Source organism: Sciurus carolinensis, chromosome 4 (assembly GCF_902686445.1).
Source record: "Sciurus carolinensis chromosome 4, mSciCar1.2, whole genome shotgun sequence".
In the NCBI taxonomy this organism is placed as follows: Eukaryota; Metazoa; Chordata; class Mammalia; order Rodentia; family Sciuridae; genus Sciurus; species Sciurus carolinensis.
The window spans coordinates 128,846,268-128,990,446 of NC_062216.1; the positions used below are offsets into that span (position 1 = coordinate 128,846,268).

The 144,179-nt window shown below is 40.6% G+C and overlaps 1 protein-coding gene across 1 annotated transcript; it reads left to right on the forward strand.

Moving 5' to 3' along the window:
* Positions 1-8,756: 8,756 nt before the first annotated feature.
* On the forward strand, positions 8,757-86,550 carry Myrfl (myelin regulatory factor like). Its single transcript, XM_047549796.1, has 23 exons — positions 8,757-8,826; positions 9,049-9,343; positions 10,066-10,157; positions 15,704-15,854; positions 19,433-19,628; positions 22,457-22,533; positions 23,654-23,764; positions 25,368-25,458; positions 31,893-32,093; positions 38,876-38,984; positions 39,756-39,865; positions 64,100-64,263; positions 65,000-65,063; positions 69,370-69,455; positions 72,043-72,117; positions 72,197-72,249; positions 72,368-72,553; positions 79,602-79,664; positions 80,365-80,452; positions 82,716-82,790; positions 85,677-85,797; positions 86,087-86,161; positions 86,276-86,550. The coding sequence occupies exons 1-23, from the start codon at positions 8,757-8,759 to the stop codon at positions 86,360-86,362; spliced, it is 2,640 nt and encodes an 879-aa protein (XP_047405752.1). The 3' UTR covers positions 86,363-86,550.
* The last annotated feature ends 57,629 nt before the right edge of the window (positions 86,551-144,179 follow it).

Sequence of the window (144,179 nt, forward strand, 5' to 3'; positions counted from 1 at the left end):
TTGTGGAACTTTCATATTGTTTTCCATAATGGATGTAATAACTTTGGACCCATAGTGTTTGAATTCCTCTTTCTCTACCTACTTGCTACCATTCATTATTATTATTATTATTTTTTGATAATAGCTATTCTAACTAGGATGAGATAGTGTATCGTTGTGGTTTCATTTGTATTTCTTTGAAGATTAGTAATGTTGAGCATTTTTTTTGTATACTTGGCTATTCATTTATCAATTTTATTGCTCTTTTCAAATAATCAGCTTTTAGATTCATTGATTTTGTCTACTGTGTTTGCTTTCAGTTTCACTAACTTCCATTCTTATATTCATTATTATCTTCCTTCTGCTTGCTTTGAGTTTAGTTTGCTTTTCTTTTTTCAGTTTCTTGAGGTGGAGACTTGGTTCTTAATAGGAGACTGTTCTTTGCTAATTTAAACACTTGACACTGCATTTTTCTTTCTGTTTGACTTAAGCTGCACATCTGAGTTTTGATACAAGTGTACTGCAGCTACATAGATTTAAAAATTTTAGACAATGTTATAATTTTTGCTTTCTACACTCATACATACATTAAAAAATTTCAGAAGAAAAGTAATTTATTATAGTGACCTGAGCATTTATCATTTTTGTTGTTCCTCTTTATTTGGGAAGCTCTATTATCATTTCTGGTGTTGTCTGCTTTCCACTCTAAGAGCCCCTTTAGCTTTTCATTTATGTTGGATCTGTTGGCAATGGGTTCTTTTAGTTTTCCTCCACTGAAAATGTATTTATTTTACTCTCATTCTTAAAGAATATTCTTTCCAGGTATAGAAATCTTGATCAGTAACTTTTTCTTTTGAGCACGTCTAAAAGATTGACCCACTATTTCCAGGCCTCTATGATTTCAGATGAGAAATAGGCAATTATTTGAATCATTGTTCCCTTGTACATAACATGTCATTTTTTCTAGCTGCTAGATATTTTCTTTTTCTTTGATTTTCAGCAGTATGATTGTGATGTGTCTGAGTATAAGCATGGTTTTCTTTGAAAGTGTACTGTTTGAGATTTTGAAACTATAAACTCGTACTTTTCATTACATCTGGAAAGTTTTCAACTATTATTTCCTCATATCTATTTTTCTGTACCAATGCCTTTCTTTTCTCCTTCTAGGACTCCAACAATCCAAATGTCAGATCTTTTGATATTGTACACAGTTTTCTGAGGTTCACTTCATATTTTCAATTTTTCCTTTCTTTTGTTCATATTGGATAATTTCAATTGAGCTGTCTTAGAGTTCACTGGCCCTCCTCTGCCATTGTCGTCTCTGTTCTGTCACTGAGCCCACTTTGGCGTGACTACACATGTCCCTGCCCTGCCAAGACAGAGAATGAAATCAGGCCAGAATCTCAATAGTCATGGGAAACCTATTTGTGGATATTTCTAGTACCTGCTCTTACTACTCTTTGCCAATGGAAACATCCTTGCCAACAGACTCTGGGAGGAAGAGAGCCTCAACATTTTGTAAGCAGGTAAGTTACACACACGCCCTTCATAGCTAGTGTGTTGCCAAGCTCTGAGCCCATACTCTGAGCCAGCTCTTTGGTTCCAGAACTCCATGGGCTGAATTCAGACACCGAATGTCCCTGCACTTACCCTCATATTGTTCGCTCTGTCCAAGCAGCTGGTATGAATTCAGGTGGGCAACGGTGATGGTGATAACAGTCCCTGGTGATAATAGTCCTTCCTGCAGGACCGGAGATACCTATTCACAGGCTTCCCTGTTGCTACTGAGTTCCAGATTTAGTTTGCCCCAGAGGATTTCCTCCTTATCTTTGGAGGTGGTTTGAGGGGGCACAATGGAGGTGATGTAGAGAAGAAAGTTAATATTGTTGAGCATTTACTAAGTGAGGGACATTGTTCTTTGTACTTTATATATTCTTTTATTTAACCACATATTTGATGTTACATATTTTCTTCTCTTAACAAAGCAGCCAAATAGATATTGTGTTTATAATATTAAATTTATTATGTATATTTTACAGAGGAGGAGTCTGAGAGGTTAAGTGAGATTCCATAGGTTAATAACTAGGAAAACTGGGATAAAAAAATCTTCCTGGCTCTGGAACGCATGCCCCCTCTCCTACATATAGTTTGTAGATTAATTGATATTTTAGGGAATGTTTTGAAGAAATGTGAACCTCAGGGAAATATATTTTGTTATACCTTTTCCATATTTTTATTAGTGCATTTTAGTGATACATACCAGGATTTGTTGTTACATATTCATTCATGTACATGGTATAACAATATAATTCGATCAATATCATTCCCAGGGAAATATTTTAATAGTGTCTAAAATGATCTTTCAAAAGTTGTGATTCAGAATAGATCTGAGCCTCAGTTTTATAAAGATTGTCAGAGTTCACGGTTGTTAAAGTCTTCCGATCAGATAACCTGTCACTACTTGGTAAGTGCTCAGGTGCAGGCAGGGAGGTGGGGCTGGCTGCGGTACATCTCTGTGGGAACAAGCAGAAACAGGTCTAGTCCCTGCCACAGGGACGCTGGCTGGTTCAGTGAGCATCACAACCTGCACAAACACTGTGCATTCTGAGTATTTCTTTTCTTTTTTTTTTTTTTTTTTTTCCCATACCAGGCTCTTTAGGCAGGTGGGTGGGATTTCTCTCAGTTGATCCAATGACCAGGTTTTTCTTGTTCTTTGCCTGGGGTAGCCAAGCTGATTCCAACCTGGGTTTACTAAATCCTCAGCTATTTACCTTGTACTAAATTGCCTGTTTTGTGCTTTTAAACAATGTCAGTGACAACTCCTTATCTAAATGATCTAAGAGACCACTAGGCTATAAAATTACCAAGAGCTGGTTTGAATGTCACAGGCAGATTTTTCAGATCTTAAATATATTAAAAAGGAGAATTATTGGTTCTGTAAAGCAAATTTTCCTCTAAATGCTCTATAAGAAACTTGTTCCAGGAGGAGTTGAGGGGAAAGAAAGTACATTGCCATGATCAATAAATAAACTTGTGACTCACTGACTTAAACCGAGTTAAAAGAGCATCTTTTTGTTTTTTCAGAAGCACTTCTCAGAGCTTTTGATGTGCTAATGAGAACCTGGAGAAGGGAAATGGTATTCATCATTCCTCAAATTTATTTAGCCACAGACCCCTTTTGGTAGGCAAGTATCCACATATGAGGTTGAGATATGCTGCTTAGGACTTTCTCATTCTTCTGTGAAAATCAAATTGGCATGCAGAGTTGGGGCCAGTCCTATCAGCATGTGAAGGTTTCTGCAAATTGCCCTAACCCTTTAGCTCCTCAATTGCCTAGAGGAGCAGGCTGAGGCCCTCTCTGATTTTCTAGGTTAGCCTACTAGGTATACAGGTGAGCTGTGCTCAAGGGATATCCTGGGACATGTCCAGGTGTGGAGGGAGCAAGAAATGTAAGCGCAGCATGAAACTCCAGAGGTTGCCATGAAAATCCACGAGACTGTGTGTGTGTGTGTGTGTGTGTGTGTAGAGGAAGGAAGATTCTGGGAAAAAAGGCTAGCAAATATCCTAGACAGGTTTCATTTCCTTGTAAAAAGAAATGTCCAGAGTTCACCTTCCTGTACTCAACGTGGGAGCCAGAGAGCAGTGGACGGGCACTACTTGGGAGCTGAAATTGTGGTATCTCAGGCCCCACACAGAAACGTTGAATCAGAATCAACATTTTTGACAGAATTCCTGTGGGTTCCATATCCACATTAGGATCTGAGAAGCTCTGCATTAGGTCACATAAACACGCCTCCCTCCCCACCACCTCTCAAGTTCCACAAGTCGATACAGTCATGCATCATTCAACCATGGGGATGCCTTCCAAGAAGTGCATTGTTAGGAGATGTCTTCATTGTGGGAATATCATGGGGCGTACTTACACAAACCACGCACAGAAAAATTTGAGCATCGTAGGTGGCTCTGATGTCACAAGGGGGGTATAATCTTATGGGACCACCGTCAATGACAGACAGAAACCATGTGTGGCAGAGGTGTAATTAGAAGTTTGGTTTGTGTAAGTGTGCTGGATGGGGGTTGATATCCTAATGAGCTTTAGGTTGGCCGAGGCCCTACTTACAGAGTAAGAGGGAGCAGCCGAGGGCACTGAGTTCCCTGTGGGGAGGAGGTTTAATAGGCGACTTCATAAGAAGGGGGTACTTAGACACACAGGAGGTCATGAAGGAATCTACTCTGGTTTCATTTTATTTCATTCTAATGAATGAGTGGAAGCATCTAATATTAGGGTTTTACTTAGAACTTGACTTATTGGGGTTGGATGGCAAAAAAAGAATTAGGAGCTGGTTACCAGCTGCACATCTCAACTCTGCGGCCTCTGGAGCAGGGCTGAGAAGCTCCTCAGCGGGATGTTGCAAGAAGACGTGAGGTACCTGCTGTTCTGTGAGAAGACCTTGTTAACGGCTGAGTTCTTTGACTGGCTCGACGCCTGGGTTCGAACTGATGTAGCAGGTGGAAGACTGTGCCAACACATGACCCTGTACACCTCCATTCTAAGAATATTTGTGCAAAGCAAAATAACCTGAAATAATTAATTGAATTAGGATCGTCTGCATTTAAAACATCCCGATATTTAGGAGGTAAAGGCTGGTGGTGGACCCCCTGAATCCAGTGTGACTGCTTACCAGATGGATAATCTTGAGTAAATTATTGAACCTCTCTTAGCCTGGGTCTCAGTCCCTGTGGAGTAGGGACAATAACACTACCTTTTCACATGGGGGTTGAAGAGAGGAGATAAGATCACACGTGCAAGAGTTAGTAGGGTGCCTGGTCCAGAGTAGCTTCTCCAGAAAGTTTCTTGGTGTCTAAAGACAGCAGAGAAGGGGTGGTAAGAGAGCCAGGGGTTCTATAGTTTGCCAACACAAGGTTGGAGGGCGGTGTGAGATCTTTCCTGTCTTGTTTCCTGATGCCCTATCTTAAATGGTTTTCTTGGGTTACCTTATCCACTGACATTCCTGCCCAAACCCTTTCCCAATCCAACTTAAGGGTGGTGGGTGCCAACTGTACCCAAGCTTGATCAAGTGTTGAGTACCTGCCATACACCTCTGGGTACTGTGGAGTGCGCACGCACACACACACACATACAAACACACTAAGATGTGTTCTTAATGTGAAAATCTGTGTCAGGGTAAATCCTGCTTATGAAAAATTAGAAGGAACATCTTCAATAACAACTGTTTTTAGTGTTGAGGGATAAGGTGCAAAAGTGAGTAAAACAGATGGATTCCTTGTCAATAGCATCCCACGGGCAGTGTGTTGGGGTCCATGTGCCCTGGCAGGGCATCCAGATGGATGCATAGTGATAGGCTGACTCTTCATAGGCTTATGTCTGGCTTTAAAATTCTCCACAGACAATGTATTTCCTTATGGCCTGCTCCTGGGTGGGCCATTTCCTTCCCCTCACCCTGGATACTCCACTGCTGTCATGCCACTCCAGTGAGAACAGGAAGATGGTGGCAGAGGATTTAACATTACTCAGCAAGAAAAAGACACATCAGAGTAAGGTAGCATATGTGTTGCCATATACATTTTAGAGCTCCAGCTCTGTGTGGACCCTGTGCTGAGCTGAGTTCACTGGGAGGTGCAGAGGAGCCGTAGAGAAGTTGGTGTTGTACGAAGGCACCAGGGAATCACTGGAGGAAATTGGAATTGCACTGTTAAATTGCGAGCAGTCACACTGGAGAGTCACATGAGGACCATGCTGTCATACCGTGTGGGGTCCTGCACAGTAGAGTCATGAGCATTCTAAGCCCTTCGTCAATACAGTACTTGGTTAAGGTTTTGAGCCAAAGAAATTGTGGCTGCTTTGGGGGCAGCACATGAATGTCATGGGTGTACATATAAACTCAACCAGCTGGAGGGTAAAGACTTTTTTGGACCCTTCTCTTATGGTTTGTGTAGTATTCAACCCCAGGAGACTGTATTTCTCCATACATCCCCCAGAAGACAAAAAACCAAGTTGTACATCCAAGAGGAAGTAGTATAGAAGGAGAATTATTGTACTTTGTGTCAGCTGCTAAGAATCTCTTGATTTTGACAATTATTTCTTGCAGAAGCTAGAGAGGGTATTGGCCACTCAAGGAGTGACCCACGGTGCCTGTCACTCTCTGGTGTTTGTCTATTTCATGGAAATACCTTTGGCCTAGGAGACAAATTCAGAGCACAAAGGCCAAAACAGCCTGACGTGCTTTGCCGACCCAGTGGTTGGAAGCCGGGAGGTCTCAGCAGAGCAGAAACAACCTTCAGCAACAGCATTCTTCTTGAGCTTCATCATCACCCTTGTTTTTAACAGTGTGCTTAGTTTTGAAGGAAGCTATCATTAATTCTTCCTTCAAATTCTCTGAAAAGAACTGCAAAATTTCTCTAAATATATTAAAATGCATTGAGCATGCAAAAGACTAAATTATAATGAAATAAAAAAGCAGCTGTGGTGCAGTTTGGAAAGGAGCGTCAACTCTAAGGAAAAGATGTAAAATCTTAACATCTCCATTTTAAAACCGTCAATATCGATTGCTGTCACGGAACACAGGATTCTTTCATATTTCTCTGATGAGTGGATTTCTTGTTTTGAGTAGACCACTGCTTTGCTTAGACTCAAACTGTAAGCTGTCTCTTGGGAAGTAGCCCACATTTCAGTTCCCACATACCCATGGCTCAGGGGTCTGCAAGAGACTTGGGCACTTATACACAGGATCTGGGTTCCCTTTCTCTGAACCTCTCTTTTCTAAGGTTTCCCTTTCACTTTTCAGCAGCCTAGTCTGTCCCAAACTTTGTCTTCTGATTCTTCAGGCCAGAACAATTGTGGGTTTTTAACTGATGTTTTATCTGCTCTGTGTTCTAAGGTTGATTAACCTTCAGGTGAAAAGCTGTAAACAGGTAACTCACTGTTGGCCATGGCCTTCCTCTAAGTTTCAGTGCTCCTCCAGAATCGTAAGGCTTTTGTTCGCTTTCCATTGTCTTTGTTTTGCTCCCCCACTGCCCCAAAGGTCAGGTCTGGTAAGAGCTTACCAGTCATATCGGAGCAGTTGGTGATTCTTTTGCATTCCTTCTTTATCTAGTTGTTGATTCTCTGTCTTTTATTGTTTGCTCCTGTTTAAGAAATTCTGTATGCTCACCATTATTCTCAAAGAATGGATTTCATTCAGATAAGGGCTAGCTATTTCCTTGGTAAATTCAAATATTTCCTCCCTCCCTGAATAAATTTTCTTGGGAATGGTATTCCAATTTCTTTCTTGGGAAATCTGCTTGGATGCATTCAAAGCAGAATTGAGGAAGGGTCTCACAGTTCTACATTTAGATCTTTTTCTATTTCTTTTGTTTTTGGTGGCATCAGGGATTGAACCCAGGGCTACTTAACCACTGAACCACACCCGAGACGACAGGGTCTTGCTAAGTTGCTTAGGGCCTCGCTAAGTTGCTGAGAGTGGCTTTGAACTTGTGATCCTCCTGCCTCAGCCTCCCGAGCCCCTGGGATTATAAGCGTGCGTCACTGTGCTTGACTGCATTTAGATTTTTTAATGCATCCTTTTGTATTCAGCTGTGCCTGGACACCTTGTACTACAGTGTCCCTGGTTCCATTTCTCCAGAGAATAAACCTTTCCAACTTATGTTGGGGTGATGGGGTGATGGGTGGGGAAGCAGATCTAAAGGCCCAATTGTTTCTTAATTAAAACTTCAACCAAGTTTTCTGATTTCAGTCTCACTTTTACCCCTTAATTAAGAGGCTCCAGGTAGCTCTAGGGTCCGGGCTTTTGGGAGTCCTGTTTGGGTTACTTACGGTTGACTCCCTATGTCCTTCCTCATCTCCAGGTATTCTTGTTTTTTGGGTTTTCCATTCTGCTAATTCATTTCCCATCCATCCTATCTATCTACCATCATGTTATTGAAATATGGTCTGCTGTGGTCTCTACTCAAGTTCTCTAGATCCTTTTGTGTTTATGCTTCTGTATTACTTTGCATTTATTTGGATGCCGTTTTTAGAGGAAAGTAAATGTCTATTTTTTTCATCCCTTATTAGTAGGAAGTAAATAAATCATAAGGAACCAATTTGAGGAGTCAACGTAACTTTTCTAGTAAATGGTAAAAACAAATTCTCTGTATTTTACTGGAAACTTAATCCACTGAGAAAATCAATATAGCTAACTCTTCAAGCAAGAGAATCAAGTAGAGGTGGTGATGTTTGTGTGTGAGGTAGACTCAGTTTCTGACTGTAAGGAACTTGTAGTTCTTTTGGATTGGAGGTTTTCACACCTTTTTAGTGGTAGTACTCAATTCTTAAAATGAAATTGTACTTGCACCTTTATACATAAAACAGAAAAAAGTAATTATTTTCCCACCAGGCATTTAAAAAATATTCTTTTGTAAAACCTCTGAGCTCCTTCCAAAAACTTTGAGATCCCTCAGGGCACACATAGATGGAAAAACCGCTACAAAAAATGGCCTTAGCCTAAACGGTGTGCTCAGCCCTCTTTATGGTGTAAGCATGTTCAGAACAACAACGATGCTAATTAAATTTTCTTGAGCTCTCGCTGTGTTCCCGGCATTGTGTCATGGGCTTTAGGACATTATTTCAATTCTCACAACCACACTGTGAAGCAGGTGTGATAATCCTTGCCGTCTTGTAGGTGGGGATGTGGGGCCCTGAAGAACCTAAGTACTTGTTCACGGCTACACAGCTAGGGAGGACAAAAGTTGGCACTCAAAACCCAGGTCGCATAGCCATGACACAGGGTCCCGGGCCTGTTCGGATGGGCTTTGCTCCTCACCCCCGGATTCATCTGGAAGCATCACGTGGGTGCTGTACACTAAGGGCTGCCTCCTGTTAGTGACAAAAGTATAATGTAATAGCATAAAACAAAACAAAAAAAGCAATCCGTGTCTCTAATCCTCAGGCAACGGCAGCTCCCAGATACCCCACCCTATTCTACATCAGACCCATGCTCTCCTCCGCAGGTCAAAGGTGAGTGCGATCCACCTCCACCTCTTGCGCTGTCCTATTCTTGGACTGAGTAGATAGAAAACCAGGCCCTCGCTTGTGTCGTCCCCCAGAAACGTGCTCCTGGACCCTGAGGCCCGCGGCTGCGCGGAATCGGGCTGCTCCCCTCCTCTCGGCAGCTGCCCCTGGGGCGCTGCCCGCGCACCCGCCGCTGAGCACCTCTGCAGGGAGCGACTCCGGCCGAACCCAGGGCAGCTTCCACAACCGCTACCCAAATGCCGGTCATCCCGCCACCGTCCTGGACCAATCCGGGTCTTCCCATCTGGGGACAAGTTGTTCTCACCATCAACAGCTTTTGTGCCACGTCTCTGGGTAAATCTCAAGATATTTAGTTAGAAGAGACCTGGGCAGGAAGCCTCAGAGCAGCCCGCAGCCCCAGCGGTGACGTGGAGAACGGCAAGCCGCAGCCTTTCCAGCAGATGGCAGTGTTGAGACGCAGATAGGCCACGGCGAGGCCCGTGTTCTGGGCTTAGACCATCTTTTAATTAAAAACCCACTAAACCCAAGGTCCTCATTCAACAAAAAGCTGAAATGTCAGAAATCTATAGGGAGATTCCAGGTGACCGAGGGAGCAGTGTGTGCTTACGCAGGCTCAACCAGATGACTCAAGGGGATTTGTAAATGAGCTCTCAGAAAACTCTCAATCAAGCATTAAGGAATGTTCTTTTCTTCTGCCTTTTTCCTTTTTTACCCCTTCTTCTGGGTCTAGAAAATGGCAAAGAGAGGATGACTTGTAAAAAACTGTGATAAAACTCCACGTTGAAAACATTCTCAGATGTAAAACCTCTACCTGTAGTTTAAGTCTCTCTCTCAATGAGTCCTCTGGCTTTGAAAGTTGTCAGGTTATTTTTCAGGTAGGTGAATATCAGATTCATTGGTTAAAGCAGAACTAAGTTTCAGACTAATAGGGCTCAAGGAATCTTAAGGGATTAGGCTTAGGAAGACTGAGAGCAGAGACCTGGGAAATTAAATTTGATTTACTGTAACATGGAGGGCAAAGAAGCCTAACCTCCCTTTTGGTTCCTTGATTTTAGAACCTCGTTGCCTCCAGCCAAGAAGAGAAAGTACACACAGATACTGGATGACTCCGAGAACTGCAGAGTGTGGGCCCACCACTCCAGACCAAGTGAGCAAACCTGGCTATGACAAAGTCAAAGCCATCAGTGTCTTGGCCATTGAACTGAAGCTTTTTACAGACCTTTGAACAAAATTATGTTCTTTCTCATGGAGGGCAATGATAGGCTCTGGGAGTTAATTTCTTCCCTCTCTATGTCCTTCATGCAGGTGGGGTCACACAGGTGCTCCCAGGAAAGTCGCCCTTCTGTCCCTCTGGTGCAAGTGAAATGTCAGTCTTTCAGTTTCAGGAGCAATGTTTCTAAGAAGATGCAAGCTGCAGGCCTGCTGGTGTGCTCATTGCTTTCTTGAGTGCAGTTCCCCTCAAGATTAATGTGCATAGATTAACCCAGGGATCTCGGTAAAATACAGATTCTGACTCAATCAATTTGAGCTGGGGTCTGAGACCTGAGTGTGCAGGTGAGGCTGCTACTACAGGTTCATAGAAGACCCTCCGAGAAGCAAGACTTTAGAGTATTTCTCCAGTGGAAGGAAGGCAGAGAGTTGAACTTTCTTTGCACTCAATTCACGTTGCAGGATTCTGGTTGATCTTTGAAGTTGTGTAAAATCATTTTAGATGTCTTCCATCTGATGCCCAAGTAGTCAGCCTTTCTAGTTTTTTGTTTTATCTAACATGTGATACATCATGTTTTGAGCTTAGAGACCTGATCAAGTTGGGAACAAATTGGTTTTCAGGAATCTGAAGACTTGAACTTTTAGAATTTTCCTTAGCATTTGTCATAGATTTCCTAGGGAAAAGGATAATACTCCAGGCCAAATCTGTTAGCCACTGTAAATACGCAAATGCAGGCAGTGTGAACAGTGCCCCAAATTCAGGGATTGGGAGTCTCTTCTTTCCCCATGAATCGTCTTGACCAGAACACCAAGTTTTCCTTTTGGGGCTCCCACTCCTACTTCTGTCCCCAAACTCCAGAGGTTTACACCACCCTAAAAGGAGATGCATGGATTTGCTTCCTTTGTCTTTAGCCACCCCTGGTTGGATCTGGTCCTTTCAGGGATGTCTGGCTTCAGCCACAGCGTGGGCTGTTGGGGTCCTTCAGTGGACAATGATATCATCCTCTCAGGTCTGTCAGGACTGCACTGGGTATCCAGTCTTGTAAAAGGTGAACCTCTTACTACCACCTTTCCTTTTACATGGATCCACCATAACCAGCATTTGACTCTCCCACCCCACCAATCCTAGAAACACAAAATGCTAAATAAAGCCCCACATTTTGATGACATAGAGCTCTTTGTCCACCTTCCTGAGCAAGGTTACCCTAGTTTTTTCGAGGATCCCTGCATCTAGTCTGCAGCTTCTTTATGATTCTCAAACATAAAGGCTGAACAAATTCCTAGCCAGACGAGGGAACCATCTGTTCACTTTCCTACAGATGCACCAGCTCACTGGGGGATCCAGGGCAAGTCACTCAAACCTTCCAAGAGTTTCCTCAACAGACTGGATTGTCGCTCTGGCTAGTCCCAGTGTTAAGCTTCATCCTCTAATGTTTTTTCTGCTGCTTGTCCCAGACAGGGCATTGATTTTTTTTATTTTTTTTATTTTTTTTTTATTATCTTCAAGTCCTGGGAGAGTAACTGAAATGTCTCAACACATAGGAAACCCTGAATCCCTTGTTTAAGTCCTATTTAAAGGTCACTAAAAAGATGACTAAAGATAATTGGTTCCAGACAACTGTTCAAGAATGAAAATGAGCAGGTTCCCAGGGCCAGAGGGGGCGGGAAGACAAAGGCAAAGACTTAGTTAATCCAAATGCCATGTTTTCATTACACTGTATGTTTTTAGCACAGGTTTTCTAATGGAGATCTCCCACTGATGTTGCAGAGGATAGGAGTCTTTACAAGGTCCTGGGGAAAGGAAACATTGAGAGAGGAAGGGGGAACTTGTGCCAGTCTGACAGGCAGAAGTAGGTTTGCCAGTTTTTTAATGGGAGATTTCTAAATCAGTCATGAAGGCTTTTCTGGACCTTCTCCTAAAAAGTACATGGCGGCCAAGGGTTCCAAGATCCCACTTATTAAGGTCTGATGTAGGATTCCTAGGTTGGTATGAGCAAATGTAAAATCTTGCTTTGAGAGAAAATCACTGATAGGCAGGCTGCTGTTAGCTGGTGCTTGGCCTGACTCAACCAAATAAAAGAGGCTCATGACCTTCCTGGGAGGCTTCAGCCTTCTTATATTTTGAGCCTCACATGTGAAAGGGGTTTCCAGCCCCAGAGACACAACCCGTGGCCCATGGTGAAGGGTACATTGGCTGCGCTCATCCTGTAAAATCAGGAAAATGCCCTTCTCATCTCTCTGGCATCTGGGGACTCTGAGAAGATGATTTTTATTGATTGTCAAATGAGAATCATAATTTCCACTTTATTTATCTCTGAGAGTTGTTTAGAGCAAAGTACAGACAATATTTTGAAAGGTGTCACATGCAAGCACTCTGTTTCCTCCACAGGTTGGGACTCAGGCATTTGCTACCCTCACACTTTGGTCTCTGTGTGTGTTCGATTTTCTTAAGGGATCCTCAGACTTGCATGAAGGAAAGAGGAGTGTCTGAATCCCAGCTCTTCCACTTAGTAGCTGTGACACTGGGCAAATGCTGCCAGGACTTTGAATCTCAGCTTCTACGATGGTTAATGAAATTAAGAATCCTTGCTTCATAACCACTCTAGAAATGTTTGGTGACCTCTCTTCAAACATATCTGCCAACCCAGGAATAGACCAGAAATAGAACATATCATATTGTATTATTTCATTTCTGTAAACTCCTCTGTTTGTTAGATTGTTAAACTGACAATGGTCAGTTTTTGACAGGAGAAATTAATGATTGAAAGAAGGCCTGTGAGGATCTGCTAGAGGTTGAGAAGTGACCTGTTGCTTGGTTTAAAGGTAGTTACACAGAATGGTAGTTACTCTTATAAGACAGAAAAAGCCATTAGGTATAAAGATTACTTTAATAAGAATTGTGTACTCATGATCTGTGTACTTTTCTTTATATATAAAATACTTAAAGAAAGTTTATTGAAAAAAAAAAAAAGGATCCTTGCCTTGGAGATGACTTGAGGAGCTGGTGAAATACTAGGCGAAGTGTCTGGACAGTGCCCAGGTAGAGAAATCACCCAGAGTAGCAGCTATTATTGTTAGTAGTAAGTCCCAGCATTGGGCTCAGCTTCCATCTGGAATTTCAGTGTGGGCCTGTGGTCCTGGGGCCTTACCAGCTGATAAATAGCTCACAGGGAAGCCATGATTGGGTCACTCCTACTGTTCTGAATCCTTTCCTGTTGTGATGGGAAGGGCAGGAGATGTCATGATCTCTGAGGATATACCAATGGCCCCAGCCCCCTGACCACCCTCCCTATCATTGTCTGGGGGTGTGGAGCTGGCCTTCGGTCATGTACCTGGGCACATTGACTTTGCTGCCAGGCTTGAGTCGGAAGAGTACTGTGTTAGCTGGTTTGCAGCCAGGTACCACTAATGGTTACACAGAGTTATGTGGAGGCCAAGAAGCATTTCCCAAGGTTCCTTAGGGATATCTGAGTCTCCTAGCTGCAACAAGTATTGGTGATAATGACAGTGTCACTCATAATATCCAAAGGCAGTGTTGTTTAAATGCCTACTGGTGGCAGTCATTGGACTAAGTACTTCACAGATATTAATTGCTCCCGAGATCCCTGCACCACCCCTGGGAGGTATATATGGCTACTCCCACTTTGCAGATGAGGACATGGAAACTCAAAGAGCTTAAATCATTTTCTTAGGAATGTTTCGCAGTTAGGTATAACGTTGTGATTCAAACCCTTCGACTCTTCCTCGACTTTCTCTCCATTGTAGGAGAAACGAAAGAAAAAGGAAGCACTAGTTTTCCCTTTCTCTGAATTTGGTGGAAGCAGAAACATGGAAGGATTTTATTTATTTATTTACTTTTTCAATAAGATTTTAGGCCAGGTAGCTTTTGGAGGAGTGAGGGTCTGAGAAAGTTCCAGCTTTGCCCACCTCCAGTGTCCTTAGATGGGAAGAAATTTTTCAGGATTTTGGAGAACTCTATCCAACATGGGAGATTTGGTCTTATAAAAACAACAACAACAACAACAACAACAAAAAACATGTTTTACTTAGGTGACATTTGATGACTATACTCCAAGAAAATTGCATTTTCTGTGACATTTGAGATCAAAAGCAACTGGCAATAGCTCTGTTTATTTACTTATTTCAAGAAGTCCTCAATGGAAGCCTGGAGAAAGGAAAAGTTAGATGAGTAAAAGCAAACCCAGCCCTTTGCTCCTGCATTTCCCAAGCTCTGGGCTAAGTGGCACATTCAGTAGAAATTCATGTCCTATTTCTGGGTTATTGCTGACGGCCTGCACCTGGTCTTGCCAACGCCCACTGTTTCCCTTTCACTCCTGACGTCAGGCATGAGTGATGGGAGGGGTGTTAGAAGAAAAAGGAAACAGCCGATGTACCAATAGCATTTAACATAAACACTGTCTGAGGGTGAATTGCACACTTTGGGAGACATATTCAAATTAAGACAGATGGCTTGCAAGGATTATGCAAAAATAGTGGCCATCCATGTGAAATTGCTGTTATTTGACCATTTTTGATGAGCAAAAGTGGCAATTTCATAGAGTTGATATTGCCTGCTGACAAGAACTCTTGTTACTTTATCTTGTTTTGAACTTCTCAAGGTGTTTTCACTTCTATTACCTTATTCTCTATGCTTGGAAGATGGGCAGCACACATTTTTAATTTTTATTTTGCAACAGAGGGAAGTAAGATTGTAAGTGAATAAATAGCTCATCTAAATTCAAAAAGGTAGTTGGAGTCACAGAATCTTGGTGCCACAAAGACCTGGAACAAATTAAGATATATTGGTTGCAGTTGACAAAAACAAAAATATCCAACTGCCTCATGCAACAAAGCAAAAGAAAGAGCAATAAAACAAAACAAACCGTTCAAAACCAAGGGCTCTATTGGCTCCTGTAACTCAAGAGGGTACGCTGGGATCTCAGAGCTCAAATCGTCATCAGACCAGGTGCCCCTCTTTGTTAACTGTCTTCCGCTGGTATGGCTTCATTCCCAGATGGGCTTTTCCCTCAGGTCCCCAAATGGTGCCAGCAGCTCTTGGGCATGTTATCTCATGGGTTCAAACCTCATGGAAGAGAGTGAGCATCTTTGAACGCACATTCCCTGAAGTGCTGAGATCCACTCTGCTTGGGTTGGATTAGGCCACATGGCCTCCTCTGATGCAGGTACAGAATACTCTATTTTGATCCATTAAGACCCTTCTGGGGCTGAGGTAGACTTCTCTGAACCACATGTGGAAGCAGTAGATGGATATGAAGGATGAAGTTTCCTACAAGTGTCTACCACCTCCCAAGTTGCTTATCTTACGGCTGAGGACACAGGCAGCAACATGCCTTCTGCCTCCCAGCGTTTGGCACCTGTCCCAAGGTCACTTTGCCTCCTACGTGGCCCACTCGCTAGTACCATTCTGTGAATCTAGGAAGAACAGTCTAGTAGGAAGAATCTAACCCACCTGTTTCTTTGCAGTGACAGGTAGGAGTCACAACAGTGAAGTACAGGACCTTGACAGCGAGGGACAGAACGGGATGCCTGTAGACCAGTGCTCTCCTTCCCTGAAGTGGCAGCCATACCAAAGTGTTCCTTGGCATAGTTTATTAAACAGTCATTACGAAAAACTGTAAGTGGCCTCCCCAGTGGAGGAGGGGTGGGCTGGAGACGGAGGGGGAAGGGCAGTGCTGAATCTCGGGACTGAACCCAAGTACTTGGGCTCGGGTGCCACCCCGGTCATATGGGATGGGTCAGTGAGAAAGTGTCTGTCATACACCTGTTTTGTGTCCTAACTGAAGGATAGCTGGAACATGGGCTTCTGTCCTTCAGCATCCAGACTTGTAACTCTAACTCATTATAATTTACCCACTAAATGCTAGAGGGAGAGGGAATCTTTCTGGGATCCCATGCTCAGTTTAAACTAAAAACTGGAAAATTGATCTCATAGAGTGCCTGCCTCTCATGCCGAGGCCCGGCTTCGAGTCCCCAGCACTCTGAGATTGTGGAAATGACAAACAAACTGGTAAATTGAGTGTTCCACAATCACTGACATTTAGTCCTGCAGTTAATTTATAATAGCATAGAAGACATTTTGGGGGTCACGTTAAGTTGTTAGCCAGTGACCAGCCCTAAAATCTGTGCTGCATATCAGTATTGTCAACATACTGCATATTTTGAATGTTTAGCCTACAACCATAGTTGGTGGTAGATTTCTATTAAGAGACTGAAATCAAATCATACAAATTATCCTAATATTAGAAAAGTTTCACCTTATTTTATAACACCACAATTTAAAAAAATAAATGTGCGCTCATGCATTATTGCTCTTGAACATGCTTCTCTTTATTCCTTAGGGTATAATTTATCTACCTAAAGCTTCTATTATTTTCCTTGGTTATAAATGCCTTCTTGAAACACTAAAAAATGTCAATGGTTAAAAAATAGGATTTTCAAGTGATAAATATAATATGAAATGAGACACAATGAGCAATAAACTTGAGGGCCTCCTTGGTATTTTCCAAATTCAAATATAGAAAAGTTTATCATTAGGATGTTTATGTTGGACTAGAAGGAAGAGCTGTTTCCCTTAAAACAAAGACTAAGCCAGATGTGGTGGCACACACGCCTGTAATCCCAGCAACTAGGGAGACTGAGGCAGGAGGCCTGCATGTTTGAGGCCAGCCTCAACAACTTAACAAGGTCTTCAGCAACTTAGTGAGACCATCTCAAACAAACAAAAAAAAAAAAAAAAAAAAAAAAAAAAATAGGATGTAGGTCAGTGGTTAAGTGCCCTGGGAGTTGGTGTGTTTAATAGGACACAAAGGAAACTAACTGTTAATCGTGTAATTGAAATGTCTTTCAATGACTTTATGTCTTTGCTACTGTGTGAAATCAGAAAATGAAAGCAAGATCCATAGTTTTTGTTTGAGTCTCAGTCTTCATTTGATTTTCTTGGGGAGCAGTCCACATTCTCTCTGAAGTATGAGTACCAAGTATGGCATTGTCACACTCGGGCACATGATTTTTAAAACCCTTAATGGTTTTCCATCTCTACGCATCTGAGTTAATCAATTTTTGAGGTATTATTTATCTCTCTTTTTCCTTTAAGAGATTAAAAAAAAATATTTGAACAGCCTATCTCTGCTCCACTGAACTGGAAAAAAGGGAGAACACAGGTGATATCAACTCAGTGGTAGAGAGGCAGATCTACTTTGAATACGTAGCCATAAATCACTTTTCCTAAGCAAAACAGGAAGGCAGATTCATCCAGATTATAATTCAGGCTCTTGTGATGTCACTTGTCATGCCATGAAGAGAGAAAATCACTTGCTTTTTCTTTGATAGTTATGTATACTATATTACAAAATATTTCCCTAAATCATGTAAAAGCAGTGAAATTAGGGATTAAAGTTTATTTGACTTTTACTCTGAAAGAAGTTTCAAACTTGTGTTACAAAACAACTTTTTAGAAGTCAGTTTAGTTGACTTGATGTTTAACTTTTGATGTCAAAAACCAGAATTGCCATTCTTAGGTAGATTTCTATAATAAGAGAATGGCCTTTGAGGCTCAGAATCATCTTCAGTATAATTCTTGTTGGTTGATTGAGGCTTTCTTAAATTATAGGCTTATGTTCATGTCTGGGCCATAAACTTACCTTTGTTGAGAATTTTTGTGAAGCATGGAACATCACAAAAAAAATTGCCTTTTTTCCTCAACAAAGACAGTTTTTATTATCCTTTGTAGTGAGTTTATACAATTCTATCCATCTAGGCTTTAGGGAGCAAATTAGCAGATTAGTTCTAGAAACCTGGTTCAGTACAAATTTCCCAGATGGCCTAAGACATGTAGTTTTGTCAAATTCTTCACTCAATGAATTTACCTTCTGCTGTTGGTGGGCACCATGATTGTGAAGCCTTTAACTGATCAACTACTGAATGTAATCAATGACCTAGTGACTTGATCCATTACAAAGAACATGAACACTCTTTTCCTGAGAAACCATTAACGTTTTCTGTTTCTGGAATTAGAGCAAAATTTAGAAACTCTATGTTGTTTCTTATAATGGCAGTCACCCAAATTGAGATCCCAGGAGGCAGAGATCCACATAATAGTCTGTCTAGTACTCGTAGTTCTGAGAAGGAGCTTCTTTCTTGAGAAAAGAAATCCATATTTAGGAACCCTGACGAATTAAAAATCATGTTCCATATCTACAACCTGCATGGGAAAAAACTCACCGACTTTTATATTCTCTGCTTGATAATGAATGCACTTAATTTGTTTTCTTTTAATTAGCATTTTTAGAGTATTTCATTAAACATCTTACATACAAAGCATTGTTATCGAAAAATAGCAGTGAGGAGCTGCGCTTGTAGCTCAGTGGTAGAGCGGTTGCTTAGCACGGGTGAGGCACTGGGTTTGATCCTCAGCACCACATAAAAATAAATAAATAAAGGTATCGTGTCCATCTACAACTAAAAACTTAAAAAAATTAAAAGAGAAAAGAAAAATAGCCATGATAAAACAAATAAGCATAAGTCTGATTAGCTCTCTGGCCATCATCCAATTCCTTCCTAAACAAGGAAATCACTATGGTAAGTTTCCAGAGGTATTACCAGATTGGAGGATACAAAGGAAATGACCATACTCTAATAAAAACAGGTTTCCAGCTAGTAGAGTGACTGCATCTGGTTAATTTGGTTTAAAATTATTCCTGGTAATTTTGACCAGTTCTCTTTTTCATACGTGTACCCATGGACTTAATATTCACTCATGTGAGTAACTATGGCAGAGAGGAAAATACTTTTTTTTTTTTTAAAGGAGGAAAGAGATTAATTCTATCCCAAATATTCCTAGTAATACGGTGCTTTCTCAACTTCTAACCTACATCTTTCCATTGTGCTGTGGAGTCAAATTAAGGGTTTAGAAAGCACAAAGGGGCCAGGCAGTCTAAGGAAACAGTGCTTCCATTTGGCAAAAATTGAACCGCTTCCCTGGGAGAAGATAAAAAGCTGGGAGAGAGCCAGCTGTGTTTTGAAAGATTATTTTCATCTCCTCAGTAAAAATTCAAGAAATATATTGATTAAATACAGCCAAAGGCACTTCCGACAATATATTTTCTTGAAGTGTTTTTGCAGTTGATATCATCAATGAAAGAAAATGTGTAGAAAATATTTGTAAAATTGGTTTTTTGATTCCTCTTTGCATAGACCTGATGTGGGCTTTCAAGTTGTCACAGACAAAGGATTTAATTTCTCACCAGCAGATGAAGCTTTTGTTTGCCAAAAGAAGAACCATTTTCAGATAACCATTCACGTCCAAGTTTGGGGAAGTCCAAAATTTGTTAAAACCCAAATGGGCCTGAAGCCAATAGAAATGTTTTATTTGAAAGCATTTGGAATTAAGGTAAATTTTTAATTTAGTTTAATATATAATTCAGTCAACATTTATTAAGTGTTCCTATTTATCTATTGCTGTATAAACAACCATCTCAAAAATGACTTAAAATAATAATTATTTATTTGGGCTACAAATATGCAACTGAGTCCAGGCTGGGCTATGACGACTCGTCCCTGTTCAGGAGCCGTTCCCTGGGCAGCTCAGCTGGGCCATTTCCAAGATGGCTCACTCACACGCCTGTCACATTTGGGCTGGCCACAGGCTGGAGCTTAAATGGGATTGTGGCTGGGAGGTCTTAGCTTTTCTCCATCTTGCTAAAGAATAGTCTGCACTCCCTCACTGCATGGGGAATGGGTTTAAAGAAAGTGTTCCCAGACACAGGAAGTGGACACTGCCAATTTCTGAAACCTGAGCTCAGAAACTGGCACAGTACCACTTCAGACTATAGTTTTTGTAGTTTTTAGTGTATAAATCTTGTACTGCTTTTACTAAATTTATTCCTAATTATTTTATTCTTATTGATGCTGGTGCATTTTTCATAGGGAGTAGGTTCATAGTTTTTACCAGATCCTCTGGGAAATGTCTGACTTTAAAAAGTCAAAGGACCATTAATTTAGTCAGCATCCCTTTTCTATTAGGTTAACAGAGGGGAAACTGAGGCCCAGTGATGTTATATAATCCATCCAGGTTAGTAAGTGATAGAGCTGGCTTTAGAACTCAGGTAGTGTGGCTTCTGAGTAGTCAGAAGGTATTTATTAAGCCTTCACTTCATAGCCAGCTCCTTAGCAGGGATGAGAATTCATTATCTACATATTTCATTCTGATGGTCCACCTGGGCTTGGGTATGTCATATCCTAAAATAGGGCTTGGTTGCTGAGTATAATGTTATGATTTGGATCTGGAATGTCTGCCAAAAGCACATGTGTTGAATGTTTGGTCCCTAGTGCTGCAATGTCTGTAGGTGGGGTGTAACCTATGAAAGTTCTAACCTCATCAATGAGATAATTGATTACATGGATTAGTAATTGAATGGACTACTGGGAGGTGCTAGAAACTGAAGGCAGGTGGGGCATGGTGAGAGGAAGTAGGTCACTGTGACCATTAGGGACTTTACCTTGTCCCTGGTCCTTTCTCCCACCTTCCCTCCCCTTCCTCTTCCTCTGCTTCCTGCCTGCCATGATGTTTCTGCCTTGGAGTCAACTGACCTGGATTGAAACCTCTGAAACTGTGAGCCAAAATAAATCTTTCTTCCTTGAAGTTATTTTCCTCAGGTATTTGTCACAGTGACAAAAAGCTGATTAACACACATATCATCTATTGTGCTCTCAACTGAGCTCTTAACAAAACAAGTACAGTATAAATAAATACAAACAACAAATAAATAAGCAAATTTTTCATTGTAAAACTTTTGAAACATAATATAAATATATGAAGAAGAAATAAAATCCACTCATACTCAGGATGCATCATTTGGTAGCCTAATTTTTCTTGTTATTAAAATTAATTTCAGCTGGGGTTTTGGCTCAGTGGTAGAGCACTTGCCTGGCATGTGTGAGGCACTGGATTTGATCCTTAGCACCACATATAAATAAATAATAAAGGTCCATCGAAAACTAAAAAAAAAAAAGTAACACATAATCTGTAAAAATAAAATAAAATAAAATTAATTTCCTATTGCTAATATTATATTGTGGAAGTACATGATATTATTAAGAACCCCTGTGTTAGGGTTAGAGTTAGGGTTAGGGAGGGGGGTAAGAATGGAGGAAGGAAGGACTATATAGAGGGAAAAGAGGGGTGGGAGGGGTGGGGGGAAGGGAAAAAATAACAGAATGAATCAAACAGCATTACCCTATGTAAATTTATGATTACACAAATGGTATGCCTTTACGCCATGTACAAACAGAGAAATAACATGTATCCCATTTGTTTACAATAAAATAAAAAAAAAAGAGGCAAAAAAAAAAAGAACCCCATAAAATATTGTTTGCAAAGATGATACAGTTTTCCATCATATAGATGCATGTTGGGAGAAATCCTAGTTCTTGGCTGTGACCAGTGAACATCTCAAGTGTGTAAACTTGCAGGGAGGAGCATTCCTCTTCTCCTACCTAGGAAAGTAAACAACTGCCCCAAGTTGACTCAGTGTTACCAAGGGAGCCTGTATAGGAGCCTGGTGGTCTGATCCCCTGTGGTACATTGTGATTGGGCAAGAAACCTATAAAATGTATGCCCGTTCCCGCAATAAACCACTATTCATGGAGTAACAAAAAAAGTATATAGTAGGTGCTGAATAAATGTCACTTCCTATACTCCAGTTAGTTATAGTTCATATCATTTCTTCATATTAGGATATAAGCTTCCACAAGAGTAGGAATTTTTGTTAGTTTTGTTCACTTCTTATCTCTAATGTTTAGAGCAGTCCCTGGAACATAGTAGGTGCTCAATAAGTATTTGTAGAATGAATGAGTAAATGAAGGAATGAATGCATGTAGCCTTTGAGCTGTCTTGTTCCTGCGTTTGCCTCCTGATGTTTCAACCATCTGTAGCCCACCCTGTGTTCTCTGCTTACCTGAAATCCTCTGTTGTTTTGTGTCTTCATTGTTTGGTCTTGTAGGTCTTTATTTGTTTTATCATCAGTGGTGCACTGCTTTAAGGCAGGAACCATGGTTTATATGTTTGTTCTTTGATTTACAATTCCTGCCCAAAGTTCAGCAGGGTGTCTTGGAGAACTTTTTAAGTACTGGAATATTCTCTACTAATCAACATTTTTATTAGTAAATAAATATATTTGTTAATTCATTAAATAATTTACTTTTTTTTGTTCCATACAGGTTGAAGCCACCAATCAAATAATTGCTATTGAACAATCCCAAGCAGATAGGAGCAAAAAGGTTTTCAATCCTGTTAAGTAAGAATTTCTTCTCTGAATTCCTTGGTGAATGTTTTGGGAAGATCTATCATCTAATTTACTTTGCTTATTTAAGATGAAATTCACTGTTAGAATCTAAATTAGTAATAGTATGTTAATATTATGAATGCATGTTTATCAACAAAAATAAGGTTGGTAAAATACATTGAAATCATTGCAAAAATTCTTAATTAAAAGATCCATTTAAAAAATAATTCTTTATTACTAATGACCTTACTAATAACTTTGGTTTCTTAAAGTAGATTATAGCCATGTCTTCCTTTCAATTTTCCATTTAAATTAGCATGGTGCCGACTGAACTAATTTCAAGGTTCCAGATTGTGTACACAATCCACTTTTCTTATTTTTTAAAGATACATTGAGAGATGGTTGAATGGGTTCCAAGATAGAAAGCGTGCACCCTGGGTAGTATCCATAGCATTAGGGCAGTCCAAAGTTAGGGTTCAGTCTCTAGAATTACTTGGAGTGGGATTTGCTCTTTGGCTCATTTGGCTGGGTACGCAGTCAGGACAACTCAGGGCTTCCACCCTCAGTCAATCCCATTTGGACTGGGAAGAAGATGGTCCTATACCTGACAGGCCAACCACTTGAACAAACAGCCTCAGCTTGCTGGTACATCTGGTTCTCCCTTGCCTGAGCAGGCTGGGCACGACCTTCCTTTGGAGGAGGCTACCTCTTGTTACAAGGCTAGGGGAGGACAAGTCCCTTAAGGGGAAACCACGGCCTTCCCAAAGAGCCTAGAAAAGTTGCTTGTCAGAAGGTGAGTGCTATAGCAACAGCACAAATGAAAGACATCTTTCCTCCCTGCTGTGAAAACAACAGTGTATGAAGAGCACAGCTCTCGTGCATCACAAACTCTGGGCGGAGCTTCTGCCGAGCAAGCATTTCCTGGTGCTGGAAAGTCATTCGATGGCCTTCCCTGGCAGCCACTCCTGACCCTGCTGTGGAGTATTGGTTGGAATAAACTGTCCTCCACAGTGTGATGAGCACTGGGCTGTAAGCACACGAGACACGCTTGAGGGTCTCAGGAATGGATTGGATGTGATCAAGAACTCTGTGTTCTCTTATGATCACTTGGCATTTCTGCTGTTCATTTTAGAATCGACCTACTGGCTGACCAGGTCACCAAAGTAACGCTGGGACGATTACACTTCAGTGAAACCACTGCAAACAACATGAGAAAGAAGGGGAAACCAAATCCTGACCAGAGGTACCGGTGCCGCTGCACACATCACGAGGCCAGTTCACTGTCTGACCAGGAAGTGGCCTGGGGGCTCTGATCCTCCTGGCTCTGTCAGCTGGCAAACGGGCCTCCTTAAACTGCTTTCCTCCCTTCTCTGACTCTTTCAGTTTACCAGCATATCCCATTTACCATAGATGCCTTTCTCCTTCCACTCTCACTCCTCACCCTGCCGGTCCTGCCCAGCCTTGATCCTGCTGAGTCTCTAGAGCAACCATCTGTTCATGTCTCATTGCCATCTTGGGTGGAGGACTGACTGCGTTTCTCCAACATGTGGGCTGATCCTGAAGCACCATGTAACTCTTTTGATTAAAAAAGAAAATAAATTTACCTTCATGATTTAGACTTGGGGTTCTCCAAGTGTGGTCCCAAGACTAGCAGAGAGAGCAAGACCTGTATGTTTGTTCAGAATTGAGAAATTCAAGTTCTCAGGCCTCACCAAAAACCTACTAAATTCAAAACTCAGGAAGTGGGCTTAACAAATTGTTTTGTAACAAATGCTCCAGGTGACTCTGTTGCAATGCTTAAGTTTTGAGAACCACTGGTTTAGAACCTAGGTTTTGGTGTTGGGCAGAGTTGAGTTTGAACATTTGATACTGCCATTTGCTAGCTGGGTGACCTTGGGCATGTAACTTAGACTCTCTGAAACACATTTTCCTGTACTGTAAAATCATGGCACTAACAATTCCTACTCTGATAAGGTTGTTTTAGGGACTTAAGTGAAATAACATAGTTAAACATAGCCCAACACATGAAATATTTTGAGTTCGCCATAGAGGTTAATAACAATAGTGGTGATCTTTATTATTCTTACTGATTTATTTTAGATGCATGAAAAAAATCTTGTTTTCTAGGAATCAAAGAACCTATGTAGTGTTATGAAGGAATTTGGTAGTTTTTTCCCCCCATGCAGTTTGTAAAGTTAAAGCTTTTCTAATAGGGATAGTTTTTATTTTGATTTTCAAGGAATAACCTAATCTTAAAATTATCTCTTTGATGGTACATTTGAAGAAGCAATTGAAATACAGAGATGAAATTGCCTTGAGCACAAATGGAAGGAAGGTTCAGGTCTTTGACTAAATTTAAGACCTGAATAGGTACAAGAGACACAGCCCAGAGTCAGGGTGGGAATGATCCAGTATGGTGGGCTAGCCCTGCTGAGGCCAGGCCCAGGGCAGGTGACTTGTGTGTCTCTGGACACAGGGACCTCTGGTGGCTTCCTGTTGAGTTTGTGAGTGGTACTGTGCTGAAGGCCCAGGAGTGCACGGGTGAGGGAGGCCGAGTCAGCACAGGTGGGCTGGGCTCATGCTCCCTCCAGTATCTCTGCCCATGGAGGGCCTGCACAACAGCTCACAGCTGGACATAGGGCAAGTGGGGGGCAGTAGCAAGTGAATCAATTGCTCTCTCATTTCCCTGGGGGTGCAGTTTAGAGCAGAAGAGAAAAGACAGTCTCTAAATAAGTAAACTCATCTAGGTAAGTTCACTGTGGATTAACTATTGGGTGGTATTTGATTGCACAAGTTGTGTATTTGTTCCCTGATGTGTTGGTGTTTGTCTGCTGTTTCTGAAATAGATACTTCATGTTGGTGGTTGGGCTGTATGCTGCTAACCAAGATCAGTTCTATCTGTTGTCTGCCCACATTTCTGAAAGGATCATTGTAAGGGTAAGCTCAATTCTCTGATTTTTCTGGATCCCATATTCTTTCTTCTTTGTAGAAAGAATTTGCAGTCTCAATGACATACTTGAAGTGTTTTAATGGATGATAATGATGATGATAATGGTAATATTAGAAACTATTACTTTTATTTTTACACACTGGTTCTCAACCAAGGCAAATTTTGGCCCTTGAGGATCATTTGGCAATGTTTGGAAACATCTTTAGTTGTCACAATGGGCATCTAATGGGTAAAGACTAGGGATGCTGCTCAATACCTTACAATGTACCGGCCAACCCCAAGCAAAGAATCATTCTTTCCAAATTGCAGATGGTCCTGAGACTGAGAAATGCCGATTTTTGCTCTGTGTTTTAGGCACTGAACTATACAATCTATACACGACATCATTAGATATTGCTAGACAATTTACATTATATTCTTGACACCAGAGAAATCGAGGCTGTAGAGGGCAAGTAATGGGGGCTGGGTTTGTGGCTCAGTGGTACAGACTTGTCTAGCCTGTGTGAGGCACTGGGTTTGATTCTCAGCACCACGTATAAATAAATGAATAAAATGAAGGTCTAGCAACATCTAAAAAAATTTTTTTTAAATGTTAAGTAACGTGCCCGTGATGGCACAGCCTGTAATGATGGAGCCTGGATTATAACCCAGCTTTTTCTGACTCCAAAGCCCACAGGGTAAGGAACGTGCCAGGGAGGTTTGCGGTGCCCCAAAGTAACTGGTGACCCCAGGGAGTCTGGGCCACTGTCTAGCTTATAGCAATGGCTCAATGCATTTTGCAGAGGGTCACAGCTGTGAATGAGAGTCTTGGCAGCCAAGCAAAAATATAAAGCTGTTGGCAGCTGCAGCAGCAGCTGTGTGAGGTAAGGCTGGCCACCACCAAGAAGGCCAGGGCACAAGGTAACAGGTAACCACAGGTCCGGCAGCCCTGGGAGGGGCTGTGTTGTCATTGCTCTTTAAGTGATACAGGGAGGATGTGCACACTCCAGCAGGGAAAGTCATTGGCTGCTGGCACACCCAGGCTCTGGGGGAGAGATCTGCCACTTGGGGAGTGGTATCTCTCCTTGCCTGCTCTTCTGAAACAAAGGGCCCTCTGTAATTCTTTCAGTCAATTAAAAATAATAAGCCACCTACTAGTGGAAATCCTTCAATGACCTCTCAGAGTTTCACTGGAGGTGAAGTAATGATAGAAATGGGGTAAACTCCTCATGTGTTCAGATGTCCCTGTGAAGGCCACTGTACATGCCCCAGGCTGTTTTTTGGGAGAGATTTGACATCACCTGAAGCAAGTGAGGTGCCTCTGAGCAAAGACAGAGACCTCTCCTGCCACAAGCCCAGCACAGAGGTGCCTGCCCACCCCTCACAGAGATCAGGTGCTCTTGGGCACCTCACCTGATGTAATCTGGGATTGCCTGGCTGTTGTAGCAAATCTGATTTAAAGTCTGGAGATTGGGATTACTTATTGCTTCTGATTTTGCTGTGGAAGGAATAAAGACAGTGTCATTATTTTCTTTTTCCTGTTTTTTCTTTTTGGTACTAGGGATAGTATCCAGGGGCACTTTACCCTGAGCTACATCCTCAGCTTTTTATAATTATTATTATCATATATTTTGTGATAGGGCTTTAGGGTTTTGCTAAGTTGCTGAGGCTGGTCTGAACTTGTAATTTTCCTGCTTCAGCTTCCTAAGTCACGAGATCACAGGCGTGTGCCAACACGCCCTGCAGTGTGTCACTGTTTTCCAAATTGGCATAGACCAGGTATTGTGACAGTGCTGTTCTGAGTGGTGTGACTTGTGCTTGAGTCAGACAGTCCGCTAGTTACCTTCATATTTTGAATAATTTATCTGGCAACCAGGTCCCTCTGTTCACTGCTGGCAGCTCCTGCAGAACCCAACTGCGGCTGCCCAAGTCCTCAAGGCACAAGAGCCAGGAGAGCAACAGGGAAGGAGCTCTGCTTCCTGGCCTTTGGTATTCAGCACCTCTTGGCTCATTGATACCTCCTCATACCAAAGCACAATGACAATTAGCGCATGTGAGGATGTTGAGAAGTTGAAAGTTTCTGTAATTCACCTTCAGTATGAATGTGAAAATCACTAAATTGCACTCAGCATGGATTGGGTGTCATGTTATTTTCTAAAGTTTTATTTTAAAAAGTTGATTGCATGGTGTTCTTCTAGCTATCATTTTTGGTTAAAGAGAATATTCTGAATGTGTGCTGGGCAACACAAGATGACCCTAATATTGATACTCACAGAAACCCTCATATACCCAAATGAAAATATCTCATTGATGTTGTTTCATTCTAACTCCAAATCACACAAGTGAAAATGAATATAGAATTTTCATTCTACTTAATTGATATTTAAACCAACCAAGAGAAAATTTGAATTTAAGGAATGGCAATACTGTTTGATTCGGTGAGTTTTACAAGTGTCCACAGAAAACGTTTCCCTATAAATATGGGTTGGGCAGATGGCAGAATCAGTCTATATTCTATACAAGAGCCAAATGTGGCCTTAAGTACCATGGTTCCGTTCTGTTAGTTTGACCTTCAGAATAAAGAACAGGAAGACAAATTCAATAATTAAAGACCTTACAAGACCTGGCTACATTAAATGAATCTCAACTGCATCTAGCAAACTAGAATTCATTTTGTGGACTGAAAACCACTTCTCCAAACGGTAGAGATAAATGTTTCACCCTTTAGTAAGGGCGCTAGCAAGAGGGCTGCATCTTGATGAGATTTAGGCTCTGGGAGGTGTTCAGGAGACATCATGTCTGTCAGAGTCCTCCTTGGAGAGAGAATGGTGGGCAGCACCCAGTAATTGTTCATCTGGGTTGTCAATCAAAACAGCTTTACAAATATATTATGTTCCTGTGGTGTAAATCGACCAATTTAATGGAAATTAAGGTTTATTTCAGAGAACAGATTTATTTCCCAGATCTTTGTTTTTGGGACCTTTCCCCATTGGAGTTCCTTTAGATTCCCTTTGTTAATGGCTAGGCTTTACTTCAGCTCCACTTTCTTTCTGAAACACTTAATTACACCTGGTTTGGAGTGCTGTGTTGCAGCAGGAGGGAGGATTATGTTTGTCTGCCTTTCAAAGACATTCTAGGATTTCCTCATTTTGACAACTAACAGATTATTCCAGTTCCTTTCCCAGAATAATAGAAATGGCCATATTCCCAAGCACGCCTCCTTTATTTCTCTGCAGGCCAAACCAAGGTGAGAAATCAAGGCCCAGGGTTAGGGAGGTGAGAAATCAAGACCCAGGGTTAGGGAAGAAAAGAGGCCTGATGTGGTTGCAAGGATGGGGAGAGTGCAGAGCCATGTGGGTCTCCCAGCTCATTTTCTCTGGCTCCTAACTTTTTCTGACCATAAACCTGCCTTCCCTCACCCAGCACATGCACACACACACACCCCTCTTCTAGAGATCAGACGGATTTTTATTTATCCAAAGGCATCAGTTTGTGGAGTAATGTCTGTTTCTCTCTGTGGTTGGACATCCACAGAGCTTTATGTCAACTGCGGAAGGGATAAAGCAGGACATGGTACTGAGAAGTGGTTCTCAAACCACACCAGAGTAAGCATCCTCTGGAGGGCCCGTGCAAACACTGCCCCCTGGATTCACTCCCAGGTTTTTAGTTTAATAGATTAAGGATGCCTGAGAATATGCATTTCCCACAAGCTCCGGGGACATGCTGATATGCTGACCTGTGGCCCACACTTTGAATAGTGCTGGTGAAGAACATTTCTACACCCATTTTCTGGAACCCTTTTAAAAGGTGCCAAAACCAGTTTCCTAAGAGCTGCCTTCTTAGGCCAAGTCCTCCTGTCCACTCCTTGGCTACTGCTTTAGAATCCCAAGAAATGGTTAAGCAAAGAGGTTCCAGCCCTTTTTTTCCAGACTTTGGGGACTCAAAATGACTGCGCTGCTGTCTCCTATTCCAGGTGCCTGCAGGGGGCGCTCTTTACATTGCCTACTTCGTGGATACAGGTCCGGGGAACAGGGCAGCTCTGTAGGTTTGTTGCTGACAAGAGCAGATTATGTGATTGCAGGTTAAACGGAGATTCCTATGCCTACTGGAGCATGATGAGGATGAATTTGTGACGATTTGTCCTCATTTTTGCCAACTATTCATGCACACATGATTTCAATCAATCCCACTACCACCCTCGAGATGGGTATACGATTATCTTTATTTTTCTGTACGCTGGTTATAGAAAGATTAATGGCTGCCCCAAGGTCACACAACCAGTTGATGTGATAACATAGACAAGAATGTTCAGGTCTTCCCAAAATATATGAGGCTGTGAGACAAATAACAAAAATATTTTAGAAACATTCATGAATTCATTTTGGTGTTTGGTATTCATTAACCACTGTTGGGCCACATGTGAATACAAATTCATAATTCTGGAAAGAGATAGTACATTACAGTTTGCATTGACACTTGAAGATTTTGGATTCCAGAGAAGGGAAATAATTTCCCTTATATTTTTCCCTCCCCAGATGAGGACCCCCCTACCTAGGGCTATATCTTTAGAACATTGTAAATCTGTGTCCCATTTTTAAAAGTGATTTTAACATATTTTAGGGATTTGAGTTTTCATGTGATGAAAGTCAAATGAGAATGTTGGAATTGTTTCAAAAAATTAAATCTTCTTATATCTGCTGTTCCAGTATCAAGTTACCGACATGACAATAATTATGCTAAAGCTCATTAACAACAACAAAAAGATCCATTGCTGTCCTACTTTGTTTCCTTGAATTGGCTCATTATATTCAGCACAGAGCAAAATACATCAGCATTTTATGTGGCATACCTTTGGATTTAGTTGACTGCCCACTATAAAAGGATTTGAGTCCAAGCCAATTGCCATTCATATCCAAGGGGGCTCCAGGGACTTTGCAGAAAAGCTCTTTGTTCAAGTGAATTTACACGAAATAATGTTCATAGTTGTTACTTTATATTCTTTCACCGCTCCTGTCTATCAAATGTCAGTAGCTCAGTCTTCTAAGTGGCTCAGGGTTTGGATAGGTATGAATGAAATAAGAAGTTGAAGACACCTGAAAAGTTCTTCCACTGAAACTAAACTAAGAACTAAACTTCATAACTTCTTTTATTTATTTGAATGAGTAACACGTGGATATGGTAAAACAGTCAATACCAAGAGAGTATGAAGTGAACAGTGACTTTCCCTCCCACCCTGGTTTCTAGGTCTCCATTGTTATTGGCTTCAGAGACCACCTGCGCATGCTCAGATGCCCAGCTTGCAGGGGCTCATGACCACCAGAAAGGCAAAGAGTCAAGTCGCTGTATTACTGCTGACTTTTTAAATGCTCAGGATCCCAAATTTTGGATATGTGATAACCTGCTGCAAACACTCAACAAACACAGAAGATATCATTATTTTAAAAGTAAATTAATTTTGTCGTGAGAAGTTTTAGGGATTTAGAGACCCTTACATAAAGCTATTCGAAAATAAACTCAGCAGCTACAGGAAACAGGAAAGAAGGAAAATGGTGCAATGGGAAATTCTTTGGCAAAGAATTTTATTTAATAATAAAGCCTCTAGAACTTTGACTACCATAATTATTTCACTTGGTTGTCTAGAAGACTGCCTGGGCTACTTCTCGGCAACGCCATAAAATAGACAAAGTTAGAACCGTTATTTAATCATCAGAGGATGTATACCTCCAGGACTTGTTAGCTCTTTGTTCTTGGGCAATTTATCTTTTCAGAATGTCAGCATCCATAAAATGAGGATAATACTACCTATATCACAGAACTGCAGTGTAGATTAGCACACAAAAATGTAGCTGTTATTATTCTTTTTTTTTGTTATTTTGTTGTTGTTATTAGTCTTCATTGCCCTCTGTATTTAGGGAATAATTGAGGGAATAATTTATATAATTAAATATATTTGTATTATCTTTTGCTTGTTGCTTACCTATGAACATATCAGTGCTTTGAAACTGTAAAGGGCTGGCTAAATGCAAGATATTTTTGCTTCTGTGGAACCTGCATAAGCTTGTAAAGCATTGATTTAGGGTTCTGATTTTGCATTATTATTGTTATTATTATTTCTGGAAAGAGAGTTCTTTTTAGTTGTCTTCTACTTCTTTACCAACCACCTGGTATAATATTCTCAATTGCAGAGAAATTCAGTAGAGATTGAATGTTCCAAGCCATAGCATGTAGAGCCCCTGCTATTGGAGGTCAGAGTGACTAGAGATGCCTCCCTGACTCTCCTGGGGCCCCAGAGTTATTCAGATATGTCAGAATGTTCTACCGAATATACAAATCTCATGTGAAAGCCTAAGATAGCATTCTGTTTTTCTTTGCTCTGAAGACTAACCATCATGTATTCTTGATACTATAACTTTGGTTGTACCATGTTTTTATATTTTTCCAGGCCTCTAACCCTGGGCAGTTTGAAAATGACAGTGATGCGTTATGGCAGCGAGGACAAGTTCCAGAATCTGTTGTCTGTCATGGTCGAGTAGGAATAAACACAGATGCACCGGACGAAGCCCTGGTTGTCTGTGGCAACATGAAAGTGATGGGGACAATCATGCATCCCTCTGACAGCCGGGTGAAGCAGAATATCCAGGAGGTGAGCTCTGGGTGACCCGCAGGCTCCTCCTCTGATACCCAGTCAGGTGTGCTCCGTGCTCCTGGCCTCCGACCTGCCTTGCTTGGGGCATCTTTACGTGTTGCCTGTGAGACTAGCACACTGCTTAAAGTCAATGGCTGTTGGAGCTGTTGGGTGTCTCTGCTGAAACTGTGAAGCAATTCCTACCCAAGAGACTGGATTTACCTGACAGGAGCATTGGGCAGTGACAGCATGTCACTGGCTTCACACATGGCAAGGCTCAGAGATGTTTGCTACAGGCCGTTGCCCTTGCTTCCTTGCTTGTCAACTGCCTGAGCTTGCTTTTTCCTTCCCACCTCCCTGCCTGAGTACTGCTTCAGTCCACTTCCTGATCACGATTCTCCTGGACCTCTCTAGCCTGCTCCTTCCAGGGTCCAGGCACTGGCCCTGCTGGCCATTATCTTCCCGCTGCATCATCTTTGAAGAGCAGTTGAGAAGCTACTGGATGAATCCCATGGACCACAGGGTCCAGGTGAGAACCCCTGGGCCATGGAATTGATCCAGTACCTTTTCCCTCTGTGGAGAGGCAGTGGCCAGCAGAAGTCAGAATCAGACCTATACATCAGGAGGCCACAGCGCCACTTGAGGCTTTCCCCAGCTGTGTGACCCTGGATAAAACACTTAACTGCACTAAACTCAGTCTTCTGTAAGATGAAAATGTACCTGCCTGCCTGACGCTTCTGAGCCTTTTTAAAAATTTTTAACCAGTTTAGATAATAAGCACCTATTTGTCTTGGAAATTTACAACTGCTGTGTGAACCAAATGGATTAGGATGAGGATTCTAATCCCTTGGCCAGGCCTCTCCTGGTTCCAGTTCTTTCACCAGTTTCCACTCACTGCTTTTACCCCTGCCCTGCCTTCCTATTTTACTACTTCTCCCAGAAGTATTTTTGAGGCTATGGCAAAACTGTGTCTTTAAAACTCCTTTCCTTATTCTTTTTTTAGCTAATAGGAGAACTAATCTGTAAATCATTGGCTCTTCTTCCAGACAGCATTCCTTTCCCAGTGCAAATCTGCACTGGTTTTTCTAAACCAGCCAAGGAATGTCCTTCTTTGCTGAGAGGATTCCAAAGAATGGTTGTAATTGTAGACTGTTACACTGCTTGCGAAGCTGCAGATCATGTTAGAAGAACTGTGACCTACTAGCCGTTTGGGAACTCGGGACTAGAAAGTTCTCACATGTTTCCAGGTATCAGTTCTAGAAATTGAGCCTTTGAATTTTAGAAAGACGTAAATTGCATTTTAGATCATAGCAACCCAAACATACTCTTGCAACTGAGTGTACAATTCCCTTTGGAGTTTCATTGAAATTTAAGTGGAATATAATAAACAGGGACTTTCCTCTAGGCTTATAGAATCCTTTACCAAAGTCTTCATGTTTTGCTTCTTGATTTGAAGGAAAAAAACAATCAACAATAAAACAAGCTTCTGTGGAACTTCTTAAATCTCTTTGAAGAAGCCTTCATAAAAAATGAAATGTCACCCCAGTTCAGATTTTAAATGTGAATTTCCTTTACCCACTTCCTGCTCACAGTAATCTGATGGAATAAAGAGCTTTCTGGTCTGGAGACTTATCCTGAAGTCTTATCCTGAAGTCTTATCCTTTAGCCCAGAATGTTCTATGCCTATGTTATCTGTGAAGAGGGAATGCTCATATTCATTTTACCCATGTTAAGGGTTTTTCCAAGATCATACATGCAAAACATTTTTTTAGTTGTACAATGCTAAGCAAATAGGTATTATTAATTTTACTTATATAAAATGCAAATGATATGTAATTCATCTATTAAATTATTTCATATTAATATTAGTTCTATCCACATTTATGAAATATATATTACCAGAAATCTTGACTGTCCCACCTGCCATGTTTTACAGAGATGAGAGAGATGACAGTAATGCTGATGATGGTGCTCATGGCGGTATGAACTTCACCTTCACCTCTCTCTGACTCAATTTTTCCAACTTAAAAAAATTTTTTTTAATTTGTTCTATTTAGTTATATTTAAATTTTTTAAATTTGTTCTATATTTTCCAACTTTTAAAAAGGACTGTTCTTCCAAATTTTGAGAGATTTGTCTTAGACCGTTTGTATTGCTATAGCAAAATACCATAGGTTGTTAGAACAGAAATTTGTCACAATTCTAGGGTCTGGGATCCAAGTGTTGGCAGTATTGGTGTCTGGTGAAGGTCTGATTCCGCTGCCAGGGAGGTACCTTGAATGGTGTGTGCTCACGTGGTAGAATGGATGAAAGAGCAAAACAGGCCTGAGCTAGTTCCCATCGGCTTGATTAAAAGTTACTGATCCATTCACAAAGCCAGGGACCTCATGACCTAATCACATCCCCCAAATGCCTCTCTTCTTAATTCAACCACAATGGGAATTCAATTTCCACAAGAATTTTGGAGGGGAAGAATCAAATTATCATTCATTGGTTGATGCGATCATGTGCATGAGACTGAAGGCATTTTCTCTTCTGTAAGGCCCACCAGAGCTGGCCAGTGGTGGCCGAGCGTGTTGATCAATACTGTAATTGGGGAAAACGAATCGAGGTTGCTGCCTTGCCCTGACTATGTGCTCACTCAAGACAACGAAAATTGCTTTGTGGACAATGAGCATGTAGGTGTCTGTGTTCAGAAGGAGAGATGTCTGGTGTTTACCCAGACACACATCCAAGATGCAGAAGAGGACACAGATGTGACCAAGACCTGTGTGTCTGAAGCACTGGAAAGACGAGGGTGTGCTGGGTGTGGAGCAGCAGCTTCACTTGCTCAGACAGTACCATTGTGTCTGCTGATGTGCCTGCAGACCAGAGAAGGAAATGCAACTCTGCAGCGGAAACTGAGCTGGCTAGGAGGAAAAGCCATGCCTGAAATCAAAGGGATGGGAGGAATATTCATGTCAATGCAAAACAAAAGTAAACAAAAACCACAAGGAAGTTCAGAGCTGAACTGCATCAGTCAAATTCTGTGGTGAAAGAAATTCGGCCTGATATTTAAAAATAAAATCTAAAAAAAGAAATCAGTTAAGATGAAAGACCCAGAGATTGTTTTGTTTTTCTCCCAACCCTACTAGTCAGTGTACTAGTTGAAGACAAAATTGGACGTGTGAAAAGCTTAAGAGTCAAGCATGCAGTCCCCCTCAGGGCCACCAGTCAAGTGCAGAAACTCCTCAGCTCAGTGAGAGGGTATCTCCCAGGCTGTTCCTGCTACAGGTTGGGCTGGGCTGAGGCCATGACCAACTCACAGAACCTGAGTTCACTTTTCCTGAACACACAGGTCTGGAAGTTCTCTGTGGTTCAGTTCTTGAGTTAATGACATAGAGACCTTGCTTGTACACAGCCAGATGATGGCGGCCAATGCATTTGTCGTCAAAACTTCCAAAAGCTGCTGTGGGCAAGATCCCATCAGATACCTGAATTCATTTCCTAGCTCCTTGCTCAACACACACTGGTGCCTTATGTGCTAACCTGTGTAGGTTCCTGGGGAGGATTCAAAGAAGGCACAGTTCTTGCTTCCAGGGGTTTTCCTAGGCCAACTTGACCCACTGGGAACAGGCAGTCCGGGCTGTCAATATTTGGCTTTGAAAAGTTTATAAACCAGCATTGGCAATCCGACGAGATTTTCTTTGAAGAACAGTGTTAAAGGTGTTCAGGTGTCCCAGTTAACCCTCAACATTTTCTTTGGCCAAAAATCCATCTAAGGTACCATGGTGAAGTACTAGAGAATCCAATTGCCATGACTATGATTCCTAGCAATGTCTCTGGGGAAAATATGATCAAGGATCCAAGATAAAAATTAAGGGCCATTTTCCCTCTAGATAAAATACACCCTTACAGAAGGAGAAAATGGCTTCAGTCTTATGCGCATGATCACATCAACCAATGAATGATAATTTGATTCTTCCCCTCCAAAATTCTTGTGGAAATTGAATTCCCATTGTGGTTGAATTAAGAAGTGAGTCATTTGGGGGATGTGTGGACAGGCAGAGGGAAGGCACAGCCTCCTCTGCTTTCCATCTGCAGGAAAGGAACCCACCCTGCCTCTATGTTGTCCTCTGGGGGATTCACGCAGGCACTGCAGGATTGAGGAGCTTATCAGAAGAGAGCACAGGGGGTGTGCACTTGGGTAGGTGGTGCCAGGCCAGTCCTGGCTGGTTCCTGGCTGGTTCTTCAATTCTGTCAGTAAGTTTCCTTCCATGTCACTATGGTCCTTCTTTTTATTCATTTTTTTCTCTATTGAAGATTTTTCCAGACTCCTTGTTAGGCACTGCACAGGCCCTGAAATGAGTAAGACACAGACCTGACCCTGAGAAAGAAAACTTTTGTTAAAATATAAGAAATACTCATTGAGGATCTGAAGTTCAAAACTAACCTCAGCAATGGCGAGGCACTAAGCAACTCAGTGATACCCTGTCTCTAAATAAAATACAAAATAAGGCTGGGGGTGTGGCTCAGTGGTTAAGTGACCCTGAGATCAATCCTCAGTACCAAAAAAAAAAAAAAAAAAAGAAGAAGAAGAAGAAGAAAAAAGAAAAGATGAATACTCACTGAATCTCCTGTACTGAGGATAGTATCAGCACATAGAAGCTACTCAATAAATATTTGATTAATAAGTAAAGGAGTTCGCAGGGACAGAGGTGTGCTGTGGGTAATGTGAAATTGTGACTACCGTTTTTTAGCCTGACCTGGAAGGCCCTCCCTGTTCTGGCCTCCACTTTATGGTCTCATTCTTAATGCCACACTCTGCCTTCAGCAGACATCTTTCAGGCGATTTGCTGCTTTGGGCCTTGGTTGCTGCTGTTCTCTCTGCCTAGCATCCTCATCTTAGGTTCATTCTTTCCACCCCACCCCTTCCCACATCTTTTCCTGACTCTTACAATTATTAAGGTATGTAACAACTATTAGTTGAGCACCCACAACATGCAAGGAGTCGTACTAGAAATTGGTCATATAGTGATGAACAGAAAATCATGGCGTTAAATATGCCTTCTTCTCATGGGGTGTGTATCCTACAGGGAAACAGGACAAAGTTGACATAACTAGATGTCTGGTGATAATAGTGGTTGGTGCCATGAAGGAGTGCAGGGCAATGAACTCATCACAGCATAGGGACCCTTCCTAGTCTCAAAGGTCAAGAAGTCCTCTGAGGAAGGGACATGGGGAGAATATTGGGGGAGGAAAATGTTGAGCTCTTAAGGCAGGGACGATGGCACCAATAAAGGTCCTGAAGGGAAAGGAGCAGAACATATTTGAGGATCCAAAATAAGTCAAGGTCTTGTTTGGACTTGACCATCTCTCAGAAGTCTCCTGTTTTGATCCCCTAAAAATATTTTGAGTACCTCCTTGGATTTTCTGTGATTTACTCATCGTAATTCCATCATTACCTGCGTTTCTTTCATTGTAATAGAATCATGTGATATGCTTATCTTCCTGTCAAAGCCACAGACTTCTAAAAGACAATCATTTTTTAAGGTATAATATGTCGAAGGTAACTGGCAAATGTGAGTTGAATAAAACAAATAAAAAATGAATCAAACTTAGCTCTTGATAATGGTCATTATATAAACAGTGGTAAGCTCAAAATTATACTCCTGGATAAGTATCTGAGGTAAAACTAGTCCATTTAGCCAGTTAGTTTCTAGCCACCGTCTTCACAACCAGCCAAAGTTGTGAAGGTCTAGGAACCCTAACTGATGGCAGGGGAGCTGTCCTGCCACCTCGTGCAGTGGTCAGGGGAGGAGCTGACAGTCATGGTAGGGTTTCTTAAAACAACAACTACAAAAAACATTTTTGGTCCTTCTGTCATGTGGATGGATGCCACAGGCAGTATATTTTAATTGCCAGAACATCACTGGTTTCATAAGGAAATTTGGGGAACTAAGTGTTGCCAATTTTTCATTTGCCAAATAAATTCATTAAAAAATGATCCTGCTATTTTCATCCATTCATAAAAAAATTAAAAGAAAACTCATAGGGGAATCCTTTTATTCAAACACAATTAACTTTAGGGAAAGTTCACTCTATTTTCTTGATTGATATCATTTTTCTGGGATCCAGGGAAATTTTTTTGATGACTTCACTCTGACAGTTGAGAATACCTTTAGACACAAGAACAAGTGTCCCAGAGGACAATGCTGTTGTTGACCAGAGTGATCTGGGGAGGAGTTTCCGAATGAATGGGAAAGTCTGGGTCCAGAAGGACCAGTGGTTACTTGAACCAGGTTTGCAAACCACTCAGAGAAATTTTCTCCAGCAAAATGTTCTAAAAGCAATTCAATGATATAGGATCTATCTATACCTACAGGTTGGTACTTGAACTAAGCATTGCATTTTCAATTTGTAAACACAGGTTTTCCTATGAACCTGTGCACTCATTTGAAAGTGATTCCCTGTGGTCGTGAATAGCCATTGTTTTTCTCCAAGTGAGGAAGCTTTTCTCAGGAAGAGGATTCCCTACTCAGAGGAGAAAGTAAGGCAAGAGCAGTGAATGGTAGAGCATTTGCCCTGTAATTTAGACTCAAAAACACTGGATGAATTTATTAGTCCTTAGATACAAGTCACTGATATGAACCTTAAAAATTTGGCTTCTCTGAGAAATCCAGAAATTTCTCTTAAACTCATTTGGAAGAGAAGAACAGTGCCATTGTCAATATTGCATAATTTCTCTGGGCCACTCTGAGCATTGATTTGAATACCAAATATCTAAAAGGGTGAAATCTGCTCTTCTTTAATTAAATTAGGTTGACACAAATGAACAGCTGAGAAGAATAGCCCAAATGAGGATTGTTGAATACGATTACAAACCTGAATTTGCATCTGCGATGGGAATAAACAGTGCCCATGAAACAGGTACACACGCAAAGTCCCATTTTAATTTTGTATTGTCAACTATTAAACTTTTAATTCCCTCTTTATTTTGAGGTTGTGTGCTATTGCATTGGACAACACCCTGATGAGCTAACTCACCTTCGGTGAAACCCAGTCACTAGCACAGGAAAGGTTAAAGGATTTCGGTGTCATCTTTACTAAACACCCTCACTTTTTCTTCCCAAGGTCCTGGTGGAGTGTTTTAAATATATTATTTCTTTTCTCTGGAGTCCTCTTGCTCATGAGATGAGGGTTCAGGGGCTGAGAGTCCCTCAACCTGTGGGAGGTGCAGCATCAGGCAGTCATGGGATGGAGAGAAGAGGTGGAGTGGGTATAGGTAAGAGAAAGGGCAAGAAGTGATGTCCGTTCTCCACCTGGGAATCTTAAAGAGGAAAAAGAATATTTAGAGGCAAAGACCTCCTAAAAGAAAAATGAAATCAAGCCAATGCCCCACCCCACCTTGTATGTAAGGGATTTTAAGGTGTTTAGTCAACCTTTCCGATATTTGGCAGAGTCTCAAAAAAAAAAAAAAAAAGCAGAGAAAATGATATTCCTACTTTTAATAGGTGGTTCTTGGCTCAGAGCATCTTTGCCTCAAATGTACTGTAGATCAAAGTGAAAGTTGAGAAGGGATAAGAGTCTATTTCCAAAGATGCCCCACAGCCATTATTATCCTCTTCTGATGCAGGCCTGGAACGTTTTCTCCTGGAAGGTCTGTTGTGGATTAAAACTGTTGGCGTGTTTTGTACACAGGAATGATTGCCCAGGAGGTGAAAGAGATCCTGCCCAGAGCCGTAAGAGAGGTTGGTGATGTCACCTGTGAAAACGGAGAGAAACTGGAGAACTTCCTCATGGTTGATAAGGTAATCAGCACTGAGTCGACATCTGTGCTCTGGCTGTCTGAACCCCTTCTGTGGCAGCACAGGAGCTGAAACATCTAACCAGGAAACAGGACACTGAAAAGAGTTCTTCACTGAGCTGTGGAGTGAGTGGGTATCAGTGAACCTGCACTGACCATAGGTATCAAAAAGAAGGGACATGAGGAGGTTTCCATCATGGGAGATGTCAAATGTCTGAGGCTGGGGTTGTCCTAGTTGGTGATCTTGAATTGGTTTTTCCACATTGTCCTAAAAATTCATAACATCATTTTGTACTTCATACATATGGACAGCTATACTTTGTCAACATGTAATAATAAAAAGTAGAAGTCCCATAAAGGAAAAGAAAAATGAATATGCAGCAGTAAGAATTCCACTTTAGCAAGGGTTGTTGAGGGGAAACCAGCATTGGAAAGTCCACTCTGCATAAATCCTCTTAAAACAAGGACCAGACATCAAGATAAACACCAACACAAAGGTTTTGACTAGACTTCATTCTGAAAACAGGACTAGCCAGCCATGACGGCTCCCGCCTGTAGTTCCAGCTACTCAGGAGGTTGAGACAGCAGGGTTGCTTGAGCCCAGGAGTTCAAGGCCTGCCTGGGTAACATAGCAAGACCCTGTCTCAAAGAAACAAAACAGAACTAAAACTTACAAAAATATGTCTTCTGTAATACGACTTAAACTATAAGTACACCATGTGCTGCTTCCCAGAATGATGAAAGATCAAATGGAGTGCTGAATTATTTTTGAGTAGTTTTTTGATGAAATTATGTTGGACTTTCAGACAGTCATAAAGTAGGTCATTTTTACAAAGATATTCATGGGACTTATTTCTTTTCCCTCAAGGGTCTGTCTTAATTCCTTGATATTCAAATCTTTCTCTTTTGAAGGAATGTCATCATGCCTCTGGCTTAGCTTCCCTTTGCAGGGTGACAGGTCTCAGTCTGCCAGTCCCTCGCTTGTGGCCACAGTGTGCGTGATTTGAGTAGTTCCCTGATACCATGTTGTCAATTCTGTGAAATCCTGCATCTTTTGCAAGGTTGGCAAATTCACTCTGCCTGTGACTTGCTTTACATTGCATTACTGTACTTGCTGCCCGGAGGAAAGACTGATTGTCATAGGGATTTTGTAGTAGTGAGGAGAGATGTTTGAGTGGAGATGAATTTATAATTTCACAGGAGCATTGCTTTCTGAACTTCAAAGTCACACACATCACTGGGATCTTAATAAAATGCAGATTTTTATTCGGGGAGATCCTGCAGGTCTCCCTAGCCTCCAGAAGATGCCAGTCCTGCTAACCCTGCTGGTCAAAAGGCACACTTAGAGTGGCAAAGTCAACTGTGCCTATTCATGTTAGGCCCCTCCATCATCTTCTACCTACAAGACGTGTACAGCACTTAGGTAACAGCATCTCAGAGTCCTGCTCAGCTCTACTTAGCCCTGGGCTGTAAGAGCTGAGTGGCAGAAGATCACTTATTGCCTTCTGCTTCCTGGGAACATGTTTTGGGTAGAAGAAATTCTCCAGTTGCTCTCTCCTAGACCTAGGTTCTTACTTCATTTGAAAGGTATATCATGAGATATTTACTTATTTTCCAAAATTTTTTTTTTTTTTTTTTTTTTTTTTGCTATCAGAGTTTGAACCCAGGGATACTCAACCACTGAGCTACATCCCCGGCCCCCTTTATTTTCTATTTTGAGACAGGATCTTCCTAAATTGCTTAGGGCCTCACTATGTTGCTGAGGCTGGCTTTGAACTTGTGATCCTTGTACCTCAGTTTCCCAACTCTCTGGGTTTACAGGCACACGCCACCATCCGATTTTTTTATTAAAGTAAAATACATGCAACATAAAATCTATCATCCTAACCATTTTTAAGTATACAGTTCAGTGGTATTAAATACATTCATAAGGTTGGATGACCATCACCACCATCCATCTTCAGAACTTGTCTCATTTTGTAAAACGAAGCTCAGGACCCATTAAACAGTAACTCCCCATTCCTTCTTTCTACTCTCTACCACCTTTCTACCTTCTGTCTCTATGATTTTGACTAAATCTAAATACCTCATGTAAATGGAATTGTGGAGTATTTGTCTTCCTGTGATTGGCTTATTTCACTTAACATTGTGCCCACCAGGTTCATCCCTGTTGTAGTATGCAGATTTCCCTTGTTTCCAGGCTGTATGTATAAGCCAGCCATTGTGCATAGACCACATTTGGCTTATCCATTCATCTGTTGGTGGACAGTGGGTTGCTTTCACATTTTAGCTATTGCAAATGATACTACCATGAACATGGGTGCAGTATCTTTTTGAATCCCTGTTTTCAACTTTTGTGGCTCTATACTCAGAAGGAGAATTGCTGAATTGTGTGGTAATTTTATTTTTAATTTTTTGAGGAACTGCTATACAATTTCTGGTGAGTGTATCATTTATCCTACTTACAGTGTCCAGGTATTCCAGTTTTTCCACATCCTTATCAGTACTTATAAATTTTTTTAATAGTAGCTATCCTAGTGAATGTGAGGTGGTATCTCATTATGGTTTTGATTTGCATTTCCCTAATGATTAGTGACACTGAGAATCTCTTAATGTGACTTTTTAAAAAAATATTTTTGTTTTAGTTGTAGGTGGACATAATACCTTTATTTTATTTCTATGTGGCACTGAGGATCAAACACAGGGTCTCATGCACACTAGACAAGCACTCTACCACTGAGTCACAACCCCAAACCTCTTAATGTGATTTTTGACCATTTGTGTATCTTCTTTGGAGAAATATCTTTTAAATTCGTTGCCCATGTTTGGACTGTTTAGTTTTTTTGTTGTGGTTAAGTTTTAGAAGTTTTCCATTTATTTTGGACATTTGTCCCTTAATGTAACTTGCAAATACTCTCTCACATCCTATTGGTTATTTTTTCATTTACTTGATTGTGTACTTTTTTTTAAAATTATTATTGTATACAAATGGGATTCATGTTGTTTCTCTATTTGTACATGGAGTCAAGGCATACCATTTGTGTAATCATACGTTTACATAGGGCAATGATGTTTGATTCATTATTATTTTTCCCTTCCCCCCCACCCCTCCCACCCCTCTTTTCCCTCTATACAGTCCTTCTTTCCTTCATTCTTACCACACTCCTTATCCCTAACCCTAAACCTAACCCTAAACCTAATGCTAACCCTTCCCACCCCCCCAATATATGTCCTCATCCGCTTATCAGCGAGATAATTCGTCCTTCAGTTTTTTGAGATTGGCTTATCTCACTTAGCATGATATTCTCCAATTTCATCCATTTGCCTACAAATGCCATAATTTTATCATTCTTCATTGCGGAGTAATGTTCCATTGTATATATATGCCACAGTTTCTTTATCCATTCATCAACTGATGGGCATCTAGGTTGGTTCCACAATCTGGCTATGGTGAATTGAGCAGCAATGAACATTGATGTGGCTGTATCTCTGTAGTATGCTGATTTTAAGTCCTTCGGGTATAGGCCAAGGAGTGGGATAGCTGGGTCAAATGGCGTTTCCATTCCAAGCTTTCTGAGGAATCTCCATACTGCTTTCCAGAGTGGCTGCACTAATTTGCAACCCCACCAGCAATGTATGAGTGTTCCTTTTTCACCACATCCTCGCCAACACCTATTGTTGCTTGTGTTCTTGATAATTGCCATTCTAATTGGGGTGAGATGAAATCTTAGGGTAGTTTTGATTTGCATTTCCCTTATTACTAGGGATGTTGGACATTTTTTCATATATCTGTTGATTGCTTGTACATCTTCTGTGAAGTGTCTGTTCATTTCCTTAGCCCATTTGTTGATTGGATTATTTGTATTCTTGGTGTAGAGTTTTTTGAGTTCTTTATAGATTCTGGAAATTAGCGCTCTATCTGAAGTATGAGTGGCAAAGATATTCTCCCACTCTGTAGGCTCTCTCTTCACATTGCTGATAGTTTCCTTTGCTGAGAGAAAGCTTTTTAGTTTGAATCTATCCCAGTTGTTGATTCTTGCTTTTATTTCTTGTGCTATGGGAGTCTTGTTAAGGAAGTCTGATCCTAAGCCAACAAGTTGAAGATTTGGACCTACTTTTTCTTCTATAAGATGCAGGGTCTCTGGTCTGATTCCAAGGTCCTTGATCCATTTTGAGTTGAGTTTTGTGTAGGGTGAGAGATAGGGGTTTAATTTCATTCTGTTGCATATGGTTTTCCAGTTTTCCCAGCACCATTTGTTGAAGAGGCTATCTTTTCTCCATTGCATATTTTTGGAACCTTTGTCTAGTATGAGAAAATTGTATTTATTTGGGTTTGTGTCCATGTCCTCTATTCTGTACCATTGATCCACCTGTCTATTTTGGTACCAATACCATGCCGTTTTTGTTACTATTGCTTTGTAGTAGAGTTGAAGATCTGGTATTGCAATACCCCCTGCTTCGTTCTTGCTACTTAGGATTGCTTTAGCTATTCTAGGTTTTTATTCTTCCAGATGAATTTCATAATTGCTTGCTCTATTTCTGCAAGGTACATCATTGGGATTTTAATTGGAATTGCATTGAATCTGTATAGCACTTTAGGTAGTATAGCCATTTTGACAATATTAATTCTGCCTATCCAGGAACATGGGAGATCTTTCCATCTTCTAAGGTTTTCTTGAATTTCTTTCTTTAGTGTTCTGTAGTTCTCATTGTAGAGGTCTTTCACCTCTTTTGTGAGATTGATTCCCAAGTATTTTATTTTTTTTGATGCTATTGTGAATGGGGTAGTTTTCCTAATTTCTCTTTCTGAGGATTCATCACTTAAGTACAAAAATGCATTGGATTTATGAGCATTGATCTTGTAACCTGCTACTTTACTGAATTCACTTATGAGTTCTAAAAGTTTTCTGGTGGAATTTCCAGGTTCCTCTAAATATATAATCATGTCGTCAGCAAACAGGGATAGTTTGAGTTCTTCTTTTCCAATTCGTATCCCTTTAATTTCTTTGGTTTGTCTGATTGCTCTGGCTAGAGTCTCAAGGACGATGTTGAATAGAAGTGGCGAAAGAGGGGATCCCTGCCTTGTTCCAGTTTTTAGGGGGAACACTTTCAGTTTTTCACCATTTAGAATGATATTGGCCATGGGCTTAGCGTAGATTGCCTTTATAATGTTAAGGAATGTTCCCACTACCCCAATTTTTTCTAGTGTTTTGAGCATGAAGGGGTGCTGTATTTTATCGAATGCTTTTTCTGCATCTATTGATATAATCATGTGATTCTTAACTTTAAGTCTGTTGATATGGTGAATGACATTTATTGATTTCCGAATGTTGAACCAACCTTGCATCCCTGGGATAAAACCCACTTGATCGTGGTGCACTATCTTTTTAATATATATTTGTATGCGATTTGCTAAAATTTTGTTGAGAATTTTTGCGTCGATGTTCATTAGGGATATTGGTCTGAAATTTTCTTTCCTCCATGTGTCTCTGTCTGGTTTAGGTATCAGGGTGATATTGGCTTCATAGAACGAGTTTGGGAGGGTTCCCTCCTCTTCTATTTCATGAAATACATTGAGGAGTATTGGAATGAGCTCTTCTTTAAAGGTTTTGTAGAACTCGGCTGAGAACCTATCTGGTCCTGGACTTTTCTTTGTTGGTAGGCTTTTGATGACCTCTTCTATTTCATCGCTTGAAATTGGTTTATTTAAGTTGTATATGTCCTCCTTGTTCAGTTTAGGTAATTCATATGTCTCTAGAAATTTGTTGATGTCTTCAAGGTTTTCTGTTTTGTTGGAGTATAGATTTTCAAAATAGCTTCTAATTATGTTTTGTATTTCACTCATGTCTGTTGTGATGTTTCCTTGTTCATTCCGAATTTTAGTAATTTGAGTTTTCTCCCTCTTTCTCTTTGTTAGTGTGGCTAAGGGTTTATCAATTTTGTTTATTTTTTCAAAGAACCAACTGTTTATTTTGTTAATTTTTCCAGTTGTTTCTTTTGTTTCAATTTCGTTGATTTCAGCTCTTATTTTAACTATTTCCTGTCTTCTACTACTTTTGGTATTGGTCTGCTCTTCTTTTTCTAGGGCTTTGAGCTGTAGTGTTAAGATGTTTATTTGTTGATTTCTACTTCCTTTTTTGAATGCGCCCCATGAAATAAATCTTCCTCTAAGTACTGCTTTCATAGCGTTCCAGAGATTTTGATATGATGTGTCTTTGTTCTCGTTTACTTCTAAGAATTTTTTTATTTCCCTCCTGATCATCCTTCCCTCCATTCATCATATAATAGTGTATTATTTAATCTCCAGGTATTAGAGAAGTTTCTGTTTTTTATTCTGTCATTTATTTCTAATTTCAATCCATTATGATATGATAGAGTACAAGGTAGTATCTCTATCTTCTTGTATTTGCTAACAGTAGCTTTGTGGCATAAAATATGGTCTATTTTAGAGAAGGATCCATGTGCTGCTGAGAAGACAGTGTATTCATTCTTTGTTGGATGGTATATTCTATATATGTCTGTTAAGTCTAAATTGTTGATTGTGTTATTGAGATCTATGTTTCTTTATTCAATTTTTGTTTGGACGATCTATCCAGTGGTGAGAGAGGTGTGTTAAAATCGCCTAGTATTATTGTGTTGTGGTCTATTTGATTTCTGGAATTGAGAAGGATTTGTTTGACGTACGTGGATGAGCCAATGTTCGGGGCATAGATATTTATGATTGTTATGTCTTGCTGATTTATGCTTAATTTAAGCAGCATGTAATGTCCTTCTTTATCCCTTCTGACTAGTTTTGGCTTGAAGTCCACATTATCTGAAATGAGGATGGATACTCCAGCTTTTTTGCTGTGTCCGTGTGCATGGTATGTTTTTCCCCATCCTTTCACCTTTAGTCTATGGGTATCTCTTTCTATAAGATGAGTCTCTTGCAGGCAGCATATTGTTGGATTTTTCTTTTTAATCCAATCTGCCAGTCTATGTCTTTTGATTGATGAGTTCAGGCCTTTAACATTCAGGGTTATTATTGTGATATGATTTGTGTTCCCAGTCATTTGACTCATATTTGTTTTTTGACATGATTTGGTTTCTCCTTTATTTGGCTATTCCTTTAGGCTAGCGCCTCCTGTTGCTGATTTGCATCGTTGTTTTTCATCTCTTCCTCATGAAATATTTTCTGAGAATGTTCTGTAATGCTGGTTTTCTTTTTGTAAATTCCTTTAGCTTTTGTTTGTCATGGAAGGATCTTATTTCATCATCAAATTTGAAGGTAAGTTTTGCTGGGTATAAGATTCTTGGTTGGCATCCATTTTCTTTCAGGGCTTGGTAAATGTTGTTCCAGGCCCTTCTAGCTTTTAGGGTCTGGACTCAAAAATCTGCTGATATTCTTATTGATTTCCCTCTGAATGTAATTTGATTCTTTTCTCTTGCGGCCTTTAAAATTCTGTCTTTATTTTGTATGTTAGGTATCTTCATAATAATGTGCCTTGTTGTGGGTCTGTTGTAGTTTTGTATATTTGGAGTTCTATAAGCCTCTTGTACTTGGTTTTCCATTTCATTCTTCAGATTTGGGAAATTTTCTGATATTATTTCATTGAATAGATTGTTCATTCCTTTGGTTTGTTTCTCTAAGCCTTCCTCAATCCCAATAATTCTTAAATTTGGCCTTTTCATGATATCCCATAATTCTTGTAGATTCTGTTCATGATTTCTTACTATCTTCTCTGTTTGGCCAACTTTGTTTTCAAGATTAAATAATTTGTCTTCAATGTCTGAGGTTCTGTCTTCCAGGTGTTCTACCCTATTGGTTATGCTTTCTTTGGAGTTTTTAACTTGGTTTATTGTTTCCTTCATTTCAAGTATTTCAGTTTGTTTTTTTTCCAGTATCTCTAACTCTTTATTGAAATGATCTTTTGCTTCCCGTATTTGGTCTTTTAACTGTTGATTGGTGCGATCATTTAATGCCTGCATTTGCTCTTTCATCTCCTCCTTCAATGCCTGCATTTGCTCTTTCATCTCCTCATTTGCTTCTCTGATTGTTTTAATTATGTACATTCTGAACTCCCTTTCTGACATTTCTTCTGCTGTGCTGTCATTGGGTTTTATTGATGTAGTATCTAGGTTTGTTTGGGACATTTTCTTCCCTTGTTTTCTCATATTGGTCAGATGTCAGTGGGAATCTGAGATATTGCAGATTTCCTCTATTGGCTTATAGTGTCCCGGTAGATTTCCAGTGTATCACCTCCCAGCCTTCAGTAGCCTGATGTCTTGGAGGAATTTGATAATGCAGTGCATCCAAAGAAAGCTGCCCCTAGCCCCTACTGGTTCCAGGGCTTGGAGCTGGCTCTGTGCGGAAAGGCTCTCACTGGGGGCCTGCACCGTGCAGCTGGCTGTGTTGGGGGAGCCCACCGCTGGAGTGTGGAAGGCTACTTTGGGAAGACTCTAGCTGCCCTACCCTGCTATGATAAGCCACCCCTATCTGTGCCTGGCGCCCAGGCCAAGTTTCGCCCAGTGGGGGAGACTCACCCCATAACTCTATTTTTGTCCAAGTCTCTCAATGCCTCCCCTTCTTGAGTCCTGGGTTCTGGAGCGACTGGGGATGCAGTCACCCTCTAGGTCGCCATCTTGGATCGCCCCGTGGAAAGAGCCTGCGGCCGGAGTGGGCAGAGCCGCCTGAAGAAGTCTCTGGCTGCCCTGCCCTGATCCCAGAGTCTGCTTGCGGATGGAAGCTCTCTGTTGGCTCGGGGACTTGTGGCTGTCTCTATGTAGAAAGGCTCTCACTGGGCGGTCTGTTCCAAGAAGCTAGCCTTGAAAGGCACCTCCCACCGCAGGGGTCCAGGCTGCTTGGGGAGGTCGCTGGCTGCCCTGTCCTGGTCCCTGAAGCCGCTTGCGGGCCAGAGTATGCTGCGCTGGCTCCGGGACTTGGAGCTTGTTCTGATCAGAAAGGCTCTCAGTAGGGGGCCTGCTCCGAGAACCTGGAGAAGCTGGCTGTGTGGGAGGGGCCCAGCACTGGAGTGCGCAGGGCTGCCTGTGGAAGACTCTAGCTGCCCTGCCCTGCTCCGATAAGCCACCTCTATCTGGGCCTGCCACCCGGGCCGAACTTTACCCAGTGAGCAGACTCACCTGTGGCTCTATTTTGGTTCGAGTCTCTGAATGCCTCCCCTTCTTAACTCCTGGGTTCTGGAGCGACTGGGGATGCAGTCCCCCTCTAGTCTGCCATCTTGGATTGCCCTGTGGAAAGAGCCTCGATTGTGTACTTTTATATACAAAAGTTTTAAATTTTGGTGACATCCAATTTGTTTTCTCTTTTATTAGTTGAGTCATTGATATCATATCCAAAATTGCCAAATACAATTTTATGAAGATTTTGCCCTATATTTTCTTCTAAGAATTTTACATTTTACTTTTAGGTCTTTGCTCCTTTTTAAGTTAATTTTTGTACATGGCATTAAATGAGAGTTCACCTTTGTCCTTTTACATATAGGTATTCAATTTTTCTGGTATTTTTTGTTGAAAAGACTAGTCTTTCCTTCAGTAAATTATGTTGGCACCCTTTTCAAAATTATTTGACCATATGTTTGTTTATTTCTGGCCTATTGTATTTCATGGTTCGGTATGTCAATCTTTCTGCCAGTATCACACTGTTTTGATTAGTGTTCCTTTGTAGTAAGTTTTGAAATTGAGGAGTGTGAATCCTGCAGCTTGGTTCTTCTTTTTCAAGATTTCTTCAGTTTTCAGGATGTCTTGAGATTCCTTTTGAATTTTAGAATGAATTTTTCTCTTTCTGCAAAGAGTATCATTGGGATTTTGATAGGGATTGCATTAATCTGCAGATCCCTTTGGGTATTGTTGATAATATTAAGACTTTCAATCCATAACCATGGTGTGTATTTCCATTTATGTCTTTACTAATTTCTTTCAGCAATGTTTTGCTGTTTTCATTGTATAAATCTTTCCCCACTTGGTTAATTGATATTTTTTTTTCCTTTTAGATGCTATTATAGATGGAATTGTTTTTATAATTTCCTTTTCACATTGTTCATTGTTAATTCGTAGAAGAGAAATTAATTTTTATATGTTGGCTTTGTATTGCCATATGGCTAAGAAACTTGTTTTTAAACAATAAAACACAGAAGTTTTCCAATAATTTAGTTAAAAAACAAAATCATACTTAGAAGGTCATACTTAGAAGTATTTGTATAATAAGGTCACCTTTACTGTCTTGCATATTCATGCACTCTCTGGGGCAAGTGCACAGGTGACAGTCACAGGTGAAGTCTTGTGGTGTTACCTATCATATAGCAGCTATGCTTCTTCTGAATGTGGTCCTTCTCTAGAATGCTCGGGGAAGAAGTGTTCCTGAGCAGGAAGGTATAGCAGTATCATCTTCCCAGGGCCTTTTGACTGTCATTGTTCAGCAAAATAATTAGTTCTCCTCTTTATCCACCATAATCTTCCCATTTCTCCAGTGAAGTTGAATGGAAACATTTGAACACTATTAGCAACACAAGTTCCCAGGGTCCTCTACTTCTCCCAGCAGAGGTTACAACCCAAGCTCATTCCTAGGAAGGGAAACCCAGAGCTCTGGGAAAGCAAGTGGTAGCATTTCCTGTTCCAGACAGCCAGGTTCTTGTGTCACCTGAGGAGAAAACCATGCCAAGGCAGAATTTAGTGCATAAATATGACTTTTCCAGTTAAAAAATTTGCAATTCTGTCCATAGCAGGCCTTTGTAGTGATATAATTTGTGGGGATGTCATTAAGGCCACCTTCTTTGACAGAATCTGCAATACCAAAAGCAGGTGCACATTTCCCCACCCTGATGAGGCAGGAGAAGCCCAGCATTGCTCTTGGACTCTCTTCTGAGGATAGACTTCATTTGTTAGTTGATCTTCAACACTGGAATATTCCTCCACAACATTGTAAGTGCTTCATAGAGCATCTCCTTTATTCTTTCTCATTAGGAATGCAGGAAATGTGGCTCCTCTTGTCCCATGCTCTTTGTTGATTGTGAAATGAGCAAGATGCATGGAGAGCCTCTTGCTTTCCTGGCCTCCTACCTATTCATGTGGGCAATGTGGTGACTTTGATTGACTCCTCCAAGGCTGCTTGTTTTAAGGAACTTTGCTAGGACTTTCTGGGCTTCATATGATGAGTAACTGGCAGAGTTCAGATTAGGGTATCTCTCCTTTCTTCTCTCCACTTCTCTTTCACCACCTGATACTTTTTTATAAAGAAATTTTCATTGGAGCTAAAATGCAAGCCAGAAATGTTTATGAAAATGTTGAAATGTTGTTCTTCATGTTTGCTATATCATTTTCATGAGTACTTTGCAACTTCATGCCAAAATAGAAAAAAAGAATAGCTGGATCTTTATAGACCATCCAGGTAACTAACCAAAGTTGAAAAGTAGTGATGTTTGTCAAAGTTGGTATGAGCAGCTTTGTTTTTCCACTTCACAGGAGACATGACCTTGAAAGATAAACTTTTCTTATCTAAATTTCACTTGGTTCCCATGTGCCCCAATGATGGCTCAGTGATGGCAGGTAGAGTGAGAGAACTCAGGTGTTGATCCTGAGAGCAAGGGGGCCCAGGAGATTAGCAGTGGGGAATTTTCCTGTTTTCTTGTTCATTTATCTTTTTACTCGGCAACTCTATTTGTTTCTGTGTTTTTGGGGGAGCAAGTGGTTATATTTCTTGAACATTATTATCAGGTGTGATCAGTATAAGAGCAATGTACCCCACATAGGTAGGAATTTCCTTAAAGTAATTCACTACTAAGCCTATAGAAAGATGAGGGGTGTCTTGAACAATTAGTCCTTGAATGATTCATGTGTCTTTTTCATATTGCATGCTACAAGCCATCCTACCATGACTTAGTATGTGGCTACTTTTTACTCATTGGTTCTATCTTTCCTTCAATCATAATCTGCCAGGAAATTTTCTATTTGAATCATGAGATGATTAAGTAACAATTGGTTCCTGTCTTCACATAGCTTATAATTAAAGAAAGAAAGGTACACAAGTAATAAAGCTCTAAGTGACAATGTGAATCTTGTGAGGTGCATAAAGCACTCCATCAGTACAGAGGAAAGCAGGTAACATCTGGACATAGGGGCTTATGGAGGGAAAAGAATGGGAAGAGCTTAGACAAGCAGGAAGACATGGGTGGACCTGGAGGACTGAATGTGTGAGCAATGGAGAACAGGCTACCTCTTGAGCTTCCTGTTTTCTCATCTGCATGTCCAAATAGACACCAAGTCATAATTGTCTTTTTTTGGTAATATCTCTTGTATCTCAGCTCCCTTCTTCATTCTCTTTATTCTATCCATTTTTCTCCCAAACTATCTGTTTTAGTCAGCTTTTTCACTGCTGTGACTAAAAGGACTCAATCAGCACAATCATAGAGAAGAAAAGGTTTATTTAGGGGCTCACAGTTTCAGAGGTCTTAGTCCATAGAAGACAGGCTCCATTCCTCAGGGTTGGAGGTGAGGCAGACCATCATGGCAGAAGAGTGTGACAGACAGAAACAGCTCACATCATGGTAATTAGGAAGCAGAGAGAGAGTCTCCACTCTCCAGATACAAAATATTTACCCCATAGCTCCATTCCCAATTCCCTTCTCTAGCCACACACTACCACTTTGGTTACCACTCACTTAATCCCTATTAGGGGATTAATTCACTGGTTGGGTTAAGACTCTCACAACCCAATCATTTATCCTCTGAATGGTCTTTCATTGTCTTACATGTGAGCTTTTGGGGAACACCTCACATTCAAACCATAACACTATTGTAATGACCTCCTAATTGACTTGGCAGTCTCCAGTAGATTTATCTTCCTTAAAAACCAAATCAATCAGGTTGGGGATGTAGCTCAGTGGTAGACACTTGCCTAGCATGCATAAGACTCTGGATTCAATCCCTGTACTACAAAATCAAAACAAAACAAAACATCAGACCAACCAATACAAAACAAATGTCTGAGCATATTATCTTCCTTTCCCATTTTTGGCTCTTCATTGGCTACCGACCATTATAACCCTCTACAATCCGATTTGAGTCTTTTCTTTCTGACTCAGTTCCTAACAATTTCACCAAACTCTTTACCCCGCACACCTTCATGTGAAGCCACATTGAGCAACAGGCTTCTCACCTTTTCTCAAGTAGGAAGGACACTTTCAGAATAAGTTTGTGTGCACATGCTGTGTCCTTAACTTGAAAGCTTGGAACTTAACTTGGAACCTCTCACCAAACATCCATCCATATCCTTTCCAAAGTCTAGTGTTTCCATCTCCCTGTAGGGCTTACCTTCCCTCCCTCTCAGGGGCTTCCGTTGTTCCCCTTACCTGGATGCACAGGCATGTGTTATTTGTGACATATTTCCACACCAGCCTTTTTCTCTGTCCCTCAGATCTGCTCCAAAGCTGTGCCACTGAGTGTTTTCTGTTCTAATAACTCTTCTTTTGGACAAGCTCATCATTTGAATCTCCATGTACAGGCCTTCTCTGCCCACCCATCTGAAATTGTCTCTGCATCTCTCAGGTTAATTTTCTTTATAAGGTATAGGGTGCACTAATTAGAAAAAGGTGCACCTCTGGTTGCAGACCCCATCTACCCTCTGGGCTAGGTCTCAGTGCTGTGAACAAGCTGCAAAGCTGTTCATAGATGCTTGGAGAGTGTTTGTTCCATGCTGAAATTGTCTGTTTATTTGCCTACTTGTTCTTTGCCAATCTCTCCAAATAGCTGTGTGAGAACAGAAATCTTGTATATTTTTCAGAATTATTTCTTCAGTACTTTATTGTGGTTTTTACCCCAGAGTTTCAAGGCTATGGGAATTCAACAAATATTGGTAGAATGAACTAATGAGTTATGTAACATCTTGGTCAATCCTGTCTCTATGCGGCCTTAGGCCTCTGAGGATGCATCTTCTAGAGTATTTATCACATTGTGTTGTCATTCTCTTGCCATTATCTATCTCCTTCACTAGAATGTGAGATTCCATGGTTAGAGAATATGTTTCCTAAATCCAGTGCTGCTTAGTACAGAATCCGATTTGTTGTAGATACCCCTTATTATAGTTTGGATCTGGAATATCCTCCAAAGGCTCTTGGGCTGAAGGCTTGGTCCCCAAGGCAGCAGTATTCAGAGGTGGAGCCCTTTGGGAAGTGATTGAATCATGAGGACACCAACCTCATCAGTGGATTCATTGATGGGTTCATAATTGAATGGGCTACTGGGGTGGATGGAAACTGTAGGCGGTGGGGCCTCTCACTGAGGGCCTTCCCTGGAAGGATATATTTTGTCCTTGGCTCCTTACTCTCTCTCTCTGCTTCCTGGCCATCACGAGGTGAGCATCTTTCCTTCACCATGCACTTCTGCCATGATGTTTTTGCCTTGCCTCAGGCCCAAAGTGTCGGAGCCAGTTGACCATGGACTGAAACCTCTGAAATAATGAACCAAAATAAGTATATACTCTTTTGTTTTTCTTTTTTCTTTCATTTTTTGGGGGAGGGGGATACCAGGGATTGAACCCAGTGGCATTTAACCATTGAACCACATCCCCAGCCCTTTTTAATATTTTATTTGGAGATAGGGTCTCGCTGAGTTGCTTAGGACTTCACTAAGTTGCTGAGGTTGACTTTGAACTTGCGACCCTGCCTCAGCCTCCTGAGCCGCTGGGATTATAGGCATGCACTACCATGCCCAGATAAGTAGCTTGTCTAAGGTATTTTGTCACAGCATTCAAAATCTGTTTAACACTCTTGACAAGAATTTGTTCACATGAATACCTGAAGTTTCAAATCTCAATGAAAGGAAGAGAAGCAATTCTATTAACATAAGGAAGTCTGAAGGAAAAGTGGTTTTCTGGGGGGGAAAAGATGAGTTGGATTTTGACTTTCAGATGTCAACTGAACACTCAGATGAAAATGTCCAGAAGGTGACTAAGAGTGTGGAACTTGAGAGCAGTTGGGGTTGAAAGGAGGCTGTAGCCACAGATGAAAATATTCAGAAGGGGAAGATGAGGGATGGAGGTCACAGATGGAAAAACCTGTGGCCACGTCTGGCTTACAGGTAGTTTTTTCCCTCATGCCGTTTAAAAACTTTCAAATTTGTTGCCTCATCCTGAAAAAGACAAATCAATGGAACACTGGACCAAATAATTCACAGAAGAAGGAACCTAAGTAAGTAACACAAGAAAGAGATGCACAACTGTATTAGTAATCAGGAAGAGGCAGACATTTTAAAAGGAGGAGATCTTCACACAAATTTCAGATTTTTGGCTGCCTCGAAATATCAGAAATTCTGGGGACATGGTGTTGGGGTGAGACTCTACCAGTAGGAGCTTCATGCACCCTCTTGTTGCTGTTCCCTGTCACCTGAGCAGCAGGCCCTTCAGGCTTTCAAGATCATGTAGAAGGAGAAGAGAAGGGACCCAAGAAAATACCTTGAGAACACATTTGGAGAGGGCCAGCAGAGGAGGAAGAAGGCTTGTGAAGGTTGGGAGGGTTGGGCAGAAGAGGAGGAGGACCCGGGACAAGCACAGTGCTGAAAAGCCAAGTGAGCAGAGAGAGGATCTAGAGGAAATGGGGAGGAAGTGGATGAGACTAGAGGCTCTCTCTGGGACCTGTACCAGAAGTGGGTATAGAATACTCGCAGCCTTAACTCTGTGAATTACTGCCAGCTTGTTAGTCAGTCCTAGTTCATAATGGCAACACCATTTTCCAGATCTCAACAATATCCAGCATGATCTGACTTTCTGTTTTGCAATTCTGTTGGAGTTAAAGTAGTATCAGATTGTTTTACGTTTGCCTCTTCCTGATGACTTTTTTTTTTTTCTTTTTTTTGGGTGCTGGGGATCGAACCCAGGGCCTTGTGCTTATAAGGCAAGCACTCTACCGACTGAGCTATCTCCCCAGCCCCATTCCTGATTACTAATACAGTTGTGCATCTCTTTCTTGTGTTACTTACTTAGGTTCCTTCTTCTGTGAATTATTTGGTCCAGTGTTACATTGATTTGTCTTTTTCAGGATGAGAATAAAACTTTTCACTTGGCTCTATTATTTTATTCTTTCCCTGGTGCTTTTGAAAATAAAACAAATATACTAAATCTACAGCAATAGCTTGAGATAATAATTATTTTCTATTTCAAGGCCTTGGCTTTCTTCCTAGCCCTAATTACAACTTAAAGCTATATTATTTACTTGTTGTTTATGCTTATTATTAGTCAGTCTTCTCCATTAGAAAATATGCTCTATGATGCAGAGATGGTATCTACTTCTTCTGTTTTGCCTACTATTATTGTTTAGGAGAATGCTTATGTGTTTGATAGGTGCATCATAGGTGCTTCATAAAGAAATATTAGTTCTATTCATTAATTGACTATTGAACTACATGTGTCAGGTTACTGAGTTGGTCCTGAGGAATCACAAGACACCACACTACCCTCCAAAAGAGCTCATTGGTCACCCTGGGAAGTCAAGAAATCAAAGAATTACAACAAACTGAATGTGTGCTAGTTCAGCTGGAAATTTGTTTCAAAGGATTCAATTGCATTTAAACAGAAGTAAAAAATATTAAGCAAGAATTCTAAAGTGAAGAAGGGCAGTAAGAATACATATAATTTTGAATAATTTTGTGAAGCTCATGCTCTTTCCATGTGAGGCAGAGGTCAATATATGACCTCCCAAGAAATGAGCCCGAGTCATCCTCTTTGTTTGGGAGGGAAGCCTCTCCTTCAGGGACCTGTTAAAAATTAAGCTGGAAGCCAGAGCTTCACACTATCTCAAAGGTCTGCTTTTCTGGTTTGGGGAGTTTATTATTTTAACACCATGTCCAGGCCTGGTAAGCTCTCCACAGAATAAACTCTTGGACAAGGAGCCAAAGCTGAGTTTATTCAAAGCCCAAACAATTGCCAGACACACCCATTGACTAAAGACAATTTCTCTCCCTTCAGCAAACATTTTTACAATGCTCATTTAAGGCTGTGTTATTCTCATATTTTATTATAAAACACCAGTCCATGTAACATCAGGTGCATCATTTACCAGAAGGTGAGATTTTCAAGTCTTTGGCTCCTTTTGGGGGAAGGCATGAAGATCTGTGTCAACTTCTCCTGACATCCTCTGTGATCAGGCTTAGTTAGCTCTGTCCAGTGTTAATGGACGGAGGACAAGCTATATATGTTTCCAAAGAGAGGAGAAATTTGCTCTATTGTCTGGCTGTGCCCCAGTGTTGTGGGCTCATTGTCTCCAGACCTGCAAGGGTCCAAGGAGCTGCAGAAACAGAGTTCGAGAGTTCCCTGGAGGTGAAGATGGGGACTAAAGTGTTTTCATGTTTTCTGAGCTAATCCCCTGCCAAAGGGAAGGGGCTGGTGTGCTGGGTAGAAACAAATCACTAACCCATTGCACTGAGAATGAGAAATACTAGCACTTGTTAATTTCCATGGACGTTTCCTGACGTGAAATAGGAAGGTGGATATTTCTTCCTTTTTCCTTTCTTTTCCTTTCCTTTTCTTTCCTTGCCTTTCCCTCTTTTTTCCTTCCTTCCTTCCTTCCTTCCTTCCTTCCTTCCTTCCTTCCTTCCTTCCTTCCTTCCTTCCTTTTCTGAGAGAAACCTTATATAAAAGGATGAAGGGGAAGTTAGCTACTCTCTTCATTTCACTAGAGAGCAATATCATGACCTCTCAATGCCTCATGGCAGGTAACACAGCTGTGAGAATATTATTCCTTCATGTGATCATCAAATGTGTACTGAGTTACTGGTCTGCCAGAGAATCACCTATAGGTGAGACATGGGCCCTGTCCTTGGTGAGCCCCCTCTAAGTGTTTACTGTATAGGCAATTATGATACCTATGTAAGGAAGCCAGGTACTTCATGCTGAGGGAGCTGCTGGTGCTACTTCCAGACACTAGAGGAAGCATGGTACACTCAACGAATGGAAATGGTTCACGCTGGCTAGAGCATGGGTTTGAAGCTGACTGTGGGGAAAGACAAGTTCTAGATAAGATCCTACTCTATAGAGTAAGGAGTATTGCGGGGCGGGGCAGGGAGGAGAGGGAAAAGGGCCTAAAATCAAATTTCATGCATGTATGATTTTGTCAGAATGAATCCAACTATTATGTGTACCTATAATGCTGTAATAAAAAAAAAGTCCTACTCTAAGTTAAATAATAGCTCTGATTTTTTACAAATGCCTGTGTGTCTTCCTCTGCACATACACTCGCTAACTGCCGCAAGTGTTCATTTAGAAAATGTGCTCATGTCGTCCATAAGTACACTGACCAAAAGCAAGTATTTCAAACAGTGGGTAGAAGATTCTTGTTTGATTTGGAACAGTTGCCACTTTTTCATCCACAGTCTCATTAGTAGTTTTTGGTGGCAAATATTGGTTTAATCATTTTTTCCATCCTAACTGCAAAGCTGTGTTTCAACAGAGGCAATGGGCCCCATTTAAATTTGTTACAATCTGGACAAAGCTGAGTAATTAAATTAGGTTCAATTATAACAATGTTTATAACCAAAGATGGGCATCAAATGGGGAAACTTTTCAAAATACCCCAGTGTACACCCATCTCAGCCCTAAGGATTCCTACCCTCTACATGGGGACCTGGATGTGTGTATTTAAAAAATTAATTTCTCAGGCATTTGTGATGCACATTCCTGATCAAAGTCTTCTCATGGAGAATTTGTCACCTATGTGGAAAAGGACATTTTCAGAAAAATATAGATTATATTTTTTAGCATACTTATACTGTCTTCACTGTGGTGACGGAGGTCAGAAATAAGAACATTTAAGTCATCTAGCTAGAGTCAATCTCTATAACATGTCCTTGGAATTTATTTTTTGGTAATATTCCATTAGATCCATAAAGTCAGGACAGGCCATAATTATAATCAGGAAAGTAGTAAATTCCCTCTCCACCTTTATTTCCCCTTGGATAGGAAAACACATGAATTATCTCCTTGTCTATTGAACCTACCTGGAAGACATATGATGCTGGCAAATTTGAGCTCAAGAAATTAGAGCTGGCTTTTTATCATTATTGACAAGTAACTGGACAGTGGCAGCCACTGCTCATATCTCATGAGGCAGTATTAAAAGTCCCATCGGAGAAGACACTGCAGGAAGAGCTTACTGTGGTTTGGAGGGGACTTCACCATCATTCTTTATGGTCCGTTTTGGTTTGGGCTAAATCACAATTTAATGTATCAAGCAAATGTTAAACTTTTTTAAAAAAGGAAGAAGCCAGTTGCTTAGAAATGGAAAAGAGTAGAATTAGTGCCAGTGAGGATGGAAAGGAGCAGGCAGATTTGGGAGTGTTGGGACATGGAGCAGACAGTACTGATAGATTGCCTTTCAAGGAGCCAGTTGTAGGAAGGAGTCAGAGAGGATGACTGGACTTCCGTTTTGGACCGCTGGGTTGACATCAACTGACCATGTGATTCACTGTAAATAATAACGGTTATAATTATAGAATAAGGCTGTCTACAGTATAAACATAGTAAATAATCATTTATCCATTATGATTTAGGATCACAAAATGCCATTCTTATCTTCATGATTTATGCCTTATTTTTATTAAAACAAATTTAGAAGTAAATGAAAAGTCTGCACCAGGATTCAAACAGGATTCATCAGGAGATTTTTTGTTTGTTTTGTCATTTATTTAGTTTTGAACATCTTTATGGTGAAAAATTTCAAGTATACATAGAATTAGAAAAAATAGTAATGAAACCCCAATGTATGTCTCACTCAGATTTCAGTTACAAATTCTCATCCAGTCCTATATTATTTAAATCCCCTGCCAACTACTTTCCTCCACCAGCTGAATTATTTAAAGTGAACTCCAACACTGCCAAGGTTTGTAAATGTCCCCTCGAGGCCATGGTTGAAGGTTTGGTCACTAGTCTGTGACACTTGGCAGGGGTGGTTGGTGGAGGATGGTAGAAACTTTAGAAGGCAGGGCCTAGTGGAAGGAAGTCAGGTCGTAGAGGGTATGCCCTTAAAAAGGATATGGGGACCCCAGCGCTTTCCTGCCTCTCACTGTCCTGCCTCTTTTTTTGCTTCCCAATGACTGTGAGTTGAATAACTTTGCTCCACCAGGTATTTTCCACCATAGTACTGTTTTGTCTTGCTGTGGGCCCAAAAGCAATGGGGCCAAATGACCATGATTTGAAATTTCTGAAACTGTGAGCCAAAATAAACCTTTCTTCCATGTAAGTTGATTTTATCATGTATTTGTCATAGCAATGAAAAGCTGACTAACACAAATATCATATCATTTTGTTATAGATACTTCAGCATTTTTTTCTAAAAGGGAAGGACTACCTTTTAAAAACAGAATCACTATATCATTATCATGCTTAAAATTTTATAGTAATTCCTTAATATCAAATCCAGACAGTGTTGAAATTTCCCCAGTTGTTTTTATATGTGTATGTATAAAACAAAGATACAAACATATACTTACTGGTTTTAGCATTCATTGAGGATCATTTCCTAGATCCATTGTTATATTGTTAGAAAATATTGGTACTCTATCATTTAGTCAGTTTTTTTTGCTGCTGTGACTAAAAGACCTAACAAAAGCAATTTTAGAGGAGGAAAAGTTTACTTGGGTCTCACAGTTTCAGAAGTCTCAGTCCATAGAAAGCCGGCTCCATTCCTCCAGGATGGAGGTAAGGCAGTCACAGCAGAAGAGTGTGGAGGAGGGAAGCTGCTCACATGATGATCAGAAAGCAGAGAGAGACTCCATTTGCCAGATACAAAATATATACCCCAAAGTCATGCCCCCAGTGACCCAGCCTCTCCAGTCAGACCTTACCAGCCTTCTGTTACCACTCAGTTAATCCCTTTTAGGGTGTTAATTCACTGATTAAGGCTCTTATAACCCAATCATTTCACCTCTAAACTTTCTTGCATTGTCTCACACGTGAGCTTTTGGAGGATGCCTAATACCTAAACCACAATCATCATTTTTTATTCATTCTCTGGAATTCTAAAATGAAGAACTTTCCTTTATTAAATAGGTAGCTGATATGTAGGAAAGGAAGGATAAAACTTCATTCTTTCTTTTATTCATAAGTTTTCATAAAAATGAGTTAAGCCTCTACTATCCTCCAAAGGGAAGAGATAAAATATTTCAAAAAATTGAGTAGGATTTTCAATGCTTTTAAAACACATTTGATTCTTTGATCTATTATGGTGTTGGTCCTTTGATGTCTGATCTTTGGCCCATGGAACCTTCTTCATTGCCTCTGGAGTCATTGCCACCTCATAGTTCCCTTGCCTTCTCAGTTGTAAGGCATTCCAGGTTCATTGCACACAGTTCCTGCCCCAAACCTGGAATCACTAGTTCTCCAGAGTCCTGGTTCCTTTCAGCAAGAACCAGGACCACAGTGAGAGTGCTCATTGTTAGTAGTTGGAAATATATTTTTCTATTTTTTTGTGGACATAGCTAAGAAATATTGTTTTCTTTTTAAAGATAGACTGTGTCAGGAATTCATAGTAATATTCTAACTTAAATTTAGTATTGCTAGAATTTTACTTAATGTTTGACTTTATATTTATATCTCTTTTTAAATGCTAAAACTTGCAGTTTCTAACACAGTTAACTTAGTTATATTTTTTTTTACCCAAATATGAATGGGTACGGTGTATGTTGTGTATTATCCATTGCTATTATTTCTGGCTGTATGATTATTGAAAAGTTTGAGATTTCTTTTCTATCCCCCCCATTTTGGGATATATCCCACTAAGAATGGACAAATTACTATGCTTTCAAGACACTTAAAATAAATCCTCTCTGTGAGATTAATCCAGAAACTCAATACCAAATTGCTTCCTTTGTTTGCTTTTGCTTTTTATTTTTAGGGGATGTTTTGTAGTTTAATTATGTTCTAAAATTATTTCAAAAACTCACATTATTCTAAAGGCAAATTTATTGAACAAGGTATATTCAGAGAGCCTGGCTTCTATTCATTTCACCCACCTCATTTCTTCTTTCCCATTATGTGTAAGAATTTTAAATTAGTTTTTGGTTTATCCTTCGTTTTTCCCAATGTAAGAAAATGTTTGCATATTTTCGTATACATCCTTTTTCTTAAACAAAAGGTAGCATACTACACATACTCTCTGTACCTGCTGTTTTCTTCCTATACTATATCTTCGACTTTTCCCCATAGCAGTATATAGAAATATTCTTCATTCATTTTTCACAGTTCCATAGTATGCTATTATGTGAATGTACCATGGTTTATTATAAAAATCCCTATTGGTGTGCATTGGCTTGGTTTCAGTCTTTCCTATTCCTCCTCCTCCTCCTTTTTACCTTTAACTGGGGTATGAAGTCTATGGAGTAGATTTCTAGGAGTGGATTGCTGGCTTAAAAATAAAAACATATGTAACTTTGTAAGACACTGCTAAATTCTACTCTGTAATGATTTTATTAATTTGCAGGATTTTGGGGGATAGATTTTAAAGGATATCTGATAAGACTTCAGGAAAAAATATAAGGTTTTTGGACGACTTTTGAGAATCTAACACAGGGATGTCTTATTTATTTATTTATTCATTCATTTTGAGTTTTCTTAATGTAAGCATAGACCTCAGGGATCAAGTTTTTGGCCATTTTCCTTCCCAAATAGGAAAACTTTGTATTTCTTTTCTAAGCTCTAACTCAGTAACCTTCAATTCACTTTCCTATGTTCCTATTGAGTATTCCCCAAGGGCACAGGCTTGTGCTAAGTACTCATGTTAAGTACTGGTGAGATATGCACATACCAACACAATGGCTGCCTTCCACAGACTCACTGCTGGGTGGGGAGATAGACACATAACACCTGAACAACACAAATGGCCAAGTGACACAACCAAACATGTTCTGAGGACACTGTAGAAGAGAAGGGTGCATTCTGGCCAGTGGCCTCTGGGAAGGTCCTGGGAACCATGGGATTTGAACTGGCCTTCAGAAAGACATTGCTATCAAAGGTGACTACTAGAATAAGGAAAGGTTTCAGACACCAGGCGTGGAGACGTGGGGCTTCATTAGATCTCCGTGACTTCTCTGAGACTTTTAAGAGTCCTCCAGTGTTTCATGAGACATACCTATCTTTAAACCACATGAACTAAGCCTTAAATCTGTAAGGTCCAGCTTTTGATCCCACTCTGAATGATCGCTTTCCAGTGCTTTTCCCCTTTTCCCCTTTGAGTTTGAGCTTGAGTTTGCATGATGAGACTCCCAAAGACGTGCAGCCCTGAGTTTGACCTGTCAACCGCAACTGGTCTAGAGCCAGTGGCCTGGGACTTATCTCTTTATGGCAGTGGACTAGCCTCTTGGAGACGAAAAGAGTACTTTGAGAGAGGAGAGATCAGGGGGTCAGGGTGCCAGTTGACAAGAGTGTCCCAGTGTTTTTATTGTGACTGAGAGACAGATGCATATGACATCTGAAGTATGTGGGTGATGAGGAGGATGGTCTGGGCTCTCTAGTTGGGTTGATCTCTCCTTGCTTTCTCTTTCTGATATGTCAGCATCTTACTTGGAACTAGAATTGTGTGTGTGTGTGTGTGTGTGTGTGTGTGTGTATTTAATTTTGTTTGAGAGTTAGGTTAAGATGTAAATTGTCCATGATAGTGTTTGAGAGATTAAAGCAGACATTTACAACTCGAGATTTAGCTTCTCACTTACAGATGAAGACTCTGAAGTCCAAAGAGCTTATTATATTTTACCTGGGGCCTCACCTCTGCACGAGGTGGCTGGACTTCGAGAAAAGCCCAGTTCTTCCTTCCTTCTGCTTCATCTAAGCAACTGGATAAACATTTACCAGGGAGAGAGTTTGAGTCACTTCTTATGGGGATTTAGTGATGAACACACAAATCAACATTTGGAAGACTGTTCTGACTCTTTTTATGACTTTTAAATATAGCATAATAGCTATTGAAAATAAATCTTTGGATCCCAAACTTGACAACGTCCTTCAGCTCCATTCTCTCTTAGGTTACAAGGACATATTTCCATTTTATTGCAAATTGAACAGAAGCAGTTTTACTACACAGCCAGCAGTTTAGCAGGCTGCTTTCGTTTTCAGACCTCTCCAGATTTATCTTGAATGAACTTGAAGTTGTGGGTATATAACCATTTCTGACAGGGTGTTCTCACTGTTAGGATGGCTTATGGACAGTTAGTTACCTGGTAGCCTGAAACTGTACCTTTATGTATTTGGTGTTATTTTCCTTTTTAGGACCAGATCTTCATGGAAAATGTAGGGGCCGTGAAGCAGCTCTGCAAACTAACCAACAACCTTGAAGAAAGAATAGAAGAATTAGAAATATGGAACAGGAAGTTGGCCCGGCTAAAGCGGCTCAGTAGTTTGAAGACCTCAGCCAGCGAAGCAAGTTCCATCAGGTGTGTCCACCATGTCCACTAAAATTTGGGGAAAGAAGAGTGTGGACTCTCTAAATAACTACATCAATCTAAAGATTGGTCTTTTCAATCAAGTTGCAATCATTGCTTTCTGATAATGAAGTCCCTATTCTTCCCTTATAGTGTTTCAAAACACAATTGCCTTATGTGATACTTTTCTTATTTTTTCTGTTGCTGCTTTAAAATCAAACAAAACACAAGCCATCTGTTTAATAGCAGTTGTTATAGGAAGAGCTCAATTTTAGCAAAAGGATGTCTTCTCTTTTATGAAGAGAGGGGTCATTTCCAAATTTAGAACACCAAGGTCCATCCACAGGGGGAAAACGTTTTATTCTTTGTTTTTATTACTTAAGGAAGTAAATGCACATTTTCTGAGATCTAGTTCTGAGGAAAAGAGGAAGGTTTTGCTTAATGCATGCATTTATGCTCACAAAGGTTGTTTGGTTTTGTTTTGGTTTTGGTTGCAATCTCTCACTCCTCTCTCTCTCTCTCTCTCTCTCTCTCTCTCTCTCTCTCTCTCTCTCTCTCACACACACACACACACACACACACACACACACACCAGCCCAACTGCTTTGACTTTTTTTTTTTTTTTCAAATTATCATTGCATTACAAAAGAAAGTCATGCTGCTATGTTAGTGACAGCCTAGGTCTTTGTCACATAACTCCTGGAGAGGCATTTGAATAGTAATCAATTCTTTCTCTCTCTTTTTAAAGCAAACTTAGCAGAGCTCTTAGTACATCTTCTCCAAGGAGGGCCATTCCCAAAAAATCCAACAAGGTAAATACTCTTAAAATTTATAATGAACAGAGATGATATTTTCTATATGAAATAAAAGTCTTTAGAGAAATTGATCAAGAATTTTTCTCCCATTTATTTGTTGGTGGAGTTCCCTAATCTGCATCTCATATACTTTAGGTCCTTAAAAACTAATGTTTTAATGAATATTAACTGTTTGTTTAAAGAGCAGAAGTTTAGAGAAAAGAATGCAGAACCTATCCATTTCAGCAATATTATTTGGCTAGTTTTATTTATACTGTTCCCATCAAGTAAAACTCAGTAGCCCCCACTTGCAAATGGCCATGGGCTCTCTATGTTCTTGCCTTGACCTCACTTACTTCCTTATGAAGGTCTCAAGGGACTTTGGTGACTCCTCAAATTCCTCTTTTCCCTTCAAAATTTAGTATTAAATGTGTGAATGGGAGGATAGCTATTCACTTGCTTGCAAAGTTTAAAATGTGATGGTTTCATTAATGAATAAAGACAACTCACATCAAGTGAGGTAACATTTCCAATAAAAAGTGAAGGTTAATCATGTAATCTGATGGAAGGATGCCCTCTCCATCAGAGACCTGTCAGGGAGCCTGCAGCTGCAACAGTCCCCTCCTAAGTTGCTCCCCTACTCAGTGCAGTTCACAGAAAGTTGTGAAAGTTAACTTTCTCCCTCATCCACCACTGGTCCAAAGGTGGTGCTTCCAGGGAAGATGTGCATGACTGCAACGATGCCCCGTTAAAGGCTGACCCAATGTCCAGCCACTGCGTCAGTCCACTCCCTACTCCCCTTGCTATACTGTGTTGAAGTATTCTGAAAGGACTCAGAAGTATTTCAAAATTCATCTAAAAACTATTAAATTATTATAATGCTGACAAGCTTCTTGGTGTACCAAGAAACATAAAATACATGGGTAAATGTTCTGGGCAAGTTACTTAAACTGAGAAACATAATTCTGCCTTACAAAGATCATTGATAGGATTAAATGTGCTAAGCATGTGCTAGGTACATATTGCTGTATAAACACAAAGCACTCGAAACATTAGGTGGGAAAGGTGCCTTTTATACTAACCAGTTTGCAAAAGAATGGAGGGAATGGTACCTATATCCTTGGCAGTTCTGATAGGTGCAATTTTGTCACTTGTGATCTCTGTAACTCCCATCTTGCACCCAAAGATTCTCTTTATTTTGAGGTTATCTCAGAATATTAGATATGTTCATGAGAGTAGGCCCTGGGTCTGCCTTCCTCACTCTGTGACCCCAGGGACAAGTACATAGTAGGTGCTCAAGAAATATTTGTCAGATGAATACATGAATGGAAAGCTCAGTCTGAGGATATTTCCTGAAGGTTAACAATTTAAATTAAAAGCATGAAATGAGTAAGTGTTTTCAATGTGTGCTTGGAGTGGGAGTTGGGCTGGACAAACTCTTTGACTCTTGCAGTCTTTCTAAGAGGCCAGGTGGTGGCAAAAATAAGTCAGATGTGATCTCTTCTTCTGAGGAACTACAAGGCACTCAGGGGGAGATGGGGAGAAAATACAAAGAATGGTTGTAGCTGGATGTGATAAAGGCTGCACAGGCTCAGGACGCTGCCCTGAGTGTATTATGAGAGCCTGGCTTTGTAGACAGAGTATGCTTTGGCAATGGCAATGGATCTGTAGGAGAGGTTTCAGATGGAATGGCAGAAGCAAACATCTGGGATCCGGAACTGGTTTCACTGAAGGACCAGGTGGAAGTTGATTAGGGAGGGTTATAAAGATAAGTGAAAAACAGCTTAGGCTCAGCATTCCAGGATCACTGGAAGGGTTAGTTCATTCCATAAGCCATGAAGACTTTTTGCATAATAACAACAGTGGCAAATGTTTCCTTTTGTTTTTTGGGACAGAAAAACGGAGACAGGGTGTTTAAGAACACAGATTGTAGAGCTGGACTTTCAAAATTCAGATCCTGGCTCCATGACTCATTAGCGTGTGGTTTTGGGGTGACATTTAGCCTTCCCGTGTCTCCTTTTCCCTATCTCTAAAATGAGGATGATAACAGTAGCTGCCTCACAGCGTTATCAAGGATGATTGTGAGGATTATGTGCAATGGTGTCAGCAAAGCACTCAGAAGAGTGTGTGGAACATAGCAAGTCCTGGACACGTGCTCCCTGAACTTGATGTGTTCAGACCTACTCTTCTGGAGATTCTCATATGTTGGTGTGCAGCAGAATCATCCAGGGAACTTGATAAAGTACAAATAATGGGGCATGTTTTACTCCCCCTGTGTCTTGGTAGGACATCTTAGCTGTGTCTGTGAAGATGACTATCCCTTCTGGGCCATCACCAACCCACTAGGTGACTTTTGCTCTTCAGGGCCTCCTTGAGTTATTGGGTCACTGACATACATGTGTGGTGGGGAGTGGTACTCTTGGGTTGGTGGGGATGTTAATAAGCAGAGTGCTTGCTGTGAGCCATTGATGGGCCTCACCAGATGGTAAGAAGCTTGGCTGGGACAGGCCTTGACTTCTACACTGCTCCCTGGACTGGCCAAGACACATTCTGGAGAAATTTTGAGGTCACCTGATCTAGCTCCCATTCAGTTGCTCTTCCTTTCCTCTTTTCTGCACCTCGAAGAGGTAGGCAGGTGATTCCTGCCATGTTTGGTGGTGGGGTGAGGTAGGAAGGACCTAGGAATTCAAGTTAGAAGTCAGAGTATGTGGAGGAGAAGGGAGGAAGGAAGAAATGGCCACGAATAAATACTTTTAATTGTCTTACTTTTTATAGAATCCTAGCCCCTACCCCATTCCAGATAAGGCCTATTGAAACAGAATTCTCCAGGGCCTTTAGGTTTTTAATAGACATCATAGTAATTCTTATACACATCTGAATTGGAAACATTACATTGTCAATTGGACCCACCCAATGACTCCAAAATAAAGGCATATATTATTTATTATCCCTATCTTATTGATAAGGAAAATGAGGATAAATGACATTTAGATGATTTGTTCAGGATCAACTCCAAGTCTAACTTCAGGCCTTGGATCATTTCTCTATGCTTGGTCAAAGGACTTTGAGCAAAATCATGGTATTTTAAAATAATCCAGCAGCTGTGAAGAGCAGGTTGGATACTACTACTTAATTCCAATAAATTTAACGAATTTCATTGAATTCCTTCTTTGTACCATAATGTTAGGGCATCCCCAGAACAGTTCCACTGAGGTACAGGAATGGCATGAACCATTGATTTTATGATATTCAGACTGACTTCCAGTGGTATTTATGGATGACTCAGTTATAAGAGCCCAAAGGGCTGGAGTACTTGTTTAAAGTATATAGTGTATAATTTTATCCCCCCTTTTGATGTTGAAGAATATTTTCTTTAATCGAATAACAAGCCCAAGAAATGCAACCAAAGACCAAATCAAAGCTATTTCTTATTTGCTTCTACCCTCCAATATGCTTCCAACTGAAATATGAGTTTCCTATTCTTAATTCCCAGTGCAATACGAGTATTATATTTACTTTCTTCTGGGGATACTCAGTAGGAAACTCCTATTAAGAGGCACCTTATTGAATGGGCAGAGAATTTTTTCAGCCAGATTTCCCAGCAGTTCCACAACTGTCAATCCAGTACTTCTAGGCCCATTCTCTGTACACAAGTCTTTAGGCCAATATGTATCAGTCTTAATGGTTTGTCTCATTCACTTCTTAGGGACTGTAATATACTGATTTTAATATCTCTTATAGTGTCATACATAGTAGTGCTCAATAAATACGTGTGGAATAGATAGATGTAAGAACAAATAAGACACAGGTCCAAAGTTGTCTTTATAAACAGGTGGAAGAATTAGATACCAATGTACTGTAAGGAGAGCTTAGTTGGATTTCATGCCTCAGAATCTTTCCCGTGATGTCTCATGGTGTCTAAAATTCTTCCATGGGGGGATTTATCTCCTCACATCTTAAAGGTATTTTGATTTTTTAAAGTATTTTATTAAAAGATGGGCATTTAGGTTCTCACAGTGTCTGGTCTTCTCTCTCACTCGCAGTGCTGCAAGAATAAGTGCCTAATGATTGGTGTAGGCAGTTGTCCGCAGGGTGTCAGGAAAGAGAGACTTCTGCAGCCTGGATTGTCGAGGGAAGGGAGGGCCTGGGGCTGGGCTTTGAGTGAATGTTGTTTGCAGGGAGGGGGAGGGGGATGAGATTGAGGCAAGACTGGGAACCATCCCAAAGGAGGCACCAAGGACTCCTGCTGGGAGCAGTTCTTCCAGCTTGCTCCTTACAGTTAATGTGCTGATGTATCACTGCTCATTAATGAACCTTTTTGTAGGTTTATTTTTCAGGAAAAAAACAATTGTGCCCTAACTGGGTTTTCCAGACCTTGGTTATAATTCTAATTGCTGTGATGGCATTTTGGTAAGAAAAACTTCACTGTTTTATTATGTCTAGTCTTCTTTTCCTTCCCATCTTTCTTTTCTCACATGTGACCTGGGGACTGACCTAATTTACTTGGAAGACGAAGAGCCCTTAAAACGAGGCACTGACCTTCAGAAGCTTAGAGATGAGGGAACCCCTTTTTAATTCATATTTTGAAGAAAAAAGCACTAGCTTTCTGCAATTAAATATGAAATGAAGGATGACAGACATGTTTTCAATCAACTGTTGTGTTTCAGCAGCACGCTCTTTGTGTGTGTCTGTGTGTGTGTTTCTCTTAGCTTTGCAAATAACTTTCTCATGTGGGGAAGAAGACTGTAGGAAATCAGGTATAATCCACCCTCCCTGGTCACCCGTGTTCATTAAGATTCTTCTGGATTCTTCAGTGAACACTTTATACCAAAGCGTTACCAAGATGTATAAAGAGGCATGATGATGGTATGGCCAAATCTCCTGAGCAGTTGAATCAAGTAAAAGCAGTAAGGATGACAGTGTTTGCTAAGCAAGCTGATGGCTTTTGACCACTGTCCCTCTGCATGGAGGGATCCCCTGCTGGGATGCAAGGTGCTCCCTCAGGCCTGTCTCCAGGCTCTTGCTACTACCCCAGTGGCCCCCTGGCCTTAGATTACTGGTCATCTTGCCTGTGTTCTCTGGGCCTTTGGATACTCCTTTTTTGTTTTTAGTGTGACTATTCACATGGCGAAAGAAAAAAATGCTTTGTGAGTGTGGGAAAGGACTGGCTTCTAGGCCTGTCATAGGGAAGATAACCATTCACAGAGGAAAGCAAGTGAAGGCCCCAAGGTGTTTCCAGCTCCTTGATCTAAAGAAGCTTCCTAGCAGGTGTCTCTGTGCAGCATTCTCTCTCTCTCTCTCTCTCTCTCTCTCTCTCTGTGTGTGTGTGTGTGTGTGTGTGTTGGGGATTGAACCCTAAGCTAATCATGAACTCCACAACCAAGCTCCACCCCCAGATTAGCATGACTTGGTACTGCCCACTGTGAAAGATGCCCAAGAATTTGATGCTATCACACAGAATTCCCGTTAGGCGTCTTTACAGATTTCTCACTTTTCTAAGTGCTTGTCTTCTCCTGGGATTCTCAATGGAAAGGTGATAGGAAACCTAAGTAGAGGTGAAGAGACTGCTTTTAAAACAACTTTATGGGATTTTATGAATTCCAATATAGCTGGCCTCTAAGACCATGTGTGGGAGGTCTTGGGCTTCTTATCTTGTTTCTGGCCTGAGAAGAGTCTGAACCAGGGTTTGCCCCAAAAAAGGGACCAGATGTCAATTTCATTCTTTTCTGTGTTGTGCACTGAGGCAGGTGCCAAAGACAAATCAGAAGAAGGATTAAAGGATTACTAATGGTGGGGCTGGGGAGATAGCTCAGTCGGTAGAGTGCTTGCCTTGTAAGCACAAGGACATGGGTTCGATCCCCAGCACCCAAAAAAAAAAAAAAAAAAAAAGGATTACTAATGGGAGATGGAGAGTGGGAGACACGGGAGGACAAGTAAAGGAGACTGGACCATAGCTGTTACCAGGGCCACACTACAAATTCTGTCTGATGCATCTTTGGGGCTCAGTGCTACTTCTCCCCAGCAGCGCCGTCATGATGATGGGCCGTCATCATCAGCTGCTAACACTTCAGGAATTCATTCTTCATGAGTAGAATTCAAATGTGTGGCACATTTCTTTCTGTATGCTGGTGAATTTACCACCTGTGTTGGAGAACAAAATAAGAGGTCAAAATTGGAGAACCAGGAGAACCAAGCTGGCAAGAAGTCAATTCAGGTGACCCTGATTCAAGAAAAGTACACAATGAGACTGAAAAGACTTTCTTGCATGGCCCTTGAGAATGCTAAAGACAGGGCCCAAAGAGAAGCCAAAGCCTTTGGCTGTGTGAGCATTGTTGGTATAGTGTCCCAAAGCCTGGAACCCCCAAGGAAAGCTTCCATTTGGATATGTAAGATCTGCTAATTGGAGGGAAAACACCTTCATTGTATGAAATCAGTGTGGAAATGGGTGCTTTCAGTCATTTCTTTTCCTTTCTCCGTCCAGTTTGGTGTATGGTGCTATGGAAAGACAGGCACCTGGGAGATGTCAGAGGTGGCCAGAGTTTTGGCTTCTACAGCTGGTTACACCTGTGCCTCCTTCCATCACCCTGCACCGCACAGTGGATGGCCTTCACCAGAGGGAAGTGCACTTTGCCCTGGTTCTTCCCTGCAAGGAGCAGAGGGCTGCCTCCAGTTATTTACGTGCTTCCTCCTGTAATCTTCCACTAGTGACTGCTGCTTCTGAGACAGCTTGTCAGAGCAGCTCTGTGGAAAAATCCATCAGTGTGGCCTACCCCAGGAGCCTCTGAGCTGCAGGAAGCCCCAGGCTTTTTCTCACCAGGGCAGAAAAGCCTAACGTGCTGGTTTCCATGGTGTTTTTGTCAGCGATGGCTGCCCCTCCCCCTCACACCCATCTGTGTGGCCTGTGAGAGTACATCTTTGGCCAGCTGGATGTGTGAGATATATATGGAAACAAATCGTTCACATAATGCTTTTTTTTTTTTTCCCCTACCCTTAACAGTGCCTTGATGATAGTCTCCCTTTACATACTTAGCTTGAAAGACCAAGACCAGCATGACCCAGATCTCCCTCCAAGGTGAGAGTTCAGATCTTGTATTCCTTTGGGAGAAGGATTCTCGAAGGTCTCTCTCATTAATCCTTGCGTTCTTCTCCAGCAATATCACAAATTCTCAGGAGGCAACTCTGCCACCCACAGTGTTCCCCTCAGGTAAGGCCTTTGCATTTTACCCTTAAACTCAGCCTGTCTTACATGTGAAATGTCAATAGAAGAAACCTGCCTTTCCGGGTTAACCTCACTGCTTCCCTCCCCTCTGCCACACGCCCAGCAGGGCTTCATACATCGCCGGCAACCACACAGACCTCCTTACAAGTACCTGAAATTACTTTCTGTGACATCCTGCCATGCCAGGAGACTTACTGCTGCCCCATCTGGGGAATGGGAGGAGTCTTTCTGAGTCCTGTGCAGAGACAATCCCAAGAGGAGAAGAAAATCCATCAGAGGCGAGGGGCAGGTAAATGATGTTAAAAGAGAAACAGCGAGGGCTTTGAACTCCAGGTTTCTTCCCTGATCAATATCTACTTGGATGTCTGTTAGTGATTCTGAATAATGGTTCCGCTCTCCTACTTGGGGTGGTAAAAAATCTTTAAAAATGCAAATACCCAAATTGGCAATCATCAATAATATCGAATGCCTTGTTCAGGAATGAAATTTTGGTAAAGTCCTTATAATTTTCACCAAGTGAAAAGGGTCTCATTTGCCTGTTGCCTGCAAAGATGGTACAGTTGCCAAGTGAAATAATTGTATGCATGTGAGTTGGTTTTTTGACTCATTTAGGACTTAAAAATTGGTGTGGTTATTTGGGCTCTCTGCTGAGGCAGACTAGAGCAAAATATAAGAGACTCTGAAAACTCTAATTTAGAGTTACAGGCAGGCTTTAAGTCAGTGAATAACAAGTTTGGCATTCCACTTTCAGAAAACCTTCTTCCTTTTCCTTTTAAACACACACAGTTGTTTTTCACATAAAAACATTATAGAAACTTGATCAAGGACTACCGGTATTATTATCTCTATGAGACCAAATGCAATTCTTTTAAATTTATAATAATTTACTATTTTTTGAAGCCTCCCATACTCACATTAATAAGTGTCTAAAATAATACTAATGATAATGCTTCTAACAATACATATTAGTTTGACTTATTTAAGGATGCTGTCAAAGCAGCAACTCTTCAAATAGCAGTGGCTCCATGTGGAGAAAGTTTATTTCTGACTCACTCTGTATTTCAAATGTGAATCAAGAGAGGGCTCTAGGTCATCATTCATTCAGGACCAGAGGATGGAGATTCCATCTCAGTACACATTCCCACAGTCTCTGTAGTAGTAGTGAGAGAACAAGTCATGTTGTATACTGCCATTTACAGCTTCCACCCAGGCACAACACACATCACTTCTACTCACACTTTATTGGCCAAAGCAGTCATATGAATCATATTTAACTTAAAAGTGGACGGGGAAATGCAAACCTAACATGTCTAGAAGATGAATCAAAATATGTGTAGGCAGTCCTAATAACTGACACTAGAATATGGTCAGTGGATAAAGTTTTGAGACAGTAATGTAATTTCCTTTTCTTTTGACATTATTTCATATCCTAGTCTTGGATAAATAACTCCTACAAATCATCATGATTATGGTATAACGAGTTGTCATGGTAACTTACATCAATAAATCAATGAATCCCTTCAAGCCTGCAAGATAAGTACTGTAATTGTCCCCATTTTTTTCCCAGTGAGGAAGCTGAGACAGAGAGCCCTCCCCACCACCCTCAACAGCTACAAGAGGCAATGTTTGTACTGTTTTTTCTTTTTCTCACGAAAACACTGTTTGAACTTGGTTTGAACAGATACATCATTACAGAGTGAAGATAAGGCTTCATTTTGAAGAAAGGAATTCGTTTCTATATTTTTAAATATTAAAAAAAAACTAGTACTATCATAAACATTCCTATAGCCTTAATCCCTTGTGAAAGTATGTGGAAACTTGTGGCTGGCAAGCCTTTTTCTCGCCTTGGGTGTCCTTAGAAGGGACCATCCCACTTATGAATGATGTATGGATAGCAATGGATTCTGAACAAGGAGAGGATGTGGACTGGTCCAATCTTCATTTTCAAGGGTTTCTTGACCCTGAGTTGATTCACTTCAAGTAGCAAAGGCATCAAGAGAATATAATTTTTTTTTATTGTAAACAAATGGGATACATGTTGTTTCTCTGTTTGTACATAGAGTAAAGGCATACCATTTGTGTAATCATAAATTTACATAGGGTGATGTTGGTTGATTCATTCTGTTATTTTTTGCCCTTCCCCCCACCCCTCCCACCCCTCTTTTCCCTCTATACAGTCCTTCCTTCCCCCATTCTTGCCCCCCTCCCTAACCCTCACTCTAACCTTAAAACTAACCCCTCCCACGCCCCATTATGTATCATCATCCACTTATCAGCGAGATCATTCTTCCTTTGGTTTTTTGAGATTGGCTTATCTCACTTAGCATGATATTCTCCAATTTCATCCATTTGCCTGCAAATGCCATAATTTTATCATTCTTTATGGCCGAGTAATATTCCATTGTATATATATGCCACAGTTTCTTTATCCATTCATCAACTGAAGGGCATCTAGGTTGGTTCCACAATCTGGCTATTGTGAACTGAGCAGCTATGAACATTGATGTGGCTGTATCTCTGTAGTATGCTGATTTTAAGTCCTTTGGGTATAGGCCAAAGAGTGGGATAGCTGGGTCAAATGGTAGTTCCATTCCAAGCTTTCTAAGGAATCGAGAACAGTCCTTATCAACCAGATGAAGGTTTGCTGCTCTCTTTTCCAGGACAATGAGTGCCTGCTGATCTTGTTTCCATATGTATGGAAACTCCCAAAGAAAGAAGATCTGCTCCAAGGTGCCTGGCTGTGTCCACCTAGACAGCACTAGCAGCTTCTCTGGCTAAAAGTGAAATTTAAGTTCAACTTATCAGGCTCTCTGACACACTGGAAAAATTGTTCTCTCTTCTTTCATTTGTTCAACTGGAGGCAGGGGGAGAGAATTGAAATATTTGATTTGCTTTCATCTTCAGGGAACTCGGAAACTTTTAAGAACTTAGAGTCACAGAATGTCCGAGAGCAGTGATATTCTACATTTATGACCTTGTGAATCCATTATTAACACGCTTTTAAATGATTTGATTGAGAAAAACATAAAGGAAAAATGTAACTGTCACATTGTGTGACAGTTGTGTCCTGCACAACAGTTTACTCAGGGCTACATGAACCGGTTGATGAGGGGATTAGGAAAAAGACTGACACAAAAGTAGAGAAAAGACCAGGGTTTGATGGGTCGCCTGCCTCTGGTGGAGGGAGACTGACCCCAGGCAAGCTTGGCATGTTTATTACATAGGTTTAAACCTCAGAAGGATTTATTGTGAGAAAGCTTCTTCAAGGTAACCAAAACCCAAGCTGAGGGTAAAAGCAGCTCAATTAGAACTTATCAGCTTGTATCCATAATTCTCTACCTCCAGGCAGCAGAGGTTTGAACCCAAGGTTATGAACTAATAAAATTCCTTGGCTAGCAAGGAATTTCCCTTTGTACAGGGTGTCACCATACAACTGGGTGGTTTTCAATCGGTGCCTTTGCATGGAGCAATTCCCAAGGGAGGTGTTGCCTCTATCTATGGGCAGTTCAAAGACCCATAATTTATTTGCTGCTCCCAACATGTAACTATCCATCCAGTTAGGCTTTTAGCTGATTTTTATTAATTCAACTACTTGAAAAAATATACACATCTATGGGAGAGATGTTCCTTTTCAAGTCCACAGAAAATACTATAGACCTTTTTTATAATTCCCTAGGGTTTCAAAGGTCTTAGGTCAGAAGAACTTCTGATTTATATTAACTTATCCATTCTACAGCTGATGAAATAGAGGCAAAGGATCTGGCTTCAGATTCCCCAGTTGACCATATTCAGTTGTACGTTTCAAAATAGAGTAGAGAGGAGTTTGATTATTCCCGACACAAAGAAATGATAAATGTTTGAGGTGGTGGATATATCAATTACCCTGATCAGATCATGACATATTGTATACGTGTATGGAGAAATCACAGTGTACTCCATAAATATGGGCAATTATTATGTATCAATGAAATAAAATTTAAAATTCAACCAGAAACAAACAAATAGACCAAAAGATCCCCCAGTTGAGTAACTAGCAAAGTTAGAACTGGAATCTAGTTGCCTTGTTTCTGTGTCCTGGGTTGCTTCCCAGCCACCTATCTGCCTCCGTTTATTTGGATACAAGGTGTGCACACAACTGAGATCAACTCTAGAAGATGTAGAACGTTCCTACACTATGGTTCTAGAAACCTCCTTCTGGGTCCTCTTCCCCATGCCCATTGAGATGACCCAGATGCAGGGTATTTTGAGGGTCTTAGGAAAGGATATTTGCTCTGCTGCTGGTACTTTCTTCCCCTCTGCCACGGCACGACATAACTGTGAGGCTCCTCAACACAAAGGAAGAGAAAGTCAGGCAACTATTATTTCCAACCAGATGTTTCTGAGACATTAAAGACCAATTAAAAATTAAGAAATAAAAATGAAAAAGAAATTCAAAGAATAAAAAAGAACTTCAGAAAAGCTCTCAGTGGGATACAGAGTATTATCTAACAGTTTACCAAGCCCTGAAGCACATTTATAAAACTTCTCCCTGAGGAGCAAGATTATAATAAAATCAATGAAAAATCAGCATTTTGATGACATGCTGAGCTCAAGGCATTATTTTTCTTTTGGTTCTAAGTTGATGGTAGAAGTCTGTGTGAAGTGTCTTTCAGAAAAGTTATCTTTGCCCTGCTGCCCTGGCCTTACCCCTACCACACACACTTAATTAAAGGTTTGGGTAAGACTAGTCAGGATGTTGAATGTATTTTATAATATTGTTGAATGTATTTTATAATATTGAGCTTCTTCTCTGAGGAACCAACTGAATGCAATGGGTTGGATTTTAATCCATGGAATCAATAAAGTCTTATGTAAATAAAAGTGTTAGATATTAAAAAGCAAAGATCCTATGGGGGGAAAATCTATGGAATTCCCTAGATTGTAAGAGTTGATGAGATTTTTAAAATATCACAAAACAAAAGGCATCTGGAATTCTTGCTCACTTTATTTTTGAGACCAGAACTCTGAGAAGACCAAATGACTGAAAGAAAATGGCCCTTTGGGTTAAAGGACTCAGCAACTGATTGGTGGGGCTCATTGACTTCTTCTTGAAATGAATCTGGTTTAATAGGGCAAAAGAAAGGTATTCAAGATGTTATATTGGAACTCAGCCATCAACATAGTTTTATAAGGAGTGCAACATTCACCTTCTACCATGGTGGAATATACTTTGGTTGGACACCATTTTAAATCTCTCTTCTCCATAAGTTTCTAATTTAGTTTATTGGGAGGTCTCAGCTGCCGATTATGAATTATATCTCCAATTTTATAATGAAAACCATTGGGAATGTATAGTAAGCTCATAGTGAATATTGCTGGAAGGCATTTGTAAATTGAGAGCTATTCCTATATGACTCTAGGAAGATTTATGGCTTTCCAATAACCAGCCTTTCAGAGTTGAAGAGTCTTGCTACAGAGAAGTGAAAAGTTGGAGGTGTTTTTAGGGGATTAAAATTTTTTTTTCTACTTTTGAAAAACCATTTCATAATTGTAATGTGTAAGATTATCTCTTCTGAAACCCACTGTTTTATTCCTGTTTAAAAAAATACTTTACCCTATCAGATTCTAAATCCTATTTATAGGGGTCTCTGTCTTCATGAATCTGAAAACCCAGCTCAGTGGAAGCGAGGTAGATTGTAGCTCCATTGCCAGAGTTTATAATGAGTCCCTTCCCTGCAAATTCAGCAGGAATGTAGAATCCTGATACAGTAACACTGAGGTGCAAAGAAAAGAACCCAGATAATCTATATTTAATGATTTTGGTTATCAACACTATGGATCCAGAAACAAAATAAGAAATAAAACTAACATTAGCTTGTTATTAATCAGAGAAAAGTGGCTTACATAATATACCTAATATGAGCAAGAGTATTAATGGAGGTTCCCCATTATGAAGTGGTCAAAAAAGAACAACAACAACAACAAAAAAGTTAAGTGAAAATACAGAGTAAATAGGCACTTGAGTAAAGTGACAGATACATCACTGATTGATGGCCACATGGTTGGTTCAGTAATAAATGCTACCGTATTTCACCACATAACTGTCGCCACTGCTTAAAGGTTGCACCCTGTTTTTCTAGTCCAAAAATTGATTTATAACCTTTCCTCATGGGTGGTCACATGGTATAATTCTGTTCATCATGCCACTTGAAAGGTAAAGAGTGCAGCAATGTATTCACCAGTGTTATATGGATGTGCATTTGTCTTCTTGTGCACTGCAAGCCACCAGCTAGAATTCTCAGCACACTTGCATTATCAATGCTTTTCCAAAAACCGACTTGCATGCTTTGGGTAGCGCTCTGCAGTACTAATGGTAAACCCAACTTTCACGAGTGGAGCTGATGACTGTGTGTCAGATAACGAAAACCAGGATAGCAGTGCAGAATTTTCAGACACGGAAGATTAAGTTTTGTAAGTTCATACTTTACTACACTGTAGTACATTTTCAACGATAATGCAACACATCAATAATGACTAATGTGCTAACTACTATTTTCCAAACCAGAAAATAATTTGCTAAACTGTCATGAAGAAATGATGTGTGTTGATTTGGACTATTCAGTTTTGTTTTGGTTTTTTTTTTGGACTATTCAGTTTTAACATATCTTCAGGAGTATCCTGTGCATCCTAATCTTGCACCAAAGACCGTTTAGTAGTAAATGGTTTTTAAGTAATACTGGCACAATTTTTTAAAAAGTTTCACATAGTGGTTGTACCTCTTTTTTTTTTTTTTGCCAAAAATTTGGTATAAAATCTGCAACAATTATGCAGTAACATGCTGTATGGCACTTGAAAGGAGGGAGCTGTGAGCTACAAGTCAATTTGGGATGATGTGTCTTAGTTTGTTACTGTTGCATAAGTTGATCTTGATTTATTTTCTCACAGTTCTGGGGGCTTGAAGTCCAAGGTCTTGGTGTCTGCAGGTCTGGTGTCTTCTGAGACCTTGCTCCTTGGCCTGAAGATGGTTACCTTCTTGTTGCATCCTCTGGGCATGAGTGCCCTGGGTGTCTCCCTTTTTGTCCTAATCTGCTCTTATGAAGACACCAGTCAGATTGGATTAGGCCAGCCCAACAGTCTCATTTAAATTTAATCACCTCTTTAAGGGCCCCATCTTCAAATAATGTCACATTTTGGGTTACAGGGTTAGGACTTCAACATATGACTGGAGGAATGGGCATTTCAACTCAAAACAGAGAGAGAGTGGGGAAACATGCAATTTACAAAGACCAACTAGGGCTTACAGGGTTTATTCTCATCCTGAACAAACCCTCAAGACTGACAGATGTTTTCCTCTGTAGAAGACAGAAGCAATTTGTTCCCTGCAAGAGATGCGCTCATCCGCTCTGACTGGCAGAGCGACTGTAAGTTGACATTTAAGTGACACTCTTTTTGGCTTTGTAGGGCCAGGTGGAATCATGAGCTTTAAAAGCATTATTGGAGTGGGAAACAGGAGCAAGGACTGTACCCCACCCTCCATATACCCATCCACTGCACACACCCATGGGGCTAGGTTTTTATAATTGATGCCAGCTTGACCATTAATGAGGCATTAAAAATGGTCACCCACCACCAGACAAGTTGTGGTTGATCTTTGTGGGTTTAAATAATTTATTTGAAGTTCTCATTTTTCCTTTTTATTCTGACTGTATTCTTAGTTCATTTTCTGTTTTCAGAAATGGATTGCATTTCATGTTTCACCTCCATTATAAAATTTCGACTTAGTAGGATTTTCATCGTCCAGAAATTCTTTTGGATCTTATGGAAGCTGTTTATAGGAGCCTGTATTTTTATTGGCTTTCTTAAAATTATACCAAAAATCAAACAAACAAATCTTGGCCCCTTCTCCTCCTCCTCTTCCATTTGAATCCAAGTAGAATCCATTTACTTGGGAAACTCATATTTCATTTCATTTTATTTATTTATTATTTTTAATGTGTTCTAATTAGTTATACATGAAAATATTTCATATTTTATATTTTGCAATTTGGAGACTGTGCTGGAACACAGTAATCTTTCTGTGCACAAAGAGTTTACTTTGTTTTCTCTTTCTTTTCAACTTAGGGATTGATACAACCATTACTTCTATTCAGATTATGGAAATCCAGCAAATAATAGATCATCGGTATTGCAGTAGAAGCCTTCTATGTGGGTAGGTGAGCCTCCCCATGATGCCCTGGTTATTTCCATAATTTACTCAGGGCTCCCGTTTTTGAGACCGGAATGAAATTTAAAGCTATGTGTTGTAATCAATGTGTGCTTACATTACTCCTTAAGTGAAAACACATTGGTTACATGGTAGAGAAAGGAATCATAAAGTGGTTGGTATTAGCAAATGTCAATAAACCACAGCCCCAATGATTCCAGTCTCCTGCTTTAATGGATAAGTCCAAAGTAAAATGCCTAGGAAGCAGCCCCGTGGCTGACTCTCTGAGGGCACATGCCACAGGCACAGAGCTGCTCATTAATTTTTTAGACAAGAAAGACAGACATGGTTACTCAGGGCTCCACGTTATGAGTGAGCTGACATTTGTATATTTTAGTAACTAGGGCTATCATTATTTTAATTGCTGAAAAAAATGACTTAGCTTTTTCAGTAAGGATAAAAAAATCTAGATTTTACAAAAGTTATCAGCAACCTCCATCTGCAGTGTCATATGCCACATCCCCTGCATGGGGTCATGATACACCTAGAATAGAAGGTAAACCACTCCAGCAAGCACAAATGCAGACTGTAAGCACGAGGAATGGGGAGTGATTTTTCTTGATTTGGTAAATGTTTTATTGGATGTCTATTAGGTTTAAAGGCAAGGCCTGTATTTTGAACTGTGTCACAAATCCTGTGGATTTTCAGCCTTATTTCTTTTTCAACCTGATAGAAATTGGCTCTAAGTTGATGGTCCTGCTTGGTGCTTTATGATTTGTTTATGGTGCATCTATTCATATCACACTGAATTCTCACAAAAACCCTAAGAGGTTGGTATTACTTATCCCTATTATGTAGTTTTCAGTGAACTTGAAAAAGTTTGTCTAAGATCACTCATGTAATGAATATCAGAGTCAGGTATTAATTAATGTAGGATGACATCATGAAAAAGAGTCAGACGATTTAGGCTCAAATCCTAGGACTTGGGCAAAATGTTTATTCTCCTTGCATATTCATTTCTTATCTATAAGATGAGAATATTATCAACTGAGCTGGGTTGCTGTGAAGCATGCAGATATTGGGAAGCACATAATAGGAAATGAATTCCATTCATCTAAGTTCCCCAGTAGAACAAAATGCTCCTCATAGCCCAAGACAGATCTTTCTCTCTATATATATATTTTAATACATTCATTTACTGAGAGAACACTGTTCTCAACTTGGTACACAAGTATGCTCTTATCTTTTTTGGTTTTTTGAGGTAAAGTAAAAATTGTCTGTATTCAAAGTGCACAGTGTGGTTTCATTTTGATATTTCTATACATGATGGAATGGCAGTTCTTTCAATTCCCTATATTTTTGCTTTCACATTTTTAACAACTTAGTTTAATCTAAGATGACTGGCTCTTTTTCCTGCTTACTTGATTTTAAGTTGTTTCTTCATAGAATTCATGTAATTAAGTTGGTTATAATTCATTTTAAGTTATTTCTCCATATAATTCACAGGATGACCAGTCACAAGGAACACTTTGTTTTAGATATAAATATGCCATTTTTTTCTGGGATTTTTTCATTACAATATGAATCATTGGAACTCTCTGCTCCCCCAAGTATTTCTTAAATTTGTGGGATGGGAAAAAGTTACGAATAAACAATTCTATCTTAAAATTTTCTCATTACTAAATGTTAATTAGGGCTATGATGATAGTAGTAGAATCAGAAAAGAAATTTCCCTTTCCTATATTTCTATGTAGGTTGTTTTTATAACTCAGGACCATTGACTTAAAGTCTAAGTTCTATCAGGTTAAGAAAGAAAGAAGGCTGAAAAACATCCATTGTTGTAAAGGGAATGATTTAAGGTTGAGAATTGCTATTTATTACTCCCAGTCCTCCTTCCCAGGAGAACCCTGAGACCGAGGTCTTTGCCTCGTTCGTCTTCTGAAATCTGTATATCTGTAATGGGGACTGAAGTCATTTCCTCTGTGTTTAATTTTGCATATTTGGTCTGGGATTTGATTTTTTTTCTGTATGTCCTAAAAAAGAACCTTTGTGGTATATTTTATATTAAGATATAAATGAGATCATTCTGAAATTTGACAAGTATGTCTCTGAAAACCAAAACACTATACTAGTTTAAACTCAAATGCCTATATTTATTATTTAATATATAATATTTCACAGTTTACATATATATATAGTGAGTGAAAAAAAACCTTTTGACACCTTTCTTGCATACTTTGATTTGTGGTTTTAATTTTTTCATATTTAGACCTGGACATTATAATTACAACATTCCTGTTAATAAGTACACACCTACCAATGTCAAATTCTCTCTGGAAATCAAGTAAGTACATGATATAAAATACAATTTTGGTTTTTCTTATGAATTGAACAGCAAGTCTGAATCTACTTCACAATTTGATCAGTAAGTTAGGAGGTAGAAAGTCATCCGTCAGCATTTACTAATGATGTGTGGAGAGGTGGTGAGTGAAGGGAGGGTTTTCAGTGTGAGGACTGGGAACATCCTTGTCCCTCGAGGGAATGGAAGGGCTACACTCACACCTGTGAAGTGGGAGTGACTTTGGTTCCATGCTCATGAGCTGCAAACGGTCTCCCTTCGGATTGGGTGGGAACAACAGTAATAACTTGGCCCCTGAGTGGGGTGGGATGCGTATTTTGTTGAGATCCTGGTAGCAATGTTAATTAATGCAGATACCACCCCTTTGCTCCAGGACAGAAGGGGAAAAAAAAAGAGGAGCCAGAATTTGGGATTGGGCAGATCAGTGTTCAAATTAGGTCTCTGTCACTAATCCTACGATCTTAGAAAAGTCATGTCTCTTCCCTAAGCTACCATTTCTGCTTCCATGAAATGAGTGTTGCATTATACCGTGGCACATTGCTGGGGGAATCATGGCTGATGCTGGTGAAGTGAGCAGTTGGCATTTGCTGAGCACAGGCTTCTGTGCTAGATACCGTCCACGTTAACACTGGGTCATAGAATTCTCACACCGACCCTCCCAGGATGGCATTTTTTTCAGTTTATGTTTTACAGATGGGAACTTTTGGTGTAGGGAAGTCAAAAAAATGTGTCGTGAAACACAGCTAGTAAGTGGAGGGGGCTGGGCTCCCACAGCAGCCCTCCCCTCTCGCCTCCCCTGGGAGAGGAGATGCGGAAGAGCATTGCCCCTTCCTGACTCAGTAGGCACTCAATAAATGGTGGCTTTTAATTTATCTGCCTTCCCTTCAAAATCACAGAACTGTAATTTAACCTATTCTTATTTAATACTTTAAATAACTATGGTACTTTGATTTTCAACCCACTTCACTCAAAAATTGTGCCATGAAGAAACCATGTCTCTTGGATTTAGTCTCTCCTTTTTCCTCCTCCATGTTTCCTCTTATCTCCCCTTCCTCTCCTTCCCTTCCTTCCCTTCCCTCTGTCCTCCCTACTCTGCCCCTGCTCCTCCCTCAGTTATTCCCCCACATCATCCTCCGTTGCCCCTCCCTCTCACTTAGGCCTCACTACATGCCTTCTCTCATCTGCTTTGCCCACATGAAGAGGCTCAACTTGACTCAACTGCTCACCTTAGAAAGATCATTTCAAGCAGCTAACGTTTCATGACAGAATTCACCATCTTTCAAGGCAGGGAGAAAGCTAAATGTACTATTCTTACAAGTTAAATGTACTAGCACTCCTTGAGTAACCTGGAATAGCATTTCCTTACTCATTTATAGCTTTCAAGGAAGGAAATCAGATTATATGTTATAACTTCTGAAGTGGCAGTAGATCACCTTGAGCTTAGGCCTTTTGGCTTATGAACCATCTTAAAAATATGGTTGATTTAAAAATAACACATAGAGTAGTCCTGCCCTATTCAGTTTCTCGTTCTACAATTTCAGTTACCCATGGTCAATCACTGTTTTAGTCAGCTTTTTTGTTGCTGACTAAAAGAGCTGACAAGAACAATTTTAATAGGAAAAGTTTATTTGGGGCTCATAGTTTCAAAGGTCTCAGTCCACAGACAGTTGATTCCATTCCTTGGGGCCGGAAGTGAGGCAGAACATCATGGTGGAAGGATGTGACAGAGGGAAGACATGGCCACCATGAAGCAGAGAGAGTTCACTGGCCAGATACAAAATACATACCCTAAAGACATATCCCCAATGACCCACCTCCTCGAACCACACTCTACCTGCCTTCAGTTACCACTTAGTTAATTCCTGTTAGGGGATTAATTCACTAATTGAATTAAGGCTTTCATAACCCAATTTTTTTACCTCTAAACCTTCTTGCATCATCTCACACATGAGCTTTTGGGGGACAACTCACATCCAAACCATAACAACCATAGTGCTAAACTATTAAATGGAAAACTGTAGAAATAAACAATTCATAAATTTTAAACAGTACATTTTTATAATTGTTCTCTTTTATTGCTAGTTACTGTTGTTAATCTTTTACTATACTTAATTTATAAATTAACTTTTATCATAGGTGTGTATATGTAAGAAAAAAACAGTATAATAGGGTTTGGTACTATCTGCAGTTTTAGGCGTCCACTGGGGGTCTGAGAACTTGTCCCCCACGGATAAGGGAGGGGACTAGTGTAAACTCAACTGAGATTATAAATTGTTCCCATCTGAGCAGAAGTATTGTTTCCAAAGAAAGATGGATCTCATCCTCTTAGTGATGATTAATGAGTCACTCTCCAGAGAGGAACCATCCTTTTTTAAAGGCCTTCCACTCTGATAACTTTAAAACCTGGTAATTTCTCATGGGACTTTCCCCAATCCCCTACTTATGTTTGCCTGCCTTGTTATTTCAAATAATATCTACCTAGAACAGGAGTTGGCAGAATCTAAAATATTAGATGCTTCAGGTAAGTGCAAATTTAGCTGCCAGTGTGAGGAGAAGGGAGAGGTCCAAAGATTATTTAAAAATCTCTGGAAATAGTAAGTTCTGAAGTGAGGTGGTCTAAGTCATGACATTAAGGTCTTACTAAACATCGAATAGTGTTTCAGAGTTATCTAAGGATGGCTTGCTTTCTGTAATAATGAGATGTAAGCTAGCCTATCGGTATCACTGAGCCTTGTAAAATAAAATGCCTATTGTGAACTTCAAAGGGATTTCTGAGCCACATTCCCAACAGGCCCTCTTTTTATCGGGGTGTAGCCTGGTAGGAGCTGAAAACTGCTTCTCCATTTGTCCTCTTTCCTTTGTGTCTTGAAGCACAACAGAGCCATTGATAGTCTTCCAGTGCAGATTCACCCTGGGAAATATATGTTTCCATAGTAAAATGGAAACCAAAGGGATCCAAAGCCAAGGAGAAGCCTTCCAGGAGATGACACAGGTAATGTTTTCTGGCTCCTTGACGTTACGTCTCTGTCCAGTGAAGTATGGTTAGAACTGTGGCCTCTGTCCCCTGCTGAGGGAGGGACACACTGAACATCCCTCAGCTGGCTGAACCTGGTCAGAGGGTTGGGCTCAGCCTCTTTGTGTCCTTTAGAAGCTGCAGACTGTTCTAGTGGCACCTATCCAAAGTCGTTGTTGCAGACACCTCTCCTGCCTTCTTGGCCTGTGCTCCTTCCATGCAGTGTGAAGTGTGGTTATGAAATGGATCTCTCTCATTCATTATTTAGGGATACCAGCACATTTGGAGCCTTCCTGTTGCCCCGTTCACTGACAGCGCGTACCACTTCCGTGTGGCTGCACCGGTAAGCTTGCTTTTTTTTGTTTTCTTTTCAGTAAGAAATTGATCAATAAATAAATAAGTAAAATACTTCACGGTTAAGTTTTACATTCCTCTTTCATTGCTTCTGTTCTGACAGGACCTGGCTGACTGTTCAACAGATCCTTTTTTTGCTGGAATATTCTTCACAGACTACTTCTTTTATTTCTATCGACGCTGTGCCTAATTTATTCAAGTTTGGGGATTTCACCAAAGAAAAATGCTCAGAAATTCAGTTAACAGAAACAGAGATCCTCTGGCAACTTTTTTCGTCTTTTTCTGTGAACCATTTCACATTTATTGCTGAAGGACTTTTTCAGGTTTGGCTTCCAACAGTTTTGAGGCATTACTGAGGAGAATAAAGTGTCTGCTGGAACCTGAGAGAATGTGGTGTTTGAGTTTGTCATGACTCTGAAGAAAACATTTCCTGGAGTAAATGGTACTGTTGCATTTGAAAATACTGCTTCTGGTATTAAGGAAGCTGTAAAGTCAAATAAGCAGGTCTAGTACTACTTTTATCTTATGGCGTTTTGAAATTTGGGGGGAAAAAAACAGAAAGGCCATTTCAAGTTGGACCTGCTAAACAAAGATTCTTGAGCATATGTGACGTGGTGGAGGTGGGAGTGAGTGGTGTCTGATGCTGAGCTCAAATTGAGGCAAATTGTGTGTGTGTGTGTGTAACATTAGAGTTCAAATGTAGTGTGCCAATTAAATGGATTTAAAAGAGTTGCAACTCTTCTTTACAGTGCTCAATGGGCACTAAACTTCCTGTGTGGTGGGATATGCCCTCTTGTGAAGTCAGAAGCCCAAACTCCACAGGGCCCACTATTCTAGAAACTAGCGACTCTAGCTTATACTGCCTTGCTCATGCATGCCTTGGACACCACAATAAAGGTTCAAACCTGCAGTTCCTCCCTCTCCCTCTGCCTCCTGAAGGACCTGGGTGCTTCCCCATCTGAACTCCTAAGACATGGTGAGACCTCTTTTCTTGGAAAGGTAAGAAAAACATCTTTCGAGTCTCCTGATTTGTTGACTTTATAATACCTCCAATTTTCTGTTACCGTGCTCTGTTTTAGAACTTGAGAAACCAAGCTGCTCTCACTGTACTTCTGGAGAACAGGACAGTTGAATGGCTGGTCTTCCCTTTTCCTACTGTTGATCTGTTGGTCAACTCCAATGAGGCTATTTGATTTTTTTAAACTTCACAATGGTAATCATCAGTCATAATACACCTTCCTCTTTTTTATTTTTAGATATTACTAAATATGTGCCATGTGGATAGAAATTAATTTTGAGACCTCAACATTAAGAAAAGACATGGTTCTTGTCAGGCATGGTAGGGCATGCTTATAGTTATCATGGCTCAGGAGGCTGAGGCAGGAGGATCATGAGTTCAAGACCAGCCTCAGCAACTTAGCAAGTCCCTGAGCAACTTAGCAAGACCCTGTCTCTAAATAAAAAATAAAAAGGGCTGGGGATGTGGCTCAGTGGTTAAGTGCTCCTGGGTTTAATCCCTGGTACCAAAAATAAAAGACATGGTTTTTGCTCTCACAGAAGACATTTTTAAATAAACTTCTTAACACAAAGATAGTTTAACCTCTGGAGCCAGGTGGTCTTAGCCTTGCGTTCAAATCCTGGCTTTATCTGTGTCTCCTTTGGCAAGGTATTTAACTTCCCTAAACTTCCTCATTTATAGACAAGGACAGTGGGTATTTACAACAGACAGGATTAACTGAGATAAAGTGTGTAAAACATAGAAAGCTTCTTAATAAATATGAGTAATTATTATATCCACATAGAACAAAATCAGGATGATTACAATAGGATTATGAAGGGATTGAGTAACTAAATACACATAAATCAAGTCATTTTCATAAAAAATAAAAACTAAGCAACACATAGAATATATGCCTTTGTATTACATAATGTTTATAATTTTATTTTATTTTGAAAATCATTTTTCCTTTCATGTTTACCAGCATAGCCTTTGTAGAAAATAGAATAAGGTAGTTAATTCTTGGGAGGAGTATGTCAGGATTCCTCCAGTTTCTAAGACTCAAATTCACATTTGGTTCTCTTGAGCTACAGTATTGGCCTGTCCCAGCATGACTTGGGTCTAGTTGTCAATCCATATCTTCTTTTTTTTTTTTTCAGTGCTGGGGATTGAACCCAGGTGTGCTTTACCACTGAGCTACATCCCCATTACTTCTATTTTTTATTTTGAGACAGGATCTCACTAAGTTGCCCACAGTGACCTGGAACTTGTGAACCTCTTGCCCAGACTCCTGAGTCACTGAGGGTATGTGCATAGAACAATAGGTGATTGGTGTGGAAGAGAGAGAGGGTGTTCATTAATTTGATTCCTTTTCTCCTGGTTCTTATTCACATGCTTATGTTCAGGACAATATGATGGTTCAGATATCTGCTGTAGTTCAGTCATGTTGCCCCAAGGGGATTTCTATACAATATTCCCAGTAAATTCCACTGGGAGACTAGACATAGTTTTTCCACAGAAAGTCAACAGAGATTGTGTTGGAAGTCTTTGGGAAGAAAGGACTTGAGACAGTGAGCCGACTTGTGGCACCCTGTGGCATGCTGGGATTAGTTAAGCCTACTGGGAGAACAGACTTTGCTAGAAGACTCAAATTCACATTTGGTTCTCTTGAGCTATAGTATTGGCCTGTCCCAGACAAAGATTCACTTTGTATTTATAACACTGTCCCAACTGTGAGATGTTCACTGGGGACCATGCTGCTTCAAGCCCAAAGGCTTTTCTTTAGGCCAAAGAATTATAACTTCATTGGAGCGGCCTCAGACTAAAGTAATTTAACTGCCTGTCTTCTCTCCAAAACTCATAACCCCAGCATAATCACGAGAAGAATATTAGTTAAATTTTAACTGAGAGACAGAAATTCTACAAAATATTTGACCAGTACTTCTCTAAATAGTCAAGGTCTTCAAAAAAAAAAAAAAAAAAAAAAAAGGCAACGCTCAGAAACTGTCACAACCTAGAGGAACTTGAAGAGATGTAGCGACTAACTGTAATGTGGCTCCTGGGAGGACCCTAGAATGGAAAAAGATAGACGGTGAAAACTCAGGGAATCTGAATAGAAAATTATCTAAAGGGCAGGCTTCAGTTAATAATAATGTGTCAGCATTAGCTTATTAATTGTGACAAAGGTATTTGCAATTTTTCTGCAAATCTAAAACTGTTCTGAAATAAGTTTATTTTTATAATATTCAGAGAAAAGTCCTTAAGAGCTGAGCTGAAATATCACATGCTGCCACCAAGTGCCATTTATGATAACATAGGGTAAGTTCAACCATGAAAAATAGGTACTGTTTTTTAACTTCAGGTCATTCAAAGTACCTTGGTTGCCCACTTTGCCAATTATTTAAGATCATATAGATAGCACTTTAATAGCTCTGTACTATAGAATTTTATAAAATAATCACATATCATAAACAAATAGAATTTTAATAATTTCTATGAGTTCTAAAAAAGGTACTCACATTAAGACTGAAAACTCTGACAGATTTTTTTAAACAACTGAAAATTCACTGATAACAATTGCCATGCAGGTATTCAATCCACCAGTAAATTTTTTTTTTTTTTTTTTTTTTTTTTTTTTTTTTTGGTGCTGAGGATTGAACCCAGGAGTGCTTAACTACTGAGCCACATTTCCAGTCATTTTTAAAATATTTTATTTAGAGACAGGGTTTGGCTGAATCACTAAGTGCCTTGTGAAGTTGCTGAGGCTGGCTTTGAACTCTTGATCCTCCTGCTTCAGTCTCCTGAGTCGCTGGGATTACATCCCACTAGTATTTTTAAATGAAAACTTCAGAATATTCTTAACCTACCTCTTTTAAAATTTTCACTCTAAATTTATTTCTCCCATGAGAATTTTGAATTTCATCTTTAGTGATAAATTTCCAGTAACACATTGTTTGAGTCATGGAACTGCAAATCTTCAAAAGCAAAGCAAAAATAAAAAATAAAAATAAAAAAACCCACCCAATTTTGCTGGCAGTTTATCAAAGCACTTTCAAAGACCTTTTCTCATTTGATTCTGACAACCTTGTGATGTTGAGAGTGAAGGCAATTATTCCTATTTCCCCATTATACAGATTAGAAAACCAAGGCACATTAGGTCCAGCAGGGACAAGAGTTTCCTTTCCACTACATCACTTCACTTACTGTTGAGAATTTTTTCCTTTCTTCATGACTCTTTGGAGTTTGAGACCACTAACTCAGATATGGACATCCCCTCCCCACCTTCACCAAAAGACACTAACGTATCAATGGCTCTGGTAACTAATATTTCATCAGAACCTGTAAGCTGATCAGGGGCCATTTAGTCATAATACAGAATAAGGGGAGGGCAGAAGGACAGACATGGGCGGAATCTCCTGCCACCAACCACTAAGGTACATGTATTTGTGCCAGAGCTTAACTGCTCACTTTAGAGTGCTGAATATCAGCCTCACTCCAAGCAGCACAGCAGTAAAATCTTCCCTTGGCAAAGCTAAAAGTGTTTTGGCTTTCATTTCTTCAAGGGCATGTATCATTGATTTTTGTGTCTGATTCTAAAGAGCCAATTGAGCTCTTAAGAAGCATCCGAGGATTTAGAACCTAGTGCATTTTTGATGAGTGGTTGTTTAAAGCTTGTAGAAACGCAGCTTCAGAGACTTTCAATTTACCAGCAGTGTTTACCATCTTTTCTTGGCTGGATCCTGCAAGGGAGACCATCTTCATCAGTTCTTAGCACATGCAATCGGATGAAGGGATGGGTGCCAAAGATCACGGTCTTGATTCTTCAATTTCTTTGTGGTCCCACACAAATATGAAATGAGATCCTATTTTAGAAAGATTCTCAATGACTTGTCGTCACCAGAATCAAGTTCTGGAGTCATTTTAAAATTACAACAGTTAAAATGCAAATTAACTGGGAAGGGAACTACACACAGGGCCAGGAAGCTTGGTGCTAGTCCTGGTGCAATTACTTGTCATTGGTGTCACCCTGGATAATTCACTTAACTTCTCTGTGTTTTACTTTCCCAATTGCAAAATTGGATTCATAATAGTCTTGCCTACCAGTAGGGTTTTTGTGAACATTAAATGAGGTATTTATGTGAAGCCTCTTTGTAAAGTGGTTTGATACTGTATGAATACAGGAAGATACTGTGAATAAAGGAATCATTAAGTTTGGTCTCTGGGAAGATATTATTTTGAATGAATAAATGAGACATTGAGAATTCTCTTGTTTTGAGTTTCAGTCCATTATGCTTAGGGTAAGTTACTGGTATATCCATTTACCACCTTCTTCACCTAGAAAACATGTTGCCTAGCACATAATAGATGATCAATGAACATGCAGTAAGTGAGACGTACATAAAGAGAACCACTGTTCTCTTACTTACCAGAGAGAAAGGCAAAAAGATATACTAAAACAAACTTGAGTTCCTCTCACTCTTTCACTATGATTATTTTTTTATTGTTACTACTTGGAATAATAGGATTATGATTATATTATTATTATTTGGAATAAGAGGTCATTATTCTTTTCTTCAAGCACATTTCAAAAACCTCTAAATGACTTCCAATAGAAACTACAGAAAATCAAATGGCTCATTGCCTGTTAGAGGATTCCAGAACCCTGGTAGTCAGCTATAGCTTATTATTCATCATTTATATTTATACTGCTACATCTAATTCTGTACAGCACAACTGCATAAGCATCTAAATTAATTGCAGATTAATCAGAAAGCATTTAATGTTTCCTTTTGTATCCAAACATTGAACACATTATATTAGTAATTAGGCTGCTGTAGTATTTCCACTGATGTGAATTTTAAGATCTCAGGCCCATCATCCTATGCAGTTGCTGAGAAACACTTCCTGTTAAGTGTGGACACTCTTGGCTGTCAGGAGCTGTATCTGGAATTATCTACAGCAGAGAAGCTACTCAAGATGATGTGAAAAAGAAAAAGGCTGTTAGTCACACCTCCTAGAGGTAAGACAAGAAAAAAGCAAAACAACCACAAATATACAGGAGAACATCCCAGTGCAGATGACCGCTCAATGTCACTGAGCTCTGCAGCACTTGGCTCATTTTCATCGCTCACTTCATGCACATCCCCGGGAACTTTCTACATGCCAGATTTTGTGTAAGGTGCTAGGGAACAAGAGAAGAATGGGGTTGGCCCTGACCTTTTTGCATCATTTCAGACTAGCCAGACAGCCACACAGTGAGTCATCGCATGATACGTACGAAAAGCCAGGTAAGCATGGCGTTGGCATTGTGCCATGAAAGGGCAGGAGAAAGGGGATGGAAGGGAAGAAAGAGAAGGCTGCAAGCCGGAGGAGACATCTGAGTTTTCTGGGTCCAAAAGGTAGAGGTTACATTTGAAGCTATTTTTTATAATTAAAAAAAAAAAAAATCTGATTTTAAGTGCACCAGAAACTGCCAAGTGAGTAATTCCTACCCCCGCCCACCTTATCTAGCGCCTCTGCTGGCTTTGCTTATGGGAAAGGAGTTCTTGTTTCTGAAAAACACCACTTCTTTTCCTCAGCTGCAAGAACCATCCATCTGTCTCAGGAGAGTCAAGGAAACTGTGGGGAAAGCAAAACATACTGGGTGGGGCCCCGGGTGACTCAGTGAGCTGGCAATGAGACTATGGGTGGGGAAGCTGGGCCTCAGGACAGGGACTGACTCATCAGCAGGTACTGTCCTCTCCCTCTATGGTAGGGACTGGATGAAATTTGTTTCCTGAGCAAGGGCCATAAGTCTTTTGGCCCTTCAGCCCACTGTAAGAAATTTTTTAAAGGGTTTCATTTTTAAAGGAAGGTCACTTCTCATTCTTAAATCAAGTGATCATGATGGGAAGGGTTGGAGAACCTCTTAAAAGTCCTCCTGGCATGCCTTCCCCCTCTCATGGTAGCAGGGCCCTGATTTTTCTTCTGGTGAACTACCATGCTTGGACTCTCCACTTCTATGAATCAGGTGAGGCTGATACCATCCCCACACTTCACCAAACACCTGGGTCTTGGCAAAGAAAAGATTGCTTTCCCTTGGCAACAGTGATTGACCTAGGGTAAGCATACGACTTCAGTTAGGCCAATCAGAACCACCCCTGAGACTATAAGTAAAGAGATTCTCTCTGTGGAATTGATTAAGCTGGTAAGAGTAAGCCTGAAGCTACACGAGGCCATTTGCCATCATGGTGGACTGCCTGCCAGAGAATGAAGCCAACATAAAGGAAAGAACTGAGATATGAGAAAGAAAGATTTCTAAGTCAGATATGTCCCCATGGACTTAGGTGGACTAATGCATTTTCATTTTGCTTTTTAGTCAGATTGAATTTTGATTCTCCACATAGCCAAAATAATTCTGATGTGTATCAGCACTTATTAAGTCTGAACATTTTCCATGCAGAATGCCCAACTGACTAATTCTTGATACCTTATTTCTGAGAGTTTTGGTCACTATTCAAGGTTTGGAAGGAATCACATGGAACTGCTTTTGCCTGGAAGGCCGTGCTGTTTACCCATTTCTCCTTTACCTATTGGTGGCTAAGTTTAAAGCAAGAAATCAAAGACAAAACTAATCTTGTATTTGTATGGTACTTTCCATTTTACAGTTTTACAAAAATTTCTCTCTTCCATTCTCTTTTTGCAAGAAATAAGAAGTTACACAAAGTAAATAAAGGACATCAGCTTTATTGTATATAATGATGCAGAATTATGCACCCAACGTAGGAAGTATAACCAAGCTTCATGGGAACCAGACAGTCACCACAGGCTAATCCCATCCTTTTCTCGTCTGGGGACCACATGGCATCTTGCCTAATTCTCTCTACAAAGCTGCTTTATTCTTTCTTCAGACTAGCTTATCTGCTCACTCATTTGTGTGCACCCATCATGGCTGCCCCCAAATGTTCTCTTGTACTCTGTAATGGTTGGAATATGAAGTGTCCCCCACTCATGTGTTGAAGGCTTGTTCTCTAATGCAACAGTATTCAAAGGTAGGGTTTTGGGGAAGTGATTGAATAATGGGGTCTCTGACCTCACCAGTGGATTAATCCATTGATAACTGAATGAACTATTAGGAGGTGGTGGAAACTAAAGGCAGGTGGGGCATAATAGGAGAAAGTAGGTCACAGGAGCATGCCCTTGGAGACAGCATGTTGTCCTCTCCCACCTCCTGGCTGTCATGAATTGAGCAACTCTGCTTTGCCATGCTCTTCTACCATGATTTTCCACCTTGCCTCAGGCCCAAAGCAAGGGAGCCAGCTGCCCATGGACTGAAATCTCTGAAACCATGAGTCCAAATAAACCTTTCATCCTTTAAGTTGCTCATGTCAGGCATTTTGATCACAGTGACAAAAAAACCTAACACAGACCCCATGTTTCTACTAACTTTTAGCTTGGTTCTCCAAATCTAAACATCTCAGTCTCTCAAATTTCAAAATCTGTGAAAAGGAATCTGAAGGTCAATCATGGCTCAGCTGTCCACCTGGGGTTTAGTCGGCTGTGGCCAGGTAAAAGGGTCATAAGGTCTGCAGGGCTGCCCCTTACAAGCTTGGGGTGGCAGTAGATTGATTCTCTAAGGAGGGAAGGAAATTAAAAGCATCTTCAGTACAACCTCTTCATCTCATTTGTTCCCCTTATTTATGTGAAGCAGAAATTCTTATTATTTCCATTTCATTTAAGACTTAGGGTAAGCAGCTGGCTTGTCTGAGGCTGTGCAAACTAGGGGGGAACAGATCTCAAACCTGCCGCTTTTCACGGCAGATCTCAAATGGTTTTCTCAGCACTGTTGTCTCTACTGTGGAATTACATGGCCCCACTTTCCGGAGCATCACAATGATTTCCAGTCTTGGTATCAAGGTTTGTTTTACCAGCACTAACTCACTGTTTTAAAGAAAACAATGTGGTGTTCCAGAAAAAGGTCAAGAAAAACAATCTGAACTATGGATCTTGAACACTGCTCTGCTATCTAGTAATAAAGAAGTGAGAGTGGAAATTCTCTTAGGAAGAGTTCAAAGGAAAATGTTGGGGGAGAATGGGGGAACTGTGTGTGGCTCACTGGCAGCTGCAGAGGTTTGGCTAAGGTGGCTGGCAATTTGATTCCTAATTGATGGGTTTGAGCAGTAAAGGCCGCCAGTGGACGAGTGAACCGTCCAGCCAGGTGTTCTGTTTAAGTATGGGTGGTTCAAATTCAGAGTTACAGCTCAAGCTCCCCTATACTTAGACATTTCTATTCTTTCTTTGTTTTCCATACCCCACAGACGGGGTGGGAAGAGCAAAGCAAAAGTTCATTAGGACACTCAAACAATTGTAAAATTTTGATAATTTTAGAGTTGTTATTCTTCCCCTTTTTTTTCTTTTGTGACTCCTTGGGCAGTTATTTTTAATTGCATACCATGGTCAAACTTAGTGGCTCACCCACTGACACCTACCAAAGATGCCACACATAGCTGCTCAGGGTACTGCTGTTACTGACCCTCAGTGGCTGCAGCTCGGTTGCCTCTGCCAAGTCTGTGTGGAGGACTCTGTTCCCACCACCACTAGAAGACTGGGTCTCATGGTGTCAGTGTTGAGACAGATCTTTTTTGGCAACCTCATTTTCCTAGGATTCAGCCCCATTAAATTCAAGTCATTTGGATCAGGGGATGATCTGAAATTGGACCCCTGATATTAGAAATATCTCCCACCTAGAATCTGCTTCTTGTCCTAGAGCCAAGCTTCTGGGCCTCTCCTTCCTTCTTCCAGGATGACCCCCTAGGTTTTTTATGTAAAAAGAATGTAGGGACTCACTCTCTGGCCAGACTGCTCAAATTCCAAGTGAATATAGATTTCAGAGCAAAATATAAATAGATACATGTAAAGACATGAGCATCTTCTGCCAGATTTTCCACTGTTATCAAATAGTGTTTTACATGATCCTTTCTCTGAGGTAGAATGAAACCAACTCATATGGAACCTTTGGGAAATGCAAATGTATCTTAGGACACTCAGATCTACCTCGACTCCATGCTTCTGGGCTTGGGAGGACTTGGTGGAGACAAGGACCGAGGTCCTTCCAGGAAACACATCTGACACCCAGATGGTTCTCAGCAGCTAACTTCTCAAGGAGAGGGTGCCACTGTCCCTTTGATACACTCATTTCTTTTTTCTTTTGTGTTCAAATAATTATAAAACCCAAAATACCACTATTTCTAAGGGGTACTCTAACCCAACTGGAATATTCTCCAGTCAAGACATCCTTCAACGGGAAGATTTTGATCTTCTGTGACCCACTTCTGCATAGCACAGATCCTTGACCTTTGAAGTTTTAGAACAATGCACAATTATTTAAGTCTGTGCACTAATACTCCATTGATGGGTTTTAGTTTTATTTTATTCATGTCTTAGTCATAAACATTCTGGAACAGACTGTGTCTTAAACCAAATTTAGGACATCTATTTAAATACTTTTGCAATGCAAGAGTTGTTTTTTTTTTTTTTTTTTTTTTTTTTATAAAGGCTGATTTACAAATAGAATCATTCCTTTTCTATTATGACACTTTGACAAGTTATTGAAGTATATGTGTTCCCATTGTTAATTTTTGATCAGGAGAATGGAAATTGGATATAATGATAACTGTTCTGAAAAGAAGGAAAAATGGTGACAATGGTGTGGTGTGTGTGTGTGTGTGTGTGTGTGTGTGTGTACACATGTGCATGTGTATGCTCATAAAATGGAGTCAAGCTAGCCCAAAGTCAAGGAGTTCTTACAGTATCTCTATCCAACCCCTGATACCCTAACAGATTCATAATTGTAGCAGTTAGGAAACTGATAACATGTTCAACTGAACAGGTATTCTTGAAACAACTTATGTGTCTCTTGTACATAAATAGAGATTTAATAAAAGACAAATTTATGGTAAGGAGTCCTCTCATTCTGAGTTGCTTCCTTTAATTGTTGCTCTCGGGCACCTTGAGCAGGAAAGGTTAAAGTCCACTTCAGCTCCACTTGGGCTGCTACTTATAATCAGTATCAAATTCAACACTCTTTCCCAAGGACTGAGACAGTTTTGTATATGTGGGTTTACATTCCATGGTTTCTCCCACCTCAAAAATGGTGAGGGACTTTATAAGGTGATAACTCCCTCAAGTGGTCCCTGCTTTAGCAAAGGGAATGACTCCCTAGAAATGACCTGTGCATGTGTTTGGAGACAACCCCATAGCTGTGAGCTCATCAGGACCCAGGGAAGGAGGACTGTAGAAACCTCCTGTCCTTTAAATGTGGCCATCTTTTATGTCCTTGGCCATCTATGAAAAGAAAACAGAGCTCCAAATCACAACAGGCTCTATTTGTGTAGCGTTTTAGAGTAGGGCCTCAAACTTGAGCATGCATACAACTCATCCAGGGATCATGGTGGAACGCAGGTTCTATTTCAGCGGGTCTGGAGGGAGCCTGAGGACTGGTCTTTCTCACAAACTCCTGGATGGCGTTGATGCTGCTGACCTGCAGACCTATTCAAGGAGCAAGACTTCAGAGTTTGCTAAGCGTTCCCCTCTGTCCTCTGTTTGTCCATCATCATGTGCCTGTGAGACGCATGGCTCCTCTCCATTTCCAGAAGTAGAGGCCGGTTCGGTGAGGTAGATCAACGCCGCTAGAGCTGCACAGCTGGTAAGGCTGACACTCAGCCCTCTGAGTCCCAGTCCTGTGCTTTCTCTCCCACAGTTGTTCAACAGCGTCCTGGGCATGGTCCATGACATTGCAGGGAAATGCTACATCACAGAGCTTTTATTTTCAGAAAGCTTATTCGCACATCACTATATTTATTCCTACTCCTTGTATCTTGTTAGATCAACTGTTTTATGTTGCTCATTAGCAGGTTTCGAATGGCGATTCCATCAGTCAGCATACTACTGTCCCTCTCTACTTCATACCGCCCACAGGTTGGTCTAAAATCTCTGGTTTCTCATATTTAATGATAAATACAGGCTTTTAATGTTTGGAGGCTCAGGTGTTGATGAATACATAAAGGACCAAAGTATGAGAAGTAATAGGGCTGGGGAGATAGCTCAGTTGGTAAAGTGCTTGCCTTGCAAGCACAGGGCCCTGGGTTCGATCCTTAGCACGGCAAAAAAAAAAAAAAAAAGGGAAGTAATATAAGCAGTACATATAGAATTGGAATGAGAAATCAAATATCTTCTCATTGATAATAACAGTAACAATATAATACTAATAAAAACAGTATCAGCTAGAAGTTTACAAAAGCATAGTGGGTAAAAACATGGACTTTGGGACTTTGAATCCTGATTCTGTCTCTTACCAAATGTGTTACTTTGGGCCAGTTACTTAACTTCTCAATGCCTTGATTTTCTTATATGTTAAGAGGAGACAATATGATTTTTGTGACAACTGAAAGATTCAATTAATTCACAAAAGACCCAGCACCTATTAAGTGCTCAGTAATTAATAGCAGTCATCATTACCCACCATAGCCCAATCTCCTCGTTTTTAATAAGGAACAACAAAAGATCAAAAAGTTGAAATGATTTCAACTTTCGTTAACCAACAATTATGGCGCTGTCACTACATAGCTGACATTTACTAGTTGGAGACTAGACTAATGTCGTAAGTTGGGAAATCGTGGAGCAGCTAATCAGTGAACCCACACTCTGTGATTTCTTTTCTGTGGTGATGGACATGAAGTATGTTAGTCAGCTCTTTGTCATTGGGACCAAAATACCTGACAAGAACACCTTAAGAGGTACTTGCACTTAAGGTTTCAGAGGTCTCAGTCCACGGCTGGCTGGCTGTGGGCCTGAGGTGAGGCAGAGCATCCTGGCAGAAGAGCATAGTGGAGGAAAGCTGCTCAGTTGTGGCAGTTCAGACACAGAGGTAGGGACAGATGCAGAAACAGATATAGTTCAAGGTCATGCTTCAAGGGACTTGTTTCTTCCAGCCATGCCTCACCTGTCTTAGAGTTTCCATAGTTAGTCCACTCAGCTATCAATGGATTAATCCAGTAAATGGATTAATTCACTGATGATATCAGAGCTCCACCTCTAAATCTTGCTGCTCTGGGGATCAAGTTTTCAGCACAAGCTTTTGGGAGATATTCTAGATCCAAAACACAACAGAGGGTATGTCACCACGCTCACTGCCACCCTTGGTGTGCAATGGTTCTCTGATAACAGAACTAGAATCCCACAGGCTGCATAGCACTTGACCCCAGAGCCTCAAGTAGCCACCATACTTTATCTTCTTTCCCCATTTGTTCCAGGTGGATCTTAGGAGTGTGGAATGAAAGACAAGGAGCCTTAAGCTGAGTCATAGGTGCTGAAGAACTGGCTAAAGGGGTTCCTGGATAAATGGGTCAGGAGGGCTCTTAAAGTCCCAGTGCTTGGGCTGCTCTGCCCAGGTGCAAGTGTCCAACCCCATACAGAGATTGTTGGTTTTAGAACCAGCACAGTTCAACCAGCTGATGTTAGTGCTATTGGAATCTCTGTCCCTGAGGACCGTGAGGAACTTGGTTACCCTGGGCAGGGGATGGGACACTGGTTAACAGCTGATCCTCTGGCTGCACTAGGTGGTTCTCTGTTTCAACTACATCTAAAATCTTTTGTCTTCAGAGAATTCTCTCTGGCTCTGAGCTTTGGTACTTTTGTCTGGAGCAGACTATCCCTGGTCTTCAAATTTCACGTAAGGTATCTGGTATGTGACTAAGGGATAAGCACAGAAAGAAAGATCTTTTATTACTTGTGTGAAGCCAGGTATGGGCAAATAATCAGCAAAGAGGTGCAAATGAATTTGAGAGAGGAACTGTAAAACTCCCAAAGGACCATTACCCATCTTTAAAAGCAGGAGTTACTGAACATTTCACAGCTTTGTATTTTCATCTCCATTTGGGACACAAATTTATGGTCATTGGTGGCAACTAAAAAACTAAGCCTCTTACTGCAAATGTTGATCTCTTACTGCAAATTATTTCTGTTATGACCCAAATCCCTCCTTCAACAATGTGATCAATGAGGCCTCCTGTGAGTGAAGCCTGTGTGCACAGAAAACTCAGAAATGTTGAAAATGGACCTTCATGGTTATTCCATCCCATGGGAATTCATTGCCCTGGATGCAGTGTTTTTGGAATTCAAGGGATAAAGGACTCCAAATGGCAGGTGTGTAGGATGGAAGATGCATGATTCTTTGTCTTGAGACAGGGAATGAAAGTTAGTGTTACTGGCTTCCCAGTGCATAGACTCAAATGCATTTGCTGCCCTTGTTCATCAATTTCAGACATTAAAGTAGAGGAGGATTTTAGCTCCTGCCTTCCACCCCATCCTTTAATATATTTACATCAAAGTACTATAGCAATTCATTATTCTGGTGATATAAATATCATTCATAGCAGAGCATGAGTATGATTATAATTTCTGGAAACGTTGTGATTGTTTTCTGGCCTCTGTTTCCTGCAGCTGTGGGGACATTTTTCACCAGGCACACTTACTTATTTTGTTAAGTCAATGACTGGAATTTGCCAGGTGCTGTGGTCAACAGGCATCTCTACCCTCTGCACCTTTTCTGGCAGCACGTTCACCTAGATTGATTCCCTCTGGCTTCTGCCCAACCTCATTGAGCTGCAAAACGTGAGGCCCCACCACAGTCCAAGAATCATACATAGGATTTATAGATGATGAGAAGAGAGTGCAACATAAATAAAGGCAAGAGGAAAGCTCGAACATAGGGTTGTCTGGAAAGAGTCTCCTGAGATCCCTGGATGCTGCATGCGTAGCAGGGTGGATGTGGACACAAGTCAGGAACTGGCTCTGGAATCACGGTAGGGTTTTCTGTTCTCTTCACAAATAATTCGTACAACCTAAAAATGGATTTCATTCAGAAACGTGCAGAATTTGCAATCACCTTCCCCACATGTAGCCAGCAGGCCCCTTTGGTTCCATTTTCTTGTCACAGGTTGAAAAAAGTCAAGCACCTGTGATTTGTTGCACTTCAGTCCCCACCACAGATCTGAGGAAGAACCGAGCACAAAGAGAATCAGCACCCTCACGCACACACGCTCACACACACACTCTGAAGAACTGAATACAAGTGGAAACAACACATACATACTCACAAGAACTAGGCACAAAGGGAATCAGAGCATGTGCGAGCACACATTCACATGCTGGTCTTCTCTGGGTTTTTATTTACATCTCTCTGATTTTTCAAAGACCTTGAGTACACACATCAGAACACATTGGAAACTTCGAGATGGACAAATATGGGGAAGCACTCCTTGATAAAGTTATTTGCCAGACTTTGTAAGTCCATGAGCATGAGAACTTCTCTGATTGCTGCTGCTGGGGTTTTTTCTGTTTCGTCGTGCCTAGAGAAATAGAAAAGGGAATCAAAGAGGGAAGCGTTGGCAGGAGAGGGATAGTGGAAGCTTGATCCTGTTGGCATTTCTGCTTTCAAACCTGGATATAAGCTGAGTGCAGGGACATACACCCATAATCCCAGAGACTCTGGAGGCTGAGATAGGAGAATCGCGAGTTCAAAGCCAGCCTCGGAAAAAGCGAGGCGCTAAGCAACTCAGTGAGACCCTGTCTCCCAAATAAAATACAAAATAGGGCTGGGGATGTGGCTCAGTGGTCAAGTGCCCCTGAGTTCAATCCCAAGTACCAAACAAAAGCAAAACAAAAAACAAAAAAACAAAACCAAAAAACCTGGATATAGGGAAAAAAACATCATTTATAATAACCAATGCAAATTACTCCAGATCCTAAGCCAAAGATATGAATAAGAAAATACTGGGGAGTAATTATAATAGAAACTGAAAAGTTCCATTTCAGTTTTCTTGTTCCATGCCCCTGCTAGGGATAGGGACAACTCTCAAAAGATTTACAAAGCTGTGAGGCTTCTCATGACCAATGGAGACTCCTACAGTTTCTTCTAGTCCTGTTTCTGGTATTTAGTCTAATACAGCATGGACGGGGATTTGCTTTTCAAAAGTTTCATCTTAAAAGTCATGAATTCCAAGCAGGAAAAGCATCCTAGAAATGCATTCAAATCTAAAAGGAAAGAGAAATGCTGACTAATCATTAGAATGAATATATTTGAAGATAGAATTTGTGATTCATAAACCAAATGGGAATGATCTACAGAGGATATAAAGATAAAACAATTGTTTGAGTGTTTAGCATTATTCCTAGGAAAAGGTGCTAATAAGCTGATATTATATATTTGGGTCTATTTAAGTGGGAGATGGATATTTCAGCATACAACCTGTCCCATGAACCTTGCTCTGGCTGTGATTTGCCAGGAAACCTGATTAGAATCTCTCTGTATAGAGTTTCTTACTGGAGCAACTATTGGTTCAATTAAATACTGACGTGAGCATCCTGATTGGCCTAGAAGTTTTGGCTCTCACTGCAAATGAACTGACCTTCATTCCTGCATCACTTATTTGAGTGTAAGTATTGGGTAGTGGGAGGGCTGGGGACCAAACCCAGAGCCTATGCATGCTAGGCAAGTACTCTGCAATTGAGCTTCATCCCCAGCCCCTTCATCCCTTATCTGAGAATTGAGTTTCTATGAGACTGACCACCAGAACCAACAGAGAGTTAGCGTGTTATGGTGCAATAATTAGTCATCATACAAATGAGGTGATCCTGGTCCTGCTATTTGTAAAGCACAGAGCAAAAGTACAAATGAAAGACTCAGGCCTGTGTCTTACCCACTTCTCTTCCCACCAATGTCTCTTACTATCACATCAGTGGCTATGTAAGTGTACCTTAGGACTCCCAGCCACCAAGGCTTGTACAAATCCCTGCCTGCCAACAGTCGCCTTTGGCTATCTCTGAGGTCTAGGGGTATACATATGGCAATGGCTGCCCTTAGAAGGACAGAGACAAGGAGAATGGAGCAGAATTTGGCATTGTGAGAAATAGAAAGCCTATGGTTCACTTTCAGAATATAGTATTTAGCTTTAAATGTAAAATTACTGGGGCTATAAGAAAAATAGCTGGAGGGGTAATAGAACAGAGTGGTTACCAGCAGTTAACTCACACTATAACACAATAACCTGCGAATGTGACAGATTCAAAGTCCATACCCTTGAATAGCCCCTTTACAAACAGATGGTGGGGGAAGGGCTCAGCCTAAAACTTCAGTAAAGAAGTCAGAACTGTGTATATGCTACAATGCACTCACCCCAAAAAGCCACAAGACAACAAAAGGAGGTGGAGACAACTAAAGGAGTATCTATTGAAATCACTCAATAGGAGACACTAAAATCTCGGCAATGTCCAGGAAGATTGTATATCCCATAGTACTCAGCCAACGAGAAACTGGGAAAGGAACCTTGCACACTAGGGGATAAAATACTGATGGTAACTGCTCTGGGTTGTGCCTACTCACCCAGACACCCGATCTTGCAAGACTGCCATCAAAGTCTTACCTCTCCCAGAATATTCTTTGGATTTGGGCAGGTGAGCAAGTTTCTCATAGTACTGGCCACAGGCCATTTGATGATGGTCTGGGGTGAGAGAGGCTGACCTCAGGATGGAAGAGTCTCCTTGGCTTAATACACTTCTCCCCTGTGGAGGAGGAGAAGTGTATTAAGTGTATTCAAACCCAGAGGAAAACTAGAGGGGGACCCAGGGCAGAGACCTTGTTGCCCAGTCCCAGTGGTGATGCTGTCCACCTGACCATCCTTTGCTTCACTCCAAGGACATGCTGGAGTGATCGTATTTCCTCTGCGGATGACCCGTCTCAGCTCTCCAAAACTGCAGTCGTTTCTAACAGAATTTATTTTTCCAAATTATGTTCTAAGGGAGATCTGACTCAAGCCTGTGGATTTTAATCAAAGCAGTATCTTGTTTGAAGTTGCTCTCCAGAGAACTGGAAGTAACTTTGGGGCTCTCTATCAACATTTATTTAGGTTCCTCAGATTGCAGCCAGGATCACTGCCTCATTTGTTTTAATTCCAGGGTCAAGGACAGAAAAGATTTTACTTAACTGCTAATGGAAATCCTTAATCTGAATGAACCCGAACCATTTGGTCCAGTAAAATTAGCACACCATGTCAGCAAATGACATTCAAACAGTTTAGAATAATCTAATCTTCCAGAGCTCTGTGCCTGACTGATGGAAACGAGAATTTGAAAGGAACAAAGTGGAACCTACTTGCTTATAAATGTGCTTTGGGGCAGAATGGTTGCAAAGTGATCACATTTTGTTCCAAGAGGTTTCACTGCACAAATACTTCGCCTGGCCTTGCTTACAGAACACAGCCATAGAGCTGCATTAACTGTGGGACAGAAAAGGAATTTGATCTACTTAGCCAGCTGGTTCATCTCCAGATTATACAGGGCAAGAGGAAGAAAAAAATGTAAAACATAACGTGACATACAATTTTGTGAGATTACCCAATAAAAGATACCTTAAAGTTAAATGGATGAGAAATCAATAATTGCAAAATTTGGGGTGGGATGAAAGGTTGTTCCCTTTGGAAAATATAGAAAAAAAAGGACTACAGAGATATGGCCAGGGGAAGGACTGGCCTCTTTGGCTGTTCATACAATTTTATTTTATGTCAATCATCCGCTCAGTCAATATTTAAGTACTTGGTAAATGTAAGGTCTTGTTCAACAAGAGACCATTTCTATGGGTATTTTTCCTTAATCCCCTTTCTTATCTTTTCTTCTACACCCCATTTTCAACTGCATTGCCCCAGAGGTAGTATTAACATAATGGTTATACTACTGCAGGTTATGTAAACCCGGGGAAGTGACTTCACATTTTTGAGTCTTGATTTCCTCAACTGTAAAAAAGCAACAGTATTAGTGCCTATCTCACATGAAAATCCCCCAATAAAAGTTAAATATGAATGATATTAGAAAATAATAATTTACTTCATAGGTTGCCAAAGATAACTTAGAGAACATCATTAGCAAAAGTAGACTTAGTCAAAAGTGAATCCAAGTTAATGTCCATACCTTTTAATGATTTATATTTCTTGAGCATGAAATAAGTCACCAACATTTATTGAGTATGCATTAAGCAAAGATGTAAGAAAAACTTTTTCAATATGAAATGCTCCTCTGGGGGTGGGGTGTGACTTTTTCCTTTATTCTTAGGTCAGTGGCTGGGGCTCTACAAAAGAGATTAACAGGGAAGAAGGTTTATTTTGTAGGCACAGGGGGAGGGGGAACTACTCACAGAAATGAGGTGAAAACCCCAAAGAGGCAGTCAAACCTGGAGACTTGGATACCATTTTAACAAAGAGTAATAAATTATGGAGACATGACAAGACAGAAGAAAAGATGTTTACATTTCTATAGGTGGTAAATTTGTGGACAGAAAATGTATGGGGAGACTAATGGAAGATAAGGTTTATCATGCAGATTTATTGTCTCTGGACTTGTAATTATAAGTCAAGTGTTTTCTCTGCTAGTTAGAAACTATTTTGCTCTTCCTGGTGGGAGGGAAAAGGAGATTACTTCACAAAGGCAAATGGGGGAAGGTAGAGGATTTTTCTTGATCTGCTGTTTACATTATTGCTTTCATCTTAAAATAATCCTTATGCCAAATGGCATATTTTGAGGTGACATATCCTGAGCCCCTTTATTGTTTACTTATTTAATAACCTTTCATTATAGAAACCACTTTTAGAATCTTTGCAGATTTTTTTAAAGTTATTAAATCTAAAATTTCAAGGCCCAGTTTCAACTCATCAAATCTAAATTATCAAGCAATTGGCTCTATTGTTTTGTCTGCAAATTTGTCACAAGTATGGATTGTTTGGTTTGCCTTGTTAACAGAACTCCCCTCAGAGTTTTTTGACAGGTTCTTGGTTTCCCATTGAATAGCTCTGAATATGTTCCCTTTTGGGGAGGAGTTTCTAAAACAATTTTGGGTTGATGAACCATTTATAGATTGATATGTGGTCAAAAATGTTCAATTCCTATCAACTCATAAACACATAGAAGCCAGAGTAGCTTGAGGCTGGGGCAAGTATGAAGGTGAATCTAATATTGAAATACAGAAACATACAGGCAGGGCTAAAGGAATAGCTCAGTCATAGAGCACTTGCCTAGAATGTGCAGAGCTCTACGGTTAATCACCCACACCACAAAGACAAAAAACAAACAAACAAATAAATAAGTAATTGCTTTATTATTTCCACACAAAAGCTTCTCCCCTCAGGATATAGTCTAAGCTCATTTTGCACAGGAGGAAATCTGGTGCAATGGTTGGGTATGCTGTCCTAGAGAGCCTACCCAGCCATTGGACAATGGCAGCCATCTTGCTGCTAAGGGAAGACTGATCTAAAGGAGGATCCAACATGGTGGACAGCAGATGTAAGAGAGAAAGAAACTAAGACCCAAGGATGCCATTAGCCCTGATCAAGCTGAGTTCAAAACCAGATCTACCTTCCCAGTTTTTCAGACAAATAAGCCAAAATATTTCCATTTTACCTTGACCATTTTGGGTGTTATAGGGTTTTGTTTCTTTTGTCATTCAAATTCTGCACTTCATATATTGAAATTTTCTCTAATCTTCAAGCCCAGTTTAAATGTACCCCTCAGTAAATGCAAAACCTTTATAATTTCCTTAAGTTTTTCTTACTCCTACTAGGTAAAATGGTATCTGCCTCCCTCTCTTCCTTCCTTTTCCTGTAGCACTCAATTGGCACCTCACTTAAGACCCTTATCAATTATGCCTTGGGCCATTAGGCACCCAGGGACTCTGGAACTCCTAGGTTGTAATCCTGACTTTAAAACCTACTATGTCATATCAATTCTAATGGAATATAAACAGCTTAAAACAAAGATCTTGGCTTGAGCCATTTTCCTGTTGTGTCACTCACCATGAACAAAGACTGTTTTTAGAACTAACTTTGAATTTGTACATTGCCTGGCTGTCTTCCCACTAACCCCCCAACCCCTGCCTGAGGACCATTATTTCTTTGGCCTCTCTTCTATGCTGAAGTTTTCAGCCCTGCAAAGAAGTTGTAATCTAGGATTCCTGGATCTTCCCCATTCTGTGAATACCTGATCAGGCTAATGACATAAACATACAACTTCAGTAGCTGACTTCATCTTTCTGGAGTCTGAAAATGGCTAGTTCTTGAAGACAGATAAGTTTATTTCAAAGGTTTGTCTTAACAGTGAGTGATTCATTTTGACACAAAGAAACCCTCATTCCCTATTCCTTGGTTTTTAAAAACAAAACAAATCAAAAATACCCAAACAACAACAAAAAACCCACTCCTTCTTAAACCTTTTCTTTCCTGAGAGACTCTTTAAGGGGTTAATTGTTGACAGAAACCATTATTTAAATGAATGAACTCTGAAGAGTTTATGGAAAGAATATTGTATCCAGATGTTCATCTGAGATGTTGTCCTTGAGCAAAAGGGAAAATAAAACAATATGATTTAATAGAGTCAAGATGCACATAAGCAGAGAACAGAAAGGATTAAAGGCTTTGAGACAATGACCTGAGTTATGACTCCATTTTTGCCACTTAATACATATGTGACCTTGGGCCAAGCACGTAATTTCTCAGTGATCTCTTCTGAAAAAAGGATTAATAATAAGCTACTCCATCTCTATTAAACTGAGCCGAGATGATGATCAAGCTGGCTGGAGCATTGTCACTTTGCTACTTAGATAGGCTATCCTTGTTGTTAGTACGATTACCAAGTGATCTGGGGTGTGAAATCTAGTGTTAAAATCTTAGAGTTTTACACAATATTTGGTAAAGATTGAAATACAACGTCACTGAGAAACCCAAGTGTAATTCTTTATGAATTGGCCACATGCATTTTGTGGGTAAAGTAAGGTCTGAAATTCTGAAGTTGGTTCCTGTTTGGAGCCAACAATTACAATTAGATTAGGTAACAATGATATAATTACATAAACATAATTCTCATGCTGATGAATAAAATAGAGCATAAAAGCAAGTAGAAAAGCAATTGGTAGTATTGAATAGGAGAAATCCAATTTTGGGCATTAGATTGAAGGTTCTTTAGGCTTGTATGTTGGACTTGAGCTTATTCTATAAGCACTGGGTTTTCCTGCTTTAGCATGGGATAGCTTTTATTCAAACTCCTTACCATGGTATGAATTTAGATTCTTAGGTGCTATTGGATTTGTCTCCCTAAAGTGCCCCTTTAGCAAGATACTTTAGCTGAGGTCTTCCTGCAGATAATCACTGTGTTGATATTAGCACTGATGTTGCAAAAGCAACCTGGGTAAAACTGATGGCGCCTTAGCAAAAACCGAAGCAAGGGCACCACACCTTATTGCTGGTCTTTGACTATTTCTTTACCACCAGTAGCTCCCAACCTTGGCTCCCTGAACACCTCCCTGTAGGCAAGACCTCTGGCAGGGTGGCCATGTAGTGCTTTTGGGAGGCCAGGCCACTGAAATACTGAATCAGGCAAAGACATCTTTCCCACAGGCCTGGTAGGGAAGCCCGGAGCCTCTGCACTTAGGTTTGACAACATGAAACTCAGGAGAATCTAGGTCAAATAGAGATTAGAGACCCTTCCCCTGGTTCTGAGTTGCAAGAATTCTCCAGCTAACTTTTCACTAACCAGGTGACCTGGGGACTTAACCCATTTTGGCTCATCATCCCAGATATGGAACACCTATAAAAATTTAAATTGAGCAAGAAATATACTATGTATGGTAACTTTGAAATAATTATTATGTTTTTAGAGGTCTATTCTTTTGAGAAAGGTAGTAGGTGAATGATTAGTGTTTGAAAAGAAAAAAAAATACATGGAAATATGCATAAAAATATATAAAGGATATATACGTAAACTGTAGATTATGATTTCCAATCTATATTAATATATTCATTGACATAGTCACAGAATTGGGCTTAATGGCTTACAAGAAAAATGCAACTGATTTAAAAGAAATGAGGAAATACAAAAGGAAAATTCTGGCACCTTTGAAATTATGGACAGAGATGAACATCTAGTACAATAATAATGAGCACTGTGTTTGTCTTGTCACTGTCTAGACTGTTTATTCTATGGAGGATGTGTCATTGAAGGGTACATCTGTATGGCATGTGTTTTGTCCTAAAGCCCATCTTAAGTTTATTGTGCTCTGCTGAGCCATTAATGACTTGCAGGGTAGAAGTGTTTTTAAAGCAATTGATGACACCGTAGAAAAAGCAGGATCAGAATTTGGAAAACCTTTGGCACATTCTTTGGATAATGGGTAAATATAAGCAGGAAGAAATCTAATAGAAAAAGAAGCAATTCACTAAGAGAGAAAAAACAAATGAGGTAGAAAGATTGATTTTGCACACATATTACCCACTTAATCATTGAATCAAAGGACACAAATCAACAATTCCAGTCAACTCCTTGAATTCTCATATTCTCCAAACAATACTCTTCATTTCAAATCCACCCAGGTTATAACTTTCCTTTAATTACAGGTTCCAGTCCATCCTAATTAATCTACCTCATTTATTTTATTCATTTAGCAAATATTTATGGAATACTTCTTATATAGCAGCGTCATATACATTAAGAAAACACCATATGTTCTTTAATGTAATGGAGACAATATCAGTGTAGCACCAAATCCTGTTTCCTATTCTTTCTAGGTAAACAGCTAGTTGGAAACAAACTAAAAGAATTTTAAGTTTCCCAGGCTCACACAGCTAGAAACATTACAGAAGACTCAAGTTTAGAGTAAAGTTCAAATGCAGGCAGTAAGCTGAAAAGCAGACCATTAGTTGACATTCCCTGCATAAATCCCATGCCTAACTGATTTTCAGGAAGGACTTCACTAGAAGTCAAAGCTTCTAGTGGAGGATTGGAGACCTACCCTGAAGTTATGTGAGGTCACATTGATGGAGCCTACTTGTAGAATGTGAGTGGGAATGGTATTTGCCCTGACACTTAAAAGCCCCTATAATCCTCTGTGGGCTCCTTTTCCCTTGTCTGCCAGCCAAATGCTGATGAACTATTGGAAAACTCTAAGACTGTCAGGGATGAGGAAATCATAGGTTGGAACAGACTGGAGCCCCGAATGACTGTGTGGAATAAATCACTCCAACAGACTCCTGTTGGATTGTGATAGGAGTATCAAAGAAAAAAACAACCTTTATCGTGTTAAACTACTGAGAGTTGAGACTTGTTTCAACAATTCAACAACCACGACTAATACGTGTGTCCTAAAAGAAAAAAGAAATACCCATAGTACAGTTGGAGAAAGAAATGTACAAACATCACACCCCATAGTAATTCCTTCTCCCAGAGACACTGCAGTATTTATGAACCATTACCGTATTCATAAAATCATTGTCCTAAAAACAGCATGTCAGATCTTCCTACATGTGATGCTCAGAACAGGAATAAAACACACAGATGTTTCAGGGGTCCGCTTCACACACTTAAGTGTGGACAAACTTGAGAAGTAGTCAAATGTGGACCACAGGGGAGTTCTAGGAAGTGGGCCCAAACTAGAAACTGGAACACCTAGACCAAAAAGCAATCAGACTGATTCTTTTAAGCCAGACATTTACTGGCTAAACACTAAATGTCTACAGGCCAACTTTGTTGAAGTCATGTGGGAGATTTTTCCAAACTGTCTCTAGCTTGCCCATTCTAGTGCTGATTGTCAAGAAGTTCTTGGATGTATAATATTTTCCTATCTATTTTCTCTTGGAATTATCAGTTGAAGGCAAACTTTTTGGTTCAAAATTCAACTGTTCTGGATCTTGAGTGCTTTATTCTTTTGAGACCTGAAAGTATTGACCTCCAAGAGTACAAATTATTGATTTAATGCTTTCTTATTGACAGAAGCAGCTACATAGATTCTGGGAGCCCTTGGCAAAATGAAAAGGCGTGGCCCCCACTCTAAAAGCAAGGAAAAAGTGCTGATTTCATGCTAAATATGAAACTTTTAGCATGCCAGAAGTGTCATGCGCTGGCTGGGAAAAGAAAGTCGTCCAAAACACTGCAAGCAAACCCCGCCCCTCAGCATGTACTTGGCACCTGGATCAAGTGTGGGAAAGGGACTTTCACCTGCTGAGTTACTCACTGAATGACCTGGGGAGCTGCCAGCATAGGGTGGCATGGCAGCAGGATGCCACCCAGCACAGATGCCCAACTTTGACTCTGCCCACCCCCACACCACACCCAGACTGGGGCCAGAGTTCTGCCTGCTCCCCATATGAACTGTTAGTCACCAAGGCCACCACAGGTGGGGTGTGAACAGAGCCCAGGGAAGGGAGGAGGCAGGACCACACAGCAGGAAGCTCTAAGAACACCACCTCCATGGCACTGCCTTATCAGACTTCATCAATAAAATACTAATTTGAAGATAAAATTTACTAAGACTCTCAAGTCAGTGACTGTAGAACACTAAATCCAAGTGGGGAGCCTTCTGAGTGGGGGCCCTGCACCACTGCACGGCTCACAGACCCAGGAGGCTGGCCCTGATGGTGCAGCATGTCCTACCTGCTGAGCACCAGGACAGGGTTAGCAAACAAAATGCAGGTCCCTCCTCTCAGGGAGTTTGCATTCTAATAAAGTCCTTACTAGAGTACTGATGAGTATGAAATGGGTCAGACTTCAGCGAACAGCTTTCCTGGAGGGGAGGGTTCGCTAACTGTCAGTTCTGAGCCTACCATAAAGACGTGAACTCTGGACCCTGTTCTTCCACCTTTCCTTACACTGTTGTGACACTGGGTAGTTAGTGCTCTCCACGCCTCTTCCCTCATCTGTGTAATGGGAACAATGATACCCACTTCTACAGGCAAAGAGCCTACATGGGCATGTGCTCATGTTTTCTACTATTGTTTTTTAGTAATAGTACTGGTATTCTTAATGTAGATGAGTTGTAGCTTAAATGAACAGAAATAAAAATGCACAGCATTTGGGAAATGGGGGAAGGAGCGTAGGCAGGTGAAGGCAGCACTTAACCCATCGCAGTTAACTGACCCCACTTTGGATTATGTGCCCTTATTTAATGTCAACTGAATTTGATTCTCTCTTTTCCTTCACTAAAGAGAATAAATGATTTGGTGCTGGGCAGAAAAAAAAAATCAAGTAAGATAGCATCCTTCTATTTTTGTTAAAAAAAAAAAACAGGTTTTCAAGTTAAGTGGAGCTCTGTTATTTTCTGATTGTTAGAGACAAGGAAGCGATAGCTTGTAATGGACTCCTCACTGAACTATGAGTCATGAATTTCAGGCTTTAGATTCATTTCCACCATTGATCTGAATGCATGCGCTTTACTATCTGGAGAATTCTATTTTGAGAAGTAGGTAAAATTCTTAAAACACTAGCAAGTGAATGAAAGGTACTTGTAAAATGTTGAGAAAAAGCAATGCAGATGTTGTTTCTGGCTTTAGGAATGAGTCCAGGATTTGTTTGAAATACAGCCGAATTTCTACATATCTTGATCATGACCTTCCAGAAAGGCATTCGTAAGTCTGGAATTTCCCAGGATGCTTTGCCAAGAATGAGTGTTGAGTTACCAGAAAATCAATATGACACATAGTACACATTTATCTAGATAGTAATTCAGCACACGCATGCACATGCATTCTCGTGCATACCTTTCATTGTTTATGAAGCTAAGGAGAAAGGAGGTGCCCTCAGCAGAGATGGAAAGGATTCATTTTATAAGATGTTCCGGCTGGAAATATACCTTTATTTATTAAAAACAAAACAAAACAACTTCAATTTTTTATGTCCATCCTGGAAAATAGATTGTTTTTCCTTTCAGATTTATTTTTATAATTCATCAAACAATTCCCTCGAGTCATACAGTCTCATTAATATGAACTATACCCAATTTAAATCACCTCCATTTTTCCCTCCCTCTCTTGTCTTTTCTCCCATTCCATGTGTGTTGGGACGGGTGTGGGGGTGTGGGGTACAGACAGACACCTTGGCCATTTCCCTCAGCATCAGTCCTTAGTACAGATTGGAACCCATGGCTCTTCTCTGAGAACATGGGCAAAGACCCACATTTTGGTCAGGGTTCATTCCACACTGTCTGAAGGGTTTTTTCTTCCCTGGGTCTGTATGTTTCCATACTGTCAGAGGTCTTTCCTGTGCCTGGCGAAAGCCCAAGATACTTAGACTATCTTGTATAATAAATTCTCCCATCTCTGGTTCTTCTGGTGCTCCCTGAAAACCCACATGTTACAAGGAGATCCCAGGGTTAAAAACTCAGAAGAGCAGGGGGAGGAGAGAAGGGGACGGGAGCCTGGGAAAAATGGTTAGGAAACTTGGCTCTTCCTTCATCTGGGCTGTTACTTAATCACTGCACCTTCCAGCAGATCCTTAAGAGTACTCAAGAGAATTCCTGGACTCTCTCAGGAAACAGATTACTCCCTCTGTGTGAAATCTTCCTTGGAAAATAAATTAGAGAGAGAGAGAGAGAGAGAAGAGAAAATGTATCAGGTTCCCATATGTCTATTTCAAATGATTTATCCTCTCTGCAGAGCACTTGAGCTTCTTCATTCTTTGGGTTTATTTAAAGACAATTCCAGTAACTACCCATATTCAACAACCTAGGTTCTGCCCAATTTTGGATCAAATACATGGTAATTGTCAGGCACCATAGTGGAATTTTCCCATTTGTGCAAGGAAATGACTCAATATCTTTTTATTTAAATTATCTTTACTTTTAAACAAGGCTTAGGAAATCCACCAGTATTTGTCGTTAAGGTTCAGAATGCCCAGCAGTGAGCTGGATGTATTCTGTTGTGTCAGTTTAGGATATTACAATAATTATGGCCTGTCATATTTGATAGGACCGTTTATAAGTTCTGTGTGTTTAACACATGTTACTCGGAGGGACACTTAGATATCCTCTGCCACTAACTGTTCTGTCCATGCATGAAGGCCTTTACGGAGCTCCCCATTGTTAACTACTCCTCCAGAGAAGAGAGAAAGGCAGGAGGGGTAGGAAGAGAGATGAAGGGGAAGGGAGGCTGGCAGGTATTTAGAGGGCTGCTGGTGAGAGCATTACCCTGGGCATAGAGCATGAAGGCTGAGACTGTGTTTGGTCTTGGTTCTGCCACTTGCTCGGTGCGCAAATTTGGGGAAGTTATTTAACCTAAGTCCTGTTTCCTTATTTACAAAACGAGGTTCTTTTGTGTGTGTGTGTGTAGTGCTGAGGATTGAACCCAGGGCCTTATGCTTGTGAGGCAAGCACTCTACCTACTGAGCTATATCCCCAGTCCACCAAAATGGGGATCTTATGTGACTATAGTTACCACTTATTGAGCACTTTTTGTGTTGGGCACCATTCAAAGTGCTTATGTGCTCACATCAACTCTACGAGGCAGACATAAGGGATTAAAGAGAAAATTCAAGTAAAGTGCTTAGCACATAAGTGTTCAGGAATTGCTAGCTATTATCATTATGATATTTTATTATTATATTAGTATATCATATACCTTACCTATAATGTATCTTATTTAATTTTTTTCTTAGCCTCTATTAAGTTGGTATCATCATCCCTATGTTTCAATCATGAGGAAACCAAAAGAGGCTAGCTAACTTGCACGTATTTGCTTAGTGGTTAAGAGAGCAGCCTGGCTGAGGCAAGAGTATTGCAAGTTCAAAGCCAGCCTCAGCAAAAGAGAGGCACTAAGCAACTCAGTGAGACCCTGTATCTAAATAAAATACAAAATAGGGCTGGGGATGTGGCTCAGTGGTTGAGTACCCCTGAGTTCAATCTCCAGTACTCCCCCTCCCCCAAAAAAGAGATAAAGCAGTAGGATTCAAATTCAGACCTTTGTGATTCCAAACTTATTCTCTTTTCACTATGTTGCAAAAACATTATTTACCAATTCATCGTATAGAAATACTGTCTTCTGCCTTGTAGCTGCAGGGTTTCTTACTATCCATGACCCTGCTTCACAGGTATGAACTTTGTCCCAACAGCACTGTTGAAAAGAGGAGTTGGCATTCCAGAGCTCAAGCACTTGAGGTATCATTTGGGAATCATTGCTGTCATTATGATGCATCCCTGAATTCTCACCTGGGAGAGCTTCTAGGATCCCTCCTATCCATCACCACCACCACCACCACCACCACCACCATCTCTACCACCATTAACATCACCACCACCACCATCTCCAACACCACCATCTCTACCACCATTAACATCACCACCACCACCACCACCCCATCATCACCATCATCATCGCCAGCACCACCATGTCCTGGCTAACTCTTGCTAATCTTCCAGAGCTTGATTCAAACATCATGTCTCAAGGAGCTCTTTCCTAAGCCCCAACCTTCTATTCTTTTAGTCACTAATTCAGCAAATTTTAGAGAGGGCCTACTATGAATCAGTTACTCTTCTAGAAACAACAGAATCAACCAAAGTGAATTGAAATTCCCTCCCCTAATGGTGCTTTCATTCTTGTTTAGGCAACTTTCTCCATAGCATATTTGGTACCAACTCCCAGAATTTCCTCAGATGCTTTGAGCTCAGGCAGTCAGCCTGTGAGCAAACACAGAAAGTTTAAAAGAGAAGGACTCCATATTGTAATTTACCTGTTGTAAATGGTTCCTATTCTATGGATGTGAAACATGAATCTCTGAATAGTGCTAATTGGAAGTATAAACTAGTGCCACCATTCTGGTAAGCATCTTGAAAATTTTAATCATATTAAGTATGCATAAATGCAATGTTCCAACGGTATAGATGCTATCCCAGGGATATTTCCATAAAGGTGTATATGAGTGTTAATTGGGAACTGAGGATGTGGCTCAGTAGTAGAGCACTTGCCTAGCATGTGCAAATCTCCAGGTTCAAACCCCAGCATGGAAAAGAAGATGTTAATTTCATCTGTGAATGTGTTCCATCATTGGGAACCAGAAGGGTAGAATGCTGTAATGCTGTAGGTGCACACAATTGAGTATTATGCAGTAGTTAAGAATAATGGATTAGATATACATTTGGCAATGTAGAACCCGGCAAAGTATAACCACATTAATGCTTAGCAGAAAAATTAGAAAACAGAATCAGATGATTAATGTAACCATTTACCTAAGTTAAAATCCATGCATACACATTACATGTTTTGCAAAACATGTGCAAATAAAAAAACTCACAGGAAACACATTAAAATGATTGCCTGTGGTGAAAGGAAAACAAGGGTGATGATGGGAATAAAAAATGTAAATTCATTTAATCAGTTAACTTATGAGTAAAATAAGGGAAGGGACTTGCATGGACCAATGATGTCACTGAACAAAAGGTTCAAAAGCAGACACACAAAAACTGTTCTCCAGAGCATCTACCCTGTTTGTGGCACCACTGGTGAGGCTTGTCTGACTGTTGTGTCTATGCCCTGTGCCACCTTCAGGTCACATGACTTGCAGAGGCGTTTTGGAGTATCATAGATTTATTTCCTCTTCCATGATGGTCACCCTTGTTCTGTTTCCACCATGGCAGCAAGTTGGCGACTCTGAGTGCCCAACGTCTGCTCCTTTTAGTTGACAGGGGAATTTGGCAACTCAAGGACCATTACTGAGGTTGGCTCAGCTGGTTCTACTGAGCTTGTGAATCCCTATGAGTGATCTCTCTCTGCCTTGCTGTGAGAGCTGAAGTCTCATCTGCTCGATAATCCAAACGTGGCATCTAGGGCAGGCCCTGGTCTCCCAGTCATGTGGGAACATTGCTGGGATTCCTGTTTTCAGTTTGGTACTTGGTGCTGAATTAGTATAGCAGGGCCTTTGGCTGTACTCAGTTTTCTGGTCCATCCACCCCGGCACTGTGGTTCCCCAGCGTTGACACTGTTGTCTTGCTACAGCTCCTGTCACTGTTTCCAGAACTTTGGCTCTCCAGGCAACAAGCCACCACAGAGAGGCCCCACCACCGTGGTGTGGTATCGAGCCCTTATCGTAGCAACAGGCAACCATGCTTCTCAAGTGGTGTTGACGGAGGCTGGACACTCCAATGTAAAAGTCATTGGATTGCAGTGACCCAAGGGACATCCAGAATTTATTTGGGGAACTGTAAATCCAGAAAATCAGAGTATGGTCTGGGAAAGCCAAAATGAGGGAACTGTGGCTGGTTGGAATGGCGTGGGCTGAACTCTTCCAACCTGGGAAAGAGATAGGGGCTCTTATAAGAAAGCCAGGAAGGCCATTTGTGAGGCACAGTCACAGAAGGCCTTGAATTCTTAATTTTGATATTTTGATTTCTGATATTATATCTAACGGAGTATACATTTAGGCCTAGAGATTGGGTTTAGGCCCAAGGTTGGAAGAGGAGCTTCATCACACCACTTTAAACTTGTTGTCATTACAGGACCATAGTCAATAGTGCACCGAAAATGAAATTTTCACCATGAATCCTATTGGGTACATAGAATAAGAGAGAATGTTTCTTTGATAACATCATTGATTTGTAAAATGTAAACAGTTACAGTGAACTACAAATATGGTAACCCTTTTTTGCCATTTCTTTTATATATGAATGATATATATGTGTTTGTGTATATATGTCTCCCTATGTATGCTAAGAGACTCAAAAAGTGGAATTGACATGACTATATATATTTATAAATATATATACATATATTACATATGTTGTATGTGTGTGCGTGTGTGTGTGTGTGTGAAGCCAGCCCTTCCATCTATACACATATACAAACACATTTGCTAAGATACTCAAAAAGTGGAATTGGTATGACTATATATATTTATAACTAAATATACATATATTACATATGTGTGTACATAAATATGAAGCCAGCCCTTCCACATACACACATACAAAAACACATTTGCTAAGAGACTCAAAAAGTGGTATTGGCATGACTATTTCAAACTCTAAGAAAGCTATAATAAAGTACACACACACACACACACACATCTCCCCCAACTCACAAACAGATCAGAGGACACACAGATTTTTTTTTCCTTTTAGCAAAATACAAGCATCTACCCTTCCATTATGCATAAATATAGATCCATATTATCTTGGTTAGTGGCTTCATGGTTTTCTTTGTGTGGCCATGCCTTAATTATTTATCCAATTCCTATTGCTAATTATCCAAGTCATTTCCAATTTATTAATGCCAATTCCATAGTAATTTGCATACTATTTGTTCCTCTTGGGACATTTTCCCAACTATTTGCTTTGGGTAAAATTCCTAGGGATGGGACTTCTATGTCAAAGGTTGTAAAAAGTTTTTTCTAAATGTTGCCAAACTTTTTCCAGAAGATCACACTAAATTATGCTCCCACCAAGGTGTTGCAGGAGCCAGTTTCCCCAAACCCTCACCAGCACGGGTGATTGTTCCCATTCGACATGGAGTTCTTCCCTCGAGGCTGGACTTTGTCACCAATAGTTTGACCTGTTTCAAGGTTCAGTGGGCAAGACACCTAATGATTTTAAGGGCTGGCTTCCCTATCTCAGGACAAGTCACTTTTCTCCATAAGCTAGTGAATGTTCATCCTGGTCTTCAAGGTTGAACTAAACTTTCCTTTAAGTGTGTGCTTGAAGTTCTGAGTTTAACTGGCAAGGATAAATTGAACTTATTTCCAAGCTGAGTAGAATTGATGGCCTAGTAAAGGATCATGTGCTGTCGGGGCCAACCTAAACTGCAAAATCATTGTCAAACCACCACTGAATGGCACCCAGGTTATCATCCCTCATCTCAGAATCTAAGCTAAACAAAATTGTTTATGTTCTTAAAAATTGATCTATTATTCAATCATACTATTTGTTTTAAGCATTTGAAAAACTGTTAGTAACAAATTATGTCACTTACACTTAATAATATTAACATTTTGTATTTGCTTCATCGGTTTTTCTTTACTGAAGTAGTTCTAATATGGTTATAGAAATTATGACATTTAATCTAGGAATAATTAAATCTTATAATTTATGTTGTTTTCCATTTCTGAATATTCTGGTTATTACTTCTATAAACACACACATGCATGCACAAAACTCAAATAATTTTCTTCCTGCTGGGAATCACTTGTCCTTCCAAGAATTCATCTTCTGTCCCTTACTTTAAAAAATGTTGAGAAGAAGAGCTCCTATCTTTGTCCTTCCAACTGTGGGGATGGAAAAGCGTTTCATTAGCTCAGACTCAGCCTCTGTCAGTCAAGGGCAAGGTCCAATCTAGAGAGTCTGCCTTGATCCTCATGTGACACAGGTGTCTTTTTCAGCCTGATTTTTGGAAAAATATTGCAAACGCTACTCAACCTACTTCCATATTTTTATGGAGTTATTTTTAAAAAAGACAAAGATGCAAATGTGACTTACTCATCTTATTGTTATTCTGGGGTTAGTTCGCTGGATGACTTCTAGTGCCTGAGATTCAGGAGATCATAGCTGCTTCACCCCACAAAGTAGGGAAATGCGTTGGCTCAAGCAATTGCTGAAGGATGAACACATGAGTTGGTGGCAAATGCTGAAGATTGTACTCTGCAAACAAGGTCCAGCGTTTCCGACTAGGGTGCCATAAGCTAAGTGCACAAACTTTCAAATTAGGCAAAAATGAGTCCAAACCCCAGCCAGCTGTGCTGTGTTCTGAGTGATATTAGCCCTGTTGTTTTTCTTCTCTAAGCCTCAATTTTGGTATTCATTTTAGGGTCATTTTAAGGATGAAATGTATATAATGCTCTTAGTACTTGTTGCATAAACTACTCAATAAGTTAAGTCGTTACTATGATTAATTGAGACATAGGATCACCTTTCCTACTTTGACATGGCTTAATATACTATACTTCAAGGCAGCATTAGGGAAACTACAGCCCATGCACCAAATTCAGTCCTGCTTATGAGCTAAGAACAGTTTTACATTTATAAATGGTTGCAAGATGATCAGAAGAAGAATATTTTGTGACTTATGCAAATGATATAGAATTTAAACTTCAGTGTCCATAAGTAACCTCCTGTTGGAACGCAGCCATACTCAGCATTTATGTATTGACTATGGTTATTTTTGTGTTATAAAGGCAGAGTTGAATAGTAGCAACAGTGACCAGATGGCCCCCAAAGCCAAAAATATTTGCTCTCTGGCCCTTTACAAAAAATTTGCAGATCTCTGCTTTAGCAAGTTGTTGAGCAAGGAGACAGCTTTTTCTTGCATGGGATCAGGGGAAATGAGGCTCTCTGTTCCCTTCCACATGCTTTGTGAAGTTTTTGCCACAGGAACCATTTGTTTAGGCCCTTCCCTGCAACCCAGCAGGATCATCCTTGACAAGGGTATGCTGGTTAATGTGTAACAACCTGCCTTATGGAAGAAGGCTTGATGTGTAGTGTTGGCTGATTTCTGTGGTTTAAATACTTCCACCCTGGTTGATTTCAAGTCCCTCAACATGACATTGAAAAATTTCTTTTGACTTTGGCCATTGGTTCTGGTAGGCCAGCCAGCTCCAGCACAACGTTGCCCTTGACCTCACTGACAATCCCACCATGGCTCTGCTCCCTGGAGCTCTATGATCTGCATTCATGTGGTTACTGAGTCACGAAGGAGTGGGGCATGATTTATACTTCTGTGAGGGGCTTATTTCCAAATACATTATTCGGAAATACTCACCACATTTAAGAGATGGGCCATAGAGGAAAGCTGATACACATGTGGAGAGAGAAAGTGTTATGAACAAAGAAGTCTGGAGAATGATCGTACATGCAACCTTGGATTGGAGCAGCTCAGGGAATGCCACCGACCCTACAGGTTCATCCATTTTACCCTTGAACCCTTGATGCTGGTTCTTTTCCGAACATGGCTAAGGAAATGAACCATGCAGCTTTCTCACAGGAGGGCTTCCAGCCGGGAGAACAGCAAGTGCACAGATCCTGGGGTGAGTGCCTTTAACTCCCTCCCTTCTCTGTGCTTCCTGTGGGCCCTGACCTTTCAAGTCTGGCCTTACTTTTGGAAGCAGTGGGTAGACTGTTTACACATTGATTAGAAGGTGGGCTCCTAGAGGCTGCAACTCTCTTATTTGTCTTTGCATCTCCAGTACTTAACAGGATGCTAGTCCCATGGTACAACACTTGATTGGTCTAACTGCCTTGCCTGACCTCCTTTCTTGTTTAGGGATTCTGAGAAAGAATCTTGTCCCAGTGTCTCCCTCTGCCCCTTCCCCCTCTGTATGCAACCCATGTCCTCCCCCTCCTCATTCTTGCATGCTGGGGCTGACTTCTCCTCACACAAGTTAAGACAGAGAAAGCAGAGCAAGAGTTTTTAAAGTGCTGCCAACAGTGCACAGAGCTTTAGAAGAGAATCTGCTGCAATTTTCCACCTTCAGATCAAGACACGAGCCAGGGGAATGGGATATGTGGTAGGTAGACAGACTGTAGTTCTCTGTATGATCAGGGCCTGAAAATTAACGAAAATCAACCCTGGTTGTTGAAAACCTTTTGAAGAGTTTTTATTTAGTCTTCTTTTCTTTTTTCTTCAAATCAATTGCCAATCAAGTCTCACACTCATTTCTCTCTCTCTCTTTCCTTTCCTCTTTCCCCTTCTCTCTCCAAGGCACTTTTTTTTTTTTTTTTTTTTTGGTGGTCCATGACTTGATACAGAACCAGGCACTGATTCTGCATGAGGTGGAGTTCCTTCTAAGTTGTCTTCCCAGGTGATCAGGGCTGGCCAGAACCAGTCATAGTAAGAGCCTATTTTGGGCAGAAAACACTTTGACTCATAAGGTGTTATTTTTACATTCTTTGTTTTTTTGATTGTAACCATACTCCAGAAACATGCTTGGATTGAAGCTTAAGCATGACACACTCAAGCCTACAGAGCATTTTGAGCATAGTATAATTTTAGTTCAGACCACTGGTCACTCTAATAAGCAAGGAAACTTTCCACTGTAGGTCCTCATTCCCTCTCTGCGCAGAAAGCAAACTTCTGATTTGCCTGTGGTTTGTGTGCTATGGTTATTTTGCTCAGAAAACTAGAAGGCTTTGCTGGTGAGGGAGGTAAGCACTTGGTTCAAATAGGCAACTAAACCAAAAGAAAGACTGATTTCCTTGGGGCCAATCTGCAATTGCTTCCTCCAAAAAAGGGTCACACAGCGCCTTTATTTATGCTCTTCTTCTTTACCTCTTCTAGTGTGTGTGTGTGTGTGTGTGTGTGTGTGTGTGTGTGTTAATTTTGATCCAGTGAGGGATGCAGAATATCATTAGGCATATAGACTTATCCAAGAGTTATTTACATTCACTGTAGTTCAAAGTAAACACTGTGTTTCATCAACCCTAATAAGTATTTTTTTTTCACATTTTTATATCAGGATGAGCCTCACAATCTATATCAAGCCATAATTTAATTGGTAGTGATTTTTTTATTTTCCTAGTAATACACAAAATTAATGGTGTGTGTGACAACCAATGATGTCCTAGATTCAAAGACATAATATCTGACTTGGGCACTTGCTCTGTGCCTACAGCTGGAAAGGCAGAATATACCTGTCAAAGTCTTCTAAGGTCAAAGAGCCAAGGTACTCCCTGGAAGCCCATACCTGTCACCTGCAGTGTGGCTAAGAATTCTTCTGTGTCTCTCTGTATAACATGGTTAGCATTCATGGAATTCTTACTACAGCCAGATAATATTCTAAGCACTTCACCCATCTGTCCTCACAACCCTGCAGACTCGGTGTTATTTCCCTGTTTCTATCAGGCTCCAATCATGAGACGGCGCTATTTAAACAGAAAAAACTGAATAGAAAGAATGAACTAGAATGAAGTTGAGAACGAGGTAACTAAATGTGTAAAGAGAAGACCCCCAAAGGAGGTGCAGTGGCTCATGCCTGTGATCTCAGACACTTGGGAGGCTGAGGCAAGAGGATCATAAGCTTGAGGCCAGCCTGTGCAAATTCACGAGACTCTGCCTCAAAATAAAATAAAAAGGACTGCGGATGTAGCTCAGAGGGGGAGTGCCCCTGGTTCAATCCCCGGCACCTGCTGGGAAAAAAAGACTCCAAGTTATCAAAGAGGAAGCAATTGTAGAAAGCATCAACCAGCCAGGAGCACAAAAGGAAGAGGTTGGAATTATTAAAACACAGAAAGGTAGAGGAGAGGAACTCCAGAGCTGAAGCTGAGACCTCACTGGTGCTGCTGTCTCCCAGGGGAGCCTGGGGAAGCTGGCTCTGCAGGGATTGGAAAAATTGCAAACGGGGTTCATTTGCTGGCTACAGAAACAACTGCTGCTTCTGCTTCAGTGAAAAGGCTTTTGAGAAATGAGGTGCTCAGGAATGGGAAGCAGAGAGGGAGACACAAATGCCTTCATCCTCCTTCTCCTTCCAGGGCCTTCAACTGGCAGGGTCAGGTGGCAAAGCGGAAAAGTGGTCTGCAGAGTCGCATCCATGAGGCCCGCATCACAAAGAAGAATGGTTGGAAGAAAAGAGAAAAATAGCAGAATATCTAGAACATGTCCTTATATTTACATATGAAAAAAACAAGATGCAGAAAATAGCAAAAGTAGTAAGTACATTACTCAAGGTGACATGACTGTGGAGATACAAAACCAAGATCTGAAGCCAAGAGTTCGCTTGACCCCTTAGTCTGTACAGGGCTCTTTCCTCTCTATTGCCCTTCATGCGTTTATCTGTCTTTTTCATGTATTCAGCCAACAGCTGTCTCTTGAGTAGCTGCTGTATTTCAGGCACTGGGCTTGCTCTGGGGAAAATGCCAGCAAATAAAACAGAACTTGTGTTCTGCTCAGGAACTGACAGTCTGTCTCCACCTGTTTCTGAGGGTATTTCTTTCTCTTTTGCCAGTCTGTCTCATCTACAACTGTGTATTCTCATTTCCAATTATTTAATGCCTGCCCGTCCTTTGCCTTGCTGTCTTGGTCTTTTAAGTTCTTAATCTGTCTTGATCCTTTTCCCTTTCCTGTCCCTTTCTTTTTCCTTCTTCATATTTCTCACTAGGCTAACTGGCCAACATGTAGACCTATATCTAGGTTCTGGTTTTGTTTTCTCTTATGACGAGTTTCACAAAATTTGTTCTGAGAAACTTCTAAGTGGATGAGCACAAGTTTATAGTTCTCTATCTTCAAACCAGGATGAAGAAAATGTAATTCCTTAGGCTTTTACTTTTTTTTTTTTTTAGATTTTATTCTTTCATTTAAAATTTTAAAAAAATTTATTCATTCTAAGTAGCTATTTGACAGTAGAATGCATTTAAGCATTTTGATAAATCATACATAAATGGAGTATAATTTCTCATTTTTCTGATTGTACATATTGTAGGATCACATCAGTCATACAGTTATATATGTACATGAGGTAATAATGTATTATCCTTCCTAACCCCTTCCCCCTTCCCCTCCCTTCACTCCCTCTACCTAATCTAAAGTAACTCTATTCTTCCCTAGACCGCTCCACCCCTTATTGTGAATTAGCATCCACATATCAGAGAAAATATTTGGTTTTAGTGATTTTGGGTTTGGCTTTGGGTTTGGCTTATTTTGCTTAGTATGATATTCTCAAACTCCATCCACTTACCAGCAAATGCCATAATTTCATTCTTCTTTAAAACTGAGTAATATTCCATTATACATATTTACCACATTTTCTTTATCCATTCATCTGTTGGCACCTAGGTTGGTTCCACAGTTTAGCTATTGTGAGTTGAGCTGCTATAAACATTGATGTGGCTGCATCACTGTAGTATGCTGATTTAAGTCTTTTGGGTATAAATGGAGGAGAGGAATAGTTGGGTCAAATAGGCTTTTACTTCTTGATCTTTCATTTGTTTATGTGACTGGCTCACTTCTCTGAGAGAATTAGTCATCAAGAGTCTGAAGTAACAAATCTGAGAAAACACAGCATTTGTTACAGTTCTTAGAAGAAAGATTTCCAATCTATCAGTCATAACTAGCAAATTCTTTCTGTTTAAAGAGCCACGTTGTGGGCTGCAAATTAGTGCAGCCACTCTGGAAAGCAGTGTGGAGACTCCTTAGAAAACTTGGAATGGAACCACCATTTGACCCAGCTATCCCACTCCTTGGACTATACCCAAAGGACTTAAAATCAGTATATTACAGAAATACAGCCACATCATTGTTCATAGCTGTTCAGTTCACAATAGCCAGATTGTGGAACCAACCTAGAGGTCCTTCAATTGATGAATGGATAAAGAAACTGTGGTATATATATACAATGGAATATTACTCAGCCATAAAGAATGATAAAATTATGGCATTTGCAGGCAAATGGATGAAATTGGAGAATATCATGCTAAGTGAGATAAGCCAATCTCAAAAAAACAAAGGACGAATGATATCGCTAATAAGTGGATGATGACACATAATGGGGGGTGGGAGGGGTTAGTGTTAGGGTTAGAGTTAGGGTTAGGGAGGGGGCAAGAATGGAGGAAGGAAGGACCGTATAGAGGGAAAAGAGGGGTGGGAGGGGTGGGGGGGAAGGGAAAAAATAACAGAATGAATCAAACAACATTACCCTATGTAAATTTATGATTACACAAATGGTATGCCTTTATGCCATGTACAAACAGAGAAACAACATGTATCCCATTTGTTTATAATAAAAAATAAAAAAAAAAATAAAGAGCCATGTTGTGTGTAGCAGTTGAGACTGTGGAACCAGATTACCTTGAGTTTGAGCTCCAGATCCTCTAGCTGGTTCCACAGTTCTTTCTGCATAGCATCGGGCAAGCTGTTCCTCCTCTCTATGGCTTGGTTTTTCTCATCTGCAAAATGGGGACAGTAATACTTGCACTACCTCACCAGCTTTTCCGGGAATGAATATACAAAGGCATTCAGCAGAGGGCCCTCCTTGTAACAGCTGTGATTAGCGATCATTTTTGTTTATAGTATAAAGTATATCATGGAAATAATGGTCTTCACTCCTATAATCTTTTTATTCTGTTTATCTATATACTTGATTAAGTTCTCTAGCCTTTTTGAGTTATAAGCTCTCCTTTCTGTGGATCTGCTCATGTAAGTGCTGAGAAAATATGATGTAAAAAAACAAAAACAAAAAACCCCCCAAGTTTCTCAGTTCTTTCTGGTTGTTTGCAGCAGAAAACCAATTCAATTTGGCTTAATCAGAAAGGGTTGATACCTGGGAAGGTCGGGAGTAGACCTGACAGCCACGAGCAGCAGTCCAGGGTCTCCAGTGTGATCACCTCGGGGACTCCCCGGGGTCAGTCTCTCACCTGGGTTTTATCCATTGACTTCATTCCCTTCTATAGTCAAACATTCTCCATGTGATAACCAGGATGTCCTCTGACAACCCATGATCTTCGACATTATAGCTACTCTAGGGAGTCATACTTAAAAACCCTCCTCAGGCCAGGAGCACACCTGTAGTGGTTTGGGAGGCTGAGGCAGGAGGATTGCAAGTTCAAAGCCGGTCTCGGCAATTTAGGCCATAAGCAACTAAGGGAGACCCTGCCTCAAAAGAAAAAAATAAAAAGGGCTGGAGATCTAGCTCAACGGTTAAGTGCCCTGGGTCCAATCCCTGGTCACTCCCCCCACCCAAAAAAAAAAGCCTTCCTAGGCCCCAAGTATAGTTCCATGGTAGAGCACTTATCTCGCACATGTGAGGTCCTGGGTTTGATCCCCAGCAAGGCAAGAGAAGGGGGGCTGTCGCTGCTCTAACTGAGAATCCGTGAGTATGTCAGCCAACGCCTCTTGAAGTCCTTTCCCTCCTGGATAACTTTCCCTGGGGATTGAGACAATGGGGGTCTCTTCTATTTATCTGGAATGTTAAGTCCGGCATTGCCAGGGCACAGGGAGCCAACCCAATGTTCTCTTTGCTATTTCTTTCAGGTGAATTTCAGGTGCCACAAATATATATAGGGCTCTTGGTGGCTGGTTATAACCCTCACCGTGACCCATCTGCATAGCCCTGGCACCAACCCTGCCTGCTGACTGGTGGCATGTTAAGGAAGGCTGTGTGTGATAGCTCTGGTCACGGGACGTGTAGGAAGGGAAGAAATTATTAGGCCCTGGGTTATGACTTACCAATTTAGTCTCGGGAACATCATATTTTTGGTCATTTCTTCTAGGACCTTATATCTTGTATTTGTCTCTTCAATAGCCCTTTTCCAGCTAAGCAGATGATGGATTCTGGTCAACATATTTTCAAATGATCTATTCTAATCCCTAAACCTCTTTAGTCACTGAGCTAAGCAATATGAACACATATATTAAGGGCCCTAGTATCTAAAACTGTATAGAGACTTGTGATGTACTTCAAAAGTCTCTGTCATTTATTTTAAAAGTAGGATTAAAACATAAATATCTTAGTCACACAGTTCATAGCTCTGGAAAACAGCTAACGAACAGGCCACTACAATTTTCCTGATCCTAAAGAGCCACTTGGACTTTGGGGCCACGTTAGGTTTTCCTGTTCTCTGTTCTCAAGGCCTAGCCAAGTCCAGCAGCTCCCGAGCCCCTGCACAGGGCTCTGGCAAAGGGAGAGGGGTGTATTTGCCGGGAAAAATGAGGTTGAATTTCTCAAAGTGAGGCCAGCTGCTGAGAAACTGGGTGGAACCGGAGGAGCTTGCCTGGTGGGGCTCCGGGAGCTGAGAGGGGCCTGTGAAGGAGCCAGCAGGGGTGGCTGAGCTAGGGGTGGCCGAGGGCGGGCGGCTGATCCTGAAAAGGCTGGAAGCCTTTGGTGGCAGAGGCGGGGGGCTCTGTTGAAGGGCTGTGGTCAAAGGAATAGGACCTGGGTGGCCAGGACAGCTGCTCTGAGCTCTGACGTGTTAGGCTTCGCCAGGGACTTGCCAGTATGGTGCCCTGGAATCCAGAGGCCCCCAGGAGGCCTGCTGTGAGGGGCTCCCGTGAAGCGCCCTGGGCCCTGTGGGCTGTTACCCCAGAGACTCCCCAGCGTTACTGCCTGTGACGCAAGACGGACAAGTCTGCTGGTGCCCAGAACTCCAGCCTGGAGGTGGACAGGCAGGCGCAGGGGGTGGGATGGCCTGGCTGCAGCCTGAGGCAGGAGGGAGGAGGAGCCCGTGTCCCTTCTCTTCTCAGAGCGCTGAAGGCTGTGAAGGTGGCCTGAGGAAAGCTGTGTTTTATTTAGGACAAAAATTGGTCGAGGGCCATGAAAGTAATTCAGTTTTATTCCCTTTTTTGGTGTGATCTTTTTGGAAGGGAGAAATACAAAATGTTCTCATTCATCTGCTTTAAAATTAAAAGCAGGGGCCATTTGAGTGTTGAGTGAAAACAACAATTAATAAAAAACACATCTAGCAGTTCCCCATTTATTAAACTTCAGACAGGAATGACATATTAAAAAAAATATTTTTTTTCTTAATGTTCCATAATGTTTCTTTTTTAATTAAAAAAAAATTACATATTTCTCTGTCTTCTTAACCAGAGGATATGGAATGCAATCTAATCATCTTTCCGTGAATCAGCATTATACTTACACAGACATCAATTTCAGTAAATGTCTCCAGTCCCTTATACTTTTTCTAATTTTCTTTTTTCTCATCTGCTAAGCTCTCCTTTGTTGCTGCTATGAATGATCTCTTCTAGAAGCACACTACAGTCTCTTTTTTTTTTTTTGTTCTAATTTTTTGTTCTTATGGTAAGGAAAAACAAGTGAGCTTACCAGAACCCCGTCTAAAATGAAGGCAGGTGAGTGACTATTGAAGCCCTGCACTCTGACTTCCAGATGCAGGCGCAGAGACCCACTGTGAGCATACGTGTTGTTTCCCAAGGAATTTAGGTCCATGCATTAAATATTTGTGGACTTCTTTTTACATGCCAGGCACTAGGCTACACGTTGAAGGTCAAAGAGAAATCCCAGTATCTTTCCTTGAGACACAGATAGTTCTTGGGGTATGACGGTCCTGACAACCAGATGCCCAATCTGGTCCCTGACAAGACACTCAACTCTTTTAAGAAAGTGTCAACAAAGTACAACCTGACCCCAAAGAGGGGCCTCAGCCAGATCTGAATAAACAGGGAGGGCCTCAAGGAAAAGTGGAGGCCTTAGACAGAGTCTCAAAAGGTTTTACTTATATTTTAATCTCAAAGCAATTTGAAATTTATCAAATAATACTATAAAGCAGATAAAATGTTGACTCATAAAAGCACCACCGATCCTGTAGTATTTTTTACTGGAGCACATACATAGAGCAAAAGAATCAAAACTATAAATGGGGTGGAGGCAAGGCAACTTTAGAAATTGTTGATCTCTGGGAAAGAGGCAGAAGGACAGAATAAGGGAGAGAGCCAGGAGTAGTGGAGCACGCCTGTAATCCAAGCAGCTCTGGAGGCTGAGGCAGGAGGATCACAGATTCGAGGCCAGCCTCAGCAAATTAGCAAACTTAGTGAGATTTCATCTCAAAATAAAAATTAAAGGGCTGGGAATATGGCTCAGTGGTAAAGCACCCCTAGGAGATAATCCTCAGTATAAAAAAAAAAGAATTAGGGAGAGGTTTCAGAGGTCTTACAGCTCTGTAGCTCTGTCTTCTCTGTTTTCTTATTAACAACAGAAACAAAATAAATATGCTCAAATGTTTAACAGTCATTTGGATCCAGGGGTGTGAATTAAGGCTATTTGCTATATTGTAGTCTGTACCATTCAAATGTGTCATAATAAAATTGGACAAGAGAGGGGGAAAAAGACCCTTTCTATTCAAATATAATATGGTTCTCCTTCCAACATCAGGAGCCTGGAACCCCTGCCTGCCCCTCACTCGGCTGTGCTGATGCTGCAGCGTGAGAACCACCGGTGTTTGTGTGTGTCTGGCTTTTCAGTGGGTTTATTTATGCCTAGACCACCCCTTCTTTCTTATTGGATGTAAACTCTTCAAAAGCAGGAAGCAGAGCCTTAGCTCTCAGGGGACTTCGGCTCTTTCAGAACAGGGTTGGTTTAAGTTTTCCCTTTGTATCCCCAGAACTAGCAGTGTCTTGCTTGTGGGTGGAGTTCATTAAAGGCATGCTGAACCAATGAGTGCGGGCTGACCTTCCTGAGGCCCTGCTGTTGCAGGCTCCATGCGGAGCACTGGGTCTATGGAGCTGAGGCACTGGGGGCCGGGGGAGGCAGACACAGACACCAAAGTGGACTGGACAGGAGGGTGACCCAGACTGGACAGGGGTGCCACCGTAGGTCATTAAATCTCAACAGGATGGCTGGGGTGGGCACAGTGTAATTAAATTTCCTACAGATCATTGTCCCTTTTGGGGATAAGAGATCATTCACCTGGGAGGCTTGACTGAAATATGAATCTTCTACCTCAGGGAGTAACTCATCCCCCATTACTGCATCAGCATGTTTAGTTTATCAGATTGGCCCCGAGACTTAGTTAAACTGAGAAAAGTCAGAGTAGTACTGTTGAAGATTGGCTTTTGAGACAAGGAAAGATCTGGGTGTTTGATTGGAGGTTGGGAAGTAGAGTTGGGAAGCCGCTTTGGGGGTCCTACCTCTGTAAGGCACTGCGAAGGCACCAAGTGGGACCATGATCGAAGGGATCAGGGTAGATGATAAGAAGAAGGTGGGACAAGGGTCTCAGGTTTGGGCACAGGCAAGCATAGACTGGTTCACTAATCAGTTCATATGACCTGATCCAGTGCTCTTTGTAGCCTTGTGAAAGCTGTCAGAATCAAAATGGAGGGGCTGGGGTTGTGGCTCAGTGGTGGAGCGCTTGCTTAGCATGTGTGAGGCACTGGGTTCGATTCTCAGCACCACATATAAATACAATGGAGGTCAATCAACAACTAAAAAGATTAATTAAAAAAAAAAGAATCAAAATGGAGTCACTTATGCTAATAAAATAGAGTCAGAAAGCCATAAAGGAGGAACCCTGATGCACACATGCCTAATAAAAACTATTGTGAGAACTCAAAAATCACAATGCACAAAGGCCACAGCAACCTTACACAAAGAATACTTTCGGCAAGGGCATCTGCCTAGCAACTCTCTATTCAACTTTGGACCAGTGCCACCCTTGCTATTGATCCTTGAAGCCAAGGATAGTTGTGTCAAAACAACTTATGTAACCTTTCTCATTTTTGCCTTTGAAAATTTCCCCTTGCCTCAGCCTCCCTAGAGATGCCTACAATCTATCATGGGACACATAACCCAGATTACAAACCCCTGTTTACTCTTGAAAGAACTCATTTCTTTAGAAAGCCTCTCTGTTGTGATTCCAGGTAGCCAGCCGCAACAGCTTCTAACAGAGTACTCTGTGAGCACCTACACTCAGCCTGGAAAAGGTGCTGGTGGTACTCATGACTCCGGGGTCCCAAGGAAGCCTCTTGGTTTTCTCATGACACCCCTGGGGAAAGAAGCTGACAAATTGATATCTGGACCTACCTGTGCCTCCCTGTGGCTATGTAGGCTCAGATCAAATGTCCTGGTTGTGCCTCCAGTTTTTCATAGTTCCCTGTGATATATCCTGTAAATGGCTGTCTTGACAATGAGGTGGGTAAAAGCAGCTTTGCTGAGGGTGAGCTTCTAGAAGGGAATGATAATCCCGCTCATGCTTTCTGGCACACCTCACACACCCTGAAGTCTTCTCTTCTCACTCTTCAAGATTTGCAGAATTGTGTCAGTTTCTCAAGGAAAGTTCTGGTGTGTCCACATTTCTCCTGGGGTGGGTTAAGAGGACCTTTCCCTGGGCTCCCCATAAAACCCCTATGCATTGCTATCCTTCCACTTAACAGCACTGTCATTCATCTGCTTGGCTATCTGCTTGTGTGGTGGCTGAGAGGAGCGAGTTCTCTCCTTATTCACTTCGTCTACACTGTATTGAGTGTGCAGGTGATGCATGTAACATTAGCTAATTGGAATAATCTGGTAATGAGACTCCTGCCATCTATTTGCTGCATTCTAGTCCCCTGATTTTCTTTTTCCTGATCATTTTGTTTTGCTGCATTGAGTACATGGGCAGTACTTGAAAGATTGTTTGTTAAAAATTCAAGCAAAAACATAGGGTGAAAGGCACCGTCCAGATATACTCCCCAAGCCGACTCCCTTCCCCAGAGATTGCCACTGTTGCAAGATGAGTTTGTTTCCTCCGCATTTATTGAAAGAAGCGCACGGAGCCACAATCACCGGACACATCCCGTTTTATATTTAAAATGCACACACTTATATAGGGCCGGGAAGAGGCTGATTGGTTGGGGCATGAAACGGGGTGAGAGTTGATTGGGAGAGCCTTGTTGCTAGGGGTCTGGGGTAGGATGTTGAGCGCCGATTGGGTGCGCATGGGCGGGAAGAAGTAATGAGGAGTAAAATCAGGAAGAGAAGCTCAGCCAGCGCCATGTTGACACCTAAGTGGGGGGTGACCTTATATTTATAAATAATGTACATCTGTGAAGAGATATGCCATTTGGTTTCGTGATTCTGCAGTTTGTATATCCTACGTTCCATGTCATGAAAGATGTTAGCTAGTTCACAGAACTTGTGAGGCGGCAGGAGACCTACATCCTGAAGCCACACAGGCAGAGCAATGGCCGACCACACTCTGGAACGTATTTGGGGTGCAGTGGAGCTTCTGCAGTGAAGATCTCACTTTCACCACTTCCCAATCAGAGGAGCTGAACTCTCAAGAGTCCCTCCAGTGCTGCACTGAAGAGCCCAGAGACCTCTGGCCACTCTCGGTGGGAAAGGACTTTCCTCTCCAGCAGTCTTCTCTGGCTTTATTGTCATCAGCATGGTCACCTTTCCATCCTCAAAGAGACAAAGCGATAGAATGATCTTGGGGAGAAGCTCAAGTCTTGGGTTGCCAAAACGAGCCATGCATGTAATGGTATATATAATCAACAAACCAGTTAACCATTAAATAGGAAAATAGATCCCCCACACAATGGCAACAAGGATTGAAATAATGAGGAACGAAGCACCTAGTTTCATTAAATCCTGGTTTCTGATATTCGGAAACCATACCGAAGCAGAGAGAGGTGGAGTCAGTGACACCAGGGTTGCCCTCCTTTGCTGCTGTGCCAGGGGAGGTGGAATGCAATTCCACTTCAGTGCTTCTCACAGGCACTAAAATTTATTGACAGAATCGTAATTAAAATGACAGGTGTGCTCTTGAATTAATTAAGTGCTCGTGTTTATGGAGGGTATCCTGCAACACTGAGCTTATTTTACAGTCTAACTACTTATGCTTAGTATTCTCTACTAACCTCTACCCCATCCCACCCCACCCCCCACTGGCATGTGGCTTTTCTAATGTGACAGTATAAGTAAAATCTCAGCTTTATGAAGCACCTTTGATGACTTCCTATTACATTACATTTACAGTAACCATATTCTCTGAACCCAAACTCAAATGCATGCTTTGAGTGAAACACTTGTGTTTTCTGCTGGTTTCATTGGTACTCCTCTCCAATAACCTTGAACTTGGTAATTTGGCAAGGAGGACTTGTTTTGAATGTATTTTGTTGTGATATATGTACCTTTGAGTCACAGTCACTTAAAAAACATCTGTTCCAATCTGGGTGTGGACCCTTGGCAAGTACTTGGAATCTCCTGGTCTCCTGGAGATGAAGAAAATATGAGAAGAGATTGGGAAAGAGTGGAGAAGAAGGTAAGGTTTGAGTGAGTTAATATTTCAGAGAGTAAACTAAGTCATCCAAATGCAATGACTTTTCTTTAAACTGACCTCCTAGGAGGCCTGGAAACCCATTTTGTTTTATTCTGTCTCCTGGTCTTGCCCTGGTTAGCCCAGTGCCTGGTACAGAAGCAAGGCTGAATTCTAACAGCCACCACAGCAGCAGGTGACATTTATCAGTCACTTTTCTATGTGGCCCTGGGCTAGATAAATGCACCATTCACTTTAAATCTGAAAATCATTCTGCATAGGTATTATAATCTGTATTTTATAGATTAAGAAAATGATGACTTATTTTTTTTTTAAATTCCAAACACATGCAGATTCTTCCCCTACAAACTCCTCAAAGGAGAGCTTTTTTCTATTGATGCCTAAAATTGCACAATTAGAGATTGCTTCATTTAACTGAAGTTCTGAGCCTTCTTAACATGTGAATGCTTTGGAGAGGAATAACACAGTGGTCCTCCTCAGTGCAAACAGGTTTATCAGATGTCCTGAGAGCTGGATGTGACACAGGCAAGACAAAGAGTGTAAGGACAAGAGTCCCTCACCATGGGGAAGAGATTGACTCTGAGGAAATTTAGGGGTTGTTGGTCAAAGAAATGAATTTTTCTCAGACTCTTGATCAAATAACCAAACCTGCTGGCAGAAACAAGATTGGAGAAGAGTCATGTGGCCAGAAAGGGGCTCTGGGTCTTTGAGACACCCTGTGGAAGAAAGTCCAACAAGGCCAGAAAATACAGAACAAGGAGCAGAAGATACAACAAAGCCAGAGCCACTGGCCAGCTGCCATACAAACCTGTGGACATACTGTGTGCACAGAGTTTTATGTCCATCTCTCAGGCACAGGCTTACAGTGCCAACTCATCGGTCTGTAGGTGAGGAGTCTCATCCCTCAGGTTGTTAGGTACCTAGGCCTTCACTCACAGAAAAATATTTTCCTTTCCTTCTGTTCCTATGACATTCCCTGAAAACAGGTTTGAGGTGGAGGATCAGGTTTGAGGTAGCAGGCCAGGTTTGAGGTGGTAGGCCAAGTTCCCTAGAAGAGTTTTACTTACTCACGCACTAGGCCACCCGCAGGCAACTGATCTGCCTAAAGAGTGAAGCGCAGTTAACACAAGTTCCCACATGAATAGCAGTGAGGTGCAGGTTTGCCTTGCTCAATACAGTTCCTGCAAAGCCAATTAGATAGGAGGAGATCCTCTTGGACCAAGCTTCCCACAATAAAGGCTTCCATTTGCAATGAAGATCATACATTCAGTCCAAAGGCTACACTGTCAGACCTGAAAGAAGGGGTGTCTTACCCCAGACTTCAAACTGAGAAAACTACATCACACGTATTAATTTTTTTTTAAAGTAAATATAGACGTTTCTTGCAAAGAACACAATTATATGGTCCCTTTTTTGCTGTTATAAGCACTAATTTATTATAAGAAAACAAAGTGTGCCATACTATTAAAACTCTTGATTGGCATTTTTTCAGTTTCCTTTACAAACAGCCTCTGTCAGAAGCCCAGCAGGCACTTTGGGTAACTTCATTTTCCACTTCAAAGTTAAGATAGCAAAGAGATTGGTCATTTGTTTGCTTCTCTTATCACTTAATGTCTGACATCTCTGCTTCTTTCAAGTACAACAATTATTTTATTATTTTTCTTCTCCCACCCACAGTATTCCCAGGTCATTTCCACACCCCACCTAGTCCAGCTGTGTTGTCATTTATTAACTAGAATGGACATGTTTATCCAACTTTTTAATACTCTCTCAAATCTTTGGGGAATACAAAAATTTTCAAGATCCCTTGGGCTCTTCCACCCTGCATCCTTACTCTGTGGACAACCTGGGGTTCCTAATGCCTTTGCCTCCTCCCTTTTTTCCTGAAGCCCCACTGGCCCTCCTCCTATAGAGCCCAGAGCCTAGATCTAGGTGGGAAAGTTATTCAAGTTTGATTTTACTGTTTGTTTAGTCAATTGACTCATTTCATGATGCTCCAAAGTAGTTCTGTCCAATATTTAGAGGACATTATATCCCTCTCCCAAGAGGAGCAGTCTGAATAAGTTGATTGGGAGCAGCTGTTGCTAAACTGAGTGTGGGAACACCTCCTTGGGAAGATAGTTCAGGAGCCCTAGAGGAGGGAGGAGGTAGCCTTAGGAAAAGGAAGGCCAGGGAGGAAGCTGGGGCCCCAGACTATCTGTGGATTGAGTGTTTGGGGTGAGAGGACCTGAGGTTTCTGCAAGACTTCACATCTCAGAAAGATTTGTGCAAGCATTTTGAAAAAGCTAAATACCTACATTCTGCTTAGCAGCTGAGAATATAGCTGAACTAGGCAGGACTGACTAAAATGGATGGCCTGGGGGAACCCTCAGTGGGAGAAGATATCTGATAAAATATTTATAGATCTTGAAAGAAGTGATGTTAAAAGTTAAATAAGAGCAGTAAACAAATGCTAGTTCTCCCGGTTTTCTTAATTCTAAAGTGCACTATGAAGATAGCCAAAGTATATGGGGCTTCTCAAAGGAGACTTTGTATAGAAAAATGAAATAATGCCAAAATGGAATTTCAAAAAGTACTATGTGCTGTAATTCTCTACATTTAACAAATGCGAACCTAAACATGATGATTGCTGGCAAAATGAAAATTAAAGAGGAAAAGGTCTCACATTATACCCCAAATGTCAGGAAACAATTTAAATCACTCATCATACAAAGAACCAGGAAAATCTCAACATGAGTTAGAAAAGGCAATCAACAAATGTCAACAAGGAGATGAAATGGGCTGGAATCATCTGACAGTATTTTAAAGTAGCCATCATAAAAATGCTCTAGCAAGCAATTATGAGCATACCTGAAACAAATAATAAAAGAGAAAGTCTAAGAAAATAGGATGTTTTTTAAAAATGAAAACTTTAGAACTGAAAAATATAAATGAGAAAACTCTTCCAATTAAAAATGGACAAATGACCTGAATAAACACATTTTGTATTTCACAAATGAAGAAATACTAAATATATGAAAAATCCTTAATATTACTAATCATGAGGGGAATGCAAATCAAAATCATCATGAGATATCACATCACCAAAAAGACAAAAAATAACAAATACTGGTGACCATTCAGAGAAAGGGGGACTCTCATACATTGATAATGGGAATGTAAATTAGCATAGCCATTATTGAAAATGGTGTGGAGGGAGGTTCCTCAAAAAACTAGAAACAGAACCACCAAATGATCCTGCAATCCCACTACTGAGTATATATCCAAAGGAACTGAAATTAACACCTCAAAGAGAAGTTATGACTCACATGTTTTTTGCAGTACTGATCACAATAGCCAAGATATGGAATCAAACTGAGTGTCCCCTGGTGGATGAATAGATAAAGAAAATGTGCTATATACACAGTGGAGTGTTATCCAGCCATATAAAAGAATGAAGTCTGTCATGTGCAGCAACATGGATGGAACTGGACGACTTTAGCATAAGTGAAACAAATCGGTTACAGAAAGACAAATACTGCATGTTCTCATTTATATGTGGAAGCTAAAAAGTTGATCACAAAGAAGTAGAGAATAGAATAGAGGTTATCAGAGCCTGGGGAGGCAGGGCAGAGGGATGCAAAGGCGATGACTAACAGGTACAGGAGTTCATTGAGATAGCAGAAACGATTTCTAACGTTTTATAGCACAATAGAATAACTATGATTGACAATAATAAAGTGAATATTTCAAAATAGCCAGTAGAGAAGACTGAATATTCCCGACACACAAATATATAAATATCTCAAGTGATAAATATGCCTATTATTTTGATCTGATCAATGCATACTGTATACATGTATTGAAGTATCTTGCCATACCCCATAAATAAGTATAATTACTATGTGTCAATTAAAAATACAAATATATTTTTAAAAGAACTGTTTAAAAAGCCCTCACTGGAGGGAATCAATAGTAGAATGAATAACACATGGGAGAAAATCTGAGAACTTGAGGCTATAAAAATAGAAGCGACCTAACTTGAACAACAAAGAGAAAATTGAATGAAAAGAAATAAACAGAGCCTTATGTATCTGGGACACAATATAACAGGTTTAACGTTTGTAGCATAGAATTTCCAGGAGAGGAGAAAGAGCGTGAGGAAGAAAAGGTATTCAAACAAATAATGGCTAAAAACTTCACGAATTTGGCGAAAGACACAAAATTACAGATTTAATAAGGTAAGTCAATCTCCAATGGGGTAAAGCCAAAGATGTTCATGCCTAGGGATGTTCTGATCACTCTTCAGACAGGTTCAAGACAAAGAAAGCAAAGCACCATCTTCAGAGGACCAATGATTCAAATGACAAGAGATTTCTCGTCAGAAACCAGAAGTGACAAAGCATTGCTCAAGTGCCAAAGGGAAAGAACTGTCAATCCAGAATCCCATATCAAGTGAAAATACCCTTGGGAAAATAAGCGGGAAGTGAAAACAGTCCCGGATGGAGAGAAACAAAGAGACTTTGTTTCCTGGGACTTAACTGAAATTTAAAGCCCCTCAAGCAATAAATGAAAAAGAAAACAAAAAACAAAAACAAAAAAAAAACCTGGAACAGCAAGAATAAAGAAGCAACAATGTAAACAGTAAAAATACGGGAGAATAAATTATCCTGTCCTTCTTTTGTGTTTTCAGAATTGTGTTAGATGGTTGAAGCAGAATTTCAACATCATATGATGTGGTTTTTTAAATGGATATAATGGAAATAATTAAGATAGCATAAGAAAATTATTTAAGAGAATATTGAAGATAATATTTATACTATAAAGCGGAGAAGATAAAGGAACCTAGATAGAAGTGTTATGGTTTGGATATGAAGTGTCTCCCCTGAAAACATATGATTAGATATTAAAAGCTGTAACCTAGTCAGTGGATGAATTCATCTCTTGTATTAATAATTTGAAAGGACAACTGTATTGGGTGATAACTGTAGGCAGGTAGGGTGTGGCAGCAGGAAGTAGGTCACTAGAGGCATGCCTTTGGGGTTTATCCCTGGTGCCTCGATTTCTCTCTTCTTTCTGTTGCCATAGACTGAGTTGCTTTGCTCCTCTACACGCTTCTGTAATGATTTTTCTGCCTCATTTCAGACCCCAGAGAAGTGAGCAGGCTGACCATGGGCTGAAATTCTGAAACTGTGAGTCCAAATGAACTTTTCCTCTAAGTGGTTCTTGTCAGGCGATAAAAGCTGGCTAACACAGGTGATTTCTATACTTTACTCAAACCTGTGAAATCTTGTCATGAGAAGGCTGATACGTTCCATAAGTACAATGTCATCTCTAGAGCAACCACTAAAATATCTACATAAAGAGACAGGCTTAAAACTCTATGGAGTTTTTAGAGAAATTAAATGGATGAATAAAAAAAAAATCTTTTAGGTAAGAGGACAAAGATGTGACATCATGTTTTCCACCTTTTGATGTTCACATCTACAAGGTCTGGGACTGTCTATGTATTTGTTACAAGGGAAAGTTTGCCAAACTGAAAAGGTAAAGGGACCATAAACCCTTTTAACATACATGAGATCTGAAAAAGTGGGTAGATCTGGGTACTGTTTGGATTAATAGCAGGGACTCGGCTATTGTTTTAGAAATATGTGACTGTCACACAAGTGCATTGAGGCGGATGTCTTCATTAAGCGGAATCCTGGGGGAATTCATCACAGTGAGAACCTCTTCAAACGTTCCCTATGTTATTAATGAAAAAGGTCACTTCTAGCTTTCACAGGGACATTCAACAAGGTTGTGAGCATGCTGGGAAGTGTGAGGTTCACTATTCTCAGTTGTTTGGGAGATAATATATGGTAGTTTTACAAATGATATAAAAATATTCATCAAAACACACACACGTGCACGCATAAAACCATGCTATGCATGAAAACACGCATGCTGGGAGTTTAAAGGACAATAACACTTCTTTTTCTTTCCTGATATCAGAACCATTTGAGAGGAAGACATAAAAGTCACTTAGATGAAAATCAGATATTATTTTTATTATGGAACATACATTGGAAAACACAATTAAGGTGAATAGTTACAATGAACTTCCTAATACAGTTCCCTTAATTAGACAGTGCACACAAGCAGGATGAACAGAGGCAAGTTCCTAAATACTAAGTGGCATGTGTGCCTCTTAGGACAGGCTGGATGCAAACAGAGAAGGCAGAGTGTGCAAACCTGAGTGTGCTGTTTCTTCTCATAAAATTCGCCAATCACATATTCAATTTCTTCCTAGAGGAGGAACCAAGTAAGAAGTGAGATGAGAGGCAGGAGTATTACTCTAGTGGATATTCTTTCTCCACACAGAAAAATTAGACCAAGAGAGAGCTAGATAACTCCTAATAGAACATCATATAATCTATAGGTGGATTCGTTCCAAAAACTAAAGAGTTAAAGCATTTTAAGTTTGGACCCTTTCAGGAAATTGATTAAGAGCTTAAATTGCTGACTCTTACCTATACATAGCCATCGTTGTTATTATCTACAGACAATTTAATCTGTTCTCTAATCTGTCCTTGGTCAATGTTCCTCTGTGGCATTCCATTCATACTTTTAAAAAAAATAATTCTTCAAAAATGTCTTACTCAAATGTAGACTACAATTACACTTCTCAGAATTGAAAGAATTTGAGTTTCCAGATTGCAAGGGCCAACTGTGCACCCACTGCAAGGAAGTACACACAGCAGTAAGCTTCCTTACGAAGGAATAAAGCTAGAAGAGAGAAGAATATCTTAACATTTCCCATCAAAAAATTATTTTTAAGCTAAAATTCTATATGTATCTGGTGTGAGGGTATAATAAGACATTTTCACATAGTGAAGATTCCGTGTTTACCTTCCACGCATCATTTTTCAGGCTGCTGATAAGTGCATGTGCTTTAGCAAAAACAGGAAGTACCTCCAAAGTAAGAAAACGCTGGCATCCGGGGACACAGGAATCCCACCTGAATGGTCATAAACCCATGACATCAGCTGTGTTGCAGATCTGGACAGCAGGTAAGCCAATGGAGGGAGAGCCTGAATGGAACTGATATTTTCTGACATGTTTGAGCACTTCAAAAATTATATAATCAAGTATTTAACAGATATTTGAGGGTGTAGAAAAATATGAAGGCACAAAAAAACTAAGCAACTGAAGTTATAAGACATTTATTAACTTTCAGAAAGATGAAAAGTTATACCAAAACTAATATACTACTTGACTTAGAAGTGAACAATAGTTACATTGTCAGAACAAGGGAAACTAAATTTTGGGTTAAAAATTTCTTGGTAGTACTGGGAATTGAATTCAGGAGAGATAACTCTGAGCTACATCCCCAGTCCAGAAATAAACCAAAATGACTGGGAATATAAACTATATCTCAATAATAACCTTGAATGTTAATTTTTTTTTTTGAGACAGGGTCTTGCTAATTTGCTCAGGCTGGCCTCATCCTCCTGCCTCGGCCTCCTGATTAGCTAAAATTACAGGAGTGTACCACTGTGCCCAGCTAAAAATTTTAATTTAGTTATACTGTGAAGATAGTGAAAATAGGAGAAAAAGACTTGGAGAAGAATAGGAAAAGACCTTAATCTTTATCATGGTAGAAAGCCAGTAGATAATGTCTGTGTCAGTTTCCTGTTGCTGGAACAAAACACCTGAGAAAAACAGTTTAAAGGAGGAAAGATTTTGTCTCATGGTTTCAGAGGTTTCAGTACACAGTTGTTTGGATCCATTGCTATGGGCCTGAGGTAAGGCAGACATCATGGTGGGGAATGATGAAGTGGAGCAAAGCTGCTCAACTCATGGCAGCCAGAAAGAAGAGGAGGGAGAGAGAAAGGAGGGCATGGGGATGGGGGTGGAGTGAGGAGTGGGTAAAGGGCCTGGGGGCAAGATACAGTCCACAAGGGCATGTCCTCTCTCCCTTCAACTAGGTCCCACTTCTTAGAGTTTCTACCACCTCCTAATAGTTCATTCAGCTATAATGGATTGATCCACTGATAAGATTAGACCCTCCTGATTCAATCACTCCTCCAAAGCTTCATCTTTGAACATTGCTGCCATGGGGACCAAACCTTCAACACACAAACCTTTGGGGGACATTCCACTTTCAATTATAACATTTAATATGAGAAAATTCAAAATGGCAGCAAACACATAATATTCAGAAGTTTGGAGGTAAAGATCAAATCAACCATCTGGAAGAATTAAATGTATTTTGAAAATAAAATTGTTGGTGAAACAACAGTGAAGGACAATGCCACACAAGCCAAACAAAATAAATTAACAGAATCCTTCAGCCTGAGGTCTACCAGTTGTGACTGTACCTGCTGACTTCATTCTTGGGCTTCCACCAAGACCCTTGAGTGCTGTTCCAGACATAGGAGCAGAGAATGAGGGGCTCTGAACTGCCAGAGCCCCGGTCTCTGTCCCTGCACTAACCAGAGCAACCTTACAACCAGTTTACTTTTTAGGCTAAATGTAAGATTGGACCTTAAGATGGTCTCAAACTGCCTTAACAAATGTGTGTTTGAAAACAGCTGGCTCAGATATGTGCACTAGAGAATACTCCAGAGCAGATATAAAAGCCAATAAACCTCCCAGCTTTTACTACTACTTTCTGGAGTATACCTTTTAGATTGGCTAGGGACGGGAATGAGGAGAAAATGCTGTTGGCTTCAGGCAATGCCCCTGGTAGTTAGGTTGTAACAGTCACAGGACTTGGGGTTCTTAGTGAAATAATATACTGGCCCTCAGAGTTTTCCCCTAACAGGTTTGGAACTATGACTTCAGCAATATGAGAGAATGATAGACTTGGGTCCTGTGATGTACATTTAAAGAACAAAGAAAGAATACATGATGAGCGAGCAAACATCTACATCTGCGTGGAAAAACTCATACAGGTAAGGCAACTATGAGAAAAAAATCCCAGGCTAAGTTAAAGCACTTGCCTAGCATGTACAAGGCCCTGAATTGGATTCTGGCCCTGGATTCGATCCCAGTGCTAGAAAAAAAACAATCCTAATCCAGGGATGCTGGGAAAAGTTTACATTCATAGCATAAATAAAAATAAAAAATTTTAATGGGACCAAAAGTATAAAAAGCCAATTTATACATGAGTGGAAAGAGCCCGTTTCATACTCATTAGAGGATTTAAAATTTCCTGCGATATCATGTTATTTACTCTTTTTAGAAAAATAGTGACTTATATAAAGTACAATAATATAATTTGATTGTTATGTTTTTACAAAACTTTCTGTATAGATAAATTCACTAATTTGAGCATGTTTCTTTTTAATCAGAGTAAGAACCGGACGTTGGCGGAAATGTTATTCTTTGAGTTGCTTCTTTTAGGGGCCACTGCTTTAAAAATCCAAATAAACAAGAAGAAATTTTAATATCTTCTATTTACAACAAATGGTAATCCTGTTGGCATTCAAGCTTCCATCAGCCAGGGTGGTGGCCCTGGAGTCTGAGTTGGAAAGTGGACAACATGAAACGGAGGCAGAACTGCCAAGGAGGAAAGGTCTGTCCACGGTGGAAGGATTTATGAGACACCGGGGACACGGATGAACTCCAAGCCAGTTCTGTGGTTCTGGAGAGGCAGAAAGTCTGAAAAGCTCTTCTTTTAGATTAGTTTTGGGGTAACTATATTTTTCACATGAATGAACCATGAAGCAGCTTCAGAGCTCTGAAATCTCCCAAATGCGTCATAAATTAGGTCAGTTCAAAAATCACCTACTTTGTGAACTTACTAGTTACTTTAAAAAGGAATGTATGGAGGGGCTGGGGATATAGCTCAGTTGGTAGGGTGCTTGCCTTGCAAGCACAAGGCCCTGGGTTCAATCCCCAGCACCACAGAAAAAAAAGAAGGAATGTATGGAAAGTGAGGCTTTGTGATAAGCATATTTTAAAAAACTTTTCATTCTAAATATGCCATTCAGATACTCATTGCCTAATAATATAATTTTTCAACATTAAAAACTACTGGTATAAGTTACTCTATTAAGTAGTTTAAGGAGGACTATCTCAATAGGTTAGGAGAGGTGTTTGACATCATGTACATATTCTAAATCAAAACCTTAATAATATGATTATCTGTAGATACAAAAAATATTTTTTTTGGTACTGTGAATTTAACCCAAGGGTGCTTTACCACTGAGCTATATCCTCTGCCCTTTTTTATTTTTTATTTTGAGACAAGGTCTCCCTAAGTTGCTTAGTGCCTCACTAAGTGACTGAGGCTGTCTTTCGACTTGTGATGCTCCCATGCTTCTGAGATTACAGGCATGTGTCACTACACCCAGCATAAAACATTATGGAACCTATTTTTAAAAACTTTATCCCAAACTAACAGCTGATACCATGCGCTTAGCACTGAAATTCTTTTTTTATATTTTTCCCCCTTTGCAGTGCTGGGGATCAAACCTCAGCCCTTGCACATGCCAAGCATGCAGTCTATCACTGAGCTCTTAATGGTGAAAT

Coding starts and splice junctions, on each gene's coding strand:
- Myrfl (XM_047549796.1), top strand. CDS start 8,757: ATGACACAGGGTCCCGGGCCTGTTCGGATGGGCTTTGCTCCTCACCCC. Junction 10,158..15,703: donor GGCCCACCACTCCAGACCAA/GTGAGCAAACCT, acceptor GTTTCTTTGCAG/TGACAGGTAGGAGTCACAAC. Junction 19,629..22,456: donor TGAAAGCATTTGGAATTAAG/GTAAATTTTTAA, acceptor TGTTCCATACAG/GTTGAAGCCACCAATCAAAT.